Source organism: Lithobates pipiens, unplaced genomic scaffold (genome assembly GCF_037356315.1).
Source record: "Lithobates pipiens isolate NorthernLeopardFrog02 unplaced genomic scaffold, aLitPip1_a1.2 Scaffold_10, whole genome shotgun sequence".
NCBI classification, from domain to species: Eukaryota; Metazoa; Chordata; class Amphibia; order Anura; family Ranidae; genus Lithobates; species Lithobates pipiens.
The window spans coordinates 166,995,586-167,123,417 of NW_027507686.1; the positions used below are offsets into that span (position 1 = coordinate 166,995,586).

General features: G+C 43.8%; 1 protein-coding gene across 1 annotated transcript; it reads left to right on the forward strand.

Moving 5' to 3' along the window:
* The first annotated feature begins 15,324 nt into the window (after positions 1-15,324).
* On the forward strand, positions 15,325-113,088 carry NAALADL1 (N-acetylated alpha-linked acidic dipeptidase like 1). Its single transcript, XM_077459409.1, has 19 exons — positions 15,325-15,564; positions 35,280-35,452; positions 42,272-42,393; positions 48,541-48,660; positions 51,855-52,044; positions 58,130-58,223; positions 63,911-64,009; positions 71,416-71,501; positions 72,755-72,874; positions 78,735-78,820; positions 80,667-80,730; positions 83,719-83,786; positions 86,459-86,550; positions 89,274-89,364; positions 96,144-96,225; positions 98,437-98,610; positions 100,720-100,807; positions 106,409-106,501; positions 111,477-113,088. Exons 1-19 carry the CDS (start codon positions 15,374-15,376, stop codon positions 111,658-111,660), a joined length of 2,217 nt encoding a protein of 738 aa, XP_077315535.1. The 5' UTR covers positions 15,325-15,373; the 3' UTR covers positions 111,661-113,088.
* Positions 113,089-127,832: the final 14,744 nt, after the last annotated feature.

The following is a 127,832-nucleotide window of genomic DNA, read 5'->3' on the forward strand; positions in this document are numbered from 1 at the left end:
GTATGTACGAAGCATAAGGAGTCACATGACACCGGGGAGGGAAAATACCTAATTGAGCCCAATTTGGACATTTTCACTTAGGGGTGTACACACTTTTTTTGCCAGTGGTTTAGACATTAATGGCTGTGTATTGAGTTATTTTAAGGGGACAGCAAATTTACAATGTTATACAAGCTGTACACTCACTACTTTACATTGTAGCAAAGTGTAATTTCTTCAGTGTTGTCACATGAAAAGATATAATAAAACATTTACAAAAATGTGAGGGGTGTACTCACTTTTGTGAGATACTGTACAATTACAAAAATATAAACTACAATTAAAGTCCCACCATTATACAGAAAGCTACAAAAAAACATAAGATTCTTTGCCTAGCAGGACTTACCCCATACAGTGAAATCATGATCCCGAACACAGAACAGCAAAAATGTTCAAAAAACTTGAAGTACAGTATGGTTGTCTTACCATAGGCTGGCCTTTGCTGGTTGTGGTTCTGGATGTCTTTTCCTACTCGAGGTCCGCTGAATTAGGAAGATCTGTTGGCTTCCTTTCTGGCCTGCCAAAACTGTTCTGGAAATGTTAAGCGTCTCCTATAAGCAAATAATTTCTTTGCGCTTAAAAGCACAAATACAGCTCTCTTGTATAATGCCGGGAAAGGCGCGGTTGTATATCTCCAAGTAACACAGACACAGATGCTTGTATCATGTTGAGCTTAGCAGAATCCTCCCTAAGATAGGCAGCGCCATTTATTTATACTGTAAACATGGATAACAAAAGGAAGCTGGTATATATATATATATATACATATATATATATACACACGTGATGCGAATTGTATAGGTGTAAAATACAAAATAATACTTGAGGGGCACACCCTAAAAATATGTTTACATTCAAGATGGTGCTGATAAGACCAACAAACAGTACAAAACAGTGCACACATACAAAAATTACATTTAAATCCTGAAAGGCTATTTGACGCAGTAGGTGGGCTGCCATATAGTGTGACCAAATCCCCATATTTTTGGAATATGTTCAGGTGTTTTTAAATAGCCTTGCAGGATTTAAAGGTAATTTTTGTATATGTGTAAGACACACTACGAAAGATGGTCAGAGATTGTGGACATAGTACAGGAGATGATCAGAGACTGCAGACATGGTACAGGAGACGGTCAGAGACTGCAGACATGGTACAGGAGACGGTCAGAGACTGAAGACATGATACAGGAGACGATCATAGACTGGGGACATGATACAGGAGACGATCATAGACTGCAGACATGGTACAGGAGCTGGTCAGAGACTGCAGACATGGTACAAGAGATGAGCAGAGACTGCAAACATAGTACAGGAGATGGTCAGAGACTGCAGACATAGTACAGGAGATAATCAGAGACTGCAGACATGGTACAGGAGATGGTCAGAGACTGCAGACATGATACAGGAGACGATCATAGACTGGGGACATGATACAGGAGACAATCAGAGACTGCAGACATGGTACAGGAGCTGGTCAGAGACTGCAGACATGGTACAGGAGATGAGCAGAGACTGCAAACATAGTACAGGAGTTGGTCAGAGACTGCAGACATGGTACAGGAGCTGGTCAGAGACTGCAGACATGGTACAGGAGATGAGCAGAGACTGCAAACATAGTACAGGAGATGGTCAGAGACTGCAGACATGGTACAGGAGATGGCCAGAGACTGCAGACATGATACAGGAGATGATCATCTGTCCTTTCAGGCCCACATACAAGCCCTGTCCAAATCATGCCGCCTTAGCCTCCGCAACATTTCCAGAATACGCCCCTTTTTAACTAATGACACCACCAAGCTTCTAGTTCACTCCTTGGTCATCTCTCGCCTTGACTACTGCAACTCCCTCTTCGTTGGATTACCTTTACACAGACTATCCCCCCTCCAGTCCATAATGAATGCCGCTGCCAGACTCATCCACCTTACCAGCCATTCAGTGTCCTCCACCCCTCTCTGCCAATCCCTGCACTGGCTTCCACTCACCCAACTAATAAAATTCAAAGTACTAACAATAATTTACAAAGCCATCCATAACTCTGCCCCCAGCTACATCACTGACCTAGTCCCAAAATACCAACCAAACCACCCTCTTCGGTCATCTCAAGACCTCCTGCTCTCTAGTTCCATTGTCACCTCCTCCCATGCTCGCATCCAGGATTTCTCCAGAGCTTCTCCCATCCTTTGGAACTCCCTACCCCAATCTGTCCGACTGTCCCCTAATCTATCCATCTTTAGACGATCCCTGAAAACCCTTCTCTTCAAAGAAGCCTATCCTGCTTCTAACTAACACTGTTTTACTTCCTCCATCAGCTCATCCCCAACAGCTATTACCTTTTGTATCAATTGCCCCTTCCTTTTTAGATTGTAAGCTCTAACGAGCAGGGCCCTCTGATTCCTCTTGTACCAAATTGTAATGTAAATGTAATGTCTGCCCTCATGTTGTAAAGCGCTGAGCAAACTGTTGGCGCTATATAAAACCTGTATAGTAATAATAATAATGATCATAGACTGGGGACATGATACAGGACACGATCATAGACTGAGGACATGATACAGGACACGATCATAGACTGAGGACATGATACAGGAGATGATCATAGACTGCAGACATGATACAGGAGACGATCATAGACTGGGGATATGATACAGGAGATGATCATAGACTGCAGACATGATACAGGAGACGGTCGGAGACTGCAGACATAGTACAGGAGATAATCAGAGACTGCAGACATGCTACAGGAGATGGTCAGAGACTGCAGACATGGTACAGGAGATGGTCAGAGACTGCAGACATGGGACAGGAGATGGCCAGAGACTGCAGACATGATACAGGAGATGATTATAGACTGGCGACATGATACAGGAGACGGTCTGAGACTGCAGACATGGTACAGGAGATGGTCTGAGACTGCAGACATGGTACAGGAGGCGGTCAGAGACTGCAGACATGGTACAGGAGACTATCATAGACTGGGGACATGATACAGGAGACGATCATAGACTGCAGACCTGATACAGGAGACAATCATAGACTGGGGACATGATACAGGAGATGATCAGAGACTACAAACATAGTACAGGAGACGGTCAGAGACTGCAGACATAGTATAGGAGATGATCACAGACTGCAGACATGGTACAGGAGATGGTCAGAGACTGCAGACATGATACAGGAGACGATCATAGACCGGGGACATGATGCAGGAGATGATCATAGACTGCAGACATGGTACAGGAGACGGTCAGAGACTGCAGACATGGTACAGGAGATGGTCAAACACTGCAGACATGATACAGGAGACGGTTAAAGACTGTAGACATGGTACAGGAGATGGTCAGAGACTGCAGACATGGTACAGGAGATGATCAGAGACCGGGGACATGATGCAGGAGATGATCATAGACTGCAGACATGGTACAGGAGACGGTCAGAGACTGCAGACATGGTACAGGAGATGGTCAGACACTGCAGACATGATACAGGAGACGGTTAGAGACTGTAGACATGGTACAGGAGATGGTCAGAGACTGCAGACATGGTACAGGAGATGATCAGAGACTGCAGACATTATACAGGAGACGATCATAGATTGGGGACATAATACAGGAGACGATCATAGACTGCAGACATGATACAGGAGATGATCATAGACTGGGGACATGATATAGGAGATGATCATCGACTGCAGACATGATACAGGAGACGATCATAGATTTCAGACATGGTACAGGAGATGGTCAGAGACTGCGGACATGGTACAAGAGATGATCAGAGACTGCAAACATAGTACAAGAGACGGTCAGAGACTGCAACCATAGTACAGGAGATGATCAGAGGCTGCAGACATGATACAGGAGATGGTCAGAGACTGCACCTATGGCTGAATTCAGTGTAAAAGTGTATAGTAGGGCTGCGCCACTCTACTTAAAGCAGATCTTCAAGATCAAGTTAATAATCCTCCTTTTAAAGTACAAGTGTCAGAAGACAGCAACATATCCCATTTCCAAAATTCAAATTGTCTCAGCCCTTGTACACACGGTCGGACATTCCAACGGAAAATGTCCGATCGGACCGTGTTGTCGGGTAATCCGACCGTGTGTGGGCTACATTGGACTGTTTCCGTCGGAATATCCGACCGACAAAGTTTTACAGCTGGGCTTTAATATTTTCCGACAACATGATCCAATCGGACTTTGTCCGATCGTTTGTAGAGAATTCCATTTGGACAAAGTGCCACGCATGCTCAGATCAAATTCCTAGACCAAAGCTATTGGCTACTAGCCTGAACGTAGTCCCACCGTAACGAAATAACGTCATCACGTTATGAACGATTGGATTTTCCGACAACTTTGTCCGACTGTGTTTATGCAACACCAGTTTCGGACAAAATCCATTGGACAAAATCCGACAGATTTTGTTGTCGGAATGTCCGACAGTGTGTACAAGGGCTTACAGTGAACTGGTCAGGATTAGGGGAAAACAGTAAACAATTAATGAGTCTGTGAAGCTTCTAGCCTGAATCGGCAGTAAATCATCAAAAAAAATCAAACTGTGCAGCACAACAGAGCTCTGGCTAAATAGCTGAGCTGAAATGGTTAACAGCCAGTCATGTGTGACCTGTCACTGGACACAGAATGCCTGCCGGCTGCAGCGTCTCCCAGAGATCTGATCAGTGTGCTTGTTAGGAAGCTAAAAAAAAAAGAAAGAGTACAGAGCCAGACAAGAGGGAGGGGAGGCTGAATGGTAACCTGCACTGCCCAAAAGGCATAGATTTCTAGATGACACCGGCCAGCCAGCATTACATATGACATTGCTCCAGACTATCTTGTTTCCATTCAGCCAGAGCTCTGTGTGCTGCAGGATTAGTTTTGCTGCGGTCATACCATCCTCTATCTCCTCGGCTTCAGGTACTGTGTATCTCCCTCCCGACGCTCCCACTCATCCTCGATCCAGCACCTGTGTACATTTCAATGTGGCGGGCTAGAGAGGGGTGTGTTACACTGTCGGCTGCACGATGGTTACTTGCTCCTCTGGTCCTCACTGCTACACATTTTCAAGCATGAGCGTATTACTGACACTGGGGGACATCTGACAACATACATTAATAAAAATTTCCACAACAAAATGAGACCAAATTTTACTTTTTGGCAAAATGCTATGTGTGGCGGAAAACGAACACTGCACATCACCCTGAACACACCATCTGGTGAAAAGGTTGCCCCCAGAAAAGCAGTATAGCCAAGACAGGATTTCTAATCTTTCCCTACCCTATCCAAAACAAAAAAAAAAGTTTTGGCTATAGTTGCAATTTAAGCTAGCTTTGAAAGTCTAGGGCAGATCCGAGCAAGCTAACCCTGAATGGCAGATTTGGACACCCCAACTTGCATCATCTGTTTGAATATATAATAGAGAGCCACAGCACAGTCATAATGGTTATACCTCCAAGGGTTAAAGGAATATTAAAAAATATTTTTTTTAAAATAGTAAACATGTTATACTTACCTGTTCTGTGCAATGAGTCTCCTCTTTTCAGGTGCCCTGCCAGCACTCCTGGCCCCTGCTCTTCACTGAGTGCCCCCATAGCAAGCAGCCTGCTACGGGGCACTCATGCATGCTTGCTCCTGAGCCCCATAAGACACACAGAGCTGAGCCCAGCCCCGCCTCCACTCCCTCTTCACTGGCTGTGAGCCAATCAGGAGGCAGAGACCCAGAAGAGCAGCCGCTCTCATGCACATCCCTGCATCACGATTGGGCTTGGGTAAGTATTGGGGTGTTTCAAGGGGAGCTGCATACTGAAGGTTTTTTTACCTTCAGACTTTAGAACCCCTTTAATCGAAGAAACAAAATGAGAACAATTAGAATGGAGTTGAAGGTAGAAAAAAAAAAATCACTTATAATCAGAATATATTGAAAGAATACTTTTTATTCATCTGAAAGACAGAGCAAGGATGTGGAAATATATAGTGATAAAATGTAAGCTATGTTGACCCAAGTTAGATACATTTTGCTTTCATCATCTTTTTTCTAATTTAAGAAGATAATATTTGTTCTGCAGCTCTCCCTTTTAATGGCTTTGATTGCTTCTTTAGTCTCAGTGGGCAACACTCACCCCCGATCAATTGGCATTGTTGGATTCTAAGAGGCACATTCTCCCTGTTTTCTACAATGGCAGATAATGTGTGATTGATCACCTTTCATAACTCATAATAAAAGTAAGGTAGTGTTAAAGTTTTTCACATGGGAATATAACAGATCAATATGCAAAAGTTTAAGTAAATTTTTTCATTCACAGCTAGAAGCATTTGAATTGGTGTTGGATCTAAAAGAATTCTGAAGGTTTCTCTGGCCAAGATCCTTTTTCTACTTCATTATATGTAACAAGCGAGTCGAGTAGGGATTATGTGTTCAAATAAGCATCAATGTTTTTTGCCCACTCAGAGTAAGCATGAAAAAATACAGTGAGAATTTGGCTGGTGCACACATCAGCAACTCACCAAAGGGTGCCATTTTTCTGCGTCTTCTGCCAGCTTGAGAGTTACATTTCATCACATTGCATGTATAATGGAGAGGAGGACAAACAGCATAATGTTAAGGGCAGGGAGTACTCCCAAGGGGAAGATGTTGTGAAAGTGCAATGTCACTCTTCCTTATGATCCTTGGTCATGATCAGATCCATTTCATGCCATCGAGGCCAAGTTGATTGTGCTTGTCTATCTGCTGCTTCAGGTGTTGGCATTGCAGCAAAAAGTCCAAGGTAAATAAAATTTACGGTAATGAGTATGTAGCACTACCCCAGGAGCCACTGGTAGATTTGGGTCCTCTGCTCTTGTCCAGCCCTGTGTGAGGCAGCAGCCTTACTGACACCTCCAGCATACCTTTATGAAAACCTCAGCAGGCACACAAGAATTAGATTCACAATTCTATTAAAGAATAGAGTGTATTGGCAGGTTAAAGTCCTAAAAGTATCACAGAATACATTGGCAGGTTAAAGTCAACAAGTATGCACACAAAAATGAATACATAACTTGATTCACCACTCCTTTACAGGGGCTTCACATTCCAGCATATGCTGTGACCCAGAGGGCAAAAACGGTAGCTCTCCATATGAAATAAGTCACCCCAAGTGGCCAACAAAGTAACAAAGTCTATCAACAATGCCACTTGAGATCTCTCAAACAAAAGGGCTAAGTTTAGGCCTAAAAGATTAAGGTTTTTATGTGAACAGAGATCTGCCCTCAGGATAAAGTAATCTGAATATATATTAGATTTAGTGCATATCTAACACAGGGTGGTCCTGAGGATACACTACATAGTAAACATGCCACTTCCCGATATTTGAATTTACTAGAAAACAGAACAACTATTTGTTGATAGTGATGGACTTTTTAGGCATAAACATAGATTTTTTAAAAAGAAAAAGAAGAAGAAAAATGTCATAAGCTCCTGATGAAGAGTTTTAAAGAACGCGTAACATGTATAGCATCCCTGAGCTGAGTCATTTATGATACACTGTTTTGTAAAATTTTCTTCTTGTGTTTTTAGCTCTTTTTATTTGTCCCCATGTTATATATGTATGATAACAAAATGGGAATATATGAGTCATACGTGTAAATTGTGATGTTTCTAGACCATACCAGACAGTGTAATCATTATACTCTGAGGCATTGAATGTAAGTTTCTTTGCTTTTAGAAATAAAACGTTGTTAAAATTATTCTTCTTTAAAAAAATCTATGTTTATGCCTAAAAAGTCCATCACTATCAACAAATAGTAATCTGAATATAGTTTTTGAGGTGAATCTTCTGACGGCTACATTTGAAGACAGCGCACAGGGAAATGAGGGGTGTTTCTTTAGCCTGGGTGTGAGAGAAATATACCTAATAGGTTGGCTTTAGCAAGGGTGGAGGGAATCTTTACATACAGATCAGTGCTTTAGACAGAGGCAGACCCAATAGCAGCAGTTGCATTCTAGAATATACACAGTTGCAGCAAATAAATGGTAAGGTGTGCCCAGTTGCACCAGTTAGGTAGGTGATAGGGTATGCACAGGTGTAGGGAAGCAAATCAGGAAGCAGAACAGGTAATGTGGCTGCGTTGGGCCTAGCCTAGCAACAATATGAACAGTTAGCACAACAGTGAGTGAAGGGTTATATCTGCAGTTTTTTGAAAATGAGGACTCTTAACAACAAAAAGGGTTCAGCTGAACTGTGGGTTTGTGACCCTTTCACCACTCTCTCCCCCCCCCCTCTGCAATTCCTTTGTGGCAGTTTGTTGGATAAATGGAAGGAGGCCCGCTTTTGTCACATTGATGCTCCTCCCAGCCAGTCAGGAAGTGGGTCATGAGACCCATCACCCAATTGGCCGAAAGCAGAAGTGATCCGATTGGACCCTTTAGAGGAGGAAACGTACAGAGGAGAGCAGGGAGGAGATGTCTCCGGACACAATTGTTGATGCTTCTGCTCTATTCATTTATTCAGTTTCAGTACAGCATAGCATTTCTGGAGCTTGCAATACTGCATATGTTACAATCATGTCTATTTTATAAGTGGAAGGAGGTGAATAATTTTTTCTTTCAGCATATATAGTACATATTACCCAATTAACCACTTAATAACCGCCCTATAGCCGAATGACGGCTTCAGGGCGGTTTCTTAACTCTGGGAGGCCGTCATATGACGTCCTCCCAGAATTGCGCTCTCGCGCGCCCCCTGGGGCGCGCACTCGAGAGCATCCGTGACCGCCGGGTCCACAGGACCCGGCTCATCACGGATCACGGTAAACGGCCGCTCATAGTGGCGTTTACCACGTGGTCGCTCCATCAAATGACGGAGTGATCACTTGTAAACAAACCGGCGTCATGTTATGACGCCGGTTCCTCCCTCCCCCTCTCTGTACCGATCGGAACAGCGGAGGGGGAAGAGATCGGTGTCAGCAGCGATGTGGGCTGCATCTGCAGTGCCCACATCGCTGCTCACCGAAAATTAACCCCTCAATTCCCTACAAATACTCTGCAATACCCTGCCATTACTCTGCATTACTCTGCAATACCCTGCAATACTCTGCAATACCCTGCAATACTCTGCATTACTCTGCATTACTCTGCAATACCCTGCATTACTCTGCAATACCCTGCATTACTCTGCAATACCCTGCAATACTCTGCATTACTCTGCATTACTCTGCAATACCCTGCATTACCCTGCAATACCCTGCATTACTCTGCAATACTCTGCATTACTCTGCATTACACTGCAATACTCTGCAATACTCTGCAATACCCTGCATTACTCTGCAATACTCTGCAACACTCTGCAATACCCTGCAACGCTCTGCAACACCCGCCAATACCCTGCAACACTCTGCAATGCTCTGCAACACTCTGCAATGCTCTGCAACACCCTCCAATATCCTGCAATGCTCTGCAACGCAATACTCTGCAACGCCATACTCTGAGATACCCAGCCATAGACGGTGATACCCTGCAATACCCAGCCATAGACACCCCACCCCCGCCACCCTCCGGTGCTTCTACCGACTCGCCAATACGATCAAATCCAGAATCTTTTTTTTTTTTCAGGCTTCCCAGCTTAGAGATGAGATGCGGGGTCTTATTGACCCCATATCTCACTGTAAAGAGGACCTGTCATGCCATATTCCTATTACAAGGGATGTTTACATTCCTTGTAATAGGAATAAAAGTGATCAAAAAATGTATTTTTGGGGAAAAAAATGTCAAACTAAAATAAATGAAGTAAAATGAACAATAAAATATATATATATTTTTTTAAAGCGCCCCTGTCCCCATGTGCTCGCATGCAGAAGCGAACGCATATGTAAGTCCCGCCCACATATGAAAACGGTGTTCAAACCACACATGTGAGGTATCGCTGCGAACGTTGGAGCGAGAGCAATAATTCTAGCCCTAGACCTCCTCTGTAACTCAAAACATATAACCAGTAAAAAAAAAAATTAAATCGTTGCCTATGGGGATTTTTAAGTAGCGACGTTTGGCGCCATTCCACGAGCCTGTGCAATTTTGAAGAGTGACATGTTGGGTATTATTGATTTACTCGGTGTAACTTCATCTTTCACATTATGCAAAAATTGGGCTAACTTTACTGTGTTTTTTTTTTTTTTTAAGCACAAAACTGTTTTTTTTCCAAAAAAAAGCATTCAAAAAATTGCTGCGCAAATACCGTGTGAGATAAAAAGTTGCAACGACCACCATTGTATTCTCCAGGGTGTTTGCTAAAAAAACATATATAATGTTTTGGGATTCTATGTAATTTTCTAGCAAATAAATGATGATTTTTACATGTAGGAGAGAAATGTCAGAATTGTCCTGGGTGCTCCAGAACGCCTGAGGGCGCTCCCTGCATGTTGGGCCTCTGTATGTGGCCACACTGTGTAAAAGTCTCACACATGTGGTATCGCCGTACTCGGGAGTAATAGCAGAATTGTTTTGGGGTGTAATTTGTGGTATGCATATGCTGTGTAAGAAATAAACTGATAATATGACAATTTTGTGGAAAAAAAAAAAAGTAAAAAAAATCTTGATTTTGCAAAGAATTGTGGGAAAAATGACAACTTCAAAAAACTCATCATGCCTCTTACTAAATACCTTGGAATGTCTTCTTTCCAAAAAGGGGTCATTTGGGGGGTATTTTTACTTTTCTGGCATGTTAGGGTCTCAAGAATTGAAATAGGCTGTCAGTACTTCAGGTGTGATCAATTTTCAGATATTGGCACCATAGCTTGTGGACTCTATAAGTTTCACAAAGACCAAATAATATCCACCAATTTGTACTTATTTTTACCAAAGATATGTAGTGGTATAAATTTTGGCCAAAATTTATGAAGAAAAAATTACTAATCTGCTAAATTTTATAACAGAAACGAAGAAAAATTCATTTTTTTACAGAATTTTCTGTATTTTTTCTTTTATAGCACAAAAAATAAAAAACCGAGCGGTGATTAAATACCACCAAAAGAAAGCTCCATTTGTGTGAAAAAAAGGACAAAAATTTCATATAGGTCCAGTGTTGCATGACTGAGTAATTGTCATTCAAAATGTGAGAGCACCGAAAGCTGAAAATTGGTCTGGTTATTAAGGGTGTTTAAGTGCCCAGTGGTCAAGTGGTTAAAGGAGAAGTACAGTCAAAGCTTGTTTGGCTGTATTTCACCTGTGGATCACAGGAGTGCAGTTCGTTCTGCCCTCCTGTGACCTGTTTTCTGCAGACAGCGGACTGAAGCCGCTGTCGGCTGACGTCACAGAGCCGGTCCAGCCTCTGGAAAGGTTGCGACCATATGGTAGTGATCAGCCCACATGCCTGGACCGGCACCCGGCTTAGTCACTCAGCTGAGAGCCTGAGCTAGCAGCTCCTGTGAGCGAGGAGGGGCAGAGCAGAGAACTGCTGGCGGTGACTTACAGGCACCAGCTCTCTGCTCAGGGAGCTCTGAGAACCGAGCAATCAATGGTGTTTGATTGCTCGGTTCTTAGCCGTAGAGCTGCTGGGGGACAGTTGCAGTATTGGACAGATGCTGCATCCACTTATGTAAGTATGATTGTAAAATATAAAAAAATCCCATGATTCTCTTTTAATAGTTCCTAGCATAATCCTGTTATGTATGTTTTCTTTACAAGGCCATAGAGTTCAAATAAAGGGGAATGTTAGGAGCAGGACTTCTGTCTGGTGTTTATTGTTGTATCCCTACTATACCCTCAGCTTTATATCTGACATCAAGACATGAGGGGGAACCGGATAGGAAGAGAGAGATGGCAATATAAACATAATAGAGGTTTTATCAATTTTAATAAGAGATATTTCGTATAACATAGGCAAGTATAACATGTTTGTTATTTTTAAAATATAAAAATGTTGCCTTTACAAACACTTTAACCTCTCAAAACATCACAGCACTTGCAAATTGTTAGGATTATTCTTCTCTTGTGATCAGTCAAACTCCAGGTGTATTGAGAAACAGACAATTTATTTCTGATGTGTCACAAAAGGGTGAAGCTTACAAAACCAAACGATGCAGTAAGACTCACAAAGGAATGTATATTCCCCCTCCTAATACCTACAATAATACAGCCTCTACACTTCTGTTGGCTGAGGAAACACAGATAGCTTGCCTGGTACACGATGGTACTTTATTTTGGCTAATAGGGCTTCATGTACAATCTTATGCTATCATATATAGTTAAGCCTACAACTTACTGTGGAGTTAGTTAAAGCAAAATGATACAGCAAGTTAATACAACAATGTGCTCAGAAGTCATTTTAAAAATCTGTCTCAGGGTTATTGTTTTTCTAATAGTCACACAATAAAGAGCCGAGGGACATGTCAGCCTCAGCGGCTGACATCGCGGGCGCCCTGGAAAGGTAAGTCTCCTTATTAAAAGTCAGCAGCTACTTTTGTTTCCGCTGCTGACTTTAAAAAAAATAAATTCTAAGGCTGAAACACCGCTTTAAGGGTATAGATAGAGTGAATCTTGGTAGAAACTGTTGGATGAGGCCTATCAATTCTTGGGAAAATCTTTAGGTAAGTATTTACCTGGGGAACTTCTTCAGCCTCAGCCTATAATAAATATACCATATGTATTACCTAAAATTTGCTGGGCGATTCTTGTTAGTTCCACTCTTGACACAATGAATCTTGATAGTACAATATCAATTATTTTTCACCTTTTTTTGGATGAATCTTTGTAGGAATGTTTTGTTTATACACAGATTCGGCAATAGGTGGATTTTTGAAAGATGAAATGAAAAGATGTTAAAATAAACAACTACCTCCTTGCTACACAAACTACCCAGGCCTGGCATGCCAGGCATCCAGGCTCTTAACCTCCAAAGCAGTGGGCTTCTGCTTTGTTGATACTAGTCAACGTGCCCTTCAGCATTGGGGGGGTTCTTTGGGGGGAACTCTATCCAGTGCTGACCAGCTCTTCGGCTTTACCTAGAAGGGGGATACCAGCAAGGATGGGGGCTTATCTTCCACCTACTTGCCCCCTTTCCATGCAGAAGGTGGGACTGTGTTCCCCTTTCCCTGGGGGGCAAGTAAGTGGTCACTCCCTTCTTGCGGGACTGGGTTTAGGGATCCCTCTGTATGTGCAAGTAAACAAAAGTTGTAATAAGTTACACAACACAAAACATTCTTTTTCAAGGATCAAGCCATGTCCAAAGATGCCCCGTACTGTCTGCTACAGCAATTCCAGGTCAGAGTTTGGGGGAGCAGCATGTCTCCCTTCTTCACTGCTCAGATAGTGTTTGAGTGTTAAAAAGTTTCCATCACTGACATGGTTTTAATTGTCCAGAAATCTCTGGGGAAGAGGGTTCCCCTTACAAGTTCACATATGGGTAGAGATGTCATGTGGAGTTTCCTGTAATGTCATTGCCCATAATTAGACTTAGGCTTATGATGATGGGCAATAATGCCATATTATTGTCCATACCTGGACTAAGTCCAAATATGGTCAATGACATCTTAGGGATCGCTATCCCTGGGCACATAAAACCCTGCCCAGCATGGGAAATATGACCATGCTCAAAATGGAGTTTGAGCATTGAGAATGTGGGACTTTACTCCTATTTCCTTTGATCTGCTAGCACTGTATGTTTTTGGACGTCGCTGTAACTTGCAAAGGTAAAAATGAGTTAAAAAGAATAATAAATAAATGTTATTTGTGTGGAGACTAAATGATCTCCTACTGGCACAGGTAGACTGGTTGCCCCCCATTGCCCTTCTCTCCTGGGCAATGGGGCATTAAAGAGTCCAGTGCCAGTCAGCATCTATCTAGATGTTTTAGGAAGGACCCTGCGTTTTTGGAGGAACCCCCCCCCCCCCAAAGCACCCTACCAATGCAGAGGAGCTTATGAACTGATATCAACATAACAGGAGGGCTACATGCTTGCCAAACCCTTGCTCTGGGGTTACCAGCCTACATACCTGCAGTGTAGGTTGGTTAGCTTGAAGAGGTGGGTATATGCTGTTTTTTTCCATTTCCCTTTTTCACAGTGAAAAAAAAAAAAAATAACAGAGAATTTAACAATGGAGGTACTTGATCTGATCATAACTATCCATAGGCAAAAAACATCAGCTCCAAAGAAAAGAAGCACTTTAAATACACATTCCCCACTTCAAACAAGGGAGCAGTTTGAATACTGTGAAAAATGGAGGAGAGCTGGGCAAATAACAAATCTACATTTAGGGCTAGTTCACACCTGAATTGCAAGGGATGCTATTCAGTGCGATTCCATGCAGTGGATAGCACCAAATGTAGTTACCTCGGTACCATGCGACCCAGTGCAGGTTTACACACTGCCATTGAGATCTGTGTTTGTGGAGTAGTTAGGAATACATTGAAATAAATGTACAATAGATCACGCACCTATTGCGTTTTGAACGTGCTGTGGGAAACATGCAAAGAACACGGGCTTCCTGCACCAAGTTGTGGTGTGAACGGGCCCTTATCTATTGATAAAAGAGATGAATAGTGCAGTAAAGAACTTTCAAATTAAGGAAGAGCTATTGGACATATGTTGTTCAATGATAATTTTCACTTGGCCATACTTCTGAGATGCAATTTTTGAAAGGGCCAATCTTGTTCATGGGTAAAACCACTTTGGTAAATATTGGGAATGTGGACCAAACCAATATTGGTCAAATAATGGGTGAATGTTGGATGAATTTCTGGCCAAATTACTGATAAATGAACCCCTTCGTCTTTTTTTAAAACAGTATCTTTATTACAACTTTATTATATCCTTAACTTTATAGAGGTATGTCATCAATTTTCTGAATATCTAACCAATTACAGCCAATATGTCTGGTTAAAGTATAATCTTATGGATCAAAGGTAGATGTGCTTGTATTCACGTGACTGGCATGGTCTTGAAAATCCTAATTTAATTGTTATATAGCAGTATTTTTATAATCCCTTTTAAAACAGGTCGCTCATTGGTACCAAACAATATTACATATGTTGTTAAGTGCTGCACTGTGTAACCTCTACAGAATTTTGTCAGGTTCAAAGATATATCTAATAAAAATTAACAATCTCTTACAATAAATACTGTGATAAGTGTATCCTATTCTACCAGACCTTACAATGGGCCAAAGGACAGATTTTGGTCATTAAGACTGACAAAAATGTTTTATAGCTCAGTATTGATAATTTGTAACATGCCTGTTATAGAAGGTGCTGAAAACCATACTCCATAATCTAGAGGCGGATCAGGACACAAGGTCACAGTGAGATTGTACTTATATAAAGTGTCCTGAACACTAAAGACGTTCTTTCCTTAGTTACCTTGGATCATCAAAGAACCATGAGCCTGTGGAAGATCCTAGGTGGTATAGTTGGTGGAGCTGTAATACTGGCCATTGGATTACTCATTGGTCACTTTGGTATTTCAAAAACTCCATCCTGGGCCAAAGATATTTCTCAGGATTTAGATGAAAACTTTATCAGAGAGTTCATGAAAGAAGTCGATAATAAAAGATTAGAAGATAATTTGAGGTGAGTGCAAAATTGTACATGAATGGAATGAGTCTCTCTTTAATGTTCGATCCAAGCAAAATTTTTTTTTCTTATAGACTGAGGAAGGTTTAGGATATCTGTAAAAATGTTACTGCTGTCTAAATCCCAATGATGGAGATTTCCCTCATTTCCTCCCCATGTTACAGGTGGCAGGTTAAAGAGGAAGAGACATCACCTATGGAGACAACTAAAATGTAACACAAATTCTCCTCATAGTGGACATTAATAAAAAGTTTACAAACTTAAAAAATCTTCCCTACTCTATCCAAAATTGGTCAAAGCTGAGGTTTAAAATATACAGATGCATCTCATAAAATTACAATATCATCAAAGTTAATTTATTTCAGTAATTCAATTCAAAAAGTGAAACTTATATATTTTATATAGATGAGTTACACACAGAGTAATATATTTCAAGCATTTCTTACTTTTAAATTTGATGATTATGGCCAAAGCTAGTGAAAACAGAAAATTCAGTATCTCAGAAAATTAGAATATTACATAAGACCAATAAGAAAAAATATTTTGAATGCAAAAATGTTGGCTTACTGAAAAGTATGTCCATGCACAGTAAAGTATGCACTCAATACTTGGTTGGGGCTCCTTTTGCATGAATTACTGCATCAATGCGGCGTGGCTTGGAGGCGTTCAGCCTGTGGCACTGCTGAGGTGTTATGGAAGCCCAGTTTCCTTTGATAACGTTTTTCAGCTCATCTGCATTGTTGGATCTGGTGTCTCTCATCTTCCTCTGGAAAATCCCCCTCAGATCCTCTATGGGGTTTAGGTCAGGTGAGTTTGCTGGCCAATCAAGCAAAGTGATACCATGATCATTAAAACAGATATTGGTACTTTTCGCAGTGTGGACAGGTGCCAAATCCTGCTGGAAATTGAAATCAGCATCTCCATAAAGCTGGTCAGCAGAAGAAAGCATGTAGTGCTCTAGAATTTTCTGGTAAAGGGCTGTACTGAGTTTGGGTTCAATAAAACACAGTGCACCAATACCAGCAGATGACATGGCTCCCTCAAATCGTCACTAACTGTGAAAAATGTTGCATCTCATTTCTATATCAAGGACCAAGAGTCTGGAGGAAGAGTGCAGACACAGAATCCACGTTGCATGAGTTCCAGTGTGAAGTTTCCACAGTCGGTGATGATTTGGGGAGCAATGTCACCTGCTAGTGTTGGTCCACTGTGTTTTATAACATTTGTTTCATTTTTTAATGGTTAGTGGGGTCATATTAATTGTTGACTGTAGTGACAGGGAAATTCGAAGTAACAAAATGGAAACATTTTTTTGCACAAATGAATGTGGTTCTAGTTCGAGAAAAATCATACACTTTGCAATTACACCTATTTAATATGTCTACGATTCCACTGATCAGTGGTTGCTGGTGATTGACTATAGATTCCGATTGCCTGAAAACTTTCCAACATATCCCATCAACAGAAGTTAATTAAATGATCGACTTATGTTGAGCAGGGGAGGCCACACAATCATACATTTTGATCAGTGTATGGCCAACTTAAAGGACAGAGCCATGCGATTCCGCTCATTGCAAAAACAGGGATGCTTGGGTGATACAAACAGACATGTTTATTTCACTGTTGTTAAAAAAGAGCAATGGCATTTGATTATCTGACCATCACCTTATGTTTAGAGACAACTTTAAGGCTCAATACAGTGTATGTATAAATTACCTACTCCTTCTTTGCCCCATTTTGCCTCTTGGATATACAATTGGAAGCATTTTGTTGTGTCTCTGTGATATCTGCAAAAAACCTGTTAAAAATAGAAAAAATAGGCTGAGGCACACCCCGGGGGGGGGGTATATATATATAAGTATTTGATCCCCTGCAGTTTTTGTAAGTTTGCCCACATACACAGAAATGGAGGGTCTATAATTTTTATCATAGGTGTATTTTATATGATAGAGGCAGAATATCAACCAACAATCCAGAAAAAAGCACATAAAACAAATGCTATAAAATAAGTTTCAGTTCAGTGAGTGAAATAAGCATTTCCCCAAGTAAAACATGACTTAGTACTTGGTGGAGAAACCCTTACTGGCAAGCAAAGAGGTAAACCGTTTCTTGTAGTTGGTCACCAGGTTTTCACACATCTCAGGAGGGATTTTGGTCCCCTTTTCTTTACAGATCTTTTCTAAATCCTTAGCCCTTGTACACATGGTCAGACATTCCGACGGAAAATGTCCGATCGGACCGTGTTGTCAGATAATCCGGCTGTGTGTGTGCTCCATTGGAATGTTTCCGTCGGAATATCCGACGGACAAAGTTTTAGAGCTGGGCTATAAAACTTTCCGACAACATGATCCGATCGGACTTCGTCCGATTGTGTGTAGAGAATTCCGATCAGACAAAGTGACACGCACGCTCAGATCAAATTCCTAGACCAAAGCTTTTGGCTACAAGCCTGAACGTAGTCCCGTCGTAATGAAATAACGTCATCACGTAACGTACGATCGGATTTTCCGACAACTTTGTCCAACTGTGTGTATGCAACACAAGTTTTGGACAAAATCCGTCTGACAAAATTCGACGGATTTTGTTGTCGGAATGTCCGACCATGTGTGCAAGGGCTTAGGGTTTCTTGGCTATCACTTGGCAACTCGAAATTTTAGCTCCCTCCATACATTTTCTATAGGATTAAGGTCTGGAGACTGGCTAGGCCACTCCATGACCTTAATATGCTTCTTCTTCAGCCACTCATTTGTTGCCTTGGCGGTATGTTTTGGGTCATTGTCATGCTGGAAGACCCATCCATGACCCATCTTCAGTGTTCTGGCTGAGGGAAAAAGGTTCTCATCCAATATTTTGCAATACATGGCCCAGTCAATTGATCCCCCCCCCCCCATGCGGCAAAGTCGGTCTGTACCTTTAGCAGAGAAACAGTCCCAAAACGTAATGTTTCCACCTCCGTGCTTGACTGCAGGGATGGTGTTCTTAGGGTCATAGTCAGCATTTTACCGGCGCTTTACCGTCGTTTTAGCGGCGGTGTGCGGGCGCTAGCGGGGTGGTTTTAACCCCCGCTAGCGGCCGAAAAGGGGTTAAACCCGCCCGCAAAGCGCCGCTGCAGCGGCGCTTTGCCGGCGGTATTGCCGCGCTGTCCCATTGATTTCAATGGGTAGGAGCGGTATAGGAGCGGTGAATACACCGCTCCTTCACCGCTGCAAAGATGCGGCTAGCAGGACTTTTTTCACCGTCCTGCCAGCGCATCGCTCCAGTGTGAAAGCCCTCCGGCTTTCACACTGGAGTTAAAGGGGACGGTTTTTTTCAGGCGTTACACAGGCGCTATTTTTAGCGCTGTAACGCCTGAACACCGCCCCAGTGTGAAAGCAGCCTTAGAGAAGATCTGTAAGGACCAAAAGTCCCATGTTTACCAGGCTTTACTCTGAACTTTTTTCAGATATGTTTGCTGTCTAGGGTTTACTCTGAACTTTTTCAGATGTTTGCTGTCTAAAACATTGAAAAGTTAACCTGTGTAGATGGGAACTTCTATCTAACATACAATACAGTGGAGTTTTCTTAAATTTGACTGCAAAAGTACTTTAAAATTCTTAATGCAGAAGTAAACTTTTGCCTATAAGATAATTTGCTGAATGAGCAAGTTAAACAAGATAAGATAAGAACGGATGAGATAAGATAAAATAGCAACAAATAAACAGACCTTACCAATACACTTCTATCGGATTTAATATTTAAAGAGAACGTATAGTGTATTTTCGATGAACATATATTTTGAGCTACTACTGTAGTGTTTATTTTCAAGTATTTTTTCTGTAACCTTGACATTTTACTTGCATGCTCTTCTATATTTTTGTTATTGTACTATAACTACTATAACTAATCCAGCTATATCTGGATTAAAGCGTATGTTACCCCAAAACTTATGATTTCTTAAATGTGTTGGCTTATATCCAGTGTTGCTCATCTTACTTTAAAAAAGTCATTAGTTAAGTTACAAATTACTTCTCCCAAAAAGTAATTGCGTTAGTAACTAACTACAGTAACTGTAGTTAGTTACTACATTGGAAAAGTAATTAGTTACTCAGCAAAGTAACTGTGACTTTTTTTTAAATATTCTAAGGGGCGGGTCTAGTATTACTGCAAGCAAGGGGCACGTTCCCCCCTGCACGTGTATTTCCCCTCTCTACCCCCCTGCACGTGTATTTCCCCTCTGTACCCCCCCGCATGTCTGTTCCCCCTCACACATATATCTGTTCCCCCTCTGTACCCCACTACATGTCTGTCATCCCCCCCACACACATATATCTGTTTCCCCTCTGTACATCTGCCCCCCCCCCCCAAACTCACGGATCAGATCGTTCCTCGGATCAGAGTCATAGATCGGATAATTTTTCGGATCAGCAAATAATAATTGAATTTGCAAAAACCTGTGAAAATTCCACCACCATATAGTCCCCTCTGTAATATCCACAATCTCCCCCACTGTAATATACATCTCCCTCACTGTAATATCCACAATCTCCCCCCCACTGTAATATACATTTCCCACACTGTAATATCCACGTCAACTCCCCCACTGTAATATTGGCTGAGTATGGCTGGGTACGGCTGAGCATGGCTGGGTACGGCTGGGTATTGCCGAGTATGGCTTGGTATTACCCAGTATTGCAGAGTATTGCAGAGTATGGCTGGGTATTACAGAGTATTGCAGAGTATGGCAGAGTATGGCTGGGTATTACCGAGTATGGCAGAGTATGGCAGAGTATGGTAGAGTATGGCTGGGTATGGCAGAGTATGGCTGGGTATGGCAGAGTATTGGCTGGGTATGGCAGAGTATTGGCTGGGTATGGCAGAGTATTGTCAGGGTATTGCAGAGTATTGTCAGGGTATTGCAGAGTATTGTCTGGGTATTGCAGAGTATTGTCTGGGTATTGCAGAGTATTGTCTGGGTATTGGCAGGGTATTGGCAGAGTATTGCAGAGTATTGGTAGGGTATTGCAGAGTATTGGCAGGGTATGGAGGGATGGCTGTGACTGCAATTGTCACAGAGCAGCGCTGTAGGCACTACAGATCCAGCCCACAGCGCTGCTGCCATCCGATCTCTCCCCTCCACTGTACAGATCTGTACACAGAGGGGAGAGAGGAACCGGCGTCATCATGACACCGGTTTGTTTACAAGTGATCGCTCTGTCATTTGATGGAGCAGTCACATTGTAAATGGCCGACGGGTGCACCAAGATGGCCGCCACTCCGGAGCTAGGCTTTCCTAAGGCCGAGGCCGCAGAGCACTCCGCGGATTGCGGCGGGTGACGCTTTGTTGCGCCCCTAGCGGCAGTATTTGTAATTGCGGTAACGCCACCCAAGTAATGGGAACGGCGTTACCATGAGGGGTAGAGTAATCAGTTAAATTACTCATTACCCTCTAAAGTAACAGCGTTAAGTAACACCGTTTACTTTAACTCAGTTAGTTACATTACTGCTTATACCTATAGTTCTTGAAAGGTTTAACCTGTAAAATTGTGTTTTGTCTTTTGTTGCTGTATATCTGGAGATCCTGCCAATTCCGTGTGGTTCCTCAATCAAACTGACCATTCCAAGCACTGAAGCAGATCCATGCCTGGGACCACTGCTACAGTGAGGGAAAAAAGTATTTTATTCCCTGCTGGTTTTGCCCACTGATAAAGAAATGATCAGTCTAAAATTTTAATGGTAGGTTTATTTTAACCGCTTAAAGACTGCCTCCTGCACATTTACGTCGGCAGAATGGCACGGCTGGGCACAATCACGTACCTGTACGTGGCTCTTTAAGTGCTCAGCTGGTGGCGCTCTCTCGCGAACCGGTCCTGAACTCCGTGATCGTGCCCGCGGGACCCGCGGACCCGATTGCCGCTGGTGTCCCGCGATCGGTTCACAGAGCTGAAGAACAAGGAGAGAGGTATGTGTAAACAAACCTCTCCCCATGCTTCCTAGTGTGGCTGTCACCGATCGTCTGTTCCCTGTTATAGGGAAAGACAATCAGTGACGTCACATGCCAAGCCATGCCCCCCCAACAGTAAAAAAAACACACACGTCACACATAACCCCTCCCTGCCCTCCTTCACTGCCAGTGCCATTTACACAGGAATCAGTGCATTTAAATAGCACTGATTGCTGTATAAATGACAATGGTCCCAAAAATGTGTCAAAAATGTCCCATGTGTCCACCATAATGTAGCAGTCACAATAAAAATCGCTGATCGCCGTCATTACTAGTAAAAAAAAAAATATTAATAAAATGCTATAAAACTATCCCCTATTTTGTAAACGCTATAACTTTTGTGCAAACCAATCAATAATCGCTAATTGTGATTTTTTTTTACCAAAAATATGTAGAAGAATACATATTAGCCTAAACTGAGGAAAAAAAATTTTTTTTTTATATTTTTGGGGGGATATTTATTATAGGAAAAAGTAAAATATATTGAATTTTTTTCAAAATTGTCGCTCTATTTTTGTTTAAAGCGCAAAAAATAAAAAACGCAGAGGTGATCAAACACCACTAAAAGAAAGCTCTATTTGTGGGGAAAAAAGGATGCCAATTTTGTTTGGGAGCCACGTCGCACGTCCACACAATTGTCAGTTAAAGCGACGCAGTGCCGAATCGCAAAAAGGGGCCTGGTCCTTTGGCTGCAAATTGGTCCGGGGCTTAAGTGGTTAACAGTGTAAAAATATGTTGGTGGCCCAGCGCATATGGAATTAAATGAAAAAGCAGAAGAAGAGAACTGCTGCCCCTACCAGCACAACCACTTAAGTGGAATGTAAATGCAATGTTAAATGACGAAAGATAGGTGTGGTGCTGTTCTTCGGTAAAATTATTATTTTAACAGTGAGAGACAGTATAACAACAAAAAATATCCAGAAAACCACATTTCAAAAAAGTTATACATTGATTTTCTTTTTAATGAGTGAAAAAAGTATTTGATCCCCTATCAATCAGCAAGACTTTTGGCTCCCAGATGTCTTCTATACAGGTAATGAGCTGAGATTAGGAACACTCTGTTAAAGGGAGTGCTCTTAATCTCAGCTTGTTACCTTTATAAAAGACACCTGTTCACAGAAGCAATCAATCAATCAGATTCCAATCTCTCCACCATGGCCAAAGACCTGTCCAAGGATGTCAGAGACAAGATTGTAGACCTACACAAGGCTGCAATGGGCTACAAGACCATCACCAAGCAGCTTGGTGAGAGGTTGACAACAGTTGGTGCGATTATTTGCAAATGGAAGAAACGCAAAATAACTGTCAATCTCCCTGGGTCTGGGGCTCAATGCAAGATCTCATCTCATGGAGTTTCAATGATCATGAGAACGGTGAGGAATCAGCCCGGAACTACACAGGAGAATCTTGCCAATGATCTAAAGGCAGCTGGGACCAAGAAAACAATCGGTAACATACTACACCATGAAGGACTGAAATCTGGCAGCACCTGTAAGGTCCCCCTCCTCAAGAAAGCACAGGCCAGGTTGAAGTTTGCTAATGAACATCTGAATGATTCAGAGGAGAACTGGGTGAAGGTGTTGTGGTCAGATGAAACCAAAATCAAGTATTTTGGCATTGACTCAACTCGCTGTGTTTGGAGGAAGAATGCTGCCTATGACCCCAAGAACACCATCCCCACTGTCAAACATGGAGGTGGAAACATTATGCTTTGGGGGTGTTTTTTCTGCTAAGGGGACAGGACAACTTCACTGCATCAAAGGGACAATGGACGGGGCCATGTAGCGTCAAATCTTGGGTGAGAACCTCTTTCCCTCAGCCAGGGCATTGAAAATGGGTCGTGGATGGGTATTCCAGGATGACAATAACCCAAAACACACAGCCAAGGCAACAAAGGAGTGGCTCAAGAAGAAGCACATTAAGGACCTGAAGTGGCCTAGCCAGTCTTCAGACCTTAATCCCATAGAAAATATGTAAAGGGAGCTGAAAGTTTGAGTTACCAAATGTCAGCCTCAAAACCTTAATGACTTGGAGAGGATCTGCAAAGAGGAGTGGGACAAAATCCTTTCTGAGATGTGTGCAAACCTGGTGGGCAACTACAACAAACGTCTGACCTCTGTGATTGCCAACAAGGGTTTTGCCACCAAGTACTAAGTTATGTTGTTTTGTGAAGGTATCAAATATTTATTTTACTCATTAAAATGCAAATCAATTAATAACTTTTCTGAAATGCGTTTTTCTGGATTTTTTTGTTGTTATTCTGTCTCTCACTGTAAAAATAAACCTACCATTAAAATTATAGCGTAATAATTTTATTGTCAGTAGGCAAACGTACAAAATCATCAGGGGATGAAATACCTTTTGTATGTGATACAGATATGCATGTATCTCCCAAAGTCTGTGTTTTGGCTGTGCCCTCCCGCCCTGCGGTGACGTACAGCACGGGACTATAAATGGGCCAGTAGCCAATAGCTTTCGTCTCACAATTTATTCTGAGCATGCGTGGCGCTTTGTCCGTCGGAATTGTCTACACATCGGATCGGAATTTAAACAATCGGATTTTGTTGTTGGAAAATCTTATATCCAGCTCTCAAACTTTGTGTGTCGGAAATTCAGACGGAAAAAGTTAGATGGAGCCCACACACGATCGGATTTTCCGACAACACGATCCAATCACACATTTTCAGTCGGAAAGTCCGACCGTGTGTACAGGGCATATGTGTAGTCACTTGACCGCAGGACAAAAGCTGAAAAAAGGTGAATTTTTTTTGTGTTAGGCTTAATGTACACTTGGACTACATTTACCGCGGCCATGGGAAAAAACACAGGATGCGCCGAAATTGCCTCAAGTTCCCGCAGTCAGAACCTTCCTATCCTGAACGTGATTCTTCTGTGTTCAAAAGAGGGGGGTTAAAGGAGGTTTAAGTTCACCTAAATGCTGTAGCACCTAAACTCTGCTAAAAGCCTATGTGTACATGGACACATAGGCTTTAATGGATTTGCGTTTAGGAACTTTGGAAAAAAAAAACCACCAAAAACTCCCAAACTCAAGTCTTAAACCTCAGATAGAAGCTTACTGGGGCGCTGTCACACTGGACTTTTCTATCTGAGGTTTATGTATGCTGTTTGCTTGGATATCTTTGGCTATTCACATATGGCCCTTCTTTCAATTACTGTTTCCTGCTGGTGTTTACCACCTGTTCAAGCTTGTTGAAGCCCTGGACTGTATCATACTGATTCCAGATTGCAGATCAATTTCTTGTCAATCAATCAGCATATTTGTTCCTTCTGGATTAATTACACAACTGGTTTCAACAGCGCCCCTTTCTACGAAACTACTTTTATGTTTTTGGTTTTATGAGGCCTCCTTTTAGCCCACTGCAGCCATAATCTGGCAGTGTGGGGTTTCTCCCCTGTGACAGTGGACCGCATCTACCTTTCCCGGCTGGGCTTTCAGGAGCAATAATTGTTTTCTGTTATATTCTATACTCCTGATGAAGCCAATGTCTTGGCGAAAAACTAGTAGGGAAGACTTGACCTGCTGTTATAATTTACCATCTTCCTTCTGGTCAACAGAACACTTTAATATGCTCCCTTGTTATATGTGATTCAATATACTACATTATTGGCTTTTAAACTATTGTAATAAAATTTGCTTTTTCTATCCTAAACACACTGTATTGAGTTGTTCGTGGCACTGCAATAATCCCCTCTCCTTTGCTCCCTACTGCATCTTGCGGCATGTATGTGTTCCTTGATCATCCGATCGAGGGTGAATACTGCTGTGACCGCTGGAGGGATGAGTGTGGACCTGGACCTAGTCTTAAAAATGTTCCTCCCCCTTGCAGTTACCTATACCACCCACCATGTGTAAAAAAGTTGGGTATACTTACTATTTTATGTCTGCTCAAATCCAGCCACGCTATCCACTTTGTCAGTAATTGGTGGCCGCAGGGGAGAGGAGGGAGTGGTTGACAATTGCTGGGAAATCCAGGAACTGTGATTTTACTGGTAGGCTGCGATGTCCCAGTTGTTGTTGCTGCTACCTGCAGCAGCAGCTGACTGACACAAGGGAGCCGGAGCTGCGGTTGACGTGACCAGGGCAGCGTGGACTAAAAAAAACACTTCTTTATTACACAAGTTAGGCAGTAGAGGTAGTGGGGGGGGGGGACTTTTTAAAACATAGTGTTAATTTGGAATTTTGCATATTATAATGACATCACCACTATTCGCCATCCCACGTACATTTAGTTCTAAGAAACATATTCCTGGGGAAACGTCTTCTGAATAGTGGTGACATCATCATACTCGCCCGGAGTATTGGTAGAGTGATTTTAAATGCTTTTATTGCCGTCTGTTTGTGAGTAATTTTACTTGGTTTTATAATAAATTGATTTATGCAGTATTTCAATATGGCGTTTATATATATAATTTCCTTGGTATGTACCGTTGGTTATGACAGTGGATCTAGTGAATAGTGATGGCCGAACGGTTCGCCCGGCGGTCGTTTCGCGGCGAATTTCCGACATTCGCGGTCCGCACGTTCGAACGCCTTTTTCCGTCGTTCGCCGCGGCGGACTTACGTGTTTAATGTATACAAGAACTTTAACCTTTGGTGACACGTTTATCATGTGATACAGGACAGCCAATTGAGACATGACAGCACATGGACACTTGTACATTCCCCCTAACCTATAAATACACCCGATCCGGTGGCCATTTTACATTCTTTCTTCTGTTACGATAGGGACAGGTTCCTGTGTGGAGTAGGGAGAGATAAACCACTAGCTATTTGGTACACAAAAGTTCTTTTCAGGACTGGTATAGGTGTTAGGTGTTGATAGGTTTGCTGTGCTGCTGATTCTTGCAGCAGCCTGAGTGTCTTTTGTTAGTTTAGAGAAAGGGAAAGGACGGTGTATGCTACAGGGACAGCCAGATTAGTCTTTCATCATCATCATCATCATCATCATCATTAGCTGTTACTATCAAGGTCCACAAAAGAGCTGTTCCAGTAACCACTAATCGTTCTCTTTTTTTGCCAATTTGTATAGGGACAGGAAGGAAGCAGTGTTGTCAGGCAGTGAGGGTAATTTTAAAGACTTGCTGTTATTATTAGTTCCACAAAGGTTCTTTTCAGGACTGGTATCAGTGGTACAGTAATAGGCTTGTACATGTATAATATTCTTTCTTCCAAATATAGAAAGGATATTATACTTGACTGCTGCCCTTCTGCTGCAGTCTGCTAAACATTCACAACTCACTTGTTCCACAAAAGTTCTTATAAGGACTGGTAACTTGGTATAGGGTGCTACGGTACATAGGCTTGAGTGCGGTACAGTCTGCTGTTCTGTAAGGACCGCTATCGGTCCACAATAGATAGGGTTGACGTGCACCACTGCTGACCGCTGCCCTATACTGCAGCAGTCCTTCAGCGGTATAGGGACTGACGTACAGTCTGCTAATCACTAACACACAACCTGCTTGTTCCACAAAAGTTCTTATAAGGACTGGTAACTTGGTATAGGGTGCTACGGTACATAGGCTTGAGTGCGGTACAGTCTGCTGTTCTGTAAGGACCGCTATAGGTCCACAATAGATAGGGTTGACGTGCACCACTGCTGACCGCTCACCTATACTGCAGCAGTCCTTCAGCGGTATAGGGACTGACGTACAGTCTGCTAAACACTAATACACAACCTGCTTGGTCCACAAAAGTTCTTATAAGGACTGGTAACTTGGTATAGGGTGCTACGGTACATAGGCTTGAGTGCGGTACAGTCTGCTGTTCTGTAAGGACCGCTATCGGTCCACAATAGATAGGGTTGACGTGCACCACTGCTGACCGCTGCCCTATACTGCAGCAGTCCTTCAGCGGTATAGGGACTGACGTACAGTCTGCTAAACACTAATACACAACCTGCTTGGTCCACAAAAGTTCTTATAAGGACTGGTAACTTGGTATAGGGTGCTACGGTACATAGGCTTGAGTGCGGTACAGTCTGCTGTTCTGTAAGGACCGCTATCGGTCCACAATAGATAGGGTTGACGTGCACCACTGCTGACCGCTCACCTATACTGCAGCAGTCCTTCAGCGGTATAGGGACTGACGTACAGTCTGCTAATCACTAACACACAACCTGCTTGTTCCACAAAAGTTCTTATAAGGACTGGTAACTTGGTATAGGGTGCTACGGTACATAGGCTTGAGTGCGGTACAGTCTGCTGTTCTGTAAGGACCGCTATCGGTCCACAATAGATAGGGTTGACGTGCACCACTGCTGACCGCTGCCCTATACTGCAGCAGTCCTTCAGCGGTATAGGGACTGACGTACAGTCTGCTAAACACTAATACACAACCTGCTTGGTCCACAAAAGTTCTTATAAGGACTGGTAACTTGGTATAGGGTGCTACGGTACATAGGCTTGAGTGCGGTACAGTCTGCTGTTCTGTAAGGACCGCTATAGGTCCACAATAGATAGGGTTGACGTGCACCACTGCTGACCGCTCACCTATACTGCAGCAGTCCTTCAGCGGTATAGGGACTAAGAGTTTTGTCACAGGGTCATTTAAAAAATGACATGCAGAGGAAGAGGCAGGCCCTTCCGCAGGGGTGGTAGGGGTAGGGCAGGAGCAACAGGCTTGAGCCAAAGTGGGAAGTTGCAGAAGGTGCGTTCAATTACTTTAAAGGATGCACCAGACTTGGTTGAGTGGCTCGCTCAGCCTTACTCTTCTGCACCCTCCTCATCCTCTCGATCTGCACCCTCTTCTTCACTCTCTGCTATGTGCACCCCCAAAGACACTACCACCAACAACACGACCACCACCACCACCACCACATACCTTCCGCTTGAGTCACTGGAATTATTTTCCGATCCATATCAAGAGGACATTTCTGATGCGCAGCCACTCTTGGTATTGGATCAGGAAGAGGAGGTAGCAACAAGCGCTACTCAGCAGTCTGACGCCAGTACCCAGATCAGCCCAAGGAGGAGGTTGGTCCCCGGTGTTGCTGCCTACTCCGAGATCTCTACTTATAGCGGTGGGGAAGGTGACGTTGATGATGACGTGTCTAGTGATGTCACGTGGGTGCCCACAAGAGAGGAAGAGGAGGGGAGTTCAGAGGGAGATATGGACCAGCAGATAGGGAGGAGAAGCAGCAATGACTTACATTGCACAGCAGGGACAAAGCAGACTGCAAATGTATCAGGAGCGAGTCATCGACCATGTACGGTCACATCTGGCGCTCCCAGGACACCGGCACATGGCTCCGCAGTGTGGGCTTTTTTTAACGTGTCCGCTGCTGACAATAGCGTTGCCATCTGCAATCTTTGCAGTCAACGCGTTAGTCGCGGTAAGCCCAATACTCACCTAGGGACGACCGCCTTAAGAAGGCACATGAGCAGCCATCACCGAGCCCAGTGGGAGCAACGGAACACACAAAGCCACACTGCAGGCTCTCACCGTCCAGCCTCGTCTTCTACTTCTCCTTCTCCTCTCTCCTCACAATTGTCCTCCACTCCACCTTCCATCACGCCAAGCTCACATTTTTCTGCAAAAAGGCAGGCTTCCGTGGGCCTAATGTTTGAGCGTAAAAAAATGATGATGCCGGATAACCCTCTTGCCCAACGGTTGGCGGCTGGCTTGTCAGAACTCATAGCCCGCCAACTACTGCCATATAAACTGGTGGACTCGGAGGCCTTTCGCAAATTTGTGGCCATTGGAACACCACAATGGAAGGTCCCAGGAAGGAAGTATTTCTCAGAGAAGGGCATCCCAGAGCTATATGGCCATGTTCAGCGGCAAGTGAATGTATCTCTGGCACACAGTGTCGGTGCCAAGATACATCTGACCACAGACACGTGGTCTAGCAAACACGGGCAGGGAAGGTATATCAGTTTTACTGCCCACTGGGTGAACCTTCTGACGGCCGTCAAGCATGTAACCCGTGGCACCCGTGTAGATTTGGTTTTACCGCCACGGATTGCATGCAGGCCTGACTCTTCTTCTCCTCCTCCTACTCCATCCTCCTCCCTCTCCTCCTCAGCTGCCTCCTCCTTTTCCGCTGCTAGCGTCTCTTCCACTGCACCGCCCAAGCTCCCCAGAACCTATTCCACATGCCAGGTGAGACGTTGCCATGCCGTGCTGCGTCTGTTGTGCCTGGAAGCAAAGAGCCACACTGGCCCGGCACTCCTTTCAGCTTTGCGTTCACAGGCAGATGAGTGGCTAACACCGCTCAATTTGACAGTTGGTAAAGTGGTGTGTGACAACGGTGCCAATCTGCTTAGCGCATTGAAACAGGGCAAAATCACGCACGTGCCGTGCATGGCACACGTCTTAAACTTGGTCGTGCAGCGATTCCTTGTCAAATACCCTGGGGTCCAGGACATCTTGCGGCAGGCAAGGAAAATCTCGGCCCATTTCAGAAGATCTTACACGGCCATGGCTCGCCTTGCTGACATTCAGCGGCGACACCATCTGCCGGTCAGACGTCTTATTTGCGATTGCCCGACGCGATGGAACTCAACCTTCTATATGCTTGATAGGCTGCTCCAGCAGAAACGTGCAGTTAACGTCTACCTGTATGAACTCTGCGAAAGAAACGGTTCTGGGGAGCTGGGTTTTTTTTCACCGCGCCAGTGGCTGCTCATGCGCGACACATGCAGACTTCTGCGGCCATTTGAGGAGATCACCAAACTGGTCAGTCGCAGCCATGGCGCCATCAGTGACATGGTACCTTATGCCTTCTTTCTGGAGCGTGCATTGCGTCGTGTCATTGATCAGGCTGTGGAGGAGCAGGAGCGGGAAGATGAGGAAGTCGCAATGCTGGATGAATTCCCAGGGGGGGCTACTCTATCTGAGACAAGTCAACAACAGGAGTCTGATGAGGAGTCAGAGGAGGATGGTGCCGGGGCGGATGAGCAGGAGCAAGAAGAGCATGCTTTAAACCTTTCTGGGATCCCTGTTGTGCGAGGATGGGGAGAGGAGAATGAAGAGGACGACATTATCCTGGATGATGAGCAGGAGCCAGGCCACCACACCGCTTCCACTTTAGTGCAAATGGGGGCCTTCATGCTCCAGTGTTTTAATAGGGACCCCCGTATAAAAAGCATGAGGGTCAAGGACCAGTACTGGGTGGCAACGTACTTAGACCCCCGGTACAAACACAAAATGGCGGAAATGTTACCGCCGTCGCAGAGGGCTGTCAGAATGCAGCACTTCCAGGCCTTGCTTCGAGAAATGCTGCATTCTGCTTTTGCGTGCGCTGGCAGAGGAGCAATTCCCACTCCCAGAGAAGGATTTGCGGGTACCAATCCAACAGCGCCTGCAAGAAGAGGCCGGTTTGAAGATGTGTTGGTGACTTCGGATATGAGGTCATTCTTTCAGCCGACCCATCGACAGGTGTCATCCGGATCCAGCATCAGGGAACGCCTAGACCGTCAGGTGTCCGACTACATTGGGTTAACGGCCGATGTGGACGCTCTGAGGAGTGATGAACCCCTAGACTACTGGGTGGGCAGGCTTGACCTCTGGCCAGAGCTTGCCCAATTTGCAATCGAACTGTTGGCTTGCCCCTCATCCAGTGTCCTGTCCGAAAGGACGTTCAGCGCAGCAGGGGGGATTGTGACCGATAAGCGTACTCGCCTAGCTCACCACAGTGTTAACTACCTCACATTTCTAAAAATGAATGAGGCATGGATCTCGGAGGAATTCAACACATGTGACCAGTAGACCATGTATATGTCTATAAACTATTTTTTTAATCAAGCACACAGACCTTCTTAATTCATTTGGCTCACTTCCTTGACCCAAAAAAGCACACCGTACTATATGCCCCTACCCTCCTCTTTGAAGAGGTTGAGCGGTGTCATATTTCTACTGGGGCTGCTTATGATATCCCTGTGCTGTGCTGACTTCCTCCTGGGGGTTCTTATTATGAAGGGATCACACTATCCCTGTGCTGTGCTGACTTCCTCCTGGGGGTTCTTATTATGAGGGGATCACACCATCCCTGTGCTGTGCTGACTTCCTCCTGGGGCTGCTTACGGTGCTGCTGTCAGTGCTGTATGTCACGGTGCTGCTGTCAGCGCTGTATGTCACGGTGCTGCTGTCAGCGCTGTATGTCACGGTGCTGCTGTCAGCGCTGTATGTCACGGTGCTGCTGTCAGCGCTGTATGTCACGGTGCTGCTGTCAGCGCTGTATGTCACGGTGCTGCTGTCAGCGCTGTATGTCACGGTGCTGCTGTCAGCGCTGTATGTCACGGTGCTGCTGTCAGCGCTGTATGTCACGGTGCTGCTGTCAGCGCTGTATGTCACGGTGCTGCTGTCAGCGCTGTATGTCACGGTGCTGCTGTCAGCGCTGTATGTCACGGTGCTGCTGTCAGTGCTCTGTATTACGGTGCTGCTGTCAGATGCCTCTATCACGGTGCATGTGTCATTCCGGTATGTCACGCTGCTGGTGATCATCTCCTGCACCCTCTTCTTTGCCTACCCTGGTCCCTGACCTTCCCTCTCCTCCATTGCCTTCATTAGCTCCATAGTCCTGAATTGTTAGAACAATTTCCCAAATAAAATAAAAATGCTTGTAGTTATCGATCCCAAATTCACCTCATACATGTATTATGTCATTGTCCAGATGGTGGGACTACGTTTTACCCCCTAATAATTACCACGTGGCCGCAAATTCGACATGAAGGTTTGCAAAGTTCGCCTCCCATTGAAGTCAATGGGGCCCGCGGCGAACGGTCGGTTTCGCGAACGTTTGGGTCCGTTCGCATTTCGCGTTCGCGAAACGTCCCGTCGGAAGTTCGTCCATCACTACTAGTGAATAATTATGGGATCATCCTGTGGCATACTATCTCTATGAGAGTGATCTGAGGCACTTTGGGTTGAACGGCTAAGGAGATTGAAGCCACCCATCCCTAAGGGGTCTTGTGTCATTTAAATGTGGATTTATTGTTCTTATAATGTGAGGTCTAAACATCTGGTAAGCTGCCTCTTTTCCTCAAATGGTGGCTGGATTTATCAAGAATTTTCCTTCACAGTGGACATTTTTTCAGTTAACATATGGACTTTATTTTTTTGTTAGTTTATTGATTTAACCTTTTTATGTGAGAGCGCAATACTTATCTTTTATGTGTTTTCTGGATATTTGTGTGTAATATCAGTGAGTGCTGCTGTCATCACTGCACATTATCATGTATGATTTTTCTACACTTTTTTACATGTACTGATGTGTTTGGGCCTTTGGGGTATACTTAGCACATGATATATATATATATATATATATATATATATATATATATATATATATATATATATATATATATAGTTCAAATAGAGTTGCGCTATATAAAAAAAAAAGAATAACAGAAACAAACTAAAAAAGAAAAAAAGTCCAAAGAGTGATACACCGAAGTCCTATCAATCCCAAAGTGCATTGTCCATCACCAGAATGGTGTGTGATCACAAGTGATGGAGCCTCCACCTCTCAGATTGGCTGCTTACCAGCTAGTAATGACCTCCTGCCATTACAGAGAGGTCTCTGTTGCTTATGGTTTTAAACCCAGTCAAGGCCTTTGTCCGTTCAAGGAGATTGGGCTGAAGGGAATGGTGCTCGCCACTCATGGAGATACTCAGTCACATAAATCCCCAAAAAGAGATAAAGCTTCCATAGCATAAAATCTTTTAGGCTTTTTATTAGAAAAATAAAGGTTGCACGTACAATATGTAGCATAAAACATGCATGGATAAAAGCCGGCTGGCTCTGCGTAACAGCCTGTCCTTCCGGGACCTGCTCAAACACGGTGACATCAGCACGTTGCTCCTCTCGATACGTTCTCATCACAAAATGACGTCGTCCTGGGGCACGAGTGGCGTACAGACCCACCGCTATATATACAATACAAACAACAACAACCACACTTCAATCTGAGCGTTGGGCAGTCGTTCTCGTAGATCTGCCATTTTGAGAGAGGGCAATTGCCCTTAAATCAACTAAAACAGTAAACTATACATGTGCTCTTCTAACACAATATCGAATGGACCTTCAAAACAAAAACCTACAAAGTTTGATTAACGCAACACCTAGGAGGAAGGTTAGTATATAAAATATACTGATCTAAAAAAATGAAGGAATTGATGTTACTAAGACTGTCAGAAGACTGCTTCAGTCCTCTCTGTAAGAGAACTAGTGATCACAGTGTATGACCCACTACCATCAGTAGTACTCACATATCGACTCAATAAAAATAAAGTGACTGTAGATATTGTAAAGAACACAGTAAATAAGTCATCCACTGCTAGCATCTAATATGGAAACAGGAAATGTCTAATTCTCTAGTATGGGGCCACACACAACCTAGAGAGCGTGGGCAGCCCCTACGGGGAACAATCAACATTACAATGGTTAAAACCTGCTGAATCAGGTAGGGAGCCTCAGAGGAAGTGGGAGGCATGGAAGAAATTTAAACTAGATAAGAAATATACTGAGGTTCAGGGACTCTAGAGGGGGAGGGTTTCCCCTCCCTCCCATCCCCTGGAATTGGGAAGTGGATGGGAGGGATGGGGGGGCAGGGCGGAGGGAGGAGGGAGGGGGAAGGGGGAAGGAAGAATATGGATCTATGTGGAACATAAAGTAAATAGGACAGCCTGGTTATATTATTATGAGTTGAGTAGGGGAGAGCTCATACCCCCCCACTCTCAATGGTTATTTAATATATTTATATATTAAATATATTTATATATATTATATATATTTATAATATAGTGTTTTTTCTTTATCTTTTTTACTTCCTCTTCTTTTCTTTAGGTGTAATATATTTATGAAAACAAAATAAATAAATAAATAAAATAAAGAAAGAAAACCTGCTGAATCAATGGGGGTATATAAAAACACTGACAAAATCGAAATAAAGATAGAAATAAAGATTTGCCAGAAGGGCAATACAGCCTAACACAGAATACTGCATTAATAGTCCTCATGAAAGATATTGTGTAAAAAATAGAAAATTTATTGGGGATAAGGACTTATTATTATATAAAAAAACTTTAATTTCTCCAAACTATAAGATACAAAGATACAAGGCGACCCTCACTGGAAAAGACTCAGAGCTAGATATAAAATTGGAAAAGTAAAACTATAAAAAAACACAAGCTAGATGAGGTACTTAATGCCAAATAGCAATAGGTTAATATTAACTTATCAATATCGACTGATGACCAAACTCAGACAGATCGAGTTAAAAAACATTTTATCAACCAGACATAAACTGAAGAATTATCAATAAAAGCATTAATATCTATGTCCACAATAAGACCATAAGGAACGTAGGATCTAATCCTCTGTATTCAAGACATCTCCATTTTTGAGATCTCTCTAACTAGGGAACTACCCCTCCAGTGTGCTCTATACCTATCAATACCCAAAAATATGGTATTGGTAGGATCTTTTATTGTGACAGGTGGCACGGTGTTTAGAAACTGAGTGGTGTCTAAAGCCTTTTCAGATATTACTAATATGTTCCTTTAACCAAACCTATATAGTATATAAACCACGGTTCTTTTAAAGAAGTTTGACTGTAGTACTTAATTTAAAAGCCCTTATTTGCTGGGATGGTAGATTATGTTGGCTTAATACAGTACATTTTTGAAGGTTTTTCTTGCTTTGGTGTTTCTCATTCTTTTTCTTGCTCTGTGCCTATAAATAATATTAACCCCCGATCTCTCCAACAGGAAACTCAGTGAATATCCTCACATGGCCACAACAGAAGGGGATGAAGAATTAGTGAAGTACATACTCAATCGTTGGACAAACAGTGCTTCTGGTCTTGATGATGCTAAGGAGGAAAGATATGATGTCTACTTATCCTTTCCTGATGCAGAAAAGCCAAACAGTGTGCAGATAAGTAAGTCTGATCTCTGACATCATTATGTTAATAATCTCAGTAACCCTGACTTACTCAATGAAAGTAATTATAGCCAATATTTAAAACAGTCAACACTAAAAAATAAGTACTATTTAATTGTAAAATTCTGTTTTCTATATCAATGATTTGTTGCATAAAATGTGATATCAACTAAGCGAGAGCAGACATAGCAGCATACCACTAGATCCTTTTTCTTCTTTGATGGTCATATTCATTGTACTGTACATTTATATTGATGAATAGGGATGAGCCGAACACCCCCCGGTTCGGTTCGCACCAGAACTTGCGAACGACCCCGCGTTCGGTACGAACGTTAGAACCCCATTGAAGTCTATGGGACTCGAACGTTCGAATTGGAAAGTGCTCATTTTAACGGCTAATATGCAAGATAGTGTCCTAAAAAGGGTTTGGCGACCTGCCTCCTGCCTCAGGGGACATGGGTCACTGCAAAAAAAAGTTTTAAAAACTACCGTTTTGGCGGGAGCACTGATTTTAATGACGATTAAAGTGAAAAAAAAAAAGTGAAATATTCCTTTAAATATGGTGCCTGCGGGGTGTCTGTAGTATGCCTGTGAAGTGCCACGTGTTTCCCGTGTTTAGAACAGTCCCTGCACAAAATTACATTAAACGGAAATAACACCATTTAAAACTGCTTGCGGTTTTAATGTTATATCTGGTTCCTGCAATATGGTTGAAAATCATTGAGAAACATGGCATGGGTAGCCCTCCCTGCCCATTACCAGCCTATTTGGGTCTTGTACGCATATTAAGGGGAACCCCGTACCCATATTAAAAAAAGGAAATGCGTGTGGCCCCCAGGCCCTATATACTCAGAACAGCAGTATACAGGCGGTGCAAACAAGACAGGGACTGTGTAGGTTTGTTGTGTTAAGTTGAATCTGTTTGTCATTTTCAACCGGTACATTTTTAAAGTGTAGCTCCAGTCAAAAAAACTATCTTTAAGCTTTTTGGAAAACATAGGGAAGGGTTGTCACCCCTGTATAATTTGTTTTGTCGTCCATCTTTTTTCATCTCACTTGCTGCTGTCTCCTTGCGTTTGCAAGTAGGAGATGTTTGTAAGTTGGATGTTTGAAAGTAGGGGCCTGCCCTATATTATAGCGGTATGTACTGGGTACAGAGCACGCAGACAGCACGCACTATCTCCTAACACTACTGACTGCAAGCTCTATTATTAACCACTTGTTAGCCCAATGTTTGCATAAAGTGAAAGATGAAGTTATGCTGAGTAAATAGATATCAAACATGTCACTCTTCAAAATTGCACATGCCCGTGGAATGGCGCCAAACGTCGCTACTTAAAAAATCCCCATAGGCGACGCTTTAAATATTTTTTTACTGGTTACATGTTTTGAGTTGCAGAGGAGGTCTAGGACTAGAATTATTGCTCTCGCTCTAACATTCTCGGCGATACCTCACATGTGTGGCACATGCGAGCACATGGGGACATGGGCGCTTTAATTTTTATTTTATTTTTTTATTGTTCATTTTACTTTATTTATTTTAGTTTGACATTTTTTTTCCCAAAAATATATTTTTGATCACTTTTATTCCTATTACAAGAAATGTAAACATCCCTTGTAATAGGAATATGGGGTGACAGGTCCTCTTTACAGTGAAATCTGGGGGGTCAATATGACCCCACATCTCACCTCTAGGCTGGGAAGCCTGAAATAAAAAATAAAAAAAAGATTCTGGCTTTGATCGTACTGGCGAGTTGGTAGAAGCACCGGAGGGCGATGAGGGGTGGGGGGCGTCTATGGCTGGGTATTTCAGGGTATCACCGAGTATGGCTGGGTATCTCTGAGTATGGCTGGGTATGGCAATTTATGGCAGGGTATTACAGAGTATTGGCGGGGTATTGGCGGGGTACTACAGAGTAATAGCAGGGTACTGCAGAGTATTGGGGGTACTGCAGAGTAATGGCGGGTACTGCAGAGTATTGGGGGGTACTGAAGAGTAATGGGGGTTACTGCAGAGTAATGGGGGTACTGCAGAGTAATGGCAGGGTACTGCACTGCAGAGTAATGGCGGGGTACTGCAGAGTAATGGCGGGGTACTGCAGAGTAATGGCAGGGTACTGCACTGCAGAGTAATGGCAGGGTACTGCACTGCAGAGTAATGGCAGGGTACTGCACTGCAGAGTAATGGCGGGGTACTGCACTGCAGAGTAATGGCGGGGTACTGCAGAGTAATGGCGGGGTACTGCAGAGTAATGGCAGGGTACTGCACTGCAGAGTAATGGCAGGGTACTGCACTGCAGAGTAATGGCGGGGTACTGCACTGCAGAGTAATGGCGGGGTACTGCAGAGTAATGGCGGGGTACTGCAGAGTAATGGCAGGGTACTGCAGAGTATGCACTGGTATTGCAGAGTATTGGCAGGGAATTGAGGGGTTAAATTCGGTGAGCAGCGATGTGGGCACTGCAGATGCAGCCCACATCGCTGCTGACACCGATCTCTTTCCCCTCCGCTGTACCGATCGGTACAGAAAGGGGAGGGAGGAACAGGCGTCATAACATGACGCCGGTTTGTTTCCAAGTGATCACTCCGTCATTTGACGGAGCAATCACGTGGTAAACGGCCGCTATGAGCGGCCGTTTACCGTGATGCGCCGGGTCCTATGGACCCGGCGGTCACGGATGCTCTCGAGTGCGCACACCTCGGGGCACGCGAAAGCAGAATTCTTAATTAACGGCCTCTCTGAGTTAAACAACCGCCCTGAAGCCGTTAATCGGCAATGGGCAGTTGTTAAGTGGTTAAAGCTAGATCACTAGCTATATAGGTGAGGTGAATATAGTGGTGTATACTGCAGTCAGGGCACAGACAACAACCACTACACAGCAGCAAGATAGGAAATCAGCCAAAAACGATTGGTGTGTACTGTGTTGAAGGTACACAGAACACCCACTGCTTCAGATGCAAAGTAACACACGCCTTAAAGGCGGCTTTATATAGTGTGGGGCGTGCACTACACAGCCTGAGCTATGATTGGCCACAGGCAGGATGCCTGTGGCCAATCATGGCTCTCCTCGCTGCCGGCGCTGCGATTGGCCAAGCATGCGGGGTCACAGTGCATGCTTGGCCAATCATCGGGCAGCAATGCACTGCGCCAACGCAGTGCATTGTGGTCCGCGCACGCGTCACTCGAATTTTGACGCGAACGGCCAAAACGTTCGGAATTCGCCGAACGGCCGAACAGCCAATGTTCGAGTCGAACGTACGTTCGACTCGAACACGAAGCTCATCCCTATTGATGAAATCATTTGTATTATTTGTTATTTCTCATTGCTTGTAAGTAACCTATTTATCAGGCCATAACAAATATCAAAGAAAGAGATTTTTTTTTGTCATGCTCATGGTATTTTTATTTCTTGATGTATCTTAGGGTAGCATAGAAGATTTTCCATGAGTTTTCTTTTGTAAATAAAGTAATTGTAAACCTTCACCTTCAGTTAAAAATAGAAATGAAAACATTTGTATATAGATATAAAAAAACCTTATAAATGCATCTTCCCTTTTTTATGAGATCATTCCCTCTGTTCTCAGCTACATAGGAGCTAGGGGAGGAGAAAGAGCAGTGCACTGATGTGTACAGTGAAACTCTGTGAAGGTGGTGGTGGTGGTGGTGTCAGGACAAGTCTAAAAATTCGAAAAGAGCAGGCTGAATTCTCAGCATAACTAGGGAACGGACCACAGTGTGTTCTCCTGCTTAGTGTGGTCAGTTTTAAATAGGAAAGTAGAGGGACTGGCAGGAACACCAGGGAATTCACACAAAGGAAGCAATACAAAGAGAACAGGATATGTTTTCATATTAGTACATAGTACAGCAGGCATATATCAGGAATATGAAATGTTGAGTCTACATATTCTTTAAGCAAGCTAAAATGTATGTGATAAGGAGTCTTTGATTTTTTTGTATTTTAGTGAGTAAGGAGATGCATATTGGGGTATATGATACCTTGCTATTTGTTGTAATATCGTTTGGTATAGGTTAAAGTTATGCATCATATCTGTGTGCTAGAAGGCTGCTCAGGGAGTTAGGAAGAGGTTAAAGCGGTAGTAAACCCTCCCACATCAATAAGATTTTCACAATATTATGAAAGACATGTTAATTAAGAAACTATTGATCACTGTGTATATTGATAAAATGTTTATCTTACTGCATTTATAGATTTTTTTCCACCTTTATCTTGCATATTAGCTAGCGCCATCTCCATTGTGGTCTTCTGCATCTGATTTCATCTGTATTTCCGCCCACAGTACATAATAGTCTCAGTAATCCCACGCATGCACACTAATAACATCGCCAAACCTCTTCTTCATTTCCGGTTACTACGGAAACAAGGCATAACAACTTGCGCTGTCTGTCTTTCCTGTGACGTACGAGTCACAAGGTTACCATGATCCTCTTGGGGATGAAAATTCAGAGGAAGCATTGCGGGATGTTGGGGCTGATGTCTACAAGAGGAAATGACGCAGCCCCGACATAGACACAGAATGTTTCTGGTGTTCTGCCATATAGTGTCTGGCCATCATATAGCGTCCACCCCGTACTGCGCATGCGCAGTACGGAGCAGACGAAGCTTCGGAAAATCTCCGAAGCTGAACTGCGCCTGCGCCGTGAGTGGAGGTGGTAGCCCCACCATCCAAGCGGGCACAGGGTTGTGAAGGAGAATAGCGTGGCTTGGCAGGGATGATGGTGTGCTCTCGTAGTGAGGGGACTTCTGAGCCAGACCCCCTCCCTAGTAATTGGGGCCCCATACAAAGGACCAATATCGAGGCACAGAAGCCCCATGGATCTAGCCTGTATGCCACTGAGAAGAATTAGAGTGAGAATCCTTGGAGGTACAAAAGCTCAGACACAAGTAGAGAGTTTGTGCTTAATAAAGTGAAAAGTCTCAAGTGTTTCACTGGGAGCGAGGTGAACGGAAACGGAATTTGCGGAGTGGGATACAGGATCTGTGGTATTCCCTCAAAAGTGCTGCTCCATGTGGAAGGAGACTAGTACAGTGTGAAGTCGCTCTGAAGTGAAATTTGCACAAAGAGTTAATTGTAGTGAGAGTTATTCTTGCTTCCAAGTTTGCAGTACCATCCTAATGCAGATTTCTCATGACCTCGGTCTCTGCCTTCTCATTCAGGCATTAGCGAGTGCTGTTTACAGTGTCTCCGATCCAAAGCTTCAATCCCTGCTCACAAGTGCATAAGACAACAATTGAATTGAAAGAAAGTATGTATAAAGCTGACATTTTTTCTTGTTGCTATCTATGTCCCATTTGAGAGATTTCTCTTCACTTCTGGTCTTGTAGACATAACAGTTAGTGTAAAGCAGGCCCCTCTAAATGGCGGACCACGTTCCGGACCCGGACCAAATTACAGTCCTATCTGGACCACCGCTCCACCATCCTGCAGCCTGGGTGTCCTCTCCTGGCTGATAACCTCCTTCCCCTGCCACCGCCTCAGCTTTCATCCTCCCAGCAGGTGGCACGCAGAAGGTGCAGCACACACAAACAGAGGGCCAGACCGCCCACTCCCCATGCTCACAAGCCATTGACTTGCCAGTAGGACACATGGCGGTCCCAACAACCAATCACCCACCCACCAACAGGAAAAGCTAGGCCGTCCCCATCCAGACATGCCTCGCATTGCAAGGTAGGATTGGAAATGTTGGACCTGAAAGTCACCTGGTTGTTCAGCGATTTGTTACCGCAACTTTAATGCGATTTTCACGCAACTTGAAGCAATGCCTGTGTACTGTTGAGGTCTAGGGACCTCAAGTCGCCTCAAAGTCAGACCAATGTAGTACAGGGACTTATTTGCAGTCTCTGCGACTTGACGTTGCACAGATATCAATGGTAATCATTGAAAATCATGGAGTACTTTGCAGTCCCAAGTCACAGAACAAGGCGAACACATTTGCAAATGCATGCGTAAGCTGCAAGTCCTCTTCACGGCACCCTGTATCACTTGTAGTCCTAACACTACTGAGCGTCTCCACAGTGGAAGCACATACATTCTATGTATGGATAGATAGGGGACAGGTGGGCCTGTAGGTAGCCCAGTCCTTCTTAATTAAAGGCACATAGCACAACAGCAGCAAAGGTGCCCAGTGTGTCCCCTGACCAAATTTACACCAGTAACAAAGAAATGGCCCCTGCCCTATAACTGACCTTCACAGCAAGGAGCACATGGAAGGGGATAAGCATGTAACAGCTGCATTTATACTGAGATACAATTACACACAGGTGAACCCTATTTGCTAGTTAGGTGACTTCTGGAAGCAATTAGTTCCACTAGATTTTTTTCAGATATTTATTTATAAAACCATTTATCATTTTCCTTCCACTTAACCATTATGTGCCACTTTGTGTTGGTCTATCACATAAAATCCTAATAAAATATATTTACGTTTTTGGTTGTAACATGACAGAATGTGGAAAATTTCAAGGGGTGTGAATACTTTTTCAAGGCACTGTATGTGTTTGATTGGGTGCACACATACATGTAGTAAAGTATGGCATTAACAAAAAGAATCCCACCTTAAGACATATTTGAACATTACTAGTGTGGGGAATGGAAGAATGCAAAGTAAGAGGTCTCCAACGGTCAGACTAGAGCGGTCCCCAGGATATCCTATTCCTGTAGGGTCTATTTGTCACATGATCCTGCTAAAATCACTAGTATGGAACAGTAAGGTCCCAATGACCATGTGCATCTTTATCTAAGAAATTGGTCCTCTCCTTTTTACACATATATTCTATGTCACTTCTTTTCTCATCAGTTACACCAAGTAATGAGATCAAGTTTACATCGCTTGAAACTGAAGAGGAAGTAAAACCAGACCAAAAACACCCCGCTGTAGTTAAACCATACGCTGCTTATGCTCCTCCTGGAAATCCAAAGGTAAGCCGAGGGAAGGTCTTAACCACTGTTATAAAAACAACCACAAAAAGGAGCATTATAGTGATGAATATAGTAATAACTTAAACATTTTATTTGAGAGAAAAAAAAAAGCCAATAAACATTTCTTGAGGTATTTCACTGTAAAATGATATTGTATAAGGAAGCAAAGAACGGTGGGATTCTTGTACAATTTAAATCCTTCAGCCCAGGTTCACCCTAGTGAGATCACAGCAATTGCATGTCATTTGCATGCGCACCTGCAGTGCCAATCACATGCGATGTCTGTGAGATGCGAGTTCAGCCATACAGTTGTTTACATTAGATTCGCACAGGAAAAAGCGCACTAGATTCGGATTGCATGGATGTTCTCATCGATTCCTGTTTGCACTGCGATCTGTGAACCAATCTGGGGGTGTCATTCACAATGTAATGACACCTGCAGCAGTTCACAGAAGGCAGTGTAAACTGCCTGCGGGAAAGATGCGATGCGGGAAGCAGCACTGTAATCGCGCTGGTTCACGCATTGCATCAGTGCGAACCTAAGCTAAACCAGCCAATTCGCTTCCCAGTACATCTTTAAATTGTAGGAGGAACCCAGATAGACATTGGAAAAACATTTATCTGCAAGTTTTATTTTACACAGGAGCAGCAACATTTTGACAGCTGCTCCTGCTATGCAGTACATTGCAATTCCCGGCTGACATTTTGACAGCCGATAATTGCCAATGCTAACAGTGGGGGAGGGTCAGCAGCTTTACAAACTTTGTTTTAGGAAATATCTACTACCTGTAAAATCCTCAAGCAATAACGTTTTATAAATAGCATAAAGAGGGGTTGGAACTTTGTCCATGCAGTTGGTGAGGTTCCAGCTTGCCACTTGTCCTATTGTTTCTGGGACAAAAAAATTTACTGGAAACCGAAATTTATACAGTTGTCACTGCAACAAGAGTTAAGAGGAAATTATTCTTTAGATACACCTGTCATGGTGACAAGCAAGAGGGAATTTTTGATTTGTTACTTACATAAATTTGTTTAGTTAAATTTGCTTAATTCATTTTCAGAATTAGTTTAATTAATTCAAATTCAAATCGATTCAAATTTGGAGACGTCCAATTCCATTTAAATTGCATTTTAATTTGAACTGAATTCCAGTGGAATTGCATTCAAAGTGAATTACATTCAAATTGCATTCGAATGGAAGTCAGTTTGAAATCAAATTTATTCTATTCGAAATATGAATTTTGGAAGATGGTAATATTCTTTCTATTCTATTCTATTGTTTTTTCTATGCTATTATTTTATTTACAATTCTATTATTTTCTTTTCTATTATATTATATTATTTTCTATTCTTTTCTAATTCAAATGTATTCTATTCAAAATTAAAATTTTCGGAAAATTGCTATATTTTTATATTCTTTCTATTCTATTCTTTTCTATTGTCTATTCTATTCCATTCCATTCTATTCCTTTTTATTATTTTATTTTCTATTCTATTCTGTTCTATTCTATTTTTCTATTCAAGTTTATTCTATTTGAAATTCTAATTTCAGAAGATGGTTATATTATTTCTATTCCATTCTATTCTATTGTTTTTTCTATTCTAGCATTTTCTATTCTTAGTCAATTATATTCTTTTATTTTCTATTCTATTATATTCAAATCTATTCTTTTCTATTCTATTTAAATCTATTATTTTCTATTCTATTATAATCTATTATTTTCAATTCTATTCGAATTTGAATTTATTCTTTTTCAATTTTGGGAAATGGTTATATTTTTTCTATTCTATGCTATTCTATTGTTCTTTGAATTCTAGCCTATTCTTTTATTTTCTATTCTATTCTTTATTATTGTATTCAAATTTATTCTATTTAATTAATTAGAATTTCAGAAGATGGTTATATTCTATTTTGTTATATTTCTTATTCTAGTGTATTCCTTTATTTTCTATTCTATTTTATTCTGTTTTACTCTATTCTTTTATTTTCTATTCTACATCTTTATTTTCATTAAAATATTTTTCTATTCCATTTTTTCGATTCTTTTATTTTCTATTCTGTGCAGTTTTACTCTATTATTTTCTATTCTTTTATTTTCCTTTCTTTTATTTTTTTATTATATCATATTATTTTCTATTGTTTTTCATTTCTGTTGTATTTTATTCTCTTTAGAAATGTGATTTGAAAACGTTTCAAATTCGATCGGAAAACTATTCGAATTTGATTAGATATATATGCGAATTCAAATTTCGTCCAAAATTTTGTTTTGTTTTTCGGATTAGTTTAACTTTGTTACTATTGTAATTCAGAAATTTGGATACATTCAAATTTCCGAAATAACAAAAAATTCATCCAAATTTAAATTCGGAACGCAAAGAATCACACATGTCTAATTCTGTATTCACTTGCAATATAGGGATGGGCGAATAGTTTGGTCCAAACATAAGTTCGGGCCAAACTTTCATTGTTCGGTCGTCCGGCAAACATCCGAACAAACGGGTTGTTCGACTGTTTGTTCGCCCCCCTGAACAGACCACAATGCATTGCGGCACTGAACAGTGCATTGCAAGCCCCGATTGGCTGAAGCAGTGAAAGCTTCAGCCAATCAGGGCACCGAGCACTGTCAGAGTCATGATTGGACACTGTCATTATGACTTTATCCAATCATGGCTCATTCCCGCCCCACAGTATAAAAGTATTTTTTCAATGGCAGCCATTTTCAGTGTGAAAGAGTCATACATACATTAGTGAAGAGTTGGGACAGCTCATAAAGTTTCAATGTAGTGTAGTGAGACGGTGTCAGTAATCTTTACATTAGTGTGTAGCTAGAGTAGGGACGCCTGAATAGGGGGTGGCGGCGGCCATGGATAGATTCATGCAATGCATGAATCTATCCAATATTCATAGAGGAGGTGGCTGAGAGAGGGGGTGGCAACCGCTCGCCCTTAATGGATAGGCCACCCCTGAAGTTCAGGCCTTTTTGATGTCTACACAATTGGGCCTTTTACAGGTAAATAGCAGCATAAATATATTAAATGTACATTTGATTGTAAAGGGAGATTTTTCTGAAATGATTGGTTGGGTGACAGTCTATTTAGGATAGTTGTGAAAACCAAAAATGTAGCGCTAAAAAGTGAGTGTGCTCTGGAACCTTATAAACTTATTATAAAGCACATTTAAACATCATAAACATAATAGGGTAACTGTGGTAATGTGAAAAAACAAAGCAACAAAACAACAGTGCATGGATAATATGATGACAATGGAATCACGTAGCATAAATCGTATCTGGATAAGCTTATTCCCAGTTCATCAGTATATTAATAAATATCCTTATATACACATGGCCAGTCCTCTCATATGAACCAAGGCAGGTACGGACACCAACGGCAACACTCTGTTTGTCTGTAGCAATCTCTGCAATACTTTATTGGTATAAGGTAGGTACTCTTACCGGAAATGTTGGACCTACATGCCCTACGGCAGTGGGTCTAAAGGGCTTGTAATCCCGAAGGAGTAAACTCAGACTTCAAAATGGAGATGGGTCGCGATGTGGCGTCCTCTTATAGGTGTCCTTGGTCCTGGATCGAGGTAAGTAAGGTCACCGAATATCAGCCACTGTTTTCTCCCATTCAGTGGTAGTGATATCACCGAGACCAAGTGTATTTAAATTTCAGCAACAAAGCCAGTACAGAAGGCATATATCAGGGAAGAGAAAAAGAAAAAGGGGCTCCGGATGGTGTAGGTAAAAAAAAAACAATTGTTTTTTATTAAAAACTGACATATTTTACAAATAAAAAGTGATCACAAAAAACGAATTAGATAAGAGAAAAGCAATGTGGGGTGCAAGTAATGCTGCCCGACGCGTTTCGACACAAGCGGTCATCAACAGGGGCTTACTCGAACCCCCCACATTACTGTCCTATAAATACACTATTCTGAACCTAACCCACCCACAAATGGGTGGAGTAGGAAATCGAAATTGATTGGACATTAAGGTAGTCAGCAAAAAACATGCAACCAATCATTAGTAAGCTAATTTCAATAGGGTCAAATGCATGTCAGTATCTGTATACAAATATCATCAAATACAATTAATCGCTGAATCAAAACATGAACCAAGATCGAAAATGAGATCAAACGTTACCTTGATAACTACACCTGGGCAGTACAGATACTCATAGCTAACATCTCCCAATTACTGTGTCTCCCGACCAAAAGGGCACACTTCGGGGTTGCCTAAATTATATGTTGTAGTCACCCGCAATATTGAAAAAGGCATATGAAAATGTATAGGTGTATGACTGGTAAAGTATAATAGAACAACAAATTACAGCAATAGACTAAATAACAGGTGTACTGTCGTGCTCTTACTGTGATGAAAGGTTATACAATGAAAGGGATTCTATTGTGAATTGTGCTATCCTTCTGAAACTCTGTACTTCCCTGTGGTTACAACTGACGTGTGTACTCTCCTCCCCTGTTTTGTCACATGGCCTCCTAAGTTTGGCGGTCATGTGACCCACAGGGAAGTACAGAGTTTCAGAAGGATAACACAATTCACAATAGAATCCCTTTTATTGTATAACCTTTCATCACAGTAAGAGCACGACAGTACACCTGTTATTTAGTCTATTACTGTAATTTGTTGTTCTATTATACTTTACCAGTCATACACCTATACATTTTTATATGCCTTTTTCAATGTTGCGGGTGACTACAACATATAATTTAGGCAACCCGGAAGTGTGCCCTTTTGGTCGGGGACACAGTAATTGGGAGATGTTAGCTATGAGTATCTGTACTGCCCAGGTGTAGTTATCAAGGTAACGTTTGATCTCATTTTGATTTTGGTTCATATTTTGATTCAGCGATTAATTGTATTTGATGATATTTGTATACAGATACTGACATGCATTTGACCCTATTGAAATTAGCTTACTAATGATTGGTTGCATGTTTTTTGCTGACTACCTTAATGTCCAATCAATTTCGATTTCCTACTCCGCCCATTTGTGGGTGGGTTAGGTTCAAAATAGTGTATTTATAGGGCAGCAATGTGGGGGGTTCGAGTAAGCTCCTGTTGATGACCGCTTGTGTCGAAACGCGTCAGAAAGCATTACTTGAACCCCACATTGCTTTTCTCTTATCCAATTCCTTTTTTGTGATCACTTTTTATTTGTAAAATATGTCAGTTTTTAATAAAACCAATTGTTTTTTTTGACCTACACCATCCGGAGCCCCTTTTTCTTTTTCTCTTCCCTGATATATGCCTTCTGTACTGGCTTTGTTGCTGAAATTTAAATACACTTGGCCTCGGTGATATCACTACCACTGAATGGGAGAAAACAGTGGCTGGTATTCGGCCACATCGCGACCCATCTCCATTTTGAAGTCTGAGTTTACTCCTTCGGGATTACAAGCCCTTTAGACCCACTGCCGTAGGGCATGTAGGTCCAACATTTCCGGTAAGAGTACCTACCTTATACCAATAAAGTATTGCAGAGATTGCTACAGACAAACAGAGTGTTGCCGTTGGTGTCCGTACCTGCCTTGGTTCATATGAGAGGACTGGCCATGTGTATATAAGGAGATTTATTGATATACTGATGAACTGGGAATAAGCTTATCCAGATACGATTTATGCTACGTGATTCCATTGTCATCATATTATCCATGCACTGTTGTTTTGTTGCTTTGTTTTTTCACATTACCACAGTTACCATATTATGTTTATGATGTTTAAATGTGCTTTATAATAAGTTTATAATTTTCCTATTAGAAATATAGGACGTTTATACCTATTTAGAATTTGTCCTCAGGTTCCAGAGCACACTCACTTTTTAGCGCTACGTTTTTGGTTTTCACATGTGCTTTGAACTTTGTTTGTTTGAGTGTTAGCTGCTAGTTTCACTTAAGTAGCGCAGTGTTTTCCTCCTTTTTTTCATTTTTTTTTTATTTAGGATAGTTACCAAAGAAGATTTCTCCAGTCCTTAGCACCTTTGGGCCTTATGGATACCATCATGGACATACTCTTTTGTTTTGAAGTGTTAAAATATCAAACCATTTGAAGATTAATATGTTTAAACTAAACTACTTTGTTGTAGCTGGATACATGAACTCGTGTTTCCCAATGTATTTTCCAGGGCAAGCTGGTGTATGCAAACCAAGGTAGATTAAGTGACTTTGAGCATCTCAGCAAATCAATAGATCTAAGGGGGACCATCGCTATTGTGCGCTATGGAGGAGTTGGCAGGTCTGCTAAGGTACATCTATATTTGTTAAATTATTGTGAGTTGTGAATGTGTGTAGAACTATATAAAAATATGTAACAATAAACAACCAACACTATTAGGATCACAGTCTATAACAAAAGTCCATAATTTATGTTTTTCTTATATTCTCACCAGATGAAGGGATCAAATAAAGCGTGTTGTCATATGAATATCGATCCTTTCATCTGGTGATAATATAAGAAGAAAAACATAATTTATGAACTTTCATTATCCATTTCAGCTCCGGAAGGTTTTACCCCTTCATGACCAGTTGTTTATTTTTTGCTATGCAAAATAGAGCTTTTTTTGGTGGTATTTGATCACCTCTGGGTTTTTTGGTTTTTATTATACAAATGAAAATACCAACAATTTTGAAAAAAAAAACTATATTTTTTACTTTCTGCTATTATTATTATACAGGATTTATATAGCGCCAACAGTTTGCACAGCGCTTTACAACATGAGGGCAGACAGTACACTTACAATACAAATCAATACAGGAGGGCCCTACTCATTAGAGCTTACAATCTAGAAGGGAGGGTCAAGTGGAAACAAAGGTAATAACTGTGGGGGGTGAGCTGATGGAGAAAATGAAATTAAAACAGTTGTTAGGAGTGGGTAGGGTAGGCTTCTCTGAAGAGAAGGCTTTTCAGAGATTGTCTAAAAGCTAATAGAGTAGGAGATAAGCGGACAGATTGGGGTAGGGCATTCCATAGGATTGGAGAGGCTTTGGAAAAGTCCTTGAGCCGAGCATGGGAGGATGTGACGAGGGAGTTAGAGAGCAGAAGGTCTTGAGAGGAACGAAGAGAACGAGTAGGTTGGTATTTAGAGACTAGGCTAGTGATGTAGCTGGGGGCTAAATTGTGGGTGGCTTTGTACGTATTTTTAATTTAATTCCTTGGGTGAGCAGAAGCCAGTGGAGGGATTGACAGAGAGGGGTAGCAGAGACAGAGCGATTGGTAAGGTGGATGAGTCTGGCAGCAGCATTCATGATGGATTGAAGAGGTGATAGACTATGCAGAGGTAAGTCAATGCATTGAGAAGGGATTTGCAGTAGTTGAGGCGAGAGATGACCAGCAAGTGAATTAAGAGCTTTGTTGTGTCATTGGTTAGAAAGGGGCATATTTTGGAGCTGTTGCGGTGGTTGAGGCAGCAGGATTTGGACAGTGCTTGGATGTGGCGTTTAAAGGAGAGTTCAGAGTCCCGGACTACACCTAGAACCTTGGCATGTGAGGATGGGCTTATAGTTGTGCCATCTCTTTTGACAGCGAGATCAAGAAGAGGAAGAGGCATATGGGGGAGGAAAAATTATAAGTTCAGTTTTGGATAGATTGAGTTTGAGGTAGTGGTGTGACATCAAGACTGATATATCTGATAGTAAATTAGTGATACCTGAGGAGAAAGAGTGAGTGAGCTGAAGGGTAGAAAAATAGAATTGGGTGTCTTCATTGTAGAGGTGGTATTGGAGGCTATGGGAGGCTATCAGCTGACCCAGGGAGGAGGTGTAGATTGAAAATAGGAGAGTTCCAAGAACAGAACTTTGGGGGACCCCAACCAAGAAAAAAAGAGGAGAGGAGGAAGTAGAGTTGTAAGAAATGCTAAAGGTGCAGTTGGATAAGTAGGAAGAGAACCAGCGTAGAGTACAGCCATGGAGACCAAAGGCGTGGAGTTTTTTGAGGAGGAGGGGGTGGTCAACTGTATCAAAGGGAGCAGATCTGGGAGTAGGAGTACAGAATAGTGTTGATTGGTTTTGGCCATTAGTAGTAGATAAAACATATCCCATAAAAAATAAATAAAATTTAATAATACATTTTGGCCAAAATGTATTCTACTACATGTCTTTGCTTAAAAAAAAAATCCCAATAAGTGTACATTGATTGGTTTGTTTGAAAGTTATAGCGTCTACAACCTATGGGCACTAGGTGCATCTACTGGAGTGGGCCTGCAGAACTCTGATGAGAGCAAAAAATAATATAATTCTATAGGGATTGATAGTTAGTCCATGATGTCCATCTGTAGTCCATACATAGGTTGTACTTGAGTGGCAGCTCAGTGTGAAGCAAGAAGCAGCTTGGGACAGAACACAATCGCCAAACTAAGTGTAGCATATATGGTAGTTTTAATAAAGGATAAAAGGCTGGTACTCACTCTTCAGGCCTGAAGAAGGAGTGCATGCTCCGCTAACGTGCAGTAACATCACATCCGGGAAGCAACGTAATCTCCGGCTCCCTGTGCGTTCCAAGGCTTCAGTAAGTGCCGGAATCTACCGGTGCAATCCTTCAGAGTTTACCCCCGCAGAGGCCACCATGATGCCTCTGTAGATGTCAATACACCTCAGTGCTTAATGCTTATAATGTTTTAACTCTTGTGAACACCAGCCTTTTATCCTTATTAAAACTAACATCCAGGTCGATCAAGGGGTTAACTGTGTGCCTAACAATGTTTATGTTGTACTGTGTTCTGCTTTTACTGGAGATCTAGTTGTTTTCATTCCCTGCTTAGCAAGGAATGAACAAACAACCAGATCCCCTGTCACTGAGCACAGCTCTGTGTTGTTTACATTTACAGAGCTGTGTTCGGTGAAGCTCAGAGCCGACCACCGGGTGATCGGCATGTACTGTGTGTTTACAGACAGAAATGCAGAATCTACAGGAGGCGGTCGGGAACTGGTTATAGATTGTGATCCTAATAGTGCTGGTTGTTTATTGTTTGTCTCTGCTTGGGTGGACTGATTGTTTTCTCCTCTCTGGGGTGGTTTTGGATAAGCCGTAGTTTTGTGACTGACATTTTCTGACATTTCTGAAAGATATGAATAGAAGGATAAAAGTTAAATAGCTGTTCACCCATCCAGAGAGCGTGAGTTGATAACTTGGTGCACTCTCTGGCTCAGAATTGTTATCAGTTAGCATTGTTCTTTGCTATCTCTGTGGACTAAAAAACACCTCCCATATTATTGAAAAAAAGGGAGGTGTTATGTGGTCCTAACAATGTTCCTCAGTATGGTTACCATCTTAGCACAAGATGGAGGAGTTCCAGCTTAAAATAAAGAATACAAATTGTGAAAAAAAAATTACAATTATTTAGTTGGAATGCTTATAAATTGTATATTTTGATAACAATTACCTTCTTAACAAAGATTATTTATCAACATTTACTATAACGTCTGGTGTCCCTGTGTTTCTCAGGCAATAAATGCTGCTAAATTTGGAGTAGTTGGTGTTATTGTATATACAGATCCCAAAGATATCAATGATGGCTTTGCTGACAAATCTCAAACATACCCAAACTCTTGGTACATGCCCCCATCGGCTGTAGAGCGGGGGTCCTACACTGGAGACTTTGGAGATCTGCTTACTCCATATTATCCAGCCAAAAGTAAGTATTTTTCATGTTATTATCTGGTCCTTTCTTGCTAATATACTCCCATATTAATGGCATTTCAGTCTTAGTCTGTAGGTTTTAATATTGAGTTGGCCCACCCTTTGCCGCTATAACAGCTTCAACTATTCTACTTTTTAAACAGGGGGCCAGTTCACTGTCCCTCAGACCGTTAGAGGGCTGGACTATAGTTAAAAAAAAAAAAAAAACTATGAACAAATTCCTATGCACACTGCACATATCTTATTTCACCATCATTGCAAGCCCCCCTCACCATCATTACAAGCCCCCCCTCACCATAATTTCAAGCCCTCCTAGACCAGCTTGTGTGATAGACAGAGCACTGCCTCTATCACACGAGCTGGTCTAGGAGGAGGGCAGGACTTTTATCACAGCGTGCCCAAACTTTTAACAGTGACCTCCGTGACACAGCAGTCTCCGTGTGTTACAACTGGCCCGCCCGGAGGCCTGGCCTGTCGGGAATCTGGCCCTGGGTGGGGTGGGCCAGATAAATGTCCTTGGCGGGCCGCATATGGCCCGCGGGCTGTAGTTTGAGGACCCCTGCCTTAAGAGTTCCCTTAGTTCACTGGAACTAAGGGGCCAAGCCCAACCCCTGAAAAACAACCCCACACCATAATCTCCCCTCCACCAAATTATTTGGACCAGTGCACAAAGCAAGGTCTATAAATATATGGATGAGCGAGTTTGGGGTGGAGGAACTTGACTGTCCTGCACAAAGTCCAGACACACTCCTAAACACCGTGGACAGCCTTCCCAGAAGAGTTGAAGTTGTTATAGCTGCAAAGGGTGAGCCAACTCAAAATTGAACCCTACGGACTAAGACTGGGATGCCATTAAATCTCTTGTGTGTGTAAAGGCAGGCATCCTAAAACTTTTGAAAATATAGTGTATACTGGCTTAAACCACGCAACAACACAGCCTTGTCACCCCAAAGAGATAACTTTGGGGTGACATGGGTATTTCCTCCAGAGAATGTGGTGAGATTTCACTTTCAGAATACCCAATCATGTGCAAAGAAAATAAAAAAGATAATTTTTGGTTCCATGTGACTGGTTGATTGCAGTCAGCAGATCTTAACCTAATTCACTAAACTCTGGAAAAAAGTGCAAACTTCCCTTGCAAAGTAAATAGTCTATTTGCCTTCAGTAACTCAACCACAAAGTAAGGGTACAGTTTTTTTATTTAAACTTTTTTTATAGTAAAAAAGAAAAAAAAGAAAAAAAACACTATTAAACTCAAAAGAAAACATTTATTATATTGCAAGTTACCAATTCTTGGATGTGATAGCTGCATTCATTTTCTTTTCTAGGCTTTATTTTCATTTATTTTAATTTATTTTCATCTGGTGATCTGGACAGTAAGTCTGTTTTGCAGATGTAGCAGTTTAGAGGGAGGAGACAAACCATTTACCAGTGACAGGATTGCTTACAATGGCCAGCTTTTATTTATGTAAAAACTGTTGTCGCAAAGGTCACACTTGCGACCAAGCCCTGGCATTCTGCCACCCTACGAAGGCTCCAAGATGGCAGGGAGACCATACCTCCCAACTGTCACGAATTTGCTGATACCCTCCCGGGATAAATCCTGGTGTCCCGAAGAATCAAGGCTCGTAGTGGAGCCCAGTGCCGAAACAAGTTGGTTCCACTGACTTACCTGGCATGGGCATACTAATATCCTGGGGTACCATACCACGCTGCAATCCTTCCTCTATATGGCAGCCGGAATCTGTCCCCTCTATTTACCTGACACATACACTTCATAGTGGAGCCTCCTCCCTATCTCTGATGTTTTCCTGTGCACAGAGAGGAGCAGGGGAACATCATTCTCCATGTGCCATGCTGATGGATAGTAATCATGTAATGTAATAATAATGTTGTATATGCAGACTACAGGGGAGGGGGACACAGTGACCAGGAATGGGGGGGGGTTGAGGAGGCCAGGTTATCAAAGATGCATACTTCAAGTGTTTTGGGGGAGGGTAGGGGTACGAGACAAAAAATGCTGGGGAGGGGGACTTTTGGAGCAGAGAGCACTTGTGCTAGAAGGGACAATCGGATTTGAAGACCAAGTCCCCCCACCCAACCAGTGCATTTCCACCAGGGATCAGCAAGCAATGAAATGGTTACTAAGGGCTAATCATGCACTTTCGACTGGGATCTCACCTTCCAGCAATAAATTGATTAAACGTGTCCAGTCACCAGAGATCTTCCAGCAATGAAACTTTCATTGCCAAATGGCAGATACTTTTTTGAAGGGGGTCAGGGGGGTCCTTCTTGGTTTCTTGCACGAGCCCCTAAAGGTTCTAGTTATGCCTCTGTTGTAACTGGTTATAGAGTGTTAGCTGGATTTTAACTTCAAATTGTTAGTGTATTTCATCCTGCTACTACTTCTAATGCTACGTAAACACGACCAGGCTTTCCGGCAGAAAAGGTCAGACGGAATAATTTCATCGGATATTCCAATCGTGTGTGGGCTTCATCTGCCTCTTTATTTTTCAAAAATTCTGATGGACCTAGAAATAGAACATGTTTTAAATCTTTCTAACTAAATCAATTCTTATCGGGAAAACCGTTCATCTCTATGGTATTCCGACGGAACAAAAAAGACGCAAGGGCAGCTATTGGCTACTGGCTTTTGAACTTCCTTTTCTAGTCCCGTCGTATGTCATTGCATTCTAAACGAATGGACATTGGTGTGATTGTGTGCAAGTCCGTTTCAGAGGAACTCCTTCAGAAACTCAGTCGGAAAGACCTTCAGAGTTTATTCTGACGGAAAGTCCGATTGTGTTTACGCGGCATAACATTCCCCTCTTCCATACTGACAATGCTCCTGCTGCCCAAAGGTGCCCCTGTGCTCCTTCATTGCAGAGCAGAGGCACTCTAACAAAGGATTTGTGTTACTGGCCAGATCCCCAGGTGAAAAAAAGAGTGAAAAAAGCCTAAGAAAAAAGAAAACGAATACAGCTACTACATCTAAGGCTCCATTCACACCAATGCATTTTTTTATGCTTTTTGCAAAACATTTTTTTAGCATGAGTTCCTATGGAACATGTTCACATTAATGCATTTTTGTGCCTCTGCGTCCTTGGAATGGGTCAGGGACAATTTTGACTGCAAAACTTGATTTTTTTGCATTCTTGGTTTAATAGGGAAGCTGCAGAAAGACACGCATTGCATTTTTACAGGGATTTTGCTGCAATCTGCGTTTTGCCTTTTTTAAATCTGCCCTACAACAAATTTGCCCAAAGAAAGCATTAAAAAAATGCAAAACACAAATCACGGTAAAATTGCTGTAAAAAAAAATGCAAAAATCACAGCAGAAAGCACTGCAATAACATTCAAAAGCAAACTGCATAGATGTGAATGGAGCCTAGGGATTGATGGGTTGCAATATATCAAATTTTTTTCTCTGGAACAGTTTTTGAAGTACATATTTTTATTCACGATATGTGATGTATAAATGCAAAATTTATTTAGTTTGGCATTTCTTTCATGGAAACTTCTTCTGACTGTATTACCCTAGGTTTATAATTTTTGTCCCACTAAGGTGAAATATTCCATCAAAATCAGTTTTCTCATTTTATTCCACACTGTATAAATTACAAAAAAGTGTTTTGTAGATAGTTTTACTTTTGTTTATACAGGCATACCCCGCTTTTAAGTACACAAGGGGTATTATTTACTAAAGCTGGAAAGTGTAAAATCTGTCTCACTTCTGCATAGAAACCAATGAGCTTCCAGATTTTATTACCAAAGCTTAATTGGACAAACTGGGGTTAGAAGCTCATTGGTTTTTATGCAGAAGTGAGCCTGATTTTGCACTTTCCAGCTTTAGTAAATAATACCCATTGTGTACTTAAAAGCGGTGTATGCTTGTATTTGGCATAATCTGGAGGGGTGTTAAAGAGGGAATATCTTTTGAATGGGGCAAATTTTTTAAATTTTTACTTTTTTATTTATTTTGCCATTCTGTAAATTATTTTATACTATACTTAGACCAGCCTTTCTCAACCTTTTTAAATATAGAAGAGGCATTGAAATCATTTTCATTTCACATGGAAACCTGCTAAATTATTAAATTTCTAGCTCATGACATATTTGTGTGGTCAGTAAGTTGTAAATACAATACTACATAAAGAAATAAGGAATATAGTGTATCGACCATATCTGGCACCCACAGCAAATCATTTTTTTGTAACACTCCCCTGCTCAAGAAGTTTCAGTAACAATCATAAATTGGAATAAAAATAATAGTGGCCAGAAAAGAAACACATCGTTTTTAAGTATTTTTAACAGTGAAAAAAGGAGTCCCCCTTACATTGGTAGTCAGTGGAAAAATGCCTTCTTATATTGGTAGTCGGTGTAGTGGTCACATACATTGCTGACCAATAGGAGAAGGGCTCCTTATATTAACCACTTGTTGCCCAAGCCAATTCTGACTTCTCACATCTGCATTTTTTTAACTTGGTAATTACTGAGAACCCTCATACACTATATATTTTCTGAAAGCCAAGGTTTTGGAGAAAAAAATGTTTGTTGCAATTTTTTGGGAAAAACTTCAATGAATTTTAGTGTACATAAACACAATATAATACACAATATTAAAATAATAATAGTAAATAGATACCTACCACTCCATGCTTTAAAATTGCTCAGGCCCGCAGTACTTAAAGTTTTCCATAGGCAACGCTTTAAAAAAACTATGCAGCCTTTACAGGTTAACAGTTTGGAGTTAAACAGGAGGTCTGGTGCCAGAATTGTTGCTCTCATTCTGACATTTGTGGCAATACCTCACATGTGTGAAATGATCACTGCTAACATATGTGTGCGGTTCCTTTTGTATGTGAACACATTCGCATTCATGGTGGGAGGGGCATGGTGCCGCATACACACGACCGGACTTTCCGGCAGACTAGGTCTGATGGAATCAGCCCGTCAGACAATCCGATCGTGTGTGGGCTAATCCGATAGTTTTTCACATAAAAAATCCGATGGACCTAGAAATAGAACATGTTCCAAATCTGTCCGACGGACTCAATTACTATCGGGAAAACCGTTTGTCTGTATGCTGGGCCGACGGACCAAATACGACGCAAGGGAAGCTATTAGCTACTAACTATTGAACTTTCTTTTATAGTCCCATCTTACGTCATCACTTTCAAAATCAACGGACCTTCTAACAGACTTAGTCCATTCGTGTGTGGCCAAGTCTGTTCGTTTAGAAAGTCCGTCGGAAATTCCGGCGAAAGTCCGTCAGGAAGACTGTCGGATCTAGTCTGCCAGAAAGTCTGGTCGCGTGTACAGGCATTACAGTTTTTTTTGTCTTTTTATTTATTTATTTTTTAATGAATTTTATTGTCACAAGGGGTGAAAAACATCTCTTGTGATAGCATGGGCAGTGACAGGTGCTCTTTAGTGAGAGACCCGGAGTCTATTAGACCTCAGATCTCTCCTCTGCCCTCAAAAGCATCTGATCAAACTGAGATTGGTTGGATCAAATGCTTTACAAGCCAGTAACGGATTGTAAACAACAATCCAAAACCGAAAGTGCCTATTGCTTCCGATATGATACACTATAGAGATGCTTAGGGAATGGAAGCTCCTCCTTCATCTCTATGATGTGCTGCCCTAATAGTGGCTGTATAAACAGTCAGATCAATTATACAATATAGAGCATTGCGGCTGTAAAAAAAGATACCAGGTGATGACTGCAGCCATGACCCTAGTAGAATCACTGGAACCCAAGGACATCCATTTGCAGAAAGTGGTTAATTGTCAGTCAGGAAAGGATACTCTTAAGATGTTGACCAGTAGGTCAGCAACATAAGAAGAAAAAAAAATTCTGATATCAGTGGTTTTTGGGAGTCAGAAACTCTCCATTGCTCAAAGAACCCCTAGCAACCTCTGGAAGAGTCCCCGAATGCCACAAAACTTTACCCTGGTTGAGAAATCATGACTAGGGCAGTACAACTTTTTCATGTAAAATTACATGGTAAAGTAAAAACTTTGAGCATTTTGTGATCCCAGGGTATTGATTTTTCCATTTTTAAAATGCTTTTTAGGTAATACCTATAGAAGAAATGAGAGTGAGATCACAGGTCTTCCCCCAATTCCAACCCAGCCAATAGGATTTGGAGATGCCCAGATTCTAATATGGTAAGTGTGACATCATAAAATGCACTTCACCAAAGATAATCCTGTTCTATAGCAATTGGAAATCCTTTTTGTAAACCTGATTCATGAAATTTGCACATATATCTGCAGTGTTTTGTTATCTCTCTTCATAGAACTATGTCCCGTAGCTTTCTCCTACTCCATTCTGTTATCAGACTAAAGCCGCGTATACACGGGCGGACTGTCTGGCCTACTTAGTCCGCCGAAACACATTTCAGCGGACAGTCCGCTCGTGTGTTGGCTTCAGCGGACTCAACATGGGGGGGGTGCCTTGGGGAAGGGGGGGCACTCGGCCCCCCCACCCCAAAGCACCTTGTCCCCATGTTGATGAGGACAAGGGCCTCTTCCCGACAACCCTGGCCGTTGGTTGTCGGGGTCTGCGGGCGGGGGGCTTATCGGAATCCGGGAGCCCCCTTTAATAAGGGGGCCCCCGGATACCAGCCCCCCACCCTATGTGAATGAGTATGGGGTACAATGTACCCCTACCCATTCACCTGTGAAAAAAAGTACAAAAAAAACACAACACAGGGTTAAAATATTTTATTGCACAGCTCCGGGGGTCTTCCGTCTTCGGGGTTCTTCTCGCCGGACTCCTCCGCTATCTTCTTGTAGCTCTTTTGCTAGCGGAGGAGTCTGGCTTTCTTCCTCGCCGCCGGCCTCTTCTCCCGACTTCTGGGGTCTTGTCCCCCTCTTCGGTTCTTCTGCCGGGCCACCGCGCCTTCTTATAGCTCTTTTACAGGCGGTGGCCCGGTCTGCCGTCGCCGCCGCCTTCCGTTCTTCTTCTTCTTCTCCAGGAGATGTTGCCTCGACGATCTCTCCGGCCGGAATGCCAGGGACGCGCTCCGCTGCCACTTATATAGGGACAATGGGGCGGTGTCACATGGCTTTATGTCACATGGAGAAGAAGAAGAAGAAGAAGAAGAAGAAGAACGGAAGGCGGCGGCGACGGCGGCGACGGCGGCAACAGAAGACCGGGCCACCGCCTGTAAAAGAGCTATAAGAAGGCGCGGTGGCCCGGCAGAAGAACCGAAGAGGGGGACAGGACCCCCGAAATCTGGAGAAGAGGCCGGTGGTGAGGAAGAAAGCCGGACTCCTCCGCTAGCAAAAGAGCTACAAGAAGATAGCGGAGGAGTCCGGCGAGAAGACCCCCGAAGACGGAAGACCCCCGGAGCTGTGCAATAAAATATTTTAACCCTGTGTTGTGTTTTTTTTGTACTTTTTTTCACAGGTGAATGGGTAGGGGTACATTGTACCCCATACTCATTCACATAGGGTGGGGGGCCGGTATCCGGGGTCCCCTTATTAAAGGGGGCTCCCGGATTCCGATAAGCCCCCCGCCCGCAGACCCCGACAACCAACGGCCAGGGTTGTCGGGAAGAGGCCCTTGTCCTCATCAACATGGGGACAAGGTGCTTTGGGGTGGGGGGGGCCGAGCGCCCCCCCCTTCCCCAAGGCACCCCCCCATGTTGAGGGCACGCGGCCTGGTACGGCTCAGGAGGGGGGGCGCTCGCTCGCCCCCCTTTCCTGGCCGGCCGGGTAGCGTGCTCGGACAAGGGTCTGTTGTGGACTTGGGGGGACCCCCACGCCGTTTTTTTTCGGCGTTGGGGTTCCCTTTAAGTCCATACCAGGCGGCGGGGTCAGCGACGTCTCCTTCGCGGGCCCCGCCTACCTGGAGACGGGCTCGAAATGAGCGGACTTTCCTCCGCGTGTGTGGGCGAGTCCGTTCATTTCAAAAGTAGGGCGGATAGTATGGCGGACTTAGTCCGCCGTATTAGTCCGCTCAAAAAGTGCCGTGTGTGGGCAAGTCCGTTCATTCGAAAGTATGACGGACTGTCCGTCGGATTGTCTGACGGACTAAGTTGGCCAGACAGTCCGCCACGTGTGTACGCGGCTTAAGAACGCCTGACAAGTTCTCTGTCACATGTGATAGAAGTAGCTGGAGTTTTGTGTTGGGGAGGATGCTATAAATAGATTAGCACAGAACTGAACAATTTAACAAACAGAACTAAAAGTCTCTATCTATGAGGAGAGGGGGTGTGTGCCTTTCCTCCAATCAGCTGTCTTGGCTGTATGCCTAGGCTTCACACGTGTATTGAACAGGAAGAGAAAATCTCCTACCACAATGTGCACTTTTTAAACAGTATATAAAGCTGAAGACAGCAGATATACATGTAAAATTTATGTAGAAGGATTTGTTTCATCCCCGAGTATCATCTGAGGCTGTTCACTTCACTGGATATATGTGAGGGTTTACATCCACTTTAAGGCTTCTATCCATTACCACTCAACATCAAAAAAGGGTACCACGTGACCTCACATATTTACTGATCTTCCTTATTAAATACTTTTTTTTCTTATGTGATACTTATGTTATAACTAATAAAGAGGAAGTAAACCCTGATGGGTTTACTTCCTCTTTGATTCCCTGCAAAGGTAAAGCATAATGGACTACTATGCATCGTGTCTTACACTTACAGGTCTTACTTACCTGACACAGGAGCCAGCGAAGTCACCGCTGTCCCCTGTAGTCCGCAGCATCCATCTTCTCGGGGGGTCTCGATGCTCCGACCCTGTCATTCGACAAGCCGCGATGACGTCATTCCCGCGCATGCGCACGGGAGCCGCCACTCGCGGCATATCGTCGTTGACAGCAGCGCGCTCAGTGCGCCTGCGTGCCGCTGTCTACAGCGCACACGCCATAGACAGCGGTGCCTGTCTTTCGGCAAATATCTCCTAAACCGTGCAGGTTTAGGAGATATTTCTTAGACCTACAGGGAAGCCTTAATCTAGGCTTACCTGTAGGTCAACGTGGTTTGTAAGGGTTTACAACCAATTTAAAGGAATACTTTTTAAATTGGAAATGAAAGCAGCCATTGCTGACTGATAATTCTACATATTCTGGTTGCCCGAATTGTATAATTATTATTATAACACACTGGGATTGATTTAGTAAAAGGGGAGAGTGCAAAATCTGATGCAGCTCTGCATATAAGCCAATCAGCTTCCATTTTTTTTGTCAAAGTTTAAAGTGATACTAAAGTCTTGTTTTTTGTTAAAAATAACAAACATGTTATACTTACCTGCTCTGTGCAGTGGTTTTGCACAGAGCAGCCTGGATCCTCCTCTTCCCAGGTTCCTCACTGGCGCTCCTGGCCTCTCCTTAATGTTGAGTGCCTCAACAATAAGCAACTTGCTATGGGGGCACCCGAGGCAAGCCGCAGCTCCCTGTGTCCATTCAGACACGGAGCTGTTGCCCAGCCCGACCCCTCTCTCTCCTCATTTGCTCACTGACTTTGATTGACAGCAGCAGGAACCAATGGCTGTTTGGTACTGTCTCAGCTAATGAGAAGGGAGAGTCCCGGACAGCCAAGTCTCTCATGTAACATCACTGGTTTTAGATTGGGTTCAGGTAAGTATGCGGGGTCTGACGGGGGGCTGCTGCACACAGAAGGCTTTTTATCCTGTAAACCGCTTGAAAGAAGCCTCATCTGCAATCCCAATGTGAAAGCCCGAGTGCTTTCACACTGAGATCCCTTTCACACTGAGGCATTTTTCAGGATATTTAGCTTTAAAAAAAAGCACCTGTAAAGCACCTGAAAGAAGCCGCAACTGCAATTCCAATGTAAAAGCCCAAGTGCTTTCACACTGAGGCGCTGTGCTGGCAGTGCGTCAAAAAAAGTCCTGCTAGCAGCTTCTTTGCAGCGCTTTTGGAGCGTGGTAATACACCGCTCCTAAAGCGCCCCTTCCCATTGAAATCAATGGGAAGGGCCTGCAAAATGCTTGAAAAGCGCCTGCAAAGCGCTTTTGGCAGCAGCGCTTTTGTGGGTGCTTTTAACCCTTTATTTGGCCACCAGCAGGGGTTAAAAGCGCCCCAATAGCACTCGAAAAACACTGGTAGTTTAAGCGGCGCTTTACGAGCATTTTTCGGGTGCTGACATTGTGAAAGGGCTCTTAGACCCCTTTCACACCAAGAGCATTTTGCAGGCGCTATAGTGTTAGAAATAGCGCCTGCAATCCGCCCTAAAAAGCTGCACCGTTGTCTGTAGTGTGAAAGCCTGAGGGCTTTCACACTGCAGCGGTGCGCTGGCAGGACGTCAGGAAAAGTCCTGCCAGCAGCTTCTTTGGAGCGGTGAAGGAGCAGTGTGTTTACCGCTCCTCCACCGCTGCTCCACATTGAAATCAATGGGGCAGCGCTGTAATACTATTGCGGCGTATTGCCGGCGGCCCCGCTAGTGGCTGAAATGCACCGCAAATCAGTTTTACCGCCAACGCTATGGGTGGCGTGGTGTGAAAGGGGTCTTAAAGCACTTGGGCATTCGCATTGGAATTGCAGATGAGACTTCTTTCAAGCGCTTTACAGGTGCTTTTTTTAACGCTAAAGAGCCTGAAAAATGCCTGAAAAACGCCCCAGTGTGAAAGGGGTCTAAAGGTGTTGTAAAGTCAGATGTTTTTTTATCGTAATGCATTCTATGCATTAAGATTAAAAAACCTTCTGTGTACAGCAGCCCCCCTCGGCCCCCCTAATACTGAGCCCCCTCTCTATGCAGGATGTCCACAAGTGTCTCAGCCATCAAGGACTCTCCTCCTGATTGGCTGAGACACAGGAGCAGTGCCATTGACTCCCGCTGCCGTTATTTAAAGTCAATTAGCCAATCAGGAGAGAGAGGGGGTGGGGCCGAACCGCAGCTCCGTGTCTGAATGGACTTGGCTTGGAGGAGGGGCGAGGATCACGCAAGAGGAACCTGAGAAGTGGAGGAATCCGGGCCGCTCTGTGCATAACCACTACACAAGGCAGGTAAGTATATGTATAACATGTTTGTTATTTTTATAGAAAAAAAAAACAAAAAACTAGACTTTACAATCACTTTAAGATAAAAAAAACATTCTGCCTTCACAACCACTTTAATTAAACAAGCTGAAGTTAGAAGCTGATTGGCTACTATGCAGAGCTGGTTTTTCTGATCTGCATGCCAGTATGTTTTTTTTTTTTTTATCCTGTATATTCAATTAGGGAGATTTTTCCTGACTTTCTGTCTCAGAGATCCACCATAAACTGAGTGAAAATCTCTCCAAATAAAGGTAAAATTCCAGCTTAGACCATTATCACAAGTACATGTTTCCCCAAAGGATGGGTACCATTTACCTCCTGTTCTGGTAACAGCTCTAAATGTTTGGAGTATCTGGTCATATTGTGAATCGGTAACAATGGTCACCAGTATCAATAGGAAGGGTGAATCGTCTCCATGGGGACACAGATAGCAATAAAAACCCGACAGAGGTTCTAGCTCTACTATATAAAACTCATATGTATCTAAATCTAGATATAGTGGGTTGATTTACTAAAACTGGAGAGTGCAAACTCTGGTGAAGCTGTGCATGGTAGCCAATCAGCTTCTTACTTCAGCTTTTAAGCTTTGAAAAAAAAATGGAAGCTGATTGGTTTCTTTGCAGAGCTGCACCTGATTTTGCACTCTCCAGTTTTAGTAAATCAACCCCAGTATGTATTAAACAAGTTGTTGACAAAGAAGAGAATCAAGTTCCTGTAGTTAATGTGGGCTGGGTGATTAATATTCCAGCAATTCATTTTATTGTTCAATATTGTTATTGAAAGTAAGTAACAAACATTACAAAAAAAATAATGTTACTATTTGCTACATTTCTACTCACAGTGCACTAAGTGGTCCTGCAGCTCAAGAATCCTGGCAAGGAAGTTTATCATGTACATATAACACGGGCCCCGGATTCCGTGCTGGAGAATTCGGAGACAGGTTGGATATTTCAATTTACGTATTATCTAATTTAGGAACTAGCTAACTTGTAATAATGAGTGATAGATGATGGATGGTGTGGAGTTCATAATTATAAGTTGACAATTTTTCGATCAGGTGGAGTAGCACAGATAGTGTGAGTATATCACATAATATTATGAATGGTCATTGGATAGTAATTGTTCAACATTATTGTAACAGATGGCAGATGATATGAAGGTTCATTGGAAATGGTACTATTGGTACTCAAATAAAGAATATGCAACAACATATGTTTGCAAAATGTGGCAATGAATTAAAGTGTTTGTTCACCAATGCCAGTAGTCTGCCAAGCAAAATAAGTGAGTTGGAAGCTCTGTTCCACAAGGAGAACAATGATCTAATTGGTATTGCGGAATCTTGGCTTCATTCTTCTCATCTCTGGGCTAGTAATATTCCTGGCTATGCTCTATTTCGGAAAGACAGGGTAAAAACGGAAGGATGGTGGTGTCTGTCTCTGTGAGAAGTGATCTCAAAGTGAGTGGGAAAGAGGACCTGGTTAATGGAGAGTGTGATGAGTCTGAAGTATTATGGGTGGAACTGTACATGGGTGTGCATACTACAAAAGTTCTCATTGGAGTTTGTTATAGACCACCCAGTGTTAATAAAGAGGTGGAGACTCAGCTCCTTGCACAGATGGAAAGGGCTGCAAGGGCTGAGACAGTAATAATAAAAGGGGATTTTAACTACCTGGAAATTACTACATACGGGTAAGATAAAAACACTTAACTTTAAGAGAGCATATTTTCCAAGGATGAGGGCTGCTCTACAGAACTTAGACTGGGAGGGAATATTGGCATCAATGGACACAGAACAGAAATGGGAATTCTTCAAAGTGACTGTATGTAAACTTACTGCAAAGTATATTCCCATGGGCAGTAAGTTTAACCACTTAAGGGCCGAGCAAGCCTCTTTCTGAGATTTAGGTAAATAAGAAAGGAGCATGAGACGTTAAATGAGGCAATTGACGTGTGGAGGTAGAATGGTTGGTAAACATTGTTTATTTGTAACAATAGTATGAAACAAGTAAAAAAGTATTTTCATATATATATATATATATATATATATATATATATATATATATATATATATATATATATATATATATATACACACACACAGGGCTTTTTTTCTCAGAGAACAGGTGCAGGACCTCCCCCTTAGGAGTTACCCATTGCCTTTGCCCATACCTACTTCTGAGCACCAGTCCTTGGTTCCACCCCCTACCCACCTCCCAGCACTGCCCCTTTAAGAGAATACAGAACCAAGTAACATTTGTGGTACTAAGTAATTTGTATGGAATTTGTTATTGATAACAAGAAAAGCAGTAAAGTAGACCCCCCCCCCCCCACAACAATGGACCACCTAAAACAAAATATCACCCAGCAACAACAGACCCTCTAGCAGCCAGCTGTAATAGACTTCTCCCTGAACAGTACCACCAGCAACAATAGACCTCCCCAGCAGCAACCAACCCTTCTGAAGAAATATATCCCCTCCAGCAACAATAGATCCATCAGCAGCCAGCATCAATAGACACTGTAGCACAACCCAGCACTCCTTGACATTACATACATTCAGTGGTGGAGGTGTCGGAACTGCGTTCCCCCGCTTTCCTGCTGAAAAAAAGCCCTGTATATACATACACATGGCATGAATATGATGGATACATATGTTTCAGCTTGACAACACATGAGAAATATTGAATATTGATAAAAAGGTATAAATACAAATATGTAACATGTCATAGAGACAGCATTTGGCAATAAGGTAAAAAATATCAAATTTGAGCATGATTATTTGTGGTCATGTTACATATTTGTATTTATACCTTTTTATCAATATTCAATAATTCTCATGTGTTGTCAAGCTGAACATATGTATCCATCATGTTCATGCCATGTGTGCATGTGTATGTTTATATATGAAAATACTTTTTTTACTTGTTTCATACTATTGTTACAAATGTGGCTCAGGCCAAAGTTAAAATTGCTATAAATAATAAAAAATATAAAAATTAAGGAATGCTATCATAGTTTACCCGTTACAAAGAATATAACAGAATATGTAAAAGGGAAATCATGGACGCAAAGATTTAAAAGGAACACCAGGTTGCAAAAGATAGTAGGACAAACCCCAAAAAATTCTTCAAATATATTAATAGTAAAAAGCATGTAGGCCCTTTACAAAATAACCTAGAGTGGGTGACTGGGGACAAAGAGAAGGGAAATGTATTAAGTATTTTCTTCAGCTCTGTGTTTACAAAGGAGCATGGGGGAGCTCATGTCCATAATGGGGGTGGTGGTGACACAGCCCCAAATGACCCAGAGTGACTCAAAAGTGATATGGTCCACAAATATTTAGACAGAATAAAGGTGGATAAAGCCACCTGGACCTGATGGCATCCACCCACGGATCCTAAAAGAATTGAGCTCTGTAATTTCAAAGCCATTGTTTCTAATATCTAGGGACTCGTTAATGACTGGAATGGTACAACCGGATTGGTATAGGGTCCAATGTGGTGCCCATATTTAAAAAGGGATCAAAGTCTTTACCAAGTAACTATAGACCTGTTAGTTTAACTTCTATAGTTGGGAAGATACTGGAGCGTTTAATAAAAGACCACATAGATGAGTTCTTGCCGGAAAAAAATATTTTAAGCAACAGACAGCATGGATTCATGAAAGACAGAAGTTGTCAAACAAACCTGATTTCTTTTTATGAGGAGGTAAGTAAAACCTTGGACAGAGGGGTGGCTGTGGACGTGGTATACCTGGATTTTGCATAAGCGTTTTAAACACAGTTTCCCACACACGGCTCATGTGTAAGGTGAAGTGCACGGGCTTGGAAAGAATTTGTAAATGGATAGAAAACTGGCTAAAAGACAGAATTCGGAGAGTAGTGGTTAATGATTCTTACTCTGAATGGTCTAAGGTTATCAGTGGTGTACCCCAAGATTCAGTGCTGGGACCCTTACTTTTTAATATCCTTATAAATTATATTGGGTATGGGATCAAAAGTAACAAATCTGTCTTTGCAGATGACACCAAGCTATGCAGTGGAATAACGTCCTTACAGGATGTCTACAATTTACAAGCCAACCTCAATGCCCTGTCTAATTGGGCAACTAAATGGCAAATTAGGTTTAATGTTGATAAATGTAAAGTTATGCACTTGGGGGCTAAGAATATGCATGCATCATACATACTAGGGGGAGTACAATGGGGGGGGGGGGGGGATCAATGGTGGAGAAGGATCTGGGGGTTTGGGTTTGGGTAGATCATAAGCTCAATAATAACATGCAATGCCAAGCTGCGGTTTCCAGAGCGAGCAAAGTCGATTCTTGTATTAAGAGATGTATGGACTCCAGAGAGATAGATATCATTTTGCCCCTGTACATCATCTGAAATATGCAGTTCAGTTTTGATTATCAGTTCTCAAAAAGGATATTTGGGAACTGGAGAAAGTGCAGAGAAGGACAACCGAACTGGTAAGAGGAATGGAAGAGCTCAGCTATGAGGAAAGATTAGAAGAACTGAATTTATTCACTCTTGAGAAGAGGAAATTAAGAGGGGGTTATAATCAACATGTATAAATACATAAATCAATCAAGCCAGTTGTCACAGTAGATGATATGCAACCTCACTGTTACACACATCCACTGACCCACTGGAGAGCAGTGCTGTATGTAAGTGAATATCTGCTGAATATTTGCTGATAAATAATATATATATAATTGCTAATAATAAATCAATTCAAATAATATATATGTACATATTCCATATAACCAGCATATATATAATGAAATAAAATGGAATAAAATAAAACAATCAATAACGCCACATGGCTTAAAATAGTCTGCAACGTAGTCCAAACAAAGTTTTTCTCTCTCTTGTCTGCACTGTGCACACAGGAGGAATTACATATGTGTACAACCAATTCTCCAGAGGGAATAGTTCAAAAGGGAAGGAATGAATCCAATGTGGGTCCTCTGTGCTGGAAACTGTTATTCCCCACCACCGTACTTCTTGCAATACCTCCACACGTGATTTCCACAGTCGGGGGGTTTGTGATAAGTGGAACACCCCCTTTGGTAATACTCTTACCGAAGTGAACAGGCGAAGTCAGCACATCATATATACTTATGGGGCTCCTCAATACTGGTTGATACACTTTTCATCATCCTCCCTTAGAACATGGTTGAGGTCACTGCTTTCACCTTTCCTCTGGACTGCATTAGGCTCTCATATAGTTGTATTCCTATGGCATTCACGTCCAGTCCTTTCCTGCACCGTTACGCTGACGCGCTTCGTCTGTTATTAGACATCATCTATATGATGTGCTGACTTCGCCTGTTCACTTCGGTAAGAGTATTACCAAAGGGTGTGTTCCACTTATCACAAACCCCCCCCGACTGTGGAAATCACGTGTGGAGGTGTTGCAAGAAGTACAGTGGTGGGGAATAACAGTTTCCAGCACAGAGGACCCACATTGGATTCATTCCTTCCCTTTTGAACTATTCCCTCTGGAGAATTGGTTGTACGCATATGTAATTCCTCCCATGTGCACAGTGCAGACGAGAGAGAGAAAAACTTTGTTTGGACTACGTTGCAGACTATTTTAAGCCATGTGGCGTTATTGATTGTTTTATTTTATTCCATTTTATTTAATTATATATATACTGGTTATATGGAATATGTACATATTCCATATAACAACCGAAGGCGGCGACAGAAGAACGGAAGGCAGCGGCGACAGAAGACCGGGCCACCGCCTGTAAAAGAGCTACAAGAAGGCGCGGTGGCCCGGCAGAAGAACCGAAGAGGGGGACAAGACCCCCGAAGTCGGGAGAAGAGGCCGGCGGCGGGGAGGAAGAAAGCCAGGCTCCTCCGCTAGTAAAAGAGCTACACGAAGATAGCGGAGGAGTCCGGCGAGAAGACCCCCGAAGACGGAAGACCCCCGGAGCTGTGCAATAAAATATTTTTTCTCTGTGTTGTGTTTTTTTTTGTACTTTATTTCACAGGTGAATGGGTAGGGGTACATTGTACCCCATACTCATTCACATAGGGTGGGGGGCCGGTATCCGGGGGCCCCCTTCTTAAAGGGGGCTCCCGGATTCCGATAAGCCCCCCGCCCGCAGACCCCGACAACCAACGGCCAGGGTTGTCGGGAAGAGGCCCTTGTCCTCATCAACATGGGGACAAGGTGCTTTGGGGTGGGGGGGCCGCGCGGCCCCCCCTTCCCCAAGGCACCCCCCCATGTTGAGGGCACGCGGCCTGGTACGGCTCAGGAGGGGGGGCGCGCTCGCTCGCCCCCCTTTCCTGGCCGGCCGGGTAGCGTGCTCGGACAAGGGTCTGTTGTGGACTTTGGGGGAACCCCCACGCCGATTTTTTTCGGCGTTGGGGTTCCCCTTTAAGCCCATTCCAGGCGGCGGAGCCCCGCCTACCTTCACACGCGCTCGAAATGAGCAGACTTTCCTCCGAGCGGGAACAGTTTGCTCATTTCGAAAGTAGCCTACACACGGGCGGACTGTTCGCTCAAACACAGTTTCAGCGGACAGTTTTTCGGAATTTCCGAAAGACTTTGTCCGTCAAACTGTCCGCTGAAACTGTCCGCTGAAAGCCCACACACGAGCGGACTGTCCGCCCAAACACTGTTCAGCGGACAAGGTTGGGCGAACAGTCCGCCCGTGTGTACGCGGCCTAAGGCATTTTTCAGGCACTTTACAGGTGCTATTTTTAGAGCTAAAGTGAATGAAAAATGCCTCCAGTGTGAAAGGGGTCTTAATGCTCTTTATTGGACAATTATGCTTTCCTTTGTTTCAAATTCACGTCAGAGATTTACAGCCACTTTAAATCAAGTTTTCAATTTCCCAGTGACGCATGGTGTAATGAAAGGGCTTATCTTATTTGTGGATAGGAAAGTACAGACATACACTATATTGTCAAAAGTATTGGGATGCCTGTCTTTTCACGCCCATGAACTTTAATGGGCCTTAGTCCATAGGGTTCAATATTGAGTTGGCCCACCGTTTGCAGCTCTAACAGCTTAAAATCGTCTGGGAAGGCTATCCACAAGGTTTAGGAGTGTGTCTATGGGAATGTTTGACCATTCTTCCAGAAGTGCATTTGTGAGGTCAGGCACTGATGTTGATAAGGCCTGACTCACAGTCTCCACTCTAATTCACCCCAAAGGTGTTCTATAAGGTTGAGGTCAGGACTCCAGTCAAACCAGTCAAGTTCCTCCACCCCAGACTTTCTCATCTATGTCTTCTGTGGACCTTGCTTTGTGCACTGGTTCAAATCATTTGGTGGAGGGGAGATTACGATGTGAGGTTGTTTTTCAGGGGTTGGGCTTGACCACTTAGTTCCAGTGAAGGGAACTCTTAAGGTATCAGCATACCAAGACATTTTGGACATTTTCATGCTCTCAACTTTGTGGGAACAGTTTTGGCAAGGCTCCTTCAAGTTCCAACATGACTGCATACCAGTGCACAAAGCAAGGGATAGTAGAATACTACCAGAGATCTCTTAGTAGAATATACTACTTAAGCTCTCTTAGTATATTATACTCTCTTAGTAGAATTTCATTATAAAGCTTTCTTAGTGGAATATACTATTAGAATTGATTACTAGAGCTCTCTTAGTAGAATATACTAATAGAGCTTTCTTAGTAGCATATACTAGTAGAGCTGTCTTTGTAACCTATACTACACAGTTGCCCACAGTAAGGATAGAGTAAGTGAGAAGATGGCAAGCGGACATGTTTTTACACCCACTGGAGTTTTGCAATTCACATTTATTTTTACCAGTAAACTGTAATTATATAGTGAAATACAGTATTTAGAAATCTGTGTGACTGTTTTGATGTTGAATTTTAAAAGCAGCAGTGCCCTGTGAGATCAGCAAATCTGTAAGATCAGCATGCTTGCCACTGCCTTTAAAACTCAACATGAAAACACTAAGACAAATTTCAAGACTGTATTACACTATATAAGCTCAGTTAACTGGTAAAAATAAGTGTGAAATGTAACACTGCGGTGGTTGTTGCCTTCTCACTGTATCCTTACTGTAGCCGACTGCGGGGTGTACCAAGATGGCCATCATGGAATGTCACTTCTGTTACAAAATTTGACGGGTCGCCAAATCTGACAGAACACCACCTTTGATGCTAACATCATTGTAGTGTTTCCTGAAGAGCCTTGCATTAGAGTTGCTGTTCAAAGAGCACATTCACCACAATTTTAGTAATGACTTGCATGTAAAGGCCATAGTCCTGCTAAGTCTATATGAATGTTGTCAGTGTTAATTGTGTGCAAAATAAAGTGATGGTTAATATAAAAGATCTCCATGTCTTCTTTCCTCCAGTAATGTTCAGGTCAATGTGTACAATTATGTAACAATTAAGTCATCAGCAAATGTGATGGGCATTATCCGAGGAAGTGTGGAGCCTGGTAAGACCATCGACAGATTCTTCTTTTTTCCCGTTATTCCGTATTTGTTATTTTCAAATTATTTAATTGAGCAATAATAACATTTACATAATATAATAAAACCACAGTAATTAGTTTTCTTTTTGATTCATGTAATTTGAAATAATAATATGAGAATTTGCAATGCATTATTTATTCCTGAATATCGGGAAATCTTGTATTACTGCTTAAGGGAGAGAAGTATGTCTCCAGGCTATATCTATTCCTGTCTGTTGTATCAGCAGGGAGGAATGGCAATCAGACTAGACATTCTTGCAGGTTGACTTTTTTTGCATTCCAAATACATTATAATTCAGAAGGTATGAAAAATATATGGGTAAATGTAAAATGATAGTGTATTGTCAGGCATCAAATATTTTCAGTTCAAGTCATACAAAATGATATCCCGATTCTCTAAAATTATCCATACATACCCACTAATTAATAGCTCGGTAATCTATTTTTTCATGAAATGGTTTTCTCTGCCTCCTTGTAATGTCCTCCATAAACACCTGAACCCCCCTCCCCATGATCAGTGCATATTAGCTGTGGTCATGTGCACTGCTCTGTGCAAATTACAATCCTATGGCCCCTAGTCCATCTAATGCCGCGTACACACGACCAGACTTTCTGGCAGACTAGGTCCAACTAAATCAGTCCGTCGGACATTCTGATCGTGTGTGGGTTAATCTGATAGTTTTTCATTTAAAAATAGGACATGTTTCAAATCTGTCCAACGGACTCAATTCCTATCGGGAAAACCATTCGTTTGTGTGCTGGTCCGACGGTCCAAATACGACTCAAGGGCAGCTATTGGCTACTGGCTATTGAACTTCCTTTTTTAGTCCTGTCTTACGTCATCACGTTCAAAACGAACAGACTTTCGAACTAACTTAGTCCATTTGTGTGTGGGCAAGTCCGTTTGTTCGTCTATGCTATATAATTTCCGGTCATGCCTATTATATTTTGACAGCTCGCCCTGCTGACTGTCAAAATCAAAATCAAACAGTGGCTGCGTCTGATTAGATGCATCTGCTTTTCAGTTGACATTTTTCTGTCCGGCTACTTTGATTTTTCAATCTAAGTAGCTGTTGAGTGGAAAAAGTGTGACAGGCCCACCCACGGATAGAATTCCTGATTACCTGCCCGAAATTTGAACGCGTGCGTGGTCAACTTTATACTCTTTCAGATGCATATATAGCTATACTTAAACATGTTTCCATTTTCATTTGCAGACAGGTATATAATGTATGGAAATCACAGAGACAGCTGGGTCCATGGTGCAATAGATCCCAGCAGCGGAACTGCAGTCATGCTGGAAATCAGTAGAATTCTTGGGGAAAAGGTCAAAAAAGGTAAAAACTCACATACTGTAATTGTCAACTAACATACAGTGCCTTGGAAAAGTATTCACACCCCTTGAAATTTTCCACATGTTGTCATATTACAACCAAAAACTTAAATGTATTTTATTGGGATGTTATATGATAGACCAACACAAACTGGCACATAATTGTGAAGTGAAAGGAAAATGATAAATGGTTTTCACATTTTTTTACAAATAAATATGTGAAAAGTGTGGCGTGTATTCAGCCCCCTTTACTCTGATACCCATAAATTAAAAAAGTGGAACGAATTGCCCTCAGAAGTCACCTAATTAGTAAATAGAGTCCACCTGTGTGTAATTTAATCTCAGTATAAAAACGGCTGTTCTGTGGAGCCCTCTGAGGTTTGTTAGAAAAACCTTAGTGAACAAACAGCATCATGAAGAACACACCACACAGGTCAGGGATAAAGTTGTGGATACGTTTAAAGCAGGGTTAGATTATAAAAAAAAATATCCCAAGCTCTGCACATCTCACGAAGCACTGTTCAATCCATCATCTGAGAATGGAAAGAGTATGGCACAACTGCAAACTTACCAAGACATCGCTGTCCACCTAAACTGACAGGCCGGGAAAGGAGATCATTAATCAGAGAATCAGCCAAGAGGCCCATGGAAACTCTGGAGGAGTTGCAGAGATCCACAGCTAAGGTGGGAGAATCTGTCTACAGGACAACTATTAGTCGTGCACTCCATTAATCTGGCCTTTATGGAAGACTGGCAAGAAGAAAGACATTGTTAAAAGAAAGCCATAAGAAGTCCCATTTACAGTTTGTAAGAAACCATGTGGGGGACACAGCAAACATGTTTAGGAAGGTGCTCTGGTCAGATGAGACCAAACGTTTACTTTTTGGACTAAAAGCAAAACGTTATGTGTGGCAGAAAACTAACACTGCACATCAACCTGAACACACCATCCCCACCGAGAAACATGGTGGTGGCAGCATCATGTTGCGGGAATGCTTTTCTTCAGCAGGGACAGGGAAACTGGTCAGAGTTGATGGGGAGATGGATGGAGCCAAATACGGGGCAATCTTAGAAGAAAACCTACAAAAGACTTGAGACTGGGGTGGAGGTTCACCTTTCAGCAGGACAACGACCCTAGACATACAGCCAGAGCTACAATGGAATGGTTTAGATCAAAGCATATTCATGTGTTAGAATGGCCCAGACAAAGTCCAGACCTAAATCCAATTGAGAATCTGTGGCAAGCCTTGAAAATTGCTGTTCAGACGCTCTCCATCCAATCTGACAGAACTTACTATTTAGAGCAAAATGTGGTTCTACAAATTATTGACTCAGGGGAGCTGAATACAAATGCACGCCACGCTTTTCACATATTTATTTGTAAAAAAATTGAAAACCATTTATCATTTTCCTTCCACTTCACAATTATGTGGCACTTTGTGTTGGTCTATCACATAAAATCCCAATAAAATACATTTAGGTTTTTGTTTGTAACATGATAAAATGTGGAAAATTTCAAGGGGTATGAATACTTTTTCAAGGCACTGTATTATTACACGTGATGAACATTTGGTGTCAGTCTAAACAGTTTACAATAATAATGCTAACTATATATAAAGGATAGCTGTGTGTTGAAAGGCTACATGCACACAAGGGGTTGGGCCCATCAGTGTCATATCTTGGTATTTTTTGCCACATGTTCAGCACCCATCCCAGCTGCAAGCAGCCTGGCAAAAATGATGACAGGCTGAAATATGCGGCATGATTGATGCTGTATTGAGTGATACTCACATTCATCATATGCTTTCAGGGATGTACAGTATGCCCCAAATCCTGGAAAAAAATAAACAATACAATGTGCTGAAATGTGCATTGCATCGCCCTCTCATCACAGCTCACTGCAGGACTGAATGGACAGTTGCCGCTCACTAAAACAGCCGCCCCTGATACTTCAGTACCTAGAGAATAAAATCACCTGCTTACTTACACTGAATTTCCACTCCATACATTTTTTACAGAAGGGCAGCAGTGACTACTTCTCTCTCAAAACAAAAGTGATCTGGCATGGATTACTTTTCAGAGGGCATTAGAGCAGCAGCTGCCAGGCGTCTGCTGTTTTTTTTTAAGCGCCAAGGGGGATTGTATGTTAAAATACTGTACCACAACTGGTACAGCACATTGCCAATGATTTTAATGGGCACGTCTGAAAGGTGATGCCGCCTGTTAAATTCTGCAAGTCCTAAATCTTCCTCTTGGATTTAGGCTCAATTCACATCTATGCATGTTGCTTTTGAGCATATCTGCAGTGCTTTTTGCGGTGCTTGCCACGTTTTTGGACACACGTTTTTACCACGCTTTTGCCGTGTTTTGCGGGTTTCTTTTTTACAGTGTGGTTGCTTAGCAAAATTACGGTAAAAACGCAGTACTTGCGTTTTTGATGCGGGTCCATTGACTTCTATTACATGCAAAATGCTGCATTTTGCATGAAAAAAAGTCCCCGACCCTTTCCAGAAACGCAGAGGCACAAAAATGCATTGATGTGAATATGTGTCCATAGGAACCCATGCTAAAAAATTTCCCTGCATTTCTGCAAAATGCATCAAAAAACGCATTAGTGTGAATCAAGCCTAACAGTGGCTTTAGGATTGTGTAGATGGAGAGTTTAAATTTGTCTGTTTTTTTTCTTTGAGGGTTGAACTGAATGGACTTGTGTCTTTTTTTTGTCCCAATGCAGAGATTTCCCTTCACTTCCTGTCCCATAGTCAAAAAAGGAAGTGAGAGAAATCCTTGCAAATTAAGGGAATTCCTTGGGGCCCCCCAGGCCCCAGGACACCAGAATTAGTGTCCCCACTGGAAGATTTCCCCTCTATAACTTTTCTGGGACAGCCCAAAATTTTGGATTTCAATTTTCTTTCACGTTCAATAATAATGATAAACAGGACAAATAGGAAGGAAATCTCCTTAAATTATTTGTAAACCCTTACAGACCACTTTTTACTACAGGTAAGCTACCCTGGATATCTCCTAAAACTGCACGGTTTAGGAGATATCCCCTGTATCTGCATGTGCCGATGTCATCGGCACATGCGCACAGAAGCAACAGCACTTGCTTCAGTTATTGTGCTGTTACCCGCATGCACGGGAGTGACATCATTGCGGCTTCAGCCAATCACAGCATCGGAGCGATACCCGGAAGTAACTCCAGGAGCAATGTCGTCAGCTAGAGCGGTGTACGGGGACCACTACGGGGGCTTCGATCTAAGGTGAGTTTTTCATAATGAGCTAGTATGCTATGCATACTAGCTCATTATGCCTTTGTCTTGCAGGTTTTTTTTTTTATTAGTGGGTTTACAACCACTTTAACAGGGGCACAGATAGCAATAAAAACTGACAGGTGTTCTAATCCATCTCCACTCTATCCAATCCTAAAAAAAGTTTATCCTTTTAATCATACTTGAAATGCACATATTATTTAAGGGGAATATTTTTAGTGAAATTAAAGGTCTTGTGACAGAGTCTCTTTAACGCTCATTTGCACATGTTGCAATAAAAATGCTTCCCAACTCTGTTCAACACTAAAGAAGTCTTACTTAGGGATACACTTTACTTGAATAAATTCAATACTTATGCGCATTTACTGTACCCAGAAGTTTCAGTCTTTTGTTTTATGGCTCCCCTGAATGTGTTTTTTTAAAGTTTTTTTTTTAACTGTAAAACATTTTTTAATGTTTAGGGAAAAGTCCAATATCCTTTCAGGAGTCTGTTGATTTCCTAAGGGCCGGTTCACACAGGGGGCGACACGAGGCGACACGACTTGCCGTGCCGCGATCTGACAAGTCGCCCCCGTTCTGTACAATGGAACCGTTCTAAGAGGAGCAACTCGAGTCGCTCCGTCTTAGAAAAAAGGTTCCTGTACTACTTTTGGGCGACCTCGGGGCGACTTGCATTGACTTCTATACAGAAGTCATTTGCAAGTCGCCGCTGAGGTCGCAGCAGGTCGCAGCGAGGCAAGTCGTGTCGCCTCGCATCGCCCCCTGTGTGAACCGGCCCTTAGGCTCCATTCCCACCTGCGCATCGCATCGTGCAGCGCCGTATTTTTTCACACTTTTTTTTGCATGTTTGTCACACAATAGTATAGGGCAGTTGATTCACTTGAATGGGCTGCCCTACGCTCGACGAACATGCCAAAGTAGCACCTGGACTTTTTTTTGGCAGTGACCCTAGCTCGTTTTTGCAATGCACATTTTGGCAAATTGTTTGACAAAAAGCATGGTTGCTAAGTTCATTTGAGGTGTCATTAATAATTATTGGCACCACAAGCCTGTGATGAGCATTTTGGTGCATTTTTCAAATTTTTCTGTGCGGATTCCTGAAAACACGCATTTGTGTGCACTTTCCCCGAATGCAAAGAGGAAAGTTGGGCCTATGACTTAAAAGTGATATCTGAAAGAGTTGCAAAGTTGATGAGTTACAGAGTTGAAGTTGGTGAGTAATTGGATGAGTAAGATTAAGGCCTCTTTCTCTCTGAGGAGTAGGCACAGAGAGGCACAGACAACGGCAAGAATCAGAATTCTTGTGATTGGACAGACAGCTGTATGAAGCAATGACAGGCTGACAGGAGCCGTAGATGCAAGCCGATTGGTTCACCTGCCAGACTGTCTTATGCCCTGTACACACGGTCGGAAATTCTGACAGAAAATGTGCAATTGGATCGTGATGTCAGAAAATCCGATCGTGTGTGGGCTCCATCTGACTTTTTCCATCAGAATTTCCGACACACAACGTTTGAGAGCAGGATCTAAAATTTTCCGACAACAAAATCCAATCGTTTAAATTCCGATCACATGTAGACAATTCCAACGGACAAAGTGCCACGCATGCTCAGAATAAATTAAGAGACCACAGGTATTGGCTACTGGCCCATTTATAGTCCTGACGTACGTGGTATACGTCACCTCGTTAAGAACGATCTGATTTTCCGACAACTTTGTCCGACCGTGTGTATGCAAGACAAGTTTGGCACAAAATCCGTCAGAAAAAATCTGATGGATTTTGTTGTCAGAATGTCCAACCGTGTGTACAAGGCATTCGTTTGTACAGTCTGAGCGGCCGAAGTGGTCTGCAACCTCCTGTAAGCCCAGCCACAATATTCCGCAAATTTTCAATGCTGTCCATGTCTCTCTGAGGGAGATTTTATTATACTGGTGCACTCAGAATCTGCTGCAGTTGTGCACAGTAGCCAGTGAACTTCTAACTTCAGCTTATTCAAATAAAGTGATATTAAAGACTTGCTGTTTTTTTTTTAAAATACCTCCTCTGTGTAATGGTTTTGAACAGAGCAGCCCGGATTCCTCCTCTTCTCGGGTCCCTTGCCGGCGCACCTGGCCCCTCCCTCCTGCTGAGTGCCCCCACAACAAGTAGCTTGCTGTGGGGGCACCGAAGCAGGCTGCTTCCTGAGCCGCTGCTCTGCGAGTCCATTCCCACACAGCTGTGGCTTGGTCCTGCCCCCTCTCTCCTCATTGGGTCACTGGCTGTGATTGACAATGAGGAATGAGAGTCCCTGTAGAGCTGAGCCAGTGCACATCACTGGATCGGGATGGGGCTCAGACAAGTATTGGGGGGGGGGGGTTGCTGCACACAGAAGGTTTTTAACCTTCATGCATTGCGCCTTTACAACCACTTTAAGCTTTGGTAATAAAACCTGGTTACTATACAGAGTTGCAGCAGATGTTTCACTTTGCATTTTTAGTAATAACCCCTTCTGTGTTTACTCATCCATATGGATAAGGCCCAATTACTCATAATTGAATAGACTATGTTGTTTGTGTAGTTTATACTTGTTTAAAGATGCTTTTGCCTAATAGGAAAATGGCGCCCACGGAGAACAATTATTTTCGGGAGCTGGGGAGCTGAAGAATTTGGTCTAATTGGATCTACTGAATTTGCAGAGGTAATTCAGAGCTGAAGTTTAATCAGATTTGTTTTGCTTTTCTTGGTTCCTTCTATAGCCTTACATCAATATGCTAATTACATTGTAAATAAGACCTTTCCATTTGCATTACATACCTATCTTATATATATATATATTTTAGACCCAGTGATGTCTTTACTAGGCATCTGTGCTGCTCTATGCAATGCAAGCAGATCATGTCTGGTGGGAGGGATGTTAGGGTGCTGTACATAGCTTCCTGAAAACATCACAGCCTCCCTCATTACATCATTCAACAGCCCTCGGCCCTGATGCAAGCAGTGGGCTGGCTCTTGAGGAGAGTTATGCAAATATTAAAATGTCTTGATGGGTGGATGTCAGTTGGGAGGAATGGGCATTCCTTGACAGAGGTATGTGATGTTGGATGTCCTCCAGATAGGAAATTTAGATGGGGTTTATCTCAAACTTGCTGCAGCTTCTAATGTGAGATTAATATCAGAAGGTGACATTAAAGTAAGCAATTTCAGTGCAACAGAGGAGCTAGTACAACTGTGCAAGACTGAATGTAAGGCAGGAGTTCAGCTTTAAATTGTATGTAAACCCTAACAATTAACTGTTGGATAAGTGCATTAAAAACGTGTTGATCGTGTCAGAAATTAGGATCTGTTCTGTGTCTTCTGCACACTTCCTTTCCTCCTAGTTGTTATCTTGGATGACAGCATGATTATCCTGTATGTTGTAGAGATCTGACAGTAGGAGCGGTTGAACAGTTTAGCAAAAGACACTGGGCAGGGCTGACACTAATCCGTCCACAAAATAGTTACGTGTTGTCAGCCCACAAGAGGCCTTAAAGCAGAACTAATAGCTACACATGTGATCAGTAATGAAACCAGCCATTTGATGTCTTGAAACTTTGGTTGAGGTCACAAGCAACTGTGATGGTTATCATTCACATTGAATGCAACTGTTGTCATAAACAGCCTAATTTACGGATTTAGTTCCCCTTTAAGAGTTAAGTGCATTTCCAGCAGATCAACAAGTAGTTTTCTGTATATGTGGGGACTTTAAAGGCATACAACTTGTGGAAATGTGCATGTTCTGCAAATATGTACTGAATATGTGTTTCATTTTGCCCAACATACACTTTAAAGAAACTGCTGCTAGGCCAGTATGTAAGTTGATCATGCACATGTGTAGTGATCCCCTGGTGTTTCTGGGGAGAAGGGATTCCCTGAGTGCGGGGGCAGACTGACATTACCCAAGGGTGGGTCCATGGTCGCAGTGGACAATTGCAACAACGAAGGACGACAGTCACTTTTAATCTTTTTCTAAGATCTTCTTGATTTTGCTCACAGCAAGGGAGGTTTAGGGCTCCAGTAGCATGGGTTCCAGACTCCGTCACACATCTCCTCCATCCAAGGGAGTACCAGGATCCTCTGAGGTCAGAATTTCCACCTTGGGTGCTGTATCCTTCTTGATCAGGCAGGGCAGCTTGAGGAATCATGTTAGGCCCAAAAAGGCTCCTTCCAGTGACCCACCAGCGATCCTCCCTTCATTGGAAGTGTACATAAACAAATTGGTAATGTTGGTTGATCAGCCATATAAGAGGTAGTGAGTGCAGTGTGCTTCCAGCATTTTCTGCAATAGTACCACAGATTAGCAATTCCATGGTGAATACAAAGAAAAACATCACAACTATCATATTGCAATCCTTACAATTTCCCTTAAAAATAAATGCATAAGGGCATGCGCCGTGCATAAAGCTCCTCTAAATCACTTTCTTCAGTTTTATTAGTACTAATAGTAAAAATAGAAGTTTTTATCAACAGTAATTATAACCACTAAATTTTCTATTACTTTCTTATAGGAGTATTATAGCAAGCTGAGGGACAGAACAGCAGCCTATATCAATGTGGACATTTCAGTATTTGGTAAGGCCGTGAGTACATATTAGATAAAGTTCATCTTAAAGTGGACCTAGTGTTAGATATACAGCATATTTTTACGTGTTAAGTAATGCTTTTTTAGATACTGTAGGTAAACAACACTTGCAGATATTTCTTCTCATAGAGTAATAGAATGTTCTTTGGCAGTGACTTTAGCGCTCGTCATCCACCGGAGGCTGCTACTAACTTTGATTTTCGATCAGTCATCCAGTTGCTGGAATGGACCGCAGGCCCTGAGTTAAAGTGATTGTAAATGATCATCTTGTAAAACAACCGATTCAGTTTAAAGCAGAAAGTAAATGCAAAACATTTTTGTATAGATATAAAAAAAATTATAAATACCTATTTTTCCCTTTTTTATAAGTGATCACATTCCCTCTGTTCTCAGCTGCATAAGAGCTGGGGGAGGAGAAGCAGCAGCACACTGATCTTTCCAGTGAAGCTGTGCAGTGGGAGCATGTGAGGACAAGTCTGATCACTGGAGGAGAGCAGGCTGAGTTCCCAGCATAGCTAGAGAACTGACCACAACGTGCCTGATATTTGCCTCAGAAGCAAGTGTTTGGGTAACATACGCTTTAAAGAGGAAGTAAACCCTGGTGAGTTTATTTCCTCTTTGTCTCCCTGCAAAGGTAAAGCATAATGGGCTACTATGCATAGTAGCCCATTATGTGTCACCACTTACTTGACACAGGAGCCAGCGATGTCACCGCTGTCCCCTGTAGTCCGGAGCGTCCATCTTCTTCCGGGTATCACTGCTCCGGCCACTCACAGCGCCGGAGCAGCGATGATGTCACTCCCGCGCATGCACATGGGAGCCGCCACTAACGGCATATCGCCATTAGCAGTGGCATGCTGCTAACAGCGATAGTGCGCCTGCGCATGCACCGTAAACAGCTGTCACTGTCTTTTAGTAAATATCTCCTAAACCATGTAGGTTTAGGAGATATTTCTTGGACCTACAGGTAAGCCTTAATCTAGGCTTACCTGTAGGTCAAAGTGGTTTGTAAGGGTTTACAACCACTTTAACACAGTCATGTAAACCCTGATGCCTGTACAGTCATTTAATATATTAATTCTCTTTAATATATTTATTATTAATATATTATTAAACTTTCTTGACAACATTTGGATGAATTATAGGATAGAAGAAAAGAATGTGGTTAAAAATGGTAATGAAAACCTCGCTCTATTTTACCATGACCATTTTAACTAATGATGGCCATACGCACTTACATAAAAGATGTCAACCCATTCAGTTGATATGCCACGCAAGGAAGTGAATTTCAAACAATAGCTGTATTTAATTGTTTTGCAGATTCAAGCGTTTTCATTGAATTGCACATCGATTGGATTAAGAGAAAGAAACGCGTGGGGCCACCAAAAATCATACTAGTTTAACCACATAATAGCATGCCCCCCCATTCTATATGGCTTCTCATGTACCAAAAGCTAGTAGCCCTAGAGCCAATGGGCAGTGGCTGTCAGTTCTGCACCTTGTGCCTGGCCACTGTATGTGCAGATGTGTAAGCACCCTCAGTCTCAGACCATGTCCTGCCACTGGTTGTACATATGATTTTAGCAATTCTGTTGCATGTACTTAAACCGAGTTCCACCCAAAAGTGGAACTTCGGCTTACTCCTCTCCTCCCCCCACAGGTGCCACATTTGGCCCCTTTCGGGGGGGGGGGGGGCGCGGGGACCTGTTTTTGACAAGTACCCTGTCAACCCCTTCCATCAGACCTTGATGCGGCGAGGTACGTCTGAAGGCAAGCCCCCTCCTCCTTTCTCCTCCACTGGACCAATTGGAATGAGCATCGCACTTTGTGCATGCGCAGTAGGGAACAAGGCGTTAAGCTGAAAGGCTTCACTGCTGGGTTCCCTTTACAGGCAATGGTGGAGACTGCACCCAACAGCTGATCCGAAGATCGGCTGCGTTGCCGACATTGCGGGCTCCATGGACATGTAAATGTTCATATATTAAAAGTCAACAGCAGCAGTTTTTGTAGCTGCTGACTTTTCATTTTTCTTGTGGTGGGCGGAACTCCACTTTAAGAGGAAATACAATTGCATCAGTGTTCTTTTTTAAAGCTTGTTTTATTTTATTTATTAAAGTGGTTGTAAACCGATTACAACCACTTTAACCTACAGGTAAGCCTAGATTAAGGCTTACCTGTAGGTGCAAGAAATATCTCCCAAACCTAAAAGGTTTAGGAGATATTTGCAGAAATAGACATTGGGCGCAGGCGCACTGTGCATGCCGTTTTTAACGGCGATCATGCCGTTAGTGGCGGCACCAGCTCACATGCTCCGGCCAGTCACAGCGGGTCAACATGTCAGCGACGGAGGAGGTGAACCAGGGTCGCTTTGGGGGCTTCAATCTCAGGTAAGTAATTCATAATGAGCTAGTATGCTATGCATACTAGCTCATTATGCCTTTGTCCTGCAGTGTTTTTTTTTTTTTTCTAAAGAGATGGTTTACGTCCTCTTTAACTAGGTTCAGAATAACACAGCATATTAATTGAGAACATTTTGAAATTACAAGGGGTAGGAAAGAGGAATGCATTGTATCTGTGTTGCACCATAATTTTGACAGCATCTGAAACCTTCATAGAAATAGAGCATAATTGTCTCCATCATTCATTATTCAGACAGGTCTACAACATTTTTTATACTCTGGGGTTAATTTACTAAATGCAAATAGGCTGTTCACTTTGCATGGGAATTTTCCCTAGAGCTTAGTGAATGCAGTGGAATTTCACTTTGCAAAGAGTATCCTATCATGTGTAAGGAAAAAGTACAATTAAAAACAGATGTTTGTGAGTTATCAGTTTACAGAATCCTGGTCAATATTAATGCCACTATTGAGATATGATAAAGTACATGATTAACCATGTGTATGCAAATCATTTATTTATAGAAGATCAATGTATTTTTATATGCCATATTTCAATATAATATTCTTATATTCCACCAGCAAATGCCACACTTCGAGCACAAGGGACACCTCCAGTTCAGAATGTTATATTCACTGCTGCTAAACAGGTACAGAACACTGTTTGTCATATATAACATGAATCATGAGTTCAGGCAATCTGTGTTTTGCTTAGGGAACTGGTAAAGTGTTCCATAGTGACACTGTACTCCTCTGGGGAGACAGGTTCAGGATTTTTTGAACACTATGATTACTTAGTACCACTGTATATAATCATTACTTTTTTGAATGGCATACATTTATGCACCACTGTGTACTATTGTGATAGCTGTGATTGGCCACGGCTATCACATCGTACAGGTCAGCTGTGATTGGCCCCTGTACCATGTGATTACTGTGATCAGAGATCATAATAGTAAACACAATGGATACAAATGAAAGCCATTGTTGACAACAGACATGTGATCACTGTGATTGGTCACGTGGTAGCAGGGCCTCGCACAGCAGCCTGTTAAATGATCTATGTCCCACTGTGTCTGGTTTACACATTGGGGGTTATTTAGGAAAGACAAATCCACTTTGCACTGCAAGTGCACTTGGAAGTAAAGTTGCTGTAGATCTGAGGGGGACATGCAAGGGAAATAAAAAACAGTGTTTTAGCTTGCACATGATTGGATGATAAAATCAGCAGAGCTTCATCTCATTTCAGAGCATCCTTTCAGATCTACAGTGACTGCACTTACAAGTGCAGTTCCAAAGGCACTTTCAGTGCACTTGTAGTGCAAAGTGGATTTGCCATTAGTAAATCAACCCCAATGGGTCACAGATTGCGCTGCTGCACACCCCCTAGGGCAGGGGTGCCCAACCAGTGGCCCAGGGGCCACATGTGGCCAGCGGAGCCCTCTGATGTAGCCCACGACCTCCTGCTCTGGGATGGTGGTTTGATGAGCCCAGATTGCAGGTTGCCGACCTACCACCCCAGAGCATCAATGTTGTGAATGAAGCTGGCGGTAGAGAAAGCAAGAAGCTGCAGAGCCGCATAAGCTGATGCTTCCTGTAAAGTTCCAGCTCCTGTCACAATCGATACCAAATGCACTCTGCCTGGGACAGCAAAATCCAGGGAAAACTGAATGGAAGACTATTATTAAAGGTGTGTTTTTACTGAAATCAGTGTATATATGGGCATATCTGTTCTTCAGTGGTTACTAGGCTGCTGTTAAACGAATCCTGCACTGAGCCATAGACTTCTGTTATTACCTGCGGGTCTGGTGTGCTTTCAGAAAGTGCACCACACCTGCAGGATATAATAGAAGTCTATGGCAAAGTGCAGCTAACCTGCAGGGAAGCTACAGGTGCATGTGGCGCATCAGTGTGAAAGCAGCCTTAGGACCCAATGTGATCCTCCATTCACCTCTATGCCCATTTACCCCTGCTTACCTTGAATCTGATACGCTAAAAAACAAAACAAAAAAAAACAGAAGGGGAACTGTCCCCTTCCGTCAGATTGAATTGGAGGGCCCATAGTGTAGCATGGGCTGTGTCCACATCTGCCCATTACACTTTATTATTACACTACCAATTATTTTGGCCCGCGACCGATTACCGAGTCACTTTGATGGCCCTCGCTCTTCAAAAGGTTGGGCACCCCTGCCATAGGGAATAACTGTGCTCCTGCTCAGCCATCATTTTACAATAGGCTGGGTGGAAGGTGGTTAAAGGCCTCAAAAAGCTGCTTAAAGTTGAACTTCACTCTCTCCATCAATGATGACAATTGTTAATCCTTATGCTGCTAGCATTAGTAAAAGGATAGAAAAGTAGATCATATTTGCAGGTTTTAAACTTTTTTTTACATTTCTTTAGTTATTTCCTGGCTTCCAAGCTTAGGTAAATGATGTTATACATCCCAGGAGTCTTCAGGAGGGGAAGTGGTGAGGTGGAGAGGAGGTCCCTTTTCAGCTAACTACACCCTCTCCTGCTTGTATGCATACACTAAGCCCACGTACACACGGTCGGAGATTTTGCCAACCAAATCCGTCAGATTTTGCCCGTCGGATTTAGTCTGATGGATTGTGTCCGAAACTGTTGCATACACACGGTCGGGCCAAGTTGGCGAAAAATCCGATCTTTCAGAACGTGATGACGTAATTTCGTTACGATGGGACTACATTCAGGATAGTAGCCAATAGCTTTGATGTAGGAATTTGATCTGAGCATGCGTGGCACTTGGTCCGATGAAAATGCTCTACACATGATCGGATTAGGTCCGTCCGGCCCAGTTGGTCGGGAAATATTTCCAACATGTTTGAAAAATTGGGTCAGACGGAGATTCGGACGGAATCAGTCCGATGCATACCACACACAGTCGGATTATCTGACGACACGGTCCGATAAGACTCATTCCGACCATGTGTACAAGGGCTAAGGGCTGGTGGATTCCAGAAAGTAAATGCTACATGAATCACCTGCCCTTACTACTCAAGATGGCCATGGGCAGAAATCCTAGGGGGGTGTTTTTCAAAGTCATAACTCAACAAAATAAATCATGGAGACATAGATGGGTGGATGAGTTTTGAATATTAAAAATGAATTAAATACCATTTTTTATATGTTGTGGTCAGATGAAGTGCAGTTCCGCTTTAAAGCTTACTGAAAGCTTTGCAAATATCATGCAAATGTTTGCTCTACACATTTTTTTTTTTTTTACTGAAGCTATATACAAGGTCTTAGGATATAGGTCTCCTTCCTAGCAGCTGTTTATATTCTTACATATTTTGTATTGTAGGTACAAACCCCTGTCAGTTCTCTTAACGTTTATGATAACTGGATCCGCCACTTTAACCGCTCCAGCTCAGTCTATGGAGGTTTAATACCAAGGTAAGAACCCAATTTCATAGTTTATTTGCATCCATTTTTTTAGCATTACCCAAATTATATGCAAGACAGTGTATTATGGGTTTGAATTGTATTTCCATCATTGTTTAACAAACCGACTGAATGTCAATCTTACATATTTAACAATTTCCACACTTTGGGCGTACTACACACACCACCAAAAAAGGTCATCATTGTACACAGGGTGTAGCACATCCAGCCCTTCTCCAGTACACAGCAATTCGGCTCTGAATAATCAAAGCCAAATTAACGTGTACACAAAGAAGGTCTATGAAGCTGCAGGTGGCAAAAAAAGCAATGTTGGACAATGTTTATCAACAAGCTGCTCCGACAAACAATACAAAGTAACATTATGTTACATTTGTATCTTTTATGATCATTTATCTGCAGATGATGGTAGTAAGTAACCTGACAAGTAAAAATTATTTTGTTTAAATAAAATGTTCCTCTGTTAACTCCTTATTCTCCTTATCCATTCAATTATTATTTTCCCTACTGATTTTTTTTGTTTGTTTTCTATTTTTTAACCATTAATATTTTCACTTTTTTTGTTTTTTATTTGCTAATATTTCTACACATTTAACATATATTTACATGTTTCAATTTTTTTTTTTAAAAAGCACAACACAAAAAAAATACACTTAATTTATTTTTGTAAATAACAAAAATATATATGTAATACCGCGTTATCTTTAGTAATAATGACAAAGTTATTGCAGAATAAGTAAGGTCCGGTTCACACTGAGGCAGCATGACTTACAGCGCGACTGCCTCAGGCGACCTGGACGCTACCGCTGCGGCGACTTGCAAAATGACTTCTGTATAGAAGTCAATGCAAGTCGCCTCCAAAGTCGTACAGGAACCTTTTTCTAAGTCGGAGAGACTTGTGTCACTCCGATTAGAACGGTTCCATTGTACAGAATGGGACGCTACTTGTCAGGCGGCTAAGTCGCCTGACAAGTTGTCCTAGTGTGAACCGACCCTTAGTCTATAGCAGAAATGTAAATATTGCTCTGGTCCATAGGGGGTGAACAGGGGTGAGTCAGAGTGGCACACATGGCACACATGTTTAATGTCCAACCTGTGTGACAACCATGGCTCCCACTATAGCTACAGTGTGTGATAAATTAGTGTAGACATGAAGGGATGGAGGGGATGGAAGAGATGGAAATACTCTTATTTGCAGGATTACCAGTGGAAAATAAAGTAAAAAGACCAGAAGAAAAGGATAACTAATGCAACCCCCACATGTAAGGACTGGTAAGCTGCAATATGATTCTGGTTTTGGGTTTAGATAGAAATTGTCAATACCATAATGTAAGTAGTGACATTTATATAGGACCATATCCAGTACCACATACACAGAAAATCTAGGATTGCAATATTAAAGCGGTATTAAACCCAAAACAAAAATGTAATATAGTGCAGCTTACCAATTATTAGATGTAGTGGTTGCATTATTTTTCTTTTTTAGGCTTTTTTCTCATCTGTTTTCACCTGGTGATCTGGCCAGTAACACACCTCCTGTATCCGGCTTCATGCACACTGGGGCTTTTGTAAATGCTTTTCATAGCAGGAAAAAATCAGCAAAACTACACCCAAGCTGCGTTTTTCCAAACAAGTTTAGCCGCGTCAATTGCTTGGGTGTTTGTTTATTTCATTGTCCAGAATATTAATTTATTCTGGCTATAGAAATTAAAAAAAAATCTCCCTACTGCTGCAGTTGGAGGGATCTTAATCCTCCTCATGCATTTGCCCTATTTACAAAAACGTTTTCAGAACTTCCAGCATTGTTGTCCCTCATCTTCCTCCTGTTGTCCCTACATTCTCCTAGTGCGCTCAACCCCTAAGGGGCCGCTGGATGAACTTGATCAGATCGAAAAAAAATAGATTGCAGCTCAGGTGATTACAGCAAATCCATACATTAAGATTAGGCAGCCCAGGGCAGGGGTGCTACAGAAATATTCATACATACTGTAAATCACCCATAGATGAATATAGGGACAACAGAAGGAAGATGAGGGACTACAATGCGGAAAGTTTTGGCAAATGCATAAGGAGGACTAATGCCGTGTTCACATGATCGCGCATTCCGACAACAAAACCCATGGGATTTTTTTCCGACGGATGTCGGCTCAAACTTGGCTCAAACTTGACTTGCATACACACGGTCACACAATGTTGTCGGAAATTCCGAACGTCAAGAAGGCGGTGACGTACAACGAGCCGAGAAAATTTAAGTTCCATAGCCAGTGCGGCTCTTCTGCTTGATTCCGAGTATGGGTAGAACTTTGTATGTCAGAATTGTGTACACACGATCGGAATTTCCGTCAACGGCTTTTGTTGTCGGAAAATTAGAGATCCAGACAGTTGTCTGAAATTCCAATGGAAAATGTCCGATGGAGCTGAAACACGGTTAGAATTTCCGACACAAAGCTCCCATCGAACATTTTCCATCAGAAAATCCGACCGTGTGTACGTGGCATAAGACTCCTCCAGCTGCAGCAGTAAGGGAGAGGCTCCAAGACAGAAGAGCAGAATCAGAATTATTCCGGAGATGTTTCAAACATAGTGAGGTAAAATAAGCCAGTGGGATACTAAACTTACCGGTAGCTAGCAAAAACTGAAACGTGACTTTTGTGTACTAACAAACTCTGCTTTCCATCAGCTACAATGCATGCATTTATTCTCTGATGTCCATACAGGTTGGGTACACTTGGAGCTGGGAGTGACTACGCCCCTTTCCTTCATTATTTGGGTATCACGTGCATGGACCTTGCCTACACCTATGACTCGGTAATACATTCCACCCATAGTTCATGAGAGCTAATCACTTTAACAACAAAAAGCATTATATACCGTATTTTTCCATGTATAAGACGCTACTTTATCCTTAAATTGTTAGACTGAAATTCGAGCAGCGTCTTATACACTGTCAGTCAGCCTGGGAGAGAGCCGCGCGGGTGCGTAGATGGTCATAGCTTGTGAACGGCTTCCTCCAATCACGAGCCGTATGTTAGTGATGTCAGCTGGAGATAGAGGAGGAGGTGGAGAGTGCGCAGATGCGATCCCGTTCGACGTGGAGACTGCGCAGATGCAGAGAGCGGAGCGTTTTGAGCCCAAGATGTCACAGAATAATAAAAGTAAGAGACTGTCTTATTCTGCAAAATTCAAACTCAGTGTAGTTAGCTATGCAAAAGAGCATGGGAATAGAGCTGCAGAGAGACAGTTGACTGTGACTCAGAAGACAGCAGTGATGCAAAAGAAGTTGAAGAGATTCTGTCTGGAACTAGTGATGAAGAAGAGAACATTGATGCAACAGAGGTTGAATAAAGTGATATGATGCATAATATACTGGTATGTAAACGTTAATTACTAATTAAAACTGTGTTCTGTTTTACCTGTTTAAAATATGGATGGATTTCTTAATTCTGGGTTGCAAAAGTGGGGGGCGTCTTATACATGGGGGCGTCTTATACACGGAAAAATACGGTAGCTCAAGTGAAAATAAACAGATCAGTAAAGTTCCAGGAAAACTAAATCTGACTATCCATAACATTTGCATTTTGCTACATTTGTACAGAAGTTGATTTTTTTGATCACTTATACTATAAAAAATGTTAACCCATGTTGTCAGATCTGTGTTAAATGAAATGTATAGTGCTATATACACATTTTCTTTATTTACGTTCATTTTAAATATTTAAAATTTACCATGTTTAGCCAACAGATGGATCTTCGGTGATTGCAAATTTCCCACAGTACTTCTGTGCTGTAAAGACATTTTTTTTAAATATAATCTTTATTCATACATTTTGAGATACAAAGCAATAGACTGAGATCCCACTCCATTGCACTTAAAGAGGACCTCCACCGCTCATCGGAACCCCCCCCCCCCCCCGGTGCCACCTTTCAGGGGGGAGGGGGGTGCAGATACCTGTATAATCCAGCCATCTGCACCCATTTCCGGAACAAGCTAGCTGCAGCTAGCTGCAGATGCCCCCCCCCCCCGTTGAGTTCTGGGTAACACACAGTTCACAGGAGACAGTGGGGACCAGTGGAGACGCGCAGCGCGACTTGTGCATGCGCAGTAGGGAACCGGTCAGTGAAGCCGCAACATTTCACTTCCCGATACCCTGACAGAGTATGACGCCGGTTGCAGCTGAGAGATGAGCGATTGCTTGTCATCTGCTGCCTACATCGCTGGACCCTGGAACAGGTAAGTGTCCATTTATTAAAAGTCAGCAGCTGCAGTATTTGTAGCTGCTGACTTGTAATATTTTTTTTTTAAGGTGCAACTCCTTTTTAAGTGTAACGTATGAAAGTATATATATATATATATATATATATATATTGTATCACCATTTGTCACAAAGAAGCTTACAAGGTTGCAATACAGAGTAAAAGAAATAAAAAACAAAAACAAAAAAGAGAACCTTCAGAAAAAAAAAGGATAAGGAGTGTGTGTATGGGAGGGGGGTTAACATTCCTGAGTTCCATGAAGGTCCATAGAAGCAGGTAGTCAGCTTTCACAGGTCAGATAACCACAAGTGCAACACAGAGCATAATGACATAATGTAAGTGCTAATGGCATTGAGAGCATCTTGAGTGAGCTAGCATCTAGGTTCCAGCCACTCTTGATAAAACTTATTTTTCAGTGAACCAATTTTCAGAAACCATGAAACCAGACCGAAACGGAAGTACAATTAAATCACACTTGTTTAGTAATACAAGTAAAAAGAACAAACGTAGTCAAAACATAAATTAAAAAAGTGTAATACTGCGCTGACCTAATAAAAGTAGACAAACAATACTAACTGCTACAACTAAATTATGTGAGATACCCACACCAAAACAACAATACCAATACTAATTAGCTGCGCTGAAAGAAAACATACATAAATTGCCTCAAAGTACCAATGAGACTAGTGGGACATTAACCACTTGAGATCCGCGCTATAGCCAAATGACGGCTACAGCGCGGATCTCCTTTTCCGGGACGACGTCAATAGACGTAGTCCCGTGTACGAGCGGCCTGCGCGCCCCCTGAGGGGCGCGCGCGGCGCGCTCTGTGATCGGCGAGTCCATGAGACTCGCCTGATCACCGATCCGTGCAAGGGGTCGATCCCGACCCCTTATCACGTGATCAGCTGTCAGCCAATGACAGCTGATCATGTGATATAACGGAGCCGGTAATCGGCTAGTATTCCTCCTCGCGCTGATAGCGCGAGGAGAAAATAAAAAAAGCCGATCACCGGCGGCCGTAATCGGGACATCAGTCCCGATCACGGCCAGCAATGCAAGCGACCACCTGCCCCCTGCCAGTGCCCACCTGCCCCCTGCAGTGCCATCCTGAATTAAAGTAAGTGCCCCCCATCAGTGACACCCAGCAGTGCCCACAGTGCCACCCAGCAGTGCCCACAGTGCCACCCACAGTGCCACCCAGCAGTGCCACCCACAGTGCCCACAATCTGCCTCAAAGGTGCTGCACCCCAGTGCCGCCCATCAGTGCCCAGCAGTGCCGCCCATCAGTGCCCAGCAGTGCCACCTATCAGAGCCACCTATCAGTGCCACCTATCAGTGCCCATCAGTCCCATCTATCAGTGGTACCTATCAGTGCCCATCCGTGCCACTTATCCGTGCCACCCATCCGTGCCATCTTATCTGTGCCCATCTTTGCCCATCAGTGCCGCCTTATCTGTGCCCATCGGTGCCGCCTTATCTGTGCCTATTAGTGCCGCCTTAACTATGCCTATCAGTGCCCACCAGTGCAGCCTATCAGTGCCCACAAATGCAGCCCATCAGTGCCCACCAATGCAGCCTATCAGTGCCGCCTAATCAGCGCACTTCAACGAAGGAGAAAAATGACCCGTTTGCAAAATTTTATAACAAACTATTAAAACATGATTTTTTTTTTTTTTTTGCATCTTTTTTTGTTTGTTTAGCAAAAAATAAAACTCCGAGCTGTAACTAAATACCACCAAAAGAAAGCTCTATTTGTGGGAAAAAAATGATAAAAATTTCATTTGGGTACAGTGTTGTATGCCCGCGCAATTGTCATTCAAAGTGCATCAGCGCTGAAAGCTGAAAATTGGTCTGGGACTGAGGGGGGTTTAAGTGCCCAGTAAGCAAGTGGTTAAAGAAAAAAATTTAAATACACTGTACCTGCTGACTTTTAATAAGCACACTTACCTGTCCAGGGCGCTCGCGATGTCGGCCGCCCGAGGCTGACCCATCCCTCGGCTCTCGGGTCCCGGCGCCGCCATTCTTCACTGCGGCTTCACTGCCCGTTTTCTACTGCGCATGTGCAAAACGCGCATCGCTTTGTGAATGGGGCACGCTGTGTTCTGGGGCATACAACAATAAAAACTGACAGGTGTTCTAATCCCTCTGCTCTCCATCCAAAACTAATTAAAAAAAAAGTTTTACCTTTAGTTATACAGTGGGTATATAAAAGAATCACGTTTTGTTGCTTTGCAGCTTGAAATGAAGAGAAACAGTTTTTCTTTTACCCAGCTGTATTTACTAGTGCAACTTAATTCAAAAACAGAATCACTGAGTTGGAAAAAGGATCACCCCCCCCCCTTATGTTAGTATTTTGTTGGACCACTTTTTGCTTTAATTACAGCCTTTAGTCTGTTGGGATATGTCTCTACTAACGTTGCACATCTAGACTTTGCAATATTTGGTCCCTCCTCTTTGCAGAACTGCTAATGTTCAGTTAAATTTGATGGTGACCATTAGTGGACTGCAGTCTTCAAGTCATTCCACAGATTTTCAATGGGGTTTAAGTCAGGGCTCTGATTAAGCCATGCAAGGACATTCACTCTTTTCTCCTTCAACTGCTGTGTGGTCATATTTGCTGTGTGCTTTTTTTGAAAATGTATGTTTATTGAAGATTTTTTAACACACATATAACATACAAACGTACAAAAGGGACCCCAAAACAAAACCCCCACCCCCCACCCAACAAACTCCTCCTTGTGCAGCCCTCCGCTCAACTTCTTAGCTCATTTTATGAACACAACCGTATCTCCCATACAACAAAAATGACTCATACCGTAACTGATGATTGGAATACCCAGAATGAAGATGTATACCAACCCAAATATAGCAGCACCCGCCCCGCCCCTCCCCCATCCCTCAAGGGGGCACCTCCCGCCTAGCAATTAATTCACAGTATCTGCAGCATCAAGCCAGCATCTCCACACCCTCTCAAACTTAGTAGGACAACCTCTACTGAGATAAGTGGCTTTGTATAACGGCAAAGCTTTATTAATTAATCCCTTCCAGTAGGAAATCGTTGGAGGTGCAGGTTTCTTCCAGCATAACAGGATAGCTTTACGTGCATAAAATAACGCCAGAGAAATCAGAGTCCTCTGCGCCTTTCGAGGTGCCAACTCCTCCACCAGCCCAAGCAAACACGTCGCGACCGTGACCGGAATCGGCACCGAAAGTACAGACTGTAAGACCTGCGTTACACCCTTCCAGAACTCAACAATCTGCGGACACAGCCAAAACACATGGTCAAAGTCAGCTCGGTCAGCTGTGCAACGCCAGCATCCCTCCGCACCCGTACCATAAATTCTGGCCAGTCTAGCCGGGGTGTAATATATTCTATGCAGTAATTTAAACTGAATAAGTCTGTCTCTAGCCGAGACTAGGGTCTGAAACGGGTAGCCCCACATGTCATCCCAATCCTCCCCGTCAAAGTCAGGTACCAAGGCACTCCAGATGTCTCTACATTTTTGGATAGGCTTTGGTCTGTCATGGAACAACAGTCTGTACACTACGGAAAGAGGCTTTTTCAGGTCCTCCGTCTGCAGCGTCTTCTCCAGAGGCGACACTCCCATCTCCACAGCCCCAGTACCGAACTGAGAGAGAAAAGCGTGCCGCAACTGCAGGTATCGAAAGAAATACCAATTTGGAAGATCATATTGAACCTTAAGCTGATCAAACGGTAAAAGTTTCCCCCGTCCTACCACATGTTTCAACTGTTTAACACCAACTTTGGCCCATATAACCGGATCTGGGATTTCTCCAAAGTGCGGCAATTTAGGATTAAACCACAGAGGAGTGTCAGGAGACCAACTCCCCTCTGGTTGTTTCAGCAAGGCCTGCACCTTGTCCCAGGCCCGTATTGTTGCTCGCATCGAGGCCGTCAGCTCCAATGAAGCCTTCGGACCTCTATACACCAAATAAGACAAGCTTTCGTACGAGCCCAACAGAGCTGCCTCCAGTACATTTGTCGAATCCCCGTCCTCCCGCATCAGCCAGTGGCCAGCAACCACCATTTGCCCAGCTAGATAATATTTAAAAAGATCCGGCAGTGCCAAACCACCCTGACCCCATGGCTACTGCAAAACCCTAAGGCTTATTCTGGGGTGTGTAGTGGCCCATAAAAAGGAGCCAAAAAGACTGTTGACCCGCCGAAAAAACGAACAGGGAACCCAAATTGGAGAATTACGCAGAAAATAGAGAAATACTGGCAGAACCTTCATTTTAAGCAAATTAACCCTACCAATGAGGGACAGTGGCAGATGCTTCCAAGCTTCCAACTGAACCTTAGCCCTGGTCAACAAGGGGGAGAGATTCAGAGACATATAATCGCCCACTCTCTGTGAAACTTTCACTCCCAAGTACTTAAATTCCTGCACCCAGGCAATGGGAACTCTTGTGGTTGCCAGCGCTCGCGCCCCCCCCATCTATATCCATCAAGTTGGACTTCTCCCAATTAACCCGGAGTCCAGAGAACTCAGCAAATTTGTCGAGTACCCCGAACACTGCCTCCAAGGAGGGCCCTGCATCCTTCAAGAAGAGGAGCATGTCATCCGCATAGAGCGCAATGCACTCCCTAATACCCCCCACCTCTAGAGCACCCACCCCAGGCGATTGCCTCAAGGCTATAGCCAGTGGTTCTATAGCCAATGCAAACAAAAATGGGGATAGTGGACACCCCTGACGCGTGCCCCTATTGACGCTAAACTGAGGCGAGACTGAATTGGCTATTTTAATACCCACCTGTGGCGAACTATACAACAAAGCAATCCAGGTGACATAGATCTCGCCAAAGCCCATGCTCCGCAGAACCCTCAACAGGTATTGCCAGTCCACCGAATCAAAGGCCTTGGCATTTGCTGTGTGCTTTGAGTCATTGTCATGTTGGAAGGTAAACCTTCTTCCCATTGACAACTTCTGGCAACAGATCTTCCTCCAGAATTTGATGGTATTTTACCCTATCCATTTTTCTTCTAGCCTGACAAGTGATCCAGTCCCTGCAGAGAAATACCCCCATAACAGGATATTACCACCTCCATGCTTTACTGTATGAATTGTGTTATTTGGATGGTGAGCTGTATTGTATTTCCGCTAGACATATCGTTTAGTGTTGAGGTCAAATAATTCAATTTTAGGAAAGAGATGTTATGGTCAGATGAGACTTCTTGTTTTAAGAAATAAGCATAGATTTACTATATAACAGCATCACTGTATGATTTTGACTTTGTGTCTGTTTAATATCAGTCTTCATGGAGATCCATATTGATTGTTGACTTGCATATTTTTCCATCCTACAGAGCAAGACATCAGCACGAATCTATCCAGCTTACCATACTGCATATGACACATTTGATTACACAGCTAATCACATCGATCCAGGTAACAATTGGTGGATTAAATTTCTTGCATATGGATGCAGTATCATGTGTCTGTATTGCATACAGTGAAGCGGTGGCGGCTGGTATTTGGCAGGCAGCTTGGTGCAGCAGCTTGGCTCCTAGTCCTCTCCTGCATGGCAGCTTCCAGCTCCTCCCCTCCTCCTTCTAGGCATTCAATAGGATCGCATATCCTTTCAGCCAATCAGGTGACCGGTGTCTTATAAGAAGGAAATGTGGTCACTGGCTCTGGGATGGGAGCAGAGAGGACCCCTGGGATGAGAGCAGAGAGGACCCCTGGGATGAGAGCAGAGAGGACCCCTGGGATGAGAGCAGAGAGGAACCCTGGGATGAGAGCAGAGAGGAACCCTGGGATGAGAGCAGAGAGGAACCCTGGGATGAGAGCAGAGAGGAACCCTGGGATGAGAGCAGAGAGGAACCCTGGGATGAGAGCAGAGATAAGGCCCTGGAATGGGAGCAGAGAGGGACCTTGGGATGAGGGCAGAGGGGGATCCCTGAGATAAGGAAAGAGAGGGACCCTGGGATGAGGTCAAAGGGGGGCCCCTGGGATTAGAGCAGAGAGGGGGTAGGGTGACCACATTTCCAAACTGCCATTGTAATAATAGACCCTCTCCCTTAGTACAGACCCCTCTCTCCACTATGTATAGACCCCCTCCCCCAGTATGGACCCCCCTCTCCACCAAGTATAGACCCCCTCCCTCAGTACAGACCCCCTTCTCCACCAAGTATAGACCCCCTCCCTCAGTATGGACCCCCCTCCACTGGGGGGGGACTTTTTACCTTTTTCCTGATCACTGTCCACCGAGATCCTAACCCAGACTGCAGTGGCGGTGGTGTTTTTGGGGCTGCCCCCGCTGACAGCATGGGGGAGAGCGTTCGGCGCAAAGGAGGAGAAAGTTAACTTCTCTGCTTTGCATGCTGGGCAGAGTGAGTCGCGGCTGTGAACTCCGTTTTGCATGCTGTGCAGAGTGAGTCGTGGCTGTGAGGTCACTGCGCCAGGCGGCTCTAGCAACCAGGGGCCAGAGTCTCAGGTGGAGGTGGAGCTGGAGGCGGAGTGAGTGCCAGCACTATGGCGGGGTTTGCTCGCTCTGTCAATTTCATTCTGGGACACTGTATTGTCCCGGAATGAGGGTGCCCAGGGGACGGGACAGACCTGCTAATTGCGGGATTGTCCCAGGCAATCCAGGACATGTGGGCACCCTAAGAGGGGGCCCTGGGATAAGAGCAGGGAGGGGGCCCTGGGACGAGAGCAGAGAAGACACCTGGGGTGGGAGCAGAGATGGAGGAATGAGAGCAGAGAGGAACCCTGGGATGAGGGCAGAGAGGGGGGCCCTGGGATGAGAGCAGAGAGGACCCCCGGGATGAGAGCAGAGAGGGGGGCCCTGGATTGGTAGCAGAGAGGGAACCTTGGGTGAGGACAGAGGGGGTCCCCTGAGATAAGAAAAAAGGGGGACCCTGGGATGAGGGCAGAGAGAGGGGTCCTGAGATGGGAGCAGAGAGGGACTCTGGGATAAGAGCAGAGAGGAACTCTGGGATGAGAGCAGAGAGATGGGAGCAGAGAGTGACTCCGGGATGAGAGCAGGGGGGGGGGGGGGGCTGGAATGGGAGCATAGGGATGAGGGCAGAGTATTCAGATACTCTTGCAGTGAATGTCCCTCCTCCCGGCTCCTCCTCCACCCGTGTGTGTACATCAGAGCCGAGAAAGAGGATTCTCAGTGAGTCTCTGTAGTGTGCAGGCTCAGGAGAGGGAGGGCTGCGTGAGGGAGCCCGGGCAACCCGCAATAGATGCAAGGAAGGTGTCCTAAGTGCGAGACACAAGCGAGCCCCTATCAGGCCAGTTGCCCAAGCTCCACCAGGATTTAATAAAGGTAACGCACTTACATGAAGAAAGTTAAAAACAGTATATGCCGGACACAATGGTTTCCAAACGTGTATATGTTTTGTTTTGTTTTTTTAATTCATTCAAGTGTATTTTTTCCCCCCAAAAAACTCTGTGCAAATACTGTTACATAAAAATTGCAACGATCGCCATTTTATTTCCTAGGGTCTCTGCTAAAACAACTAATATATAATATTTGGGGGTTATAAGTAATTTTCTAGTAAAAATTACTGATTTAAACATGTAAACAAAAAGGGCCAGAAAAGGCTTGGTCTTCAAGTGGATATTTATCTCTGCTATGATATGTATTTGTAGGATTCTATAGCCACCAGGCTGTGGCACGTACTGCTGGGAATGTTCTAATACGACTTGCAGACAGTCTCATCCTCCCGCTGGGACCGAGGGATTATTCAGAGACCCTGGAAACCTATTATAACACTGCTGCCTCCACCTTCTCTGCTGAGCTTACAGCAAGGAAAATCTCTTTAGGTAATAAGATATTTGGATTATTGTTACAAGATATTTGATCTGGCACATTATGATGGCTGCTATCCAATACAGGTGTACTTTAATGGCAAAACTATACATGCTGCTGAGGATTTGAAATCAATATGCTTCAAATGAAGTGACTGCCAGCATTAAATCACCTGTATAGGCCCAGTTACATTTATGCATTTTGGGAATGCATGCATTGCAGTGCCATTCATTTATGTATTGCACATGCATTGCGGAGTGCTGCAAGGCCTGACAATGCACAATGCACGATCATGAGTTGAGCTACATTAACAATGATGTGAAAGTCAGATTTTTGGACCGTTTTTGTGCTTTTGCGGACGATTGATTTCAATACCATGCATTAGCGCACATGCATTCTCATGCCACACAAATGTCATTTGGCCCTTTAAGAGACTTTGTCACCAACTTAGAAAGTTGCAGGTAAACACACAGAAAAATCAAGTATTTTAAATCCTTACTTGTAGCATTTTATTTATTTGTAGAAGTGATTTTTCATTCACTTGCAATGTGCCTTTGAACTTGCTAGAAAAACTGACCAGTCAGTTCCGTAACAGAGCCCCATCCTTCCTTGCATTTCATAGCCCTTTCCTCTTCTAGGAGTTTCTAATTACTTTCTGTGCTGGCCCAGCTCCTCTTCCCCTCTCCTTATCTCCTACATAAGCCTGATGCCAGGGGAGGAGTGAAGGGAAATACTAGAAAGTCACTTGAGTGACAGCTCTGAGCCTGCTGGTGATGCTGACATCACATGCTGGGTGACAACACTCAGTAGCAGTCTCAGTTCTTTTTAATATTTTTGCAAAATAAGCTTTTACAGGTAAATAGCACACATGAAATATTTGAAATGCACATCTTATGGGAAGATTTTTGTGTAAAGGAATGGGCTGGTGACAAATTTCTTTACCAATACATACCTAAATGTAAATAAAAAAATAAAGTTATATTCTTTTTTTCTGTGTTTTATCTGTAGCTATGAGAATAGTCAGTATGGAGCCATCAGTGTCAATAGGGTTGATTTACTGAAGGCAAATAGGCTGTTCACTTTGCAAGGGAACCTGCACTATTAAAGGAATTTTCCCCAGAATGAGATTAAGCTATGATAACTTTCATTATTCAATCATGGGCAGGCAAAAATTCAGTTTTTTTGTTTTCCTTATACTGGATTGGCTATCCTTTGCAAAGTGATACTTCACGACATTCATTAAGCACTGGGGAAAATTCCCTTGCCAAAATGCAACTTCCCTTCCAAAGTGGAGAGCCCCCATGACTCGAGAGTGATCTGCATCTTGATGGCTAGCATGTGGTGCCATCTTTTGACAACCACCTGAAGGAAGACAGTGCAAACCAAAAATCTATGCATTTAAGGCCTATCACCAAAGTTCTATGCATTTAAGACCTATCACCAAACATCTATTCATTTAAGACCTATCACTAAAGATCTATGCATTTAAGACATATCACCAAAGTTCTATGCATTTAAGTCCTATCACCAAATATGAACCAGAACATAAGGGGGTGAACTGAAAATCACAACACGCAGGTTCCTTGCTCAGCTGAGAATTACTACATGATGTGTGGAACTCAGCTCAACTTGATCCTTTTATGCCATGTATACATGACCGGACTTTTCGACAGCAAAGGTCCAATGGAGCGAATCCGTCTGACAATTTGATCATGTGTGGGCTCTGTTGGACCTTTGCTGTCCAAAAATATGATGGACTTTAGAGATAGAACATGTTTCAAATTTTTCCGCCGGAACTCCACCGGACCAAGTTCCTATCGAGAAATCCGTTCGTGTGTATGCTAGTCCGGCGGACGAAAACTGACGCTAGGGCAGCTACTGGCTATGAACTTCCTTATTCTAGTCCGGTCGTACGTCATCGCAACTCGAATCCGTCAGACTTTGGTGTGATTGTGTGTGTCCAAGTCCGTTCATTTGGAAAGTCCGTCAGAACTCCGCTGAAAGTCCGTTGGGAAGACCGTCAGACCTAGTCTGCCGGAAAGACCGGTACACGGCATTAGAAAAATATTGGGTGAGGGCTGGAAGCTTCTAATATGACTCTAATTGACACTTTTATATTTCAGATCCAGTGAAGAAAGCTGTAGACAGGTACAAGACGTATTCTGAGGAGCTCAACAAAATCATTAGCGAACTGAAAAATCAAAAAGAGGAGTAAGTTACTGTTAAAATATATATTTTTTTATTTCTATCACGTAATTCTGATTCCCTTTAAATATGTCAAAATATTTGAGTGTTAAGGTGACATTAGCCAAAAGGGAAGGTAAACTGTGGCTACTGCCGTAAAAGCTGGACAGATGTCTTCTTCGTTATTTATTATTCTCAGGGAAACTTCTGTCCATGGATGGCCACCATAATAGTGGTATGCTGCAATGCATGTGCATTTAAGCTGCATTGCCTAGTACTTTGGGATATCATTCAAAATGATTGGCACTGCAGTGCGCTCACATGTTTTTTGCATTACTGCCGTATTGCATATACGCGGCCTTTGGTTTCAAGGGGTTGTACCGGGGTGATGCTTGCAGCTGCAGGCATCACCCCAGTAGAGTTTTATAAAGCTGCCGGCCGGCTGTCTTGTAATAACCAATGTGGCTAATCAGCTGCTCAGCTGTTATTATAAGCAACGGGAGGGGACGAGAGGACACCATCCCTCCTGTGGCCTCCTGCGGCCCGCCTGGGCTCTCCCGTCCCATCGCCGGAATCGGCTTTGATCGGTTCTCAGATCTATTAACCCGGAAGCCATATCATGACATCACTCTGGGTTTACTGAAGACATAAAGGCACCAGATTTTAAAAATTACAGCATTCAAAACAGCCAAACTTGGTGTTTTGAATGCTTTTAAGTGCAAAGGATGGATTTGGGGTCTTATAGACCCTAGGTCCCTCCATAAAGAGTACCTATCACTGCCTATTACTGTCACAAGGGATGTTTACATTCCTTGTGACAGCAATAAAAGTGATAAAAAATTTAAAGAGACAGTGTAAAAATAAAAAAATAAAATAAAATAAATAAGAAACAAATAATAATTTAAAGCTCCCTAGCCTTCCGTGCTCTCACATGGAAGCGAATGAATGCGAAAGTCATGCCCACAAATGTAAATAGCCTTTAAACCACATAGGTGAGATTCCGAAGTACCATAGTTTTTTGCCAGTCCACAAGTGTGCGCAATTTTTTTTTTTTAAATCAGAAAATAACTTTTATTTCGCTTGTTGCACAGTACAAAATATACAACAGACAGTGCATAAAGAGACATAAAAAAACAGAACCAAAATATGGATTACAACAACAGGAGATACGGTGAGAGAAGAATCAAGTCCCAAAAAGAGTGTTTTCACAATACATTCCCTTGCATTTGTGCATATAATCTCTTCAGTTGCATTCACTCGTTATTCCCAGTGTTTTGTTACAACGTACTATTATTCTTTCCACTGACTCTTCCCTTCATTTCTGATACACCAATCTGTTCACTGTGCAACAATTCCAATATCGTGTAACTTAGGTAGAAAAGACCATAGCAACTAATATACCGAGAACAAACATTACATCCAAAGTAAACCTTGTAGTACTTTCAGTTCCTTGTGTACACATTCTAAATAAGAACAGCATAATAAATTGGTATTCCAACGTTCCCTCTTCCAGTGGCAGAAATGCCTTGTTTTCGTACGGCCCACTCCCTGCCCCTATTGGCAACCTTTGGGCAAGCGTGCTCCAGTCATCTATCCCAAAACCAATCTGTCTTTGATAAGTTGGTAGGGGACCAACCCCGGAACCTCCAGCCATGCTTGCCACATTAAAAAAAAATTTTGTGGGACTTTCCTATGCTGGTATGTTAATTTTTCTTTAATTAATAATTTGCTCACACTGTCCACCCATTGCCCCCTGGTAGGCACTCTTGGAGTGATCCACCTTTGGGCAATCAGTTTACGTGCTTCATAGAGTAATCTTAGGACTGCTGTGCGTGTGTGTGAGGTCAGCGTATCATCGTCCAGCGCACCCAGCAGGCAGACGGCCGGATCCATTGGGATGGTAACACTATATACTGTAGATATCATGGCTGTAATCTCCTTCCAGAATCTAAAAAGTTTGGGGCACTTCCACAGCATATGAAGAAGATCACCATGGTCTGTCTCACACTTTGGGCATAGGGGGGAATCTCTGATGCCCCATGAATGGAGTCTCTTGGGTGTCCTATAGGCCCTATGTAATAGGTATAATTGTGACAGTTTGTGTGACGCTGACAGTGAGACCAAAGGGGTTGCCGCCAGGCACAATTCCCATTTTTCCCCGTCAATAGGGCCAAGATCTGTTTCCCACCCCTGCCTACATGGCAGCCTAGCAGGGTCCTGTATTCGTGCAAGGAGTATACTGTAGCAGCCTGAGATCATCCCCTTTTTGTCCCCCTTCATAAGGATGGGGTGAAGAATAGCGTGATCTGCAGGTCGCAGTACAGTGGATCGTGCCTGTATTTGCAACGCATGTCGCAGCTGTAGATATTTGAAGAAGTTGTTGTGCGGAACCCCAAATTCCATTTGGATGTCAGAGAACAACTTAAATACATGACCAGCATACAGCTGGGGGACATATTTAATACCCACCCTTTCCCAGTTGCTAAAGCCCGTCAGTTTCTGAAGTTCTTTGAATTGTTTGTTGCGCCATATAGGTGTATCGGGCAGGTACCCCCGTAATCCGAGTGTCTTTTTAACGTATGGCCACAGAGTATTCAACAGTTTCACAGTGGGAGCCGTTGAATCTAGATGCGGATAACCCGAAGTGTGCGCAATTTTAAAGCACGACATGTTAGGCATCTATTTCGACGTAAAATCATTTTTCACATTATACAAAAAACATAGGGCTAACTTTACTCCTTTTTTTCTTATTTTTTTTTATTCATGAAAGTGTATTTCTTCCTAAAAAAATTGCATTTGAAGGACCGCTGCGCAAATACAGTGTGACATAAAATATACCATTTTATTCTCTAGGGTCTCTGCTAAAAAAAAATATATATATATATATATATATATATATATATATATATATATATATATATATATATATATATATATATATATATAATCTTTGTGGGTTCCAAGTACTTTTCTAGCAAAAAATACTGATTTTAACTTATAAGCAACAAGTGTCAGAAACACTACAATAAAACAATACAATACTGTAGCTGCAGCCCTGTTGCAGTATATGTACTGCGGCGGGTCGGCAAATGGTTAAATTGTAAGTTCACTTTACAGAAAATCTGTAAGGTGAACTTACATTGGACCCCCTCCCCATCCCACCCAGTCCTGCTAACCTGGAGGCCAGCCATCCCCCGCACTGACCCCTTTACATTACACAGCCCCCTGCGCTCTGGACCCCTTTACATTACACTTCATTCTGCATTTATGGACCCTTTTACATTACACAGCACCCTGCATCTCTGGACCCCTTTACATTACACAGCACCCTGCATCTCTGGACCCCTTTACATTACACAGCACCCTGCAGCTCTGGACCCCTTTACATTACACAGCACCTGGCAGCTCTGGACCCCTTTACATTACACAGCACCCGGCAGCTCTTGAATACTTGCATGTTACACAGACCCCGCCTTCAGTGCAGACCCCCTTCAGTGTAGCCCCCCATTCAGTGCAGATGCCCCCTTCAGTGTAGCCCCCGTTCAGTGCAGACGCCCCCTTCAGTGTAGCCCCCCATTCAGTGCAGACTTCCCTTCAGTGTAGCCTCCCCGTTCAGTGCAGTGTGCAGACCTCCCCATTCAGTACCTCAGATCAGTGTGGCGGCACATGCTCAGCAGATACCCTCCCCCTGTTTACACATAAACAGAGAGGAGGGGGAGGCGGCTTCACTCTGCTCGGCTGTGCTTGTGTGACATCCGGGGGCTCGCACAGACAGACAGCCCGCGGCCACAAATGTAGGGGATGGTAATCGCAGTGATGTCACCCTGCAACCCTCCGCACACCCCCTCCCCCTTGCATCACAATATAGCTCGCCTCTCCCTGCCTATGCCTGCCACTGCATCGCTGCCTAAACCCGCAGCGCTGCCACCACTTCAATTGTGAAGGGGGTGCTGGCCTGGCACCCCCCCAGTGTGTGGTACCCTGGGGGTGGCCGGACACCCCGCCCCATAGTTAGAACGCCTCTGCACTCGGCACATCTTTGCAAGAAGGCGCAGCTCTGCAGTGTTGTAGGGGCAGCTGGTAGTCACTTGTTGCCCAGAAAGTTTAACAGCACACTGCCAGCACTGCGCCCCCTTCTTACAATAAATTACTCAGCCCAGGGCATCTGTCCCTTAAGCCCACCCCTTGTACCAGCCCTGCCTGTACTAACACATCCAATAGTAGTGTGGCGATCTCCCTGCTGAGCTTTTGTGTTCTGATAGGGGGGGGGGCTTCCACCCCCTGCTAGAACACAGTGATCACTGCTCATAGCCATTGGCTGTTGGATGCCAAAGAGCTAGATTTTGATCTCATCTGACCACAACACTTTCACCCAATTCTCCTCTAAATCATTCAGATGTTTATTAGCAAACTTCAGACGAGCCTGAACATGTGCTTTCTTGAGCAGGGGGACCTTTTGGGAGCTGCAGGATTTCAGTCCTTCACAGCTTAGTGTGTTACCAATTGTTTTTTTGGTGACTATGGTCCCAGCTGCCTTGAGACGCAGGGCACCGCCCCCTCTCTCCAGCCACCCCCTCTATCACCAATTGCATACACACGATCGGAATTTCCGATAGAAACTTTTTCTGAGAACCTGCTCTCAATCTTTTTCTCGCTGAAAATTCGGCCAGCAAAATTCCGATGGAGCATACACATGGTCGCATTTTCCGTCGAAAAGCTCTCATCGGTCTTTTGCTGGCCGAAATTCCAACCGCGTGTATGCTGCATTAGGCTTTTTGATTACTGCTTTCTGGTGAGTGTAAACTTTGGAAGGTGGTGGTGAATCACGAGCATCTGGATCGCTCAAACACATTTATATGTGGCACGTTGGATTATTCTATGTAGGACCATCACTGGGACTTTTTTGTACTGAATCACTTTATATTTAATCACTTTGTATGCACAATTCTTTGAGAATTAATGAATATATTGAACACATTGAGCACTATATTGATTGGAAAAGTCACTTTTATATATATAGATGACTGAGCAAGTGAGCATTGATGGATATATTGATTATTTACTTTGCACTTTAATGTGAATAATACATTTTATATATTATAAATATTTATATATATTTTCACCCTTGCACCACAAATAGTGAAGAAATTGTAGCCACAGCGAACTTTATATGTTGAACATATATATATATTATCTATTATTATTGTTTTTGCTCCGGTGACACATATCACACAAAATATTGTATATACAAACCAGGAATTCTGACTTCAGTCTAAGTTTTTAATCTGCGTTCTTGTTCTGGGTCTGTGATTTACAATGTAATACAGCCAATAGCAGCTGGGCAACTAGCATTGTTAAAGAAGGTGGCAGCAATGACAGCCCCCACTTTTCTCTCAGAATATTTTTTCATGAGCAACTCTGTGTTAAATTGTGGACAATCATCGACGTTTGATTATAAAAAGGTAGCTTCTGTAAACCAGGACATTGCCGTTTTTATGTGCCCAGGGTAAAGACAACCCTGCTCCCTTTAGCACCAGATCATTTTTAAGTATCAGCCCCCCACTTGTTTTATATTTACCTCCTGTGATGAGAACATCCATGGTAATGATTGTGTTTTTCTCTCTCCAGGCCGCTTAGAGTTCGAATGATCAATGACCAGTTAATGTTGGTGGAGCGAGCGTTCATCAATCATTATGCATTCCCAGATAAACTTTATTACAGGTATAGTAGTTTACAAAATTGAGATCCATTAAAAGCAAAAGGCCTTTTTTTTTATTTATTTTTTATTTATTTTTTGTTTTAAATGTCTGGGTGTACAGGCTGTAAAAATAAGTACAACCATTGATCTTCAGACACACAGTCTAAGCATAGACTTAATGCTACATTTGAAGATGTCATGACATGATATGGATGCTTTGAGGTTACAGAAAAGCCAAGAGGAATCATCAAAGGGACTAATCATCTGTTTGGCAGCTTTGGTTAAAAGTGACTTAATTACAAATGTGGTGTTCAAAATGTAACATATTCCATTACAGTGTAATCAAACAGTGTGTTGTTAGACTAGAGCAAGGGTCTCCAAACATTCTAAACAATGGACCAGTTTACTGTCCTTCAGACTTTAGGAGAGCCGGACTGTGGCCATTGGGAGTAGAAAAGGTCCAGTGGTCAGTGGTAAAAAATAATGCCCCATTGTTTGTTTAAGGCTGGGTTCACAACTATGCAAATTGGATGCAGATTTTCCTAGCATCCAATTCGCATTACAGGAGAGTGTGGCTGGCTCTCAATGGAGGAGGTTCACACAGCTTTGGGGTGACCACAATCCGCATTGGAAAAGGCTCCAGTGCATCTCTGGCTCAGTTTCAGGTGCAAATTAAGGCAAAAATTCGGACCTGAATCAGTGTACAGGGATGCACCGGAACCCCTGTTGTGACCCGTGGCTGCATTAGTGTGAACTCAGTCTTAGTGAGAATAATTGTGCTCCATTATTGGTGTAAGTGGGGGGAATTGTGCCCCGTCATTGATGTCATTGGGCCCCATCGTTTGTGTTATTAAGAGGAATTGTGCCCCATAAGTAATATCATTGGGCCCCATTGTTGGTGGCAGTGGGAGGAATTGTGCCCCATCGTTGGTATAATTGGGAAAACATGTGCCCCCTTCATTGGTGTCTGTCAGGGGAATTATGCCCCATTGTTGGCATCAGTGGATGAAATGGTGCCCCAAGGGCCAGATAAAAGCAAGCAGTTTGGAGACCACTGGGCTAGAGTATAAAATTACATATATAAAAAAAAGTACAGTAGTAGTACATGATATAGATTTCTTCTTAACCCTTTTACCCCAACCCAGTGTTACTTAGACTTTTATTTAGATAATACAAGTCCTGATAAATGGGGAATGGATGAGTCCACACAATGTTTTGTATACTCCTGTGAACTTTTGACAAAAAAAAAAAATCAGTTGGATCTAGGAAGGATGTTAGTACTCTCATTTTCTTAGCCATCTTTTTATGAATTTGATGTGGCATTGATACTCTCAGGCCGGGTTCACACCTATGCGAATTAGATGTGGATTTCCCCACATCCATTTCGCATAGCAGGAGAATGTGACTGACTCCATATGAAGCCAATTTACATATCTCCATTGTGGCTGCTGAGCGCACTGCATGCTGTGCGTCTTTGGCTCCATTTCGGGGCCGAAGTCAGGCATAGATTCTGCCCCGATTCGTCCCTGAAATGGGGAACACAGCTCCACCTGCAGCCACCCTAATACTTACCCGATCCCGCAATGTGCCTCTTTATTGACAGCCAGCAAGCCGCTGAGGAAAGAGTGGGGTCGAGTCCCATTCTGTGTATCTGATTGACCAGCCTTTTTCAACCGGGGTGCCTTGAGGTTTTTTCAGGGGTGCCTTGGCAAAAGGCCTAAAAAACTGCCCAAAAATGTATGCAAGCCAGCAGGTGGATCAATCATGCCTTTTAGTTACACAAAACCACAGGTATTTATTGTGCACCATTTCAAACTTCCAGCCACCAGTGGCCTCACAACCAGTGATGTCATCAGTGTTGATAAGAAGGGTGTTGATCGCTTGCACAGCATGCTTGCTTGCCCCTGTCCTGCCCTTCTCCATCAGCACTGGGGTCACATTAGCTGAGTGAGGGAGAGAAACACTGGAGTACTAGACAGTACAGGTGTATTTGCTTTGGAAGAATAAATCGCCTCTAATGTTGGGTGTCCTATGTGTATCGATGGTGTGGCATTATGTAAAACTTTTAGAATAGTTTTTTACATTTTAGAATGGGGTGCTGCTTTGAGACTCCACAATTTTAAAGGGTGCCTTGACTGAAAAAAAGTTGAGAAACACTGTCATAGACACACAGAGGTGAGCTTAGGAGCGAGCATACATGATTTCCCCCATAGCAGAGGATGAGCCAGGAGTGCCGGTGAGTTACCCGAGAAGAGGGGGATTGGGGCTGCTCTGTGCAAAACCACTACACAGAGCAGGTAAGTATAACATGTTTATTTATTTATTTTTAATAATTTAACCTTTAATATCACTTTAAAAAGAGTGAAGTTCTATAGCCATCTGGTGATCCCACAGTGCCTTGAAATTTTCCACATTTTATCATGTTACAACCAAAAAGGTAAATGTATTGCATTGGGATTTTATGTGCTAGACCAACATAAAGTTGCACATAATTGTGAAGTGGAAGGAAAATGATAAATGGTTTTTAAAATGTTTTACAAATATCTGAAACGTGTGGCGTGCATTTGTATTGTATTTACTCTGATACCCTTAACTAAAATCTAGTGGAACCAATTGCCTTCAGAAGTCACCTAATTAGTGAATAGAGTCCACCTGTGTGTAATTGAATCTAAGTGTATAAATATAGCTGTTCTGTGAAGCCCTCAGAGGTGTTTGTTATGCCGCGTACACAGAGTTAGGTTATAAAAAAATATCCCAAGCTTTGAACATCTCATGGAGCACTGTTCAATCCATCATCCCAAAAATGGAAAGAGTATGGCACAACTGCAAATCAACCAAGACATGGCTGTCCACCTAAACTGACAGGCCGGGCAAGGAGAGCATTATTCAGGGAAGCAGTAAGTAATAGTACTAATAGTACTATAGCAGTGATGGCAAAACTTGGCACCCCAGATGTTCTGGAACTACATTTCCCATGATGCTAATGCACTCTGCAGTGTAGCTGAGCATTATGGGAAATGTAGTTCCAAAACATCTTGGGTGCCGAGGTTCACCATCACTGTACTATAGTAACCAATAGTAACTCTGGAAGATCTGCAGAGATCCACAGCTCAGGTGGGAGAATCTGTCCACAGGACAACTATTAGCAGTGCATTCTGCAGATCTGGCCTTTATGGAAGAGTGGGGGGGGGGGGGGGGGGCACAGCAAACATGTGGAAGAAGGTGCTCTGGTCAGATGAGACCAAAATGGAACTTTGTAGCCTAAAAGCAAAACGCTATGTGTGGCAGAAATCTAACACTGCTATAACCCCGGACATACCATCACCATCGTGAAACATGGTGGTGGCAGCATCATTTTATGGGGATGATTTTCTTCAGCAGGGACAGGGAAGCTGGTCAGAGTTTATGGGAAGATGGATGGAGCCAAATACAGGGCAATCTTAGAACAAAACCTGTTATGCCGCGTATACACGATCAGAATTCCGTCCAGAAAAAGACCGATGAGAGATTTTCATCTGAAAATGCGACCGTGTATAAGCTCCATCGGAATTTAGCTGTCCGAATTCCCGCCAGCCAAAAATTGATAACATGTTCTCAATTTGCCAGACGGAAAAACTTTCTATCGGAAATTCCGATCGTGTGTATGCAATTCCGACCAAAAATCACGCATGCTCAGATTCAACTACGAGACGGAAGCTATTGGCTACTGGCTATTGAACTTCCTTTTTCTAGTCCCGTCGTATGTGTTGTACATCACCGCGTTCTAAATGATCGGAATTTGGTGTGACCATGTGTAGGCAAGACAGGTTGAGCAGAATTTCGTTGGGAAAACCATCAGAGCTTTTTCCAATGAGAATTATGATCGTACGTACGCGCCATTAGAGTCTGAAAAAGACTCTAATGGTTTAGATCAAAGCATATTCATGTGTTAGAATGGCCCAGTCAAAGTCCAGACCTAAATCCAATTGAGAATCTGTGGCAAGACTTGAAAATTGCTGTTCACAGACGGTCTCCACCCAATCTGACAGAGCTTGAGCTATTTTGCAAAGAAGAATGGGCAAAAATTTCTCTCTACAGATGTGCAAAGCTGGTAGAGACATCCCCAAAAAGACTTGCAGCTGTAATTGCAGCGAAAGGTTGTTCTACAAAAGTATTGACTCAGGGGGGCTGAATACAAATGCACGCCATACTTTTCAGATATTTTATTTGTACAAAAAATGTTGAGAACCATATATAATTTTCCTTCCACTTCACAATTATGTGCCACTCTGTGTTGGTCTATCACATAAAATCCCAATAAAATACATTTACATTTTTGGTTGTAACATGACAAAATGTGGAAAATTTCGAGGGGTATGAATAATTTTTCAAGGCGCTGTAAATAGGGCCAGTGACTAATACATAAAGCATAGCAATAGGGCAGTGATGGCAAACCTTGGCACCCCAGATGTTTTGGAACTACATTTCCGATGATGCTCCACTACACTGCCGAGTGCATGAGCATCATGGGAAATGTAGTTCCAAAACATCTGGGGTGCCAAGGTTTGCCATCAGTGCAATAGGGTAATATAGCTCCCAAATGTCCATCATTTGGAAGGACTGTCCCTCTTTAGAAGTCAAGTCTATCCTCCTCAGTTGTCCCTCTTTTGGACTAATATTTAACACCAAAAAAGTTATATAATACTAAACTTTTCATCCCACCTATAAATTATTTAACTTGTTAATTTATATATATTTCAATATGAAGGAAAAATAGTGGTGAAAAAAAGTTATTTATAGGCTGGATGCACACAGGCACCAATACTGGGACTACCAACAGCCTATCAATGCAGTGTATTGGCAGTATATCATTGTAATCAATTTGTATGAAGCTGACAGTCACTGAGATTGACACATGGAAAAAACTCCTTTGCAAATGGTGCCTTAGTAAAGGTATAATGATAAACATTAACAGGTATACTATATATTTATTCATCATCAACCTTATTTTTTCTACAGCCATGTCATTTGGGCATCTCGGAGTTCCAGCGTGGTCACCTTTCCGGGTATTGCTGATGCCTTTAGTAAGGCAAGCTCTACTGGACTGCAAGAGGACTGGGACCAAGTACACCATCATGTCACAGTAGCTGCTACCGCTATTGATAATGCTGCATCCACTCTGCAAGCTGCTGCTTCTATTTAACAAGCTTATTACCGGTAATTGTTTAAAAAAAAAAAAAAAAGGAAACATTTTAAAGAGACATTTTAAAGAGATCCAGTCAGCAATGGGCCTTTAAAAGTTAAAATCTGAATTTCCAGTTGTTGTCATAATAATGCAATCTCTAGATCTCCCTTTACACTTGGCGTGTCTTAAATGTGTGCCAAAGTGCGCAGAGAATGTGCGTTTTGCCACGCATTTCGGAAACATGCTGCAAATGCACATCATGGGGGGGTGTGGGGGGGGGGGTAGGGCATTGTCACTTCCATCCAATCTGCTCCCAGACCTCTCCTCTGCAAAGTGTAATTTCAGCTCTCCACCCCCTTTTTTTTGAACACTCGGACAAGCTTTATAATTCAGCACTTTGAACAGATGTAGTGAAGAGAAGATATCAGATAAACAGGTACAACTTGTGTAGGAGGATTTGTTTAATCTCTGTGTATCACCGGAGACCAGTCACTTCACTGGGTATATGTGAGGATTTACAAGTACTTTAATGGCACCCTAAGCGCAGGTAGCAGGCATGGATTTCCAAAAGAAGTTTTGGAGCTTCTTTGTGGCTTTTGTAGCACGTAGAGCATCCCATTCGGCTATCCTGTGCGTGACGGGCAGAAAGGCTTGAGAAACCCACAGGGATATGTGTGAGCTGTGTTTTAGCTGTACTATCTTTACTGTTAGAGTTGAAATGTCAGCCCAGTGTCAGGCTCTTTTGGATATGGAGGCTGACCTGTCTCCTGTATGAGCTCAGAGATGACACCCTGTCTAGGCTCCTAGTGAGTTGTAGCCTCTGTTGCTGAAACCTCCCACTGTGAGCTGCAGTGTCTGGGAGGGGGAAAAATTATGGCCAAAACCACAATGTATTCCCTACTAAAACACAGCACAGATGATTTTGTAAAAACATACTGCACTGGACCTGGCTTGTGGATAACCTGCCATGAGATGATATGCTTTACTGCAGAGATCCATGAAAGTGTGCATGGGCAAGTGCAAGGACCAAGTTAACATGTCATTTCATTTATACTATCCAAAAACAAAACACTGTGACATTGTGATTTCACATATTAAATCAGGCCATGCTATAAATGTATATGTTTAGATTGTAGGTTCATATAGGCAGGGCTCTTTACTATTATGTCTAGTTATTGCTGTATTCGTTTTTGCTATACTGTATGTATTTGTCTTTGGAAACTTTGTATGTATAACTAGTGCTGTCTCTTGATTTTACCACTTTGTACAGCACCATGGGTGTGGACAGTGCTATAATAGAATCATTTTTAAAAATTATTATCAGCAGTAAAAAAAGTAAAATAATCTATTTTCTTTCATGTACAAATGTAATTAACATGTCTTATCATATTGCTTTGTGAAATGGAAAATCCACTGTCCCTGCATTAAATTATTTTAATTAATCCTGTATATGAAAATCCTGAGTCTTTATTGTAATTGGTGATCACAAATCGCTAGAAACCACTATGAAAATATATATGTGTGATTATGTTGAAGGATCCACTCATATTCAGGAATATTTAATTGTGTAATTATGGATGGGACACTCCCACTCATATCTAGGAATATTTAATTATGTGACTATGGATGGGACGTTAACACTCATATCCAGGAATATTTAATTATGTGACTATGGATGGGACGCTAAGGCCGCGTACACACGGGCGGACTGTTCGCTCAACTTTGTCCGCTGAACAGTGTTTCAGCGGACAGTCCGCTCGTGTGTGGGGCTTCAGCGGACAGTTTCAGCGGACAGTTTGACGAACAAAGTTTTTCGGAAATTCCGAAAAACTGTCCGCTGAAACTTGGTTTGAGCGGACAGTCCGCCCGTGTGTAGGCCACTTTCGAAATGAGCAAACTGTTCCCGCTCGGAGAAAAGTCTGCTCATTTCGAGCGCGTCTCCAGGTAGGCGGGGCCCGCGAAGGAGACGTCGCGGGCCCCGCCGCCTGGTATGGACTTAAAGAGGAACCCCAACGCCGAAAAAAATCGGCGTGGGGGTCCCCCCAAAGTCCACAACAGACCCTTGTCCGAGCACGCTACCCGGCCGGCCAGGAAAGGGGGGCGAGCGAGCGCGCCCCCCCTCCCGAGCCGTACCAGGCCGCGTGCCCTCAACATGGGGGGTGCCTTGGGGAAGGGGGGGCCGCGCGGCCCCCCCACCCCAAAGCACCTTGTCCCCATGTTGATGAGGACAAGGGCCTCTTCCCGACAACCCTGGCCGTTGGTTGTCGGGGTCTGCGGGCGGGGGGCTTATCGGAATCCGGGAGCCCCCTTTAATAAGGGGGCTCCCGGATACCGGCCCCCCACCCTATGTGAATGAGTATGGGGTACAATGTACCCCTACCCATTCACCTGTAAAATAAAAGTACCCAAAAAAAAAACACAACACACGAGATAAAATATTTTATTGCACAGCTCCGGGGGTCTTCCGTCTTCGGGGGTCTTCTCGCCGGACTCCTCCGCTATCTTCTTGTAGCTCTTTTGCTAGCGGAGGAGTCCGGCTTTCTTCCTCCCCGCCGCCGGCCTCTTCTCCCGACTTCGGGGGTCTTGTCCCCCTCTTCGGTTCTTCTGCCGGGCCACCGCGCCTTCTTATAGCTCTTTTGCAGGCGGTGGCCCGGTCTTCTGTCGCCGCTGTCGCCTTCCGGTCGCCTTCCGGTCGCCTTCCGTTCTTCTTCTTGTTCTTGTTCTTCTTCTCCAGGAGATGTTGACACGTCGCTCTCTCCGGCCGGAATGCCAGAGCCGCGCTGTGCGGCCACTTATATAGTGACAATTGGGCGGTGTCACATGGTATATGTCACATGGGTTGGTCACATGGTGACCCCGCCCCCTTACGATGTCATAGTCCCCATGTGACATCAACCCATGTGACCAACCCATGTGACATATACCATGTGACACCGCCCCATTGTCACTATATAAGTGGCCGCACAGCGCGGCTCTGGCATTCCGGCCGGAGAGAGCGACGTGTCAACATCTCCTGGAGAAGAAGAAGAAGAACAAGAAGAAGAACGGAAGGCGACCGGAAGGCGACAGCGGCGACAGAAGACCGGGCCACCGCCTGCAAAAGAGCTATAAGAAGGCGCGGTGGCCCGGCAGAAGAACCGAAGAGGGGGACAAGACCCCCGAAGTCGGGAGAAGAGGCCGGCGGCGGGGAGGAAGAAAGCCGGACTCCTCCGCTAGCAAAAGAGCTACAAGAAGATAGCGGAGGAGTCCGGCGAGAAGACCCCCGAAGACGGAAGACCCCCGGAGCTGTGCAATAAAATATTTTATCTCGTGTGTTGTGTTTTTTTTTTGGGTACTTTTATTTTACAGGTGAATGGGTAGGGGTACATTGTACCCCATACTCATTCACATAGGGTGGGGGGCCGGTATCCGGGGGCCCCCTTATTAAAGGGGGCTCCCGGATTCCGATAAGCCCCCCGCCCGCAGACCCCGACAACCAACGGCCAGGGTTGTCGGGAAGAGGCCCTTGTCCTCATCAACATGGGGACAAGGTGCTTTGGGGTGGGGGGGCCGCGCGGCCCCCCCTTCCCCAAGGCACCCCCCATGTTGAGGGCACGCGGCCTGGTACGGCTCGGGAGGGGGGGGCGCGCTCGCTCGCCCCCCTTTCCTGGCCGGCCGGGTAGCGTGCTCAGACAAGGGTCTGTTGTGGACTTTGGGGGGACCCCCACGCCGATTTTTTTCGGCGTTGGGGGTTCCCCTTTAAGTGCATTCCAGGCGGCGGAGCCCGCGACGGAGATTAAAGGGGGCTCCCGGATTCCGATAAGCCCCCCGCCCACAGACCCCGACAACCAACGGCCAGGGTTGTCGGGAAGAGGCCCTTGTCCTCATCAACATGGGGACAAGGTGCTTTGGGGTGGGGGGGGCCGAGCGGAGATTAAAGGGGGCTCCCGGATTCCGATAAGCCCCCCGCCCACAGACCCTGACAACCAACGGCCAGGGTTGTCGGGAAGAGGCCCTTGTCCTCATCAACATGGGGACAAGGTGCTTTGGGGTGGGGGGGGCCGAGCGCCCCCCCTTCCCCAAGGCACCCCCCCATGTTGAGGGCACGCGGCCTGGTACGGCTCAGGAGGGGGGCGCTCGCTCGCCCCCCTTTCCTGGCCGGCCGGGTAGCGTGCTCGGACAAGGGTCTGTTGTGGACTTGGGGGGACCCCCACGCCGTTTTTTTTCGGCGTTGGGGTTCCCTTTAAGTCCATACCAGGCGGCGGGGTCAGCGACGTCTCCTTCGCGGGCCCCGCCTACCTGCACACGCGCTCGAAATGAGCGGACTGTTGCCTCGTGTGTGGGCGAGTCCGTTCATTTCAAAAGTTGCGCGGACTTAGTACGACGAACAAAGTTTGCCGTATTTGTCCGCTCAAAAAGTGCCGTGTGTGGGCGTGTTCGTTCATTCAAAAGTTTGAGCGGACTGTTTGACGAACTTAGTTTCGGCAGACAGTCCCCGCGTGTGTACGCGGCCTAACACTCATATCTAGGAATATTTCATTATGTGACTATGAATGGAACGCTAACACCAGTGGAGTAACTAGAACCTTCAGGGCCCCGATGCAAGAAACCATGAAGGGCCCCCCTGAACCCCAGCCAGGGCCCTTCCCTCTGAGTCCGGCGGTGGAACTCCAGGGCGTGGCCACAGGTATGACCTTTGTGAGCCCTGTAGTTCCACCACTGGCATCAGTAGTTTTTTTTAATTATTTTTTATTTTTATTTTTAGGTGCCCCATTGGGGGACTGTCCCTAGGCAGGATGGGGTCCCAGTCCCCAGAAGAGATGAGGTCCTTTTCTCCAGGGCAGATGAAGTTACTGCCCCCAGGTGAGGAGGGGTCCCTGTCCCCAGGAGAGATGGGGGTCCCTGTCCCCACGTGAGAAGGGGCCCCTGTCCCCAGGGGGAGATGGAGGGGGTAAGTAATGGTGTGTGGGGGATGGGGTCCTCTCACTCACCATGACCAAGCTGTAGGCCGCACATTCATCCATGTTGGCCTGGGCTCCATCCAGTGTGCTGGACGGGTGATCAGCATATCTCCCAGAAACACCTTTCATCATCTGTGTATGACGGGGGAGGAGGGGGGCTGGCAGACAAGCCTGCAGTGTCCTCCGGGAGCTGGCTCTCATAGGGCTGCACTGCGTGCTTAAAGTTTGTTTACCCGGGAGAAGTATGCAGTGCAGTGTGGGCTGAACTCGGGGGGGGGGGGGATTCTGGCTGGGGAGAACAGACATCGGACTGAGTGGCAATGCATGGAGCAGGAGAGGGGTACTCTGAGGAGCCAGCCGAGGACACAGGTCATGCGGGGAATACACAACTAAAGAGCAGCCAGTGCGATAGTCGAGCATGGAGCTCTGCTAGTCACCCTCCACCTCCAGCCACCCATGTGCATGATGCACTGGTACCCCTAGCTGCCTATGCTGCTGCCAGCCATATGTAGAGGGGGCTGCATGGGCCCCCTGCAGCACAGGGCCCAGTTGCGGTCGCAACTGCTGCACCCCCTATAGTTATGCCCCTGGCTAACACTCATATCTAGGAATGTTTAATTATGTGACTATGAATGGGACGCTAACACTCATATCTAGGAATGTTTAATTATGTGACTATGGATGGGACACTAATACTCATATCTAGGAATATTTCATTATGTGACTATGGATGGGACGCTAACACTCATATCTAGGAATATTTCATTATGTGACTATGGATGGGATGCTGAAACTCATATCTAGGAATGTTTAATTATGTGACTATGGATGGGACGCTAACACTCATATCCAGGAATATTTCATTATGTGACTATGGATGGGACGCTAACACTCATATCTAGGAATATTTCATTATGTGACTTTGGATGGAACACTAACAGTCATATCTAGGAATGTTTAATTATGTAACTATGGATGGGACGCTAATACTCATATCTAGGAATATTTCATTATGTGACTATGGATGGAACACTAACACTCATATCTAGGAATGTTTAATTATGTGACTATGGATGACATGCTAACACTCATATCCAGTGATATTTCCCTACTCGAAACATGGATGGGATATTCCCGCCCATATCCAGGAATATTTCATTGCGTAATTATGAATAGTGATGGACGAACTTCCGACGGGACGTTTCGCGAACGCGAAACGCGAACGGACACAAACGTTCGCGAAAACGACCGTTCGCCGCGGGCTCCATTGACTTCAATGGGAGGCGAATTTCGCAAACCTTTAGGTCGAATTTGCGGCCACGGGGTAATTATTAGGGGGTAGCACGTAGTCCCACCACCTGGACAATAGCATAATACATGTATGAGGTGAATTTGGGATCGATAACTACAAGCATTTTTTTTTTATTTGGGAAATTGTTCTGACAATTCAGGACTATGGAGCTAATGAAGGCAATGGAGGAGAGGGAAGGTCAGGGACCAGGGTAGGCAAACAAGAGGGTGCAGGAGATACAGAGCACTGACAGCAGCACCGTAATACAGAGCACTGACATCAGCACCGTGACATACAGCGCTGACAGCAGCTCCGTGACATACAGCGCTGACAGCAGCTCCGTGACATACAGCGCTGACAGCAGCTCCGTGACATACAGCGCTGACAGCAGCTCCGTGACATACAGCGCTGACAGCAGCTCCGTGACATACAGCGCTGACAGCAGCACCGTGACATACAGCGCTGACAGCAGCTCCGTGACATACAGCGCTGACAGCAGCTCCGTGACATACAGCGCTGACAGCAGCTCCGTGACATACAGCACTGACAGCAGCTCCGTGACATACAGCGCTGACAGCAGCTCCGTGACATACAGCGCTGACAGCAGCACCGTGACATACAGCGCTGACAGCAGCTCCGTGACATACAGCGCTGACAGCAGCTCCGTGACATACAGCGCTGACAGCAGCTCCGTGACATACAGCGCTGACAGCAGCTCCGTGACATACAGCGCTGACAGCAGCTCCGTGACATACAGCGCTGACAGCAGCTCCGTGACATACAGCGCTGACAGCAGCTCCGTGACATACAGCGCTGACAGCAGCTCCGTGACATACAGCGCTGACAGCAGCTCCGTGACATACAGCGCTGACAGCAGCTCCGTGACATACAGCGCTGACAGCAGCACCGTAAGCAGCCCCAGGAGGAAGTCAGCACAGCACAGGGATGGTGTGATCCCCTCATAATAAGAACCCCCAGGAGGAAGTCAGCACAGCACAGGGATGGTGGGAGCCCCTCATAATAAGAACACCCAGGAGGAAGTCAGCACAGCACAGGGATGGTGGGAACCCCTCATAATAAGCAGCCCCAGTAGAAATATGACACCGCTCAACCTCTTCAAAGAGGAGGGTAGGGGCATATAGTACGGTGTGCTTTTTTGGGTCAGGGAAGTGAGCCAAATGAATTAAGAAGGTCTGTGTGCTTGATTCCAAAAATTGTTTATAGACATATACATGGTCTACTGATCACATGTGTTGAATTCCTCCGAGATCCATGCCTCATTCATTTTTAGAAATGTGAGGTAGTTAACACTGTGGTGAGCTAGGCGAGTACGCTTATCGGTCACAATCCCCCCTGCTGCGCTGAACGTCCTTTCGGACAGGACACTGGATGAGGGGCAAGCCAACAGTTCGATTGCAAATTGGGCAAGCTCTGGCCAGAGGTCAAGCCTGCCCACCCAGTAGTCTAGGGGTTCATCACTCCTCAGAGCGTCCACATCGGCCGTTAACCCAATGTAGTCGGACACCTGACGGTCTAGGCGTTCCCTGATGCTGGATCCGGATGACACCTGTCGATGGGTCGGCTGAAAGAATGACCTCATATCCGAAGTCACCAACACATCTTCAAACCGGCCTCTTCTTGCAGGCGCTGTTGGATTGGTACCCGCAAATCCTTCTCTGGGAGTGGGAATTGCTCCTCTGCCAGCGCACGCAAAAGCAGAATGCAGCATTTCTCGAAGCAAGGCCTGGAAGTGCTGCATTCTGACAGCCCTCTGCGACGGCGGTAACATTTCCGCCATTTTGTGTTTGTACCGGGGGTCTAAGTACGTTGCCACCCAGTACTGGTCCTTGACCCTCATGCTTTTTATACGGGGGTCCCTATTAAAACACTGGAGCATGAAGGCCCCCATTTGCACTAAAGTGGAAGCGGTGTGGTGGCCTGGCTCCTGCTCATCATCCAGGATAATGTCGTCCTCTTCATTCTCCTCTCCCCATCCTCGCACAACAGGGATCCCAGAAAGGTTTAAAGCATGCTCTTCTTGCTCCTGCTCATCCGCCCCGGCACCATCCTCCTCTGACTCCTCATCAGACTCCTGTTGTTGACTTGTCTCAGATAGAGTAGCCCCCCCTGGGAATTCATCCAGCATTGCGACTTCCTCATCTTCCCGCTCCTGCTCCTCCACAGCCTGATCAATGACACGACGCAATGCACGCTCCAGAAAGAAGGCATAAGGTACCATGTCACTGATGGCGCCATGGCTGCGACTGACCAGTTTGGTGATCTCCTCAAATGGCCGCAGAAGTCTGCATGTGTCGCGCATGAGCAGCCACTGGCGCGGTGAAAAAAAACCCAGCTCCCCAGAACCGTTTCTTTCGCAGAGTTCATACAGGTAGACGTTAACTGCACGTTTCTGCTGGAGCAGCCTATCAAGCATATAGAAGGTTGAGTTCCATCGCGTCGGGCAATCGCAAATAAGACGTCTGACCGGCAGATGGTGTCGCCGCTGAATGTCAGCAAGGCGAGCCATGGCCGTGTAAGATCTTCTGAAATGGGCCGAGATTTTCCTTGCCTGCCGCAAGATGTCCTGGACCCCAGGGTATTTGACAAGGAATCGCTGCACGACCAAGTTTAAGACGTGTGCCATGCACGGCACGTGCGTGATTTTGCCCTGTTTCAATGCGCTAAGCAGATTGGCACCGTTGTCACACACCACTTTACCAACTGTCAAATTGAGCGGTGTTAGCCACTCATCTGCCTGTGAACGCAAAGCTGAAAGGAGTGCCGGGCCAGTGTGGCTCTTTGCTTCCAGGCACAACAGACGCAGCACGGCATGGCAACGTCTCACCTGGCATGTGGAATAGGTTCTGGGGAGCTTGGGCGGTGCAGTGGAAGAGACGCTAGCAGCGGAAAAGGAGGAGGCAGCTGAGGAGGAGAGGGAGGAGGATGGAGTAGGAGGAGGAGAAGAAGAGTCAGGCCTGCATGCAATCCGTGGCGGTAAAACCAAATCTACACGGGTGCCACGGGTTACATGCTTGACGGCCGTCAGAAGGTTCACCCAGTGGGCAGTAAAACTGATATACCTTCCCTGCCCGTGTTTGCTAGACCACGTGTCTGTGGTCAGATGTATCTTGGCACCGACACTGTGTGCCAGAGATACATTCACTTGCCGCTGAACATGGCCATATAGCTCTGGGATGCCCTTCTCTGAGAAATACTTCCTTCCTGGGACCTTCCATTGTGGTGTTCCAATGGCCACAAATTTGCGAAAGGCCTCCGAGTCCACCAGTTTATATGGCAGTAGTTGGCGGGCTATGAGTTCTGACAAGCCAGCCGCCAACCGTTGGGCAAGAGGGTTATCCGGCGTCATCATTTTTTTACGCTCAAACATTAGGCCCACGGAAGCCTGCCTTTTTGCAGAAAAATGTGAGCTTGGCGTGATGGAAGGTGGAGTGGAGGACAATTGTGAGGAGAGAGGAGAAGGAGAAGTAGAAGACGAGGCTGGACGGTGAGAGCCTGCAGTGTGGCTTTGTGTGTTCCGTTGCTCCCACTGGGCTCGGTGATGGCTGCTCATGTGCCTTCTTAAGGCGGTCGTCCCTAGGTGAGTATTGGGCTTACCGCGACTAACGCGTTGACTGCAAAGATTGCAGATGGCAACGCTATTGTCAGCAGCGGACACGTTAAAAAAAGCCCACACTGCGGAGCCATGTGCCAGTGTCCTGGGAGCGCCAGATGTGACCGTACATGGTCGATGACTCGCTCCTGATACATTTGCAGTCTGCTTTGTCCCTGCTGTGCAATGTAAGTCATTGCTGCTTCTCCTCCCTATCTGCTGGTCCATATCTCCCTCTGAACTCCCCTCCTCTTCCTCTCTTGTGGGCACCCACGTGACATCACTAGACACGTCATCATCAACGTCACCTTCCCCACCGCTATAAGTAGAGTAGGCAGCAACACCGGGGACCAACCTCCTCCTTGGGCTGATCTGGGTACTGGCGTCAGACTGCTGAGTAGCGCTTGTTGCTACCTCCTCTTCCTGATCCAATACCAAGAGTGGCTGCGCATCAGAAATGTCCTCTTGATATGGATCGGAAAATAATTCCAGTGACTCAAGCGGAAGGTATGTGGTGGTGGTGGTGGTGGTCGTGTTGTTGGTGGTAGTGTCTTTGGGGGTGCACATAGCAGAGAGTGAAGAAGAGGGTGCAGATCGAGAGGATGAGGAGGGTGCAGAAGAGTAAGGCTGAGCGAGCCACTCAACCAAGTCTGGTGCATCCTTTAAAGTAATTGAACGCACCTTCTGCAACTTCCCACTTTGGCTCAAGCCTGTTGCTCCTGCCCTACCCCTACCACCCCTGCGGAAGGGCCTGCCTCTTCCTCTGCATGTCATTTTTTAAATGACCCTGTGACAAAACTCTTAGTCCCTATACCGCTGAAGGACTGCTGCAGTATAGGTGAGCGGTCAGCAGTGGTGCACGTCAACCCTATCTATTGTGGACCGATAGCGGTCCTTACAGAACAGCAGACTGTACCGCACTCAAGCCTATGTACCGTAGCACCCTATACCAAGTTACCAGTCCTTATAAGAACTTTTGTGGACCAAGCAGGTTGTGTATTAGTGTTTAGCAGACTGTACGTCAGTCCCTATACCGCTGAAGGACTGCTGCAGTATAGGGCAGCGGTCAGCAGTGGTGCACGTCAACCCTATCTATTGTGGACCGATAGCGGTCCTTACAGAACAGCAGACTGTACCGCACTCAAGCCTATGTACCGTAGCACCCTATACCAAGTTACCAGTCCTTATAAGAACTTTTGTGGACCAAGCAGGTTGTGTATTAGTGTTTAGCAGACTGTACGTCAGTCCCTATACCGCTGAAGGACTGCTGCAGTATAGGGCAGCGGTCAGCAGTGGTGCACGTCAACCCTATCTATTGTGGACCGATAGCGGTCCTTACAGAACAGCAGACTGTACCGCACTCAAGCCTATGTACCGTAGCACCCTATACCAAGTTACCAGTCCTTATAAGAACTTTTGTGGAACAAGCAGGTTGTGTGTTAGTGATTAGCAGACTGTACGTCAGTCCCTATACCGCTGAAGGACTGCTGCAGTATAGGTGAGCGGTCAGCAGTGGTGCACGTCAACCCTATCTATTGTGGACCGATAGCGGTCCTTACAGAACAGCAGACTGTACCGCACTCAAGCCTATGTACCGTAGCACCCTATACCAAGTTACCAGTCCTTATAAGAACTTTTGTGGACCAAGCAGGTTGTGTATTAGTGTTTAGCAGACTGTACGTCAGTCCCTATACCGCTGAAGGACTGCTGCAGTATAGGGCAGCGGTCAGCAGTGGTGCACGTCAACCCTATCTATTGTGGACCGATAGCGGTCCTTACAGAACAGCAGACTGTACCGCACTCAAGCCTATGTACCGTAGCACCCTATACCAAGTTACCAGTCCTTATAAGAACTTTTGTGGACCAAGCAGGTTGTGTATTAGTGTTTAGCAGACTGTACGTCAGTCCCTATACCGCTGAAGGACTGCTGCAGTATAGGGCAGCGGTCAGCAGTGGTGCACGTCAACCCTATCTATTGTGGACCGATAGCGGTCCTTACAGAACAGCAGACTGTACCGCACTCAAGCCTATGTACCGTAGCACCCTATACCAAGTTACCAGTCCTTATAAGAACTTTTGTGGACCAAGCAGGTTGTGTATTAGTGTTTAGCAGACTGTACGTCAGTCCCTATACCGCTGAAGGACTGCTGCAGTATAGGGCAGCGGTCAGCAGTGGTGCACGTCAACCCTATCTATTGTGGACCGATAGCGGTCCTTACAGAACAGCAGACTGTACCGCACTCAAGCCTATGTACCGTAGCACCCTATACCAAGTTACCAGTCCTTATAAGAACTTTTGTGGAACAAGCAGGTTGTGTGTTAGTGATTAGCAGACTGTACGTCAGTCCCTATACCAATGAAGGACTGCTGCAGTATAGGGCAGCGGTCAGCAGTAGTGCACGGCAACCCTATGTATTGTGGACCGATAGCGGTCCTTACAGAACAGCAGACTGTAACGCACTCAGGCCTATGTACCGTAGCACCCTATACCAAGTTACCAGTCCTTATAAGAACTTTTGTGGACCAAGCAGGTTGTGTGTTAGTGATTAGCAGACTGTACGTCAGTCCCTATACCAATGAAGGACTGCTGCAGTATAGGGCAGCGGTCAGCAGTAGTGCACGGCAACCCTATGTATTGTGGACCGATAGCGGTCCTTACAGAACAGCAGACTGTACTGCACTCAGGCCTATGTACCGTAGCACCCTATACCAAGTTACCAGTCCTTATAAAAACTTTTGTGGACCAAGCAGGTTGTGTGTTAGTGTTTAGCAGACTGTGCGTCAGTCCCTATACCGCTGAAGGACTGCTGCAGTATAGGGCAGCGGTCAGCAGTAGTGCACGGCAACCCTATGTATTGTGGACCGATAGCGGTCCTTACAGAACAGCAGACTGTAACGCACTCAGGCCTATGTACCGTAGCACCCTATACCAAGTTACCAGTCCTTATAAGAACTTTTGTGGACCAAGCAGGTTGTGTGTTAGTGATTAGCAGACTGTACGTCAGTCCCTATACCAATGAAGGACTGCTGCAGTATAGGGCAGCGGTCAGCAGTAGTGCACGGCAACCCTATGTATTGTGGACCGATAGCGGTCCTTACAGAACAGCAGACTGTACTGCACTCAGGCCTATGTACCGTAGCACCCTATACCAAGTTACCAGTCCTTATAAGAACTTTTGTGGACCAAGCAGGTTGTGTGTTAGTGATTAGCAGACTGTACGTCAGTCCCTATACCAATGAAGGACTGCTGCAGTATAGGGCAGCGGTCAGCAGTAGTGCACGGCAACCCTATGTATTGTGGACCGATAGCGGTCCTTACAGAACAGCAGACTGTACTGCACTCAGGCCTATGTACCGTAGCACCCTATACCAAGTTACCAGTCCTTATAAGAACTTTTGTGGACCAAGCAGGTTGTGTATTAGTGTTTAGCAGACTGTGCGTCAGTCCCTATACCGCTGAAGGACTGCTGCAGTATAGGGCAGCGGTCAGCAGTAGTGCACGGCAACCCTATGTATTGTGGACCGATAGCGGTCCTTACAGAACAGCAGACTGTACCGCACCCAAGCCTATGTACCGTAGCACCCTAGACAGACCAAGTTACCAGTCCTGATAAAGAGCTTTGTGGAACAAGTGAGTTGTGAATGATTAGCAGACTGCAGCAGAAGGGCAGCAGTCAAGTATAATATTCTTTCTATATTTGGAAGAAAGAATATTATACGTGTACAAGCCTATTACCGTACCACTGATACCAGTCCTGAAAAGAACCTTTGTGGAACTAATAGTAACAGCAAGTCTTTAAAATTATCCTCACTGCCTGACACACTGCTTCCTGCCTGTCCCTATACAAATTGGCAAAAAAGAGTAGGCTGGAACGATTAGCTGGAACAGCTCTTTTGTGGACCTGATAGTAACAGCTAATGATGATGATGATGATGATGATGAAGAAAGACTAATCTGGCTGAGCTGTCCCTAAAATAGCAGCATACAGCGCTCTGTCCCTTTATCTAAACTGACAAAAGAAACTCAGGCTGCTGACCTAACACCTATACCAGTCCTGAAAAGAACTTTTGTGTACCAAATAGCTAGCGTTTTCTCTGTCCCTACTCCACACAGGATCCTTTCCCTACAGTGACAGAAGAAAGAATGTAAAATGGCCACCGGATCGGGTGTATTTATAGGTTAGGGGGAATGTCCAAGTGTCCATGAGCTGTCATGTCTCAATTGGTTGTCCTGTAACACATGATAAACGTGTCACGAAAGGTTAAAGTTCTTGTATACATTAAACACGTAAGTCCGCCGGGGCGAACGACGGAAAAAGGCGTTCGAACCCGCGGACGGCGAAAGTCGGAAATTCGCCGCGAAACGACCGCCGGGCGAACCGTTCGGCCATCACTAATTATGAATGAGACGCTCCCACTCATATCCAGGGCAATGTAATTATGTGACTATGGATGGGACATTCTCACTCATATCCAGGGAAATTTAATTATGTGACTATGGATGAGACATTCCCACTCATATCCAGGGACATTTAATTATGTGACTATGGATGGGACATTCTCACTCATATCCTGGGAAATTTAATTATGTGACTATGGATGGGACATTCCCACTTATATCCAGGGACATTTAATTATGTGACTATGGATGAGACATTCCCACTCATATCTAGGGAAATTTAATTATGTGACTATGGATGGGACATTCCCACTCATATCCAGGGAAATTTAATTATGTGACTATGGATGGGACATTCCCACTTATATCCAGGGACATTTAATTATGTGACTATGGATGGGACATTCCCACTCATATCCAGGGAAATTTCACTACTTGAATATGGATGGGATATTCCCACCTATATCCAGGAATATTTTATTGTGTGATTATGGATGGGAAGGCTCCCAGTCAGATGGATTTGATTGTGTGATTATAGAAAGGATTTCATACCACAATTATGGATGGTGCACTCCCACTCATATCCAGAAATATTTAATTTGGTGACTATGGATGGGATACTTCCACTCATATACAGGAATATTTCACTATGTGCAAGTGGATGGAATATTACCACTTGTATACAGGGGTATTTCATTCTTTCATTGTGTGATTTTGAACAGGATGCTCCCACTCTCATCCAGGGAGATTTGAGTTTTTTTTTTAGATACTTCTGCTGTTGCTTCACAAAATCATACAGCATTTAAAATGAACTGTCCAGGTCTTATAAAGAAATAATACTTATTTACAGAAGGTCTGGCTCAGATAATCTTATATAATCACCATGGGTTGAGTCACAAATTCAGAAGGTTGACCATTCCCTGTAGTTTAAAACACATGCTCCAGGAGGATTCTCCTGCAGTGAATATTTAGTGAATGTCAGGCCGCGTACACACGCGGGGACTGTTCGCCCAACTTTGTCCGTCAAACAGTTTCGGCAAACAGTCCGCTCAAAATTAGCATGGACGGACATGCCCACACACGACGAACGAACAGTTTGCTGAAACCGTGCGCGATGACGTGAACGGCACGTACGACGGGACGAAAAATACGACGTCCTATACACTGCATTATAACTTTCGGCGTGTAAATCCTTTCTGAGCATGCGCGGAACTTAGTTTGACGAACAAGCCTACACACGGGCGGACTGTTCGCTCAAACAAGGTTTCAGCGGACAGTTTTACGGAATTTCCGAAAAACCTTGTTCGTCAAACTGTCCGCTGAAACTGTCCGCTGAAAGCCCACACACGAGCGGACTGTCCGCCCAAACACTGTTCAGCGGACAAAGTTGGGCGAACAGTCCGCGCGTGTGTACGCGGCCTCACATTTACGGAGCTCCTGCTTTAAAAATATGCCCTATAGATTCCAATTTTGCAGAATATATGAACTATGCATACAGTAAGTCCCCTACATCCGTGTTTGCATGTCCAGTCCTGTACAGCTAATACACACGCTCGTTTTTTCTTCATTCAACCCAGCTGAACAAAAAAATGACAGGTCAGTGTACCAACACAAGCAATGTTGGTGCAGCAATCTCCCATGCTGTTCCTTTGTGTGCTGACAGACAACACACTGATCAGCGCTGGTAGCCTTCGTTTACAAGCACTGATCTTTGCTGGACTTACGAACAAGTTGAACTTACGAAAGAGCTTCCAGAAAAGAACTCATGCGTAAGTAGGGGACTTACTGTATTATCAAACATAGGTGCATAAAATAAAGGAGTAACTATCAGAGGCAATAATGGGGGGCATCAAAAATATTTGCGCATTATATAAAAGTAATGGGGTGCTTTCACACCACACCTGTGGTGTGATAAAAAGATAAGCCCTGTTATTTTACATTTCATAGCAA

Excerpts from the sequence above, each read along its gene's own strand:
- NAALADL1 (XM_077459409.1), top strand. The coding sequence starts at position 15,374 with ATGAGCCTGTGGAAGATCCTAGGTGGTATAGTTGGTGGAGCTGTAATA. Across the intron at positions 48,661-51,854 it reads GAGTTGGCAGGTCTGCTAAG|GCAATAAATGCTGCTAAATT; the intron begins GTACATCTATAT and ends TGTGTTTCTCAG. Across the intron at positions 83,787-86,458 it reads TATTCACTGCTGCTAAACAG|GTACAAACCCCTGTCAGTTC; the intron begins GTACAGAACACT and ends TTTGTATTGTAG.